The sequence below is a fragment of the Adiantum capillus-veneris genome, chromosome 28 (assembly GCF_014529385.1).
Source record: "Adiantum capillus-veneris isolate H3 chromosome 28, ASM1452938v2, whole genome shotgun sequence".
Taxonomy (NCBI): domain Eukaryota; kingdom Viridiplantae; phylum Streptophyta; class Polypodiopsida; order Polypodiales; family Pteridaceae; genus Adiantum; species Adiantum capillus-veneris.
This window is the reverse complement of record NC_140958.1, coordinates 82,295,529-82,439,707: the sequence shown is the minus strand read 5'-3', so window position 1 is coordinate 82,439,707 and position 144,179 is coordinate 82,295,529. Positions and strand designations below refer to the sequence as shown.

At 41.2% G+C, this 144,179-nt stretch overlaps 1 pseudogene; it reads right to left on the bottom strand.

The window, feature by feature from the left end:
* Positions 1-2,835: 2,835 nt before the first annotated feature.
* Positions 2,836-3,638, bottom strand: LOC147420773 (uncharacterized; annotated as a pseudogene).
* Positions 3,639-144,179: the final 140,541 nt, after the last annotated feature.

Below are 144,179 nucleotides of genomic sequence, written 5' to 3'. Positions count from 1 at the left end.
GCGCATGGCATCTATCTCACGCAAAGTAGCCATGGTTGTAGAGTAGCATTGACAAGGGTCCAAGGGAATGGTGCGCAAGGATAGGAATTCGTGCCTCTGTGTCTATCTCACTTCTTTGAGTTCAAACCGAGAACTAAGTAGACGGAAAATGGAAAATGGAGGGGGGAGAGCCTCGTCTATAAATGTCACACGACTTTCTCGAGGGATCTATGGTGGATATTCAATCCACATTGATCCTATCTCTGCATGGCAAAAAAAGTACAGTCCCCCACCATTGCACAGGACTCGACTTATCACCTCCCGCTCCATACTCGCACTCCCTATCCAACCCACATGCCCCACCTGTTTGAGATGATTCTGAGTGCAGTACTATTAAAACTCTTTCCCCCCCCCTCTGCCCCTGCTGCGTCGATCCAACGGCCAAAGGCCCCTGCCCCCTTGCCGATAAAGTGTCTGCCGGGGATCCCATGACTTCGACCCCGTGTCATATATAGACGAGGGGGGGAGAGGGCATAGCGACAAAGGATGGCAAAATTTGGGGGAGGAGACAGAGCCTTTGATGGTGAGGGCTCTTTCACTTTCCCTTTGGACTTCTCCAAGAATCCAAGGGCATAATTAATTAATGACCCGTAGTAGGTGCTACCATTTTGGGAAAAGAATCGAAGCAAAGAATCAACGGAGATTCTATCTCACTCTTAAATGTCATTTTTCAAGCTCTACATGGGCTGCCATTTTGGGGCTACAATTCAACACCGTTTCGAGTGCTCTCTCTCTCTCTCTCTCTCTCTCTCTCTCACATCTAGAGGTCGTGATCGAGGCAACCTAATCTCTAACGCGCAATGAAGGATTTGTGTGTGTGTGTGGAGTCGTGATCGAGGCTACACAGACAACCTCTTCTTCTTCTTCTTCCCCTCTCTCTCTCTCTCTCTCTCTCTCTCTCTCTCTCACACACACACACACACAAACCAAGTGGGTAAGCAAGGCAAGCCCTTCTCAGTCTTTCCCTGCCCTGTTTTGCTATGCTCTACTCTGTCCCCTTACCTCGCGTGCTTTGCACAAGGAGCCACAAAATAGTTGCATGCCATTCTTGCTGGACGCTCTCGATGGAAGTTACCCCCTACTCTGAGCTGCAATTCCTACACACACACACACACACACTAACACAACTTGCACTTACACCCAGGGCCCATCTGTCATCAACAACGGACACGCTATTTCTCTCATGCCCCTCTCTAGCCTAAGTGTCCCCCTGCCTTTCCGCGTCACAAAAATCTCTCTCTTCATGCCTCTCTCTGCCTTCCTTTTCATATATTCCCAAAAATGCGCTACAGATTTTCCAAAATTTCCAAAATACCCTTGGTTGTGAGAGTGAATTTCTTCAAAAATAAAAAAGTATACAGCTTTTCATAAGGAAACTGATTCTCTATCATACAAGATGCTAGAATTAGAATTTGAGTTGGCTACGCAGGCTTTGAAGATGAATTGTTTCATTATTTTTTTGACATAATGCCTCTCTTTTTTGCGAGGTAATTTGTGATGAATTACATGCTAAGCACTCAAAAACGGATCTCAATCGTCAAAAAGGCATAAATATTAGGAAATCTTGAAGAATCCATCCAAAATAGATACAAGGATATTTGGAATTTCTGCAAATTACAGGGGTATTTTGGTAAATTTCCCAAAATAAACTTGAACCCACCTAGCCCTCCATCTCCGACCTTGGCCCTTCAAATTACCAAATTATCCACCAAGATTCCCTTTAACAAAGCACTAGTTCAAAATTGAATTCATTTTCTCTAGATATTCCTAGAGAATTTGAGAATTTGAAACAGAACGAGCTCTCCCTATAGCCATCATCCCCTATGTGTCCCCCCCCCCCCCCCCCGCCCCCTCTTGTGGAGGACATAGACTCTTGAGAGAAAAAAATCTTTCTCTGTTCTATATGTCATTGGCTTGAGACACGACCAGCACCTCTCTCTCTCTCTCTCTCTCTCTCTCTCTCTCTCTCTCACACACACACACACACCTTCCCCTTACAATCTCAAAAGGGAACTAGTCTTGCGTGGTGGACATTGTTATACAACAGAAGTTGAACTTATCCACATTGATATCAAGTATCTATGAGAAAAGAAAAGAAGTGTGCCCTATTTGATATACAGATATGATTATTGAGATTGTGCATGTACGAATGAGAACTAGTGAGAAAAATATGTAGCTAAACTAAGCTTAAGTAAGCTCAGAAATTACAAAAGGCATCAAAAATATAAAAATTAAATTGCACTACTATCAATCTGACAATCGCGTACGGGTGTCGTCCAATTGTCAAAGCTGGAGGACAATGTTTGTGTCTAGCTACATAAAACCAATGTAAATAGTTAAACATTTTGTGTTGCAATGAAGCGTCATAGAGTGAAAATGCTAATTATACAGTGCATGTCATGCAAAAGTGACATACAAAAGTATGGTGGAAAGTTGGCACTGTGGTCTCTCCAAAAATTATGAGAAACGGAAGCCGTGTCCTGTTCCATAGCATTTATGTGTTGCACCAAGCAAACGCATAGACATGGGGATTTGGATGCAGATAACGGACCTTGCATTGTTGTCGAGTTGGAGTCGTGCTTGTGCAATCAAAATGTCCATTGTTGTGAATATATGTGTCTAGCAAAAATGCCTGCAAGAACTGGGATGGCCATCTGATCACCCATTCCACCTTTCTCTTCATTGCCTCCATTTTGCATGGCAAAACTAGTGAAAGTCCTCATTGATCTTCATCAATTGCTCTCTGTTGCAGTCCTCCAAAGCTTGCAACACATAGCAGGCTCTCAAAAACATGAACTATCTATTGATTTTGTAGCTCATGTCCACATCACCCCCATAGCTCTGCATGTCAAAGTGATATTTTCTTATCATGCTTGTTGTTATCCCATTCTTGTGAGGTGTGGGGGATGGATTCTCTCTAAACATCACCCTTTGCTTTGCCTTGATCAAGCAACTTGTAAATGTCTATATGGATGCCTCCGACTTTTGAAGAAGCGAAGCAAAATTCATTGCAAATCACATTAGACAGGCTCACAAAGCTCTCAACCACATTATATGATGAAATTAAAGTAGAGGCATTAGAGGCAACACAGTCGGGGGCATATGCATTGAACTCTTAAGAAAGGCGGTCATCACTATCACAATTTCCATGATTGCTTGTCATAGAAGAGTGCTGGTTATCATAATATTTATGAAAGACTGTAAGATAATCAGACAAATAAGTAGCAACATATTCTTGGTCAAGATCACAGTAGTGCCCATGAACATTATGGTGGTGCAGAAAAGATAATGACCTATGGTCTATCTCCGCAGTATATTCCAAGAAATCAACCTGACTTTTTGTCATCTAAAGATCGTCACCTTCTGCTCATCATGGTTGGCATCCTTGAGTATGGCATCCCAGCTACAACGTCACAATGTCCTTAGGAGGCTGCTTTCCTGTCAGCATTTCCAGTAGCATGGCTCCCAGGCTCAACATAGTAGAACTTTATGGGATTCATACCATGGCCAGTTGCAAATCGACAAGGCAATCGCTTATGTACCTCTATCTTCACACGATAATTCCACCAGCAATGGCAGGACAACAAGGGTACCCCCATCGCCTCCATCCACAATCGGTTTAAGCGCTTGTTTTTTTCACCTTTTAACATCAAGAGAAGCTCATCTACAACTATGGTCCCTGTAGGAACAATCCAAGAATGATTATCTCTGTAGCTAGTGATTGTCACGTTACTAGGAATCTATGATTGATGGGGCTCCTCTTGCTTTCTACATTTTGGAATGGGCTCATCCATCTCTCATGTGCTGCTATTATCGGCAAAATTTTTGAGGGAGCGTTTCATTTATTTATTGCTTATTGCTTCATTGTGCTGCTTTTGAAGCAATAAAAAGCTAGAATGTAGTGCAACTATGGTCCATGTAGGAACGATTATCTCCATAGCCAGTGATTGTCACATTACTGGAATTCTATGGTTGATGCGGCTCCTCCTTTGTGCATTTTGGAACGGGTTCATCCATCTTGTGAGTTAAATATATGCCGATCTTCAACGTCAATTTTGCATTTGTGTATCCCTATTGTCCACACAAGCGTCATGTTCCTTAAAGGTATGCTGAAACTAATTTGTTTGTTTAGATCTTTGAGGTCTCTTAGATTGTTTTCACTATGACTAGAAACTTCAAAGCAAAGACAACCCAAATTCTAAGTGATTATATGTGGGTTTCCAAGAACGGGCACATTTTTATAAATGGTAGCATTGGAGACTCCAGGTTTTCCATGCTTCCATAGAGTGCATCTCATGAAGTTGTGTGAGTTCCTACAACGTTCCAATTCCTGCATCAGCATTTCCTAGGACTAATTATCAAAAGATATTCAATAAGAGATTGGATGCAATGACAAGGATGTTTACAATGGTACTCTCTTTGTACATTTCCATTGTATCATGTATATTATTATATTTTCTTTGTTGAAAAATTAAGCCAGATATGAACAAGATGCTCTCATTGAAGTGCTTTAGGATTGAAAGAATCTAATATGAAAATGGAAAAAAATATATATTATAGCATGGCCCATGTCACTATTATAATATGGACCATGTCACAATTAGAACATGGACCATGTCACAGCTTTGTATCATGTGCTTTATTCTATTTCTTGTTGAGAAGTTGAGATAAACATCCACAAGAATGTCTCTTCCAAATCCTTTTGTTGGTCATTTCATGGTATTGGTGATCAATGTAGTAGCAAGATTGTACATTGATCACTTAGTTTGACATTGCAAACTATGATGCATTGCAAGGATAGCAGCTATTTGCACCATCGCATCATTAGATACGCTTGCACGTTCATTTTTTTGTACAGGTTGTTAGTCCTCCAAGATGTCATGTCCAAAAGTGTATAGCAACTTGGACAACTCAGATAGCTTACAAGTAGCCATTTTTTGCTCCCTTGTACTCAATTTTCATGCCATACAAAGTCATTGGTAGTTGTGCGCTCCTTGCCGCACTGTCGAAGCAAGGGACTTGCCAATACACCGTATGCGAGCCACAACGGCTCCAAGCACACAACAAGCCTAAACTAGCAAGCTCAAGAAAACAAAGGGTGTGTCACTCACCGCTCTACTCTCGCCTTCGTGGTGGATTCCTCGCCGCGATGAAGAAGAAGCTGCAGTCGTGCCGCGCTCAACCGCTTCGCCGCCGTCGTGCCTTCGTAATGCTCGATCGCACACACACTCTCCCTCTCTCTCTCTCTCTCTCACACACACACACAAGGAGGTGAAGAAGAAGAAGAAGATGGAGATGGAGCAAGAGCACTCTTCAATTGCACAAATGAGAGAATGAGTAAAAATTAGGTTTAGTTGGCTTTTATAGGAGCTCACCCCATTCACACTTGGGCGCCCATGCTTAGCCAACTAACCCCTTGAATGTCCAAGTTAAAGTGCGCCTCTCATCGACGATCACTCTACCTTTCCCTATTGGTCCGACAAGCCCGGTACCTGACTCTAAATCATACATAATACGCGTCCATCGTAGGTGATGGGTGTCCGTGTGCCATGAGGGTTAACATGCCCCCTTCCTGATGTAGATTTCGTCCTCGGAAGCTATTGAGTTGAAGCTGGTTCGTCGAGGTGGAAGAGCATTTGAGATGAATGTCCTTAGCTTTCTTCAGTCACTGCAAAATCAAACAACATTGGCACAGTAATGGCATTCTCTTAAAAAGCATATGCAGTTTTAGGTAGAAAAATTGATTGGTCAAAGAATTTCAAACAATTTGTTAGCAATGAACATTAAATTGCATTGTAATCAAATGCATAAACAGATGTAAAGGTAAAAAATTAAACAAGTCTGGGGTCACTAATTTGACGGTCGAAAAGCACTAGAGATCGAATATTAATACCATGGGTAAGCTTCTTAATTTTCAGTGGTCAATTAAGTTGTTTAATCGCGAGAGCCAAGTATTCATGTTCAAGGGCTGACTAGAGGCTATATCTAGAAAACCTTGTAGTTAAGCTACCATAAAAGGAATTTCTCATGAAATCATCGCCTGGCTGATTACTTTTTCTTTGACCCCCCAAGGTCTTTTCACAGTGATTCAATTATGATGTGTGTGCTTATTTTGTATGCCTTGGGTTTTTTGCTTTTCAAGGAAAAGCGCCCACACTGGGAACCTCTAGGGCTCTAGTACCATAGGCAATACATGTGAGTGAAGTACCAAATCAAGCTGAGATTTCTCTTCCAGCTTAAAATTTTACATTGTGGCACTTTGATTTTTTGTTTGTTCATTTTCATCATTTTAATTTTGTAACTTTGGGGGGCCATATAACACTGTTACCCTCCCCAGGCTCATCACATTAGTAAACTCCCTTTATAATACTTAAGCTAAAGGTCGATAGGGTTAAGCCCACTAGAAAGCCCTAGTACATTTCATACAATGCTGCCTAAATCGGATTAAGAACCTAAGTAACCATTGCTTATTAGGAAGGCATTCCCCATGGTATTAAGAGAAGATTTCTAATACCTAGCTTGGTCAAACTAACTTAGTCGGACTGCTTGATTTTTACACCTAAACAAGTGATTATGACAAAAGATTGCATTGAATTAAATGTTGGATACTAAGCCAATGCGCTGAATAGTATGCTACCAATCACAATCAAAGCAGACAAACATGGATGCAAAAAAGATAAGGGCAATGCTAATGGACAAGAAACACCTGTTTGTGTTGATGGTCGCGCTTGATATGAAGTGTGAACGAGAGAAAGGTTCCATGAAGGTCCAAATCCTATCAATAGCAACACGCTCCTGTACACACTAGGAAACAAAAGGAATACCTCCAGGAGGCACATCAGTGGGAAAAATTAAAACTCCTAAAAAACAAACTCAAAACACAATCTAGACCCCTAACCTACCTATCTGTCACCCCTTTTAGAATCAAGGAAAGAGGATATTATATAAACCGGGTGGCCACCCTAAGGCTAGGCCTCTATCCTCATCATCTAGATAAATAAAATCGTTGTCCGTGAGGCCATAGTCTTCCTCGGTCTCTATTAGTTCCTCTTCATCATCCTCTTGTGCAAGCATGCTAATCAAGAACCTCGTGATGCGTGGATACTCATCTTGTGCAAAAGAATAAGCATGTGCCATTGGAGACACATTCGCCACTGGGTAGGGATCACTAGTTAGCCATAGACGTATCAGCCATTCTAACTCCTCAAAATTTCTCTCACATGCAAGGCTCTCTATCAAATCCCATTCGCAAGAAAGTATAGGGTAGCATACGTAGAACACTTGTTGAAAAGACAAGGGGTACCTTTCATCAAAAATAGAAGTGCATGCCTCTGGTGAAGTAGCCATTTCTGACAAGACAGATAGATTTGGTTAGGCCTTTAAAACATAAGAGTTGTTTTTGTGTGTTGCTTGACTTGACACGGTGAATTTGGACTTATATGTAAGATCTGATAGGGTGCTCTCTCATTGCTAGGCGCTCTTGCTCTTTACTATTTTTGTTTTTTTGTGAGTATAAGGCTATATATATACATTCCCTAAGATCGGAGATTAAGAGGTCAGGGAAAAATGTTGAGAGGGAAGCAAGTGAATGATGGATGTCCACAAACACTCCCCCCTTCCTTGGGTAGATCATACCGTTTGAAATGAGCTTGTCACCCTTTGAAACCAATTGTTCCAGTTGGTAATAGGTGAGGATTTTTGCCAGTAGTTTTCTATTACCCTAGGTGCCTCGTCAAGTTGTAAGGGTGGTAAGGTACTCTCCCAGGATTTTATTTGCAACGTTGTTGTAGGTGGTGAACTTACCCCGGAAGGTGCAAACTCTTTCGTGCTTGGATGGATATGTACAGTGGTAGGTGGAGGTTGTGTCGAAGCTTCTATTTGCATATAGGAACTACATGAAGAGCAAGAAGCTTCATTTGATTTCCCTGTTCCTGAGCTAGGTGGAACAAATCGTTCTTTCTTTGGTACCCAAACTAGCTCTAGAACGGGTGTGTAACATTCCATGATTTTTTCCTTTCCGCGATTTTCAATTTGTTTTGGAGCCACAGGATTGGGTTTACATGGGCCAGGTGACAGGTAAGAGTACACTTTACGTTTGGGCACCCAGATTTGATCATTTCCTTCATAGTATCCTTGGGCTTCCAATAGTCGTTTAGGAATCCAACGCAGCGTTTCTTTACATTTCTTGGAGTGAGTGGTACGGTTCTTACTAGGTTTCCGTTTTTTTGCATCAACCATGCTCACTACAGAGGTTTTAGGGACCCACTTGTATGTTTTCTTTGTTATATTAGGATGGTTCTTGTGTGTCTCAAGCTTTCTTTCAACTACATTAGTTGAAGCTCTAGAGAGTTGGGCTATGGGGACGTATGGTTCAACCTCCTGGACATGCAATGTCTTGGGTTTTATTTCCTTGGGCAATATCTCAGGGACTATGGCTTGAGTGGTAGGGCTAAGAGTTGGTTTTTGCGTTGTAACACCCCCAGTCCCCCAATCAATAGTGCATTTGGTGGCTATCATCCACGTGCGGCCTAGGTTTATATTGCCCTCCATAGTTCCAGTAGGCATGACCAAAAAGTCTTGAGCTACCACCCCATTGTCATAACTGACAGAAGTGTGCCAGATTCCAAAAACTGCAGTTTTTTTCTTGTTGACACCCTTGACTTGGATAATACTCTCAGATAGAGGTGGCTTCCCTAACTGACACCACACCCCATAGGATAGCAGATTGTATTTAGCACCCGTGTCCAATAAGGCGTTATATAGCACTTTTCCATAGGCACTATTTAACTCAATGGGGTATCGTAGAGGTGTGTCAGAGTCCAACCCATCCTCTTCGATTTCCACGTGGAATGCATTTGTGACCCCAAGGTTAGCCTCTCGTTTTTGTCATATACGTTGTTGTCGCTCCTTAGCCTCAGCTTGAGCTTGTATCTTGTTTAACTCGGTTTGTGCTTTGGCGGCCTTCTTTTGATGAATGGCCCGTAGTTCTTCTTGGCTTAAAGGATCATAATATCTTTTGAATTTACTCCCATTGAGGAATCCAATGGTTTCAACTCCATCAAGAGTTTCCACACAAAGGGTACCTTGTGGGGTAATTTCACATACTCTATATGGTCCTTTACCAGCATATTTCAACTTTTTCTTCTCTTTACGTACTCCATACATAAGGACTTTATCACCAACTTTGATATCCTTGTCCTTCACATGGCGATCAAACCACTTCTTTCTCCTATCCTTTTCCACAAGAGCATTTTGCACAGCCAACTGTCTCTCTTCGTCTAGTTTTTCTAAGATAAACAAACGCTCGGTTAAGGGGTTACCATTCCATCCTTCTTGCGAAGCTACCCTAAGACTAAGAATGACAAACTCCCAAGGCATAACCGCTTCTTGGCCGTATACCATTTTGAATGGCGTACAATTAATAGCCACTTTATAAGCAGTACGATAAGCCCATAGAGCAGATGTCAACTTCAAATCCCAATCAGTGCGATGAGCTTCTACCGTCTTGGTTAAAATAGAGATTAGAGTCTTGTTGGTGCTCTCGGCTTGTCCATTAGCTTGCGGGTAATAAGGTGTAGACTTATGGTGGGATATCATAAAGGTCGTGGTAAGCTCTCTTATTACCTCATTTATAAAATGGGTACCATTATCACTAACAATTTCAAAAGGGCAACCAAATCTTGTGATAATGTTCTCAAAAAGAAACTTAGCTGTTGTCCTCGCGTCAGCTTTTTGTGAAGCCTTAGCTTCAGCCCACTTTGTTACATAGTCCGTAGCAACTAGAATATATCGAGATTGAGTGTTGCGAGCTGCGGGACTAATTGGGCCTACAAAGTCTAAGCCCCATTTTTCAAATGGTTGGGTTACTTTAATAGGATGTAAGGGCATTCTGTCCTTGCGCTGTGTGGTCTTGTAACGTTGGCACTCATCACACCCTTTTGTAAAAAGTGATGCATCCTTAAATAAAGTTGGCCACCAATAGCCTGATTGCAGCACCTTTCTAGCAGTCAGGTCCCCTGAAAAATGTCCTCCTGCTATGCCCATATGTGCTTCTTGCAAGATATACAAATATTCATCCTCGCGGGCACAACGCCTAAGAATATCGTCCTTGCCTAATCTATACAGGGTTCCGGCAATCAAACAATAGGGTTCACATTCTTTTACTAGCCTTCGAGCGATATCCTTACGAAGTTCCTTGGGTGGAAAACCATTAACTAAAAAGTTAACAATGTTCTCACTCCATTCAGGCATAGTCTCAACTATGAATAGGGAAGTATCGGGTAATTCATCATCAACTCCTGTAGGGGCTTCACCATTGGGTATGCGAGACAAATGATCAGCCATGACGTGCCTTTTACCGGGTCTCACTACAATCGTGAAATCAAACTCAAGAAGAATTAACAACCATCGTGTGATTCTTCCTGTGGAGCATGGCTTGTTTACCAGATACAGCAACGCTTGATGATCCACATAAAATACAAACTTGTTTGCCAGAAGGTAGTAGCGAAATTTCTTTACTGCATAAACCATTGCCAAACCTTCTCGCTCTGTAGTGGTGTAGTTCCTTTCAGCATCGTTCAATTGACGGCTTGCAAAGCTAATGGGATAGTCCAATTTATGTTCTCCTGGTTGAGTGAGAACACACCCAATAGCAAAGTTTGATGCATCAATATGCACATGGAAAATGACATCCCAGTTAGGTGTCCTTAAAATTGGAGCACTTGCTAGTGTTTTCTTCAATTGTTCATAGGCCTGGTCACACTCTTCAGTCCATTTAAATTCAATGAGAAGCTTGTACAAAGGACGTGCTATCTCAGCGAAAAATAAAATAAACCGTCGATAATAACCCACGTGTCCCATGAACCTTTGAACTCCCTTGTAATTGGTTGGTGGTGGTAACTCTAGAATCACTTTAATTTTGCTCTCATCGGTTGAGATACCATTCTTGGATACTATATGCCCTAAAATAACTCCATGCTTGACCCAAAATTGGCATTTGAACGGGTTCAATGAGATACGATATAACCTACATTTTTCAAACACCTTCCGCAAACATGATAGATGTTCTTTCCAAGAAGAGTAAACACAAAGGTCGTCTAAGAAAGCTTCACAAAACTCTCTCAAATATTCTTTAAAAGCAGTGTTTATTAATCGTTGGAATGTAGCAGGGGCATTTGTTAAGCCAAAAGCCATCACACGAAATGCAAACACGCCAAATTCTGTGATGAAGGCAGTTTTAGCTTGGTCCTCTAGCGCTATCGTGATTTGGTTGTAGCCTGAGTACCCATCTAGAAAGCTATAAGCTTCCTTGCCTGCAACTCTTTCGAGTACATGTTCGGAATATGGTAGGGGGTAATGGTCTCTTCTAGTAGCTGCATTAACTTTTTTGAGGTCCACGCACACCCTGAGTTTCCCATTCTTTTTTGGCACGATAACTATTGGCGACACCCATTCAGAGTGTTCAATAGGATATATGAACCCACATTTGATAAGCTTTTCTAGTTCTTCTTGAATGATCTTTGCGTACTTAGGATTCATCGGGTAGGGTCTTTGTTGTACGGGCTTCGCAGTGCTAATCATAGGGATTGTATGTTGGACCACAGAAGGCGGAACACCTTTCATATCATGGTATGTCCAAGCGAATACGTCCTTGAATTCCTTGAGAAGCTCTTTGAGGACCGCCTCTTCAACTTCTGTGAGGTCTTGGGCAATAAAAACAGGTTTTGATTCTTCACCGGGGTCAGCTAATTCTATTTCTTTAACTATTGCCGGACCATCATAGATTCCATTATTCCCATCGATAGGTATTCTTTGGGCTTTTGTGTACACAACCTTTGCTTCCCCTGTGGTGTAAGATTTGAAATGTTCTGGTGCAGGATGCAAGTCTGTGGATTCTGGTTGTGCGTTGGTTTGTGCTTCCATTTCTGCTTTCTTGTGTTGTCGAGCTAACTCTTGGTTTTGACGCCTCCTTGCAGTGCGGCTCAACTTTGGCTTGTCTATGATCTCTAATTGGGCTATGTCATGGGGTCGTGGTCTACACCACATAACATTTTGGAGATATTCACCCCAATTGTCTACCAATTTTCGATGAGCATCGCATGCTCCTATATAACTGAGCCATTCTGCTGAGGATCTCTTCTTGTTTATCCTAGCACGTACATTGGCTCGATATTGACGCCTCTTAAGGTTTTTCTTTTTCTTATTTGAGACCTGCTTTTGATTTGCATTTAGATCTGGCTCACTAAAGGAGTCCTCGTTGGTGTCCTCTTCACTCTCGGAGGAGCTATCATCGGTTGATGTGCTCGGTCCTTCCGAATGTTTTGACTGTGAACTTGCTCCACTCTCTAATTCATGAGATTCAGAATCCGTTTCACTCTGGGAGTCAGTGTCCAAGTCGTGTTGGTCAAAGTCTTCTATTGAGCTATCAGTGTCACTGTCAGATTGGTCCACAATTGCCTTGCCCTTAGAAGATGCATGTATGGCACTTATCATGTTCAGAGGTGCAATTTGTGGTACCTCTTCCCCCTCTGGTGTGACCCAAGTGGTTCCTCTATTTCCCCAAGTATCTATGGTTGCAGCTAGATGGTTGCAGCTAGGTGTACCCAATCCACATTGTCCGACTCAGTCATCCCAGGTAGGATATCCATATAAGGAGAATCTTGGCCAATGTCTGTATCCTTCTTACAAGTGTAACAATATTGTAGTGGGGCCGAGTGAACTGTGGTGTCAGAGCGATGATCAATAATGGTTTTACTCCCTAAGGGGTGTACCTTACCAGTCACCAAATCCACTCTAAGGACAGAGTCTTGGAATTGCAAATAGACATGATTTTTAGACCAATCGTGAACCATTTGTGCTTCCCTCATGAATGGTCGTCCTAAAATCATTTCATATGACATAAGGTGTTTAGAGAAATCCATTACAATGAACGTATGTCGCACCTTGTATCCTAGAACTTTGATCTTAAGATCCTTGAGCATCCCCATAGGTTTGGCTATGGTACCATTTGCCATCTTTACCACAATGTTAGTAACACTGAGGCGGGGTTTTCCCATGGATTCCCAACAATCTTTTGTAACGATGCTAACTCCCGCACCACCATCAAGAATTCCCTTTATAGTTAATCCCTTGGTAGTGATGGGTAGGGTCGCATTAGACTCGTCGCCTTCAAAATACTGCCCTAATTCGTTAATGGGTACCTCGATCACAGACTCGTGTCCATCTAAGTCAAGTGATTGCACATGATTTTCCTCATCAATCATAATCGAGTCAGGCCTATTTGGTTGCGCAAACTGCGGTAATCCCGTTCGTAGCTCTCCGTTAAGGAATGCTCGAAGTGCAAGGAATAACTCAGGATCTCCATACAGCTTTGCTATGATCGTGGTTCGGACCTCAGAAGACATGAAGTCCACTAGTTTGGCAACATTCATTGGCGTTTTGCAGGGTGTAGGTCCTTGACTAGGAACTGGTGAGGATGGAATCTCATATTCCTCAATGGGATCAGGTATTCCTTCGTTAAACATCCTTTCCAACAAGAAGGGTGTATGCTCACTTTCTGATGTCCTGTCCTCACTCCCTTCTTGGATGATACTAGATATGGCTAACGGTCTATGGTTCATGTGGGGTGGATGAACTTGCGTGGGAAACACTGTGTCATGAATTTTTACATGCATGGGTTCTGGTTCTAGTTTCCTTTGAGTCTCCTCCACTAAACCTCTTAGATGTTTCACCTGCTTAATCTCGTCTACAGGGTTTGGGTACGTCCCAATCTTCTTTTTACGATTCTTCCCTTTTTGCCCCTGCGGTTTTTCTTGGGGGTCTTGGATTGGATTTGGAAACACTTGTGGTATTTTCAGAGGCTCTTTATGGTTTTCTCTCATTAGGTTTTCATTTGGTTCCATGTTACGGTTTTCTTTGTCGGTCTTTCCCTTTGTGGTATTGGTTCTAGTCTCCATTGTCTCGACTGAATCTGAATCATCTTCGAGGTCATTCATATACACGGGGTCATCTCCTGTTCCTATGTTTGTTTTGGAACTTGGCTTTGAATTTTCCGTATTCTGCGACTTCTTCCTTCGTGTCTTCTTTTTCTTTGCTTGGATAACTGACGCGGTATCTCTCTCTTCGAGGATATGTCTTGGCCCTTGAAGCATGGACCGTGTAATCGCATAAGCGGGTGCAACGGGTGGTATTGGCGATGTCACACTAGCAATTTCGACCAAATTCAGGGGTGTGATTTTAGGCGCATTTGGGTTATAGGGGCATTGGGCAATCAAGTGATCTATGCCACAACGATTACATGTGAGTATTGGCATTGCAGACGTGCTCCCTTGATTCACTTGCATCTATGCAGCATTCTTTTGCAGCCTAATAGGGCACTCCGCTACTCGATGTGGTCCACCACACTCGTAGCATTGAAGAGGTGGCCTCCTAGCCTGGGTGTTGATATTTTGACCTCTGGATGCGAGAGCAGCAGCTTGATAAACCGGCTTGACTTGTCCCCAACAATCTTCCATGTAGTATATAGGACATTCTTCCAATGTATCAAGTCCGTAGGCAATACTAGTGTCTATTTCCTCCTCACAACCATCTGCATAAGCGTTTGATGGCTCGCAACCCACTTGGTTCATAGGGGCGACTCTTGGATGCGGGGGCTGCGGTCCTAGCACAGGAGGTGGTAGCGGTGTAGCTTGTACAACATTTTGAGATCTAGGGACCATGTGTTGCGGTAGTTGCTCAACAGGTGGAGTAGGCATCAATACAGGAGCTCGAGGCGCATCCGTCCAGGCTACAGGTGGTCTATTTGCCATCATACGTTTGATCATTAAACAATCCTTAGCTTGGTGACCATACCTACCACATGCGTTGCAAGTTCCATTAAATTTTACTCTAAACGTAGGGCACTCACTAGTGCTATGTGGACCTAAGCAAATGGAACACCATTGTTGCTCCCTTCTTGGATACATGTGACTATTTTGAGGGGGTCGATTATCCTTAAGAGACTCTTGGATTGCCTTGGTGAGGTCTGTCAAGAATGTCTCAAATACCTTTGGCTCATTGGCAATGGGCTTTGCAGTCATGGGTTCATACTCAATGGCTTGTGAGCTAGTGGATCTCGTGTCAGTAGACACCCTCATGCCTGCTATCATCAAGTTGTCCTCTAGTTGGATTGCATTGGCAGTGACATCTTCCCAGGTTGTGATACCTCTAATCACTAGTCCATTATAGATTCCTTCATTCCTCAACCCTCGAATGAATCGATCAAGCAGTTGGTTATTGTTAAAGCGCTCATTTACAGGGCAGCGAGAGTTTAAGTGCTTTAGACGACTAATGAAGTCCCTTACTGACTCTCCTTCCTTACGTTCGGCCTTCTGTAGCTAAGATGCTACACCCCAAAGCACACCTTCTCGTATGTACTCCTTTAGAAACAACCTTCGAAGGGTAGGGTAGATTGTTTTCTCATCCACCCTTAGGGTCCTATACCAATCTCCAGCCTTCCCACTTAATGTCAAGCTTAAGGCATTGCACTTATGTAGTTCGTTGCGTTCCCCTAAGGAATCACATACTTGTTCAAACACTTCAATGTGTTTCCTAGCATCTTCGTCCCCATTGAATTTTTGCGTGAGTTTGGCAATTTGTACTGCCTTACTTCTAGGCTCTCTATCAGATGCATGACGCATATTTTCCGCGATAGATCGACCTATGGTTTGAGCAAACGCTGCCAAGTCACCTATGTGAGGAGGCAGGGCCGGTGGAGGTACTCTTGGAATCATATGTGGGAGAGGAACGGGTACCGGTCTTGGCATATGTGTGGATGATGCAGGATATGGAACATAACCGGGCATAGGTCCACTCGGATAAGGGCTAGGGAGCGGCACTCGAGGAGCATAAGCAAGTGGTACAATTGGAGGTGTGGGGGCCATGTGTGCATAAGGGGCTAGAGGCACATATGGTCGAGGCCCCATATTAGGTACTATGACACTAGGTAGTGGCACTGCGCTAACCGTAGATGTCATCGGTACATTCTCTGTCAGGCTTATCCCTGGAGTGAGCACTGTGTTTTCCTTGATAGAGGGTTGAGCCAAGTTAGGGAAGCTAAAGTTTTCGCTCGGAGGCTCAGATTGCATAGAGACCCCAGGTGAAATGACGTAAGATGGGTCCATGGGGCTCATTAGAGGAGTCTCCATTTGTGATAGAGTAGGCTGTTGAGCCTTGCTCGTATCCAGAAATCTCATGGGGCCATTAGAGAGTATATTTACCCCTCGGTTTTTCCTTTCTGATTGAATAATGCCATGGATAACATTACAGATCATTTTCTGTTGATCTTCGATGCTCGTGGCACTAGAGGTGGATTGTACAATCTCTATCCATCCTACATGGTAGGCGTGGCCAGAGTGTAGATCCGTCAACACCTCAGTGTGGAGGTCGTATGTCCAATGATCATTAATGAACAATCCTTCTAGAGTCGACGTGTTAACGGTTTCTTGTGAGGTAGAAGCAATATTGCTCCCCGTGGTTTTACTTGCCACCAACGGTACTCTAGAGGGAACTTCTGAAGGAGGCAGCTCAACAGGGCCTTCTTGGTAAGAAGTTGGTAGGATATCCACATGGACACTCTTTGGGGGTGTGGGGTCCACGTGCGATGTGAAAGGAGATTCCACTTCCCCACCCCCTTCGCGTGCTTCATCTGCATCAGGTTCCGAGCGAGTAGCTCTACCTAATGTTTCCATGAAACGGCTAAACATACTAGTACTAGGCTGTGGAGCTTCGGGAGGTGCATGGCCTTCTCTCTCAGTGTTTTGGGTAGGGTATGCTTCCATGATTTCTGAGTCGGAGGAGGAATCACTAGCGGCTATTTTAGGGTCTTGGGTGGTGCTACCTTGTGTCCTCGCTGAGGGTCTAGAGCTTATCGTGGATGGGTAATGGGTGTCCGTATGAACAGAGGCACCCTCAATATGCTCGTGTTCTAGCACCCGCCCAGAGCGTAAGTGCATGTGCTTTTGATACCCTAAGGTGTCAAAAAGCTGCTCTAGGAGGCCTTGTGACTAGTTTTTAGCGTGTTTTTTGTTTGTTTTTTTGCTAGATTTTTTAGAGCGTGTCGTGGAATGGGCCGTGTGATAGCTCAAAACGAGCGTATCGGTCAGAGGGTCGTGCCGTGCTTTACAGCCCTCTGTTTGGTCACTCTATGCCCTCGGAATCCCTAAAACTGTCAATTTTCAGTAGGGAACTAGGCCCAAACTAGAAAGTCTAAGGGTGCAAGTGGGAAGAGAAAGGAGGAGAGTGGAGGACTTGTCCCACATGCTCTCATTCTCTCTTGAGGGAGTAGGGTATATATATAAGAGTGAATTTAGTATATATCATAAGACCGAGGACTGAGGCCTGGGCCTGGGCTTGGGCTTGGGCTTGGGCTTGGGAAACCGATCCCGATCTATCTTTTATACAAACCAACCCGTCCGTTTTAAGAGTCACGTTTTTTATGTTCGAAAAATATCGCCGCCCACTCGCTCGCGTTTTTAATTTCCGAATTTTTTTCAAATAAAAATATTTTTTTTTTCAAAATTATTATTTTTTTCTCAAAAACTTTTTTTTTTCCCAAATTTTTTTTTTAATATTTTTTTTTTGTTGATGCAGAAAATACAGAAATTGAAAAAAATGCAGAAAAACGCAGAAAAACGCAGAAAAAACGCAGAAATTACAGAAAAAATGCAGAAATTGCAGAAAATGCAGAAAAAACGCAGAAATTGCAGCAAATTGACAGAAATGCAGAAAATTGCAAAAATTGAAAAAACGCAGACAATAGCAGAAATTGAAACTTGACAGCAATTGCAGAAAACGCAAAAAACAGAAATCTTCCGCACACTCCTTCCCTGCCTTTCCTATGATAGAAATTGCACCACAAGGAAGCGTAAAGTGCTAACCGAGCTTAGTGTAGGGCATATCCCCGGCAGCGGCGCCAAAAATGTGCGCTCCTTGCCGCACTGTCGAAGCAAGGGACTTGCCAATACACCGTATGCGAGCCACAACGGCTCCAAGCACACAACAAGCGTAAACTAGCAAGCTCAAGAAAACAAAGGGTGTGTCACTCACCGCTCTACGCTCGCCTTCGTGGTGGATTCCTCGCCGCGATGAAGAAGAAGCTGCAGTCGTGCCGCACTCAACCGCTTCGCCGCCGTCGTGCCTTCGTAATGCTCGATCGCACACACACTCTCCCTCTCTCTCTCTCTCACACACACACACACACAAGGAGGTGAAGAAGAAGAAGAAGATGGAGATGGAGCAAGAGCACTCTTCAATTGCACAAATGAGAGAATGAGTAAAAATTAGGTTTAGTTGGCTTTTATAGGAGCTCACCCCATTCACACTTGGGCGCCCATGCTTAGCCAACTAACCGCTTGAATGTCCAAGTTAAAGTGCGCCTCTCATCGACGATCACTCTACCTTTCCCTATTGGTCCGACAAGCCCGGTACCTGACTCTAAATCATACATAATACGCGTCCATCGTAGGTGATGGGTGTCCGTGTGCCATGAGGGTTAACAGTAGTCGCTTCTAATCTTCATATCACTACAAAACATGAATAGCTAATTTTGGAACTCATTTACAGTGGACATGTCCTCTTTGTATGCATCCAAATACTTCACCATTTATCCATCACATAAAACTAATCACAAATCTTTCTGTATTATAGTTTCTATCCCTGTGTTCTTCAAATGTGAATTCTACGATACTCTCACACAATCAAGTCAAGAACCAAAGTTTATGACATCCCCGTGAGACTTTGAGTCGTCTTTTTCTTTCCGTGAAACCTTAAAATCAAAAGTCCAAAAGGAGCCTCATCTCATGGTTTTGTGGAAGTACCATGTCTGGTTTATAAAAAGCAATGCATACGATTAACGCAATTTGAGAACTTTACAAAGGGTATAAAGGATGGTATAGAAAAAGGTTGCAAACCACAATCCAAAAGTCCCTCTAAACAAGGTAAACTCTTCTCAAGAGTCAATTCCATTGCCCATAGATTGCAACATCAAAAAGGTTATGGCTACCTTGTGTATTGGGTACGTGTGAGCATAGCTACCAACTTTGGCCAAAACCAAACAATTGGTGGTATTCCCAGGGCAATCACTTTTAAAATGTTTATCATATCACGTGAGGGAGGGTTATTTATAGTCCAAAATGTATATGGGCAAAAGCATGTTAACATTTGCCTTTCAGTATGTCCATGGACAGTGTTAGTCAACATAGAATTGATTTATGTTAATTAATCCATCGATGACTATATTACAAAGATGTCTATCATATTATATATCAATAGAAATATCTTGAAACAAGAAATTTCAATCTACAAACTCCAATGGAAAAAAAAGAATTTGTTGGATATCCAATTTAATAGCATAAATAAAACTGCTAACAAGCATAAATAACATACAATGTTAATGTGTTTTTACCCATACTATTATGTAAATATTAAAAGAGGGTGGGGGTTTTTTAAATAAGCACATGTTGTAAATATAATATCTATATCGGGTTATTGTCAATAATCTTTTAAACGCATGCGATATAGGGAGCTTTTGATGAGCGCCCGTCTTGGGGTGATATTAGGATGTTTGTTCATGCATCAGCTCATGGTTGTGCAATATTGTGGTCACGATTACCTCTATCTTGAAATCGACCATTGGTGTTAATCTTGTAAGTTTTTTTTTTTGCAATATTCACATGTGTGAGTTTAGATATATTAGCAAACCCAAAAAGATTTACAACGATAGCCTTTCTTGAACCAAGCCAAAGCATTCATAGTTCAAAAATGAACCAAAGCGAACATTGGTGTCAATCTTGTAACTTTTTTTTTTTTTTTTTTTGCAGTACTCACATGTGTGAGTTTAGATATATTAGAAAACCCAAAAAGAATTACAACAATAGCCTTTCTCGAACCAAGCCAAAGCATTCATAGTTCAAAAATGACATACCGGTCTAGCTTTTATATGGAGCCATAACCGTACAAGAAATAATTAAACAATGCACATATTAGTGCTAAAAAAATATGTATTTTTACATGGAATCCAATTAATAACAATAATGATCTTGACAAAGAGCCAACAGCCCACAGAGACTACCACCGCTTGGCAAGAGCTTCCACCACACACTGACCTCTACAAGGAAAAATGCACCACGCCTAGCATATGATCATGAAATTTACATGAGACCATATCCAAGTCCATGCCAAGTGATGGTTGCCATCACTTGGCATGAGCTGCACCACACACCAGCCTCTCCAAGGCAAAAGGCACCATGTCTAGCACATGACCAAGATGGTTACATGAGACCATATCCAAACACATCACGGAACAAGACAAATTGTTGACAAAAAAAACAGGATCCAAGTGCCATCATACAGGGTGGGTTGCACCTCACCTAGCATTACCAAAGTAGAAAACCAAAACCATGAAAAGGAGAGGTTAGGGATACCATATGTCAGTAGTAGACGAGTGTGCAAAGAAGATCAAGTTCTCTTCAAATAACCAACACGCCAACCAAGTGAGGGGAGGTATGTCACCCCTCCCCACCAACTCCACTCTTGTATCCAAGGGTGGACCACCAAACTTGATGCAAATCAACAACTTGAATATATGGGAGTCTTGTCACCTCCTAATATCCAAAAATGAGGGAGTCGCTGATAACAAAACGGAGGTGAGAGGTGACGTAGGATGAGCACCCCTATTCCCAGTTGGCAACAAACACCATGGCTTCATCTACCTCAATCTTGCTTGTGAGTGAGGGAAAAAACCAATAGACTCTTGCATATGAGCTCCCTGCTTAGCACGACTAAACTTACCACTACCAAGATGAGGTGTATAGTCATTGAAAGGAATCCTATGATGGGAAGGTGCATTTTTTGATGTTCAAAGCAATAAGATCTACCATCAAAGATAATAGTTAGTTATGTAAACACTTCCTACAAAGTGAAATTGAATCTCAATATTACATGTTGTCTTTAGCCAGTATTAACACATGCATTATTGAGGAGTATGCTTTTTACTTATCATGATGCTTTCCTCATTAGGAAGAGAATAGGGTCTAGGAGAGCCTCTTCATTTGGAAGTTTAAGGGATTCAAACCTCTAGTATTAAGAAAGCAATCAAGGGATAGCTTTTGAATTCAAGCACGCAAAACGGCTAGTTTATTTGAATTCAACTTTTCCCCCCAAAATAAAATCTAAAATCTAAAGGGCAAAACCATAACATGTAACATATCTACGAAAAAAGCTCAGCATGTAGATTGCAGATCTGTAATGTTCACTCAAATTGGAGATCATATATAGGACTTACAGAAGGCCAAAAATCATAAAGTTATCCACCCCTTTTTGGGGGGGAAAGGCATCCTTTGACCACTCTTACACTTCTCTTACACACTCGCCATTCATGCACACATGGTGTGTATCTATTTGTCAAAATGTTCATCACCTCCATAATCTCATGGATAATTAAGAGGCTCTCCTAGACCCCATCCTCTTCCTAATGCCAAACAAGTGTGTGTGTGTGTGTGTGTGTGTGTGTGTGTGTGTGTGTGTGTGTGTGTGTGTGTTTTACGATTTGAGGTGCCATTTTGACTCGTAGTAGCTGGGTAAGCCCATAGTTAGCATCGAGCGTCTAATATCAAGGAGTGCTTGCTTCCACTCATTGGAGTACTAGCATTTCCCAATAGAAAGAATCCATTTCTTTCTTTCTTGTATGAGATCTTTGAACTTGGCCATCATAGGGTTTCTTTCAAAAACTAAAAAATTTCATGACTTCTAGGTTTTTGCTAGATAGCAGAAGCTAACAATCTGAGTGCAAACCAGAGTAGCTTGATTATTGTAAATCTTTCCTTATAGAATTAAGTCATTCTTGGAAAGGCAAACCTTCCAAGTCTTTTACACCAATTTACATGCTTTACTCACAAAACCACCAGTCATGGCCAAGCAATCTTTGAAAATATTAAGAAGGTTTACATCCCAAGAAAAGGTCCATGCCTGTCCCTCTAGCTTTTATCTTGATCCAAATTAGTATTGCCTCCCATAGTACCTTCTAAAGGAATAACTTCATTGTGCTAAGCCATGGAGGATCCCAGATGCTGCAAACAATTACCACCCCTTTTGACTCGGGACATTAGTCTCCATTGTTTGTCCTCAACAAGGAGAAATAGTCTTCTTTGCAGATAAGTTTGTTGTATGTTCCCCTTGTTTATGATAGAAAAAAAATCCTATTTGTGAACTAGTGCCACGCATTCCATTCAAAAAAAATGTGCTAGAATAGAGTTCAGGCTATTAACCACTATATTGACCAATAGACTTTCATTGCATTAAGATTGTAATGACTCCCTTCTCTTGCATCTTTTGTTGTCAACATGCTTGTCGTTTTGCAGGTGTCAACTTGGTTGTTGCATTGCACCCACCCAGAATCAAAGCTCTAATACCAATTGTGAGAGCACCAGGTGCAGAAGCAATACATAGTGCAGGTAGAGTGAGAGGGAGGAGAAGATTAGAACACATAATGTGTGGGTGGAGCAACCCTCGAAGAATGTGGTGAGGAGATCCTTATTCTTTGTGTATATGAAGAATAAGAAATGTGTATGTAGAGATAATGGGTGGTTGGACACCGAACATGTGGCCCCGGGAAAAGGCACAACGCCTTTACCCCAACAATCTCATGCAAATTATCCAGTGATGTTGAAATTTCATGTGAGCAAGCTCTAGCGTCCTGGATCTGAGTTGCTCCATCTTTTTATTTGCTTTCTCTAATTTAGTCTTAGTGCTTTGAAGTTCCATCTACATGGCACTTACTGTTGAACTAAGAGTTTCTTAGTGAGCTTCAATCAACTATCCCATGACATTTACTATTGTATTCCATCCAAACATCATTGTGGCTATGCATCCATTTGTGATGGTATCAACATCGTATAAGAGGTTCATATGCAATGAGAGAGGTGGGGTAAGATGCAAATGCCTTATCTGCTTGTTGCACTATCATCCTCCGTGAGGTCCCCAACCCCGAGAAGATTGGGGTGAATTGATAGATGGCCTTCCTTTATTCTCCTTTTCCGTTGACGACACCCTACTCCATTTCCACAAAGTAGAGATACGAGCAATAAAAGAGAGGAATCCCTCTATCCATCGTTTACCTGGTTATAAGGGTCATACGCCACAAGCCAGGTCGATAAATCTAGGATTCTAATGAAACTTGTTTCCTGATATAAAGATGAAATCCCATTGACATATTTAGAATCCATAAACAATGCCTTTTTTCTTACATTTAAGAGGCACAACCACCATTCATAAACCCTGAATATGATATGAGACATAGTCTAACTAACTTGTGAAAAGTACCCAACTAATCTGGTCCATAGCTTTCAAGGACACGTAGATTCGGAACATCTCTTGGCACGATGAGTCTCTAATTTCACTTCTCTTAATAAGAGGGAGTGGAGAGTTTGTTGACTAATCGATACCACCATCCTTGACTGGCAACCTGAGCCAGTCCCCCACTTTCCACCCCACACTCACACTTTTTTAACTTGTTTTCTAATTACTACCACACTGTTTTAGATATACAAACAGTGTTCCTTAATTAATTCCAGATACAGATTCTATTATACAACCCTTCAAACAATACCAAAAAAATTCAAATAAAGCGTAATGAAGACAACCCTATAATTCAACAACAATAACTTTTCCAATTTCTCATGAGTTGCCGCTACCCGCAGACTTCCTCTGTCTAACCAACAGAGCCTTTGCAAAGGATTTATTCGCTAACTACGAATTGCGCAACATTCCCATATCGCTAACCGCGAGGCATGTTGCTAACCGCCGCCAGGCATCCCGCTAGCCGCAAGGCATCTTGCTAACCACCAAGCATCCCGCTACCCGCGAGGCATCTTGCTAACTGCAAGGAACAAAAGTGAGCCAATAACCTCAGCTTAATCTCCGCTAGCCGCGGAATCATCTCGCTACCCGCGAGTAACAAAAGATATTTTTTTAATAATTCTTCTCTTTATATGATTCTTTAAACATGATCAACCAATTCTTCCTATCAATCAATAACAACTTATCAAAAAATAACAATTTATTAAGCAATAATAATTCAACAAACAATGACAATTTATCAAACAGTTTTTTCACTAATCTATGAAAACATATGCTTGTTTCTTGTGATAGAATCACGTTTCTTGGACGGTTTAAGGGATTCCCTATGCTTGACTTCTTAGGTCAACATGAATAACAATGCAGAATTATAAATTTGTCTTACCGGATTAGCGACATGTTCAGTTACCTCCCGTATTTGAGGTCGAACGGCTTCCACTTCTTTCGCAACCGGTACCTCCGCTTGAGCTATAGTTGAAGTAGTTGATGCCTTCCTTTGCACCTTTCTTGGAGGTGGGCTGACATAAGCGTCCTTCGAGCTTCGAGTCACTCGCTTCGGAGCCATCGTAACAAGGTAGAGAAAAGGGAAATAAAGAAAGAGAACTCAAGAATCCAAAGGGCAACATGACGATGGTAGAGAAGACTTGGAGATGGAGATGGCTTGAAGGTAAGAGCTTGAGGGAGAGAAGGTAACTCCGACGTCAAGGCAAGAGAGCTTCCTCTTTTTTGAGAGTGTGTGTCTGTGTCTCTTGAAAGTGAAGGGAGAGGGGTCTTTATATAGGCTCTCAAGGCCAGCTAAGAATAGAGGGAAACAAAGAGAGATAAGTTCGCGTACGTTCGCGGCTCTATAATATATATATATATATATATTATACGAACACGAAATCCGATGCGCAATTTCGAAGAAGGTTGGCTTCCAAGAAAAGAGCTCTAAACTAAACTCCTCCTCTCTTTTTCTAAAAAGACTCTTTCTTTCCTAAAAGTACTCCTCCTACTATTTCTCTTCGAAAATTACTTCTCCTTTTCTAAAAATACTCCCTCTTTCTTAAAGGTCCTCTTTTATCTTTAGAAATAGACTTAAGGCTTAAGTTTTCTCATCAACCTTGTGAGGGCCATACCCAGACTCGATCCTACTCACCTCCCTCAGTCTTCCAGACTGCTCCAAGGAATGACGTAGATCTATCTGCAGGTATCCCTCCCACTTGGGACCGATACCCAGACAGGACTTCGGCCTATCCCGAATGCCAACCTAAGGGGGTACATCCCATTAATTTGACGACTCTATCCGCTTATCATAATTTAATCCGTCCTTGGCATCTTTCACTCACCCACACCCAAAATCGTGGTCCTTAGTCTTGATTCTCTTTATCTTTAACTTGAGGATCTACTCTTACTTTCTTGTTCTCCCTTGGTTCATGGCAATAACCCCTTTTTCCTGACAAGCAGACATGGTAGTTATCACTTTCCCCTAAGAAGAAGGATCTTGTAATCCTACCTGCTTTCTTGTTTTCCCTTGGTTCATGGCTATTACCCCTTTTTCCTGACAAGAAGGCACGACAGTTATCACTTTCCTCTAAGAAGAGGGATCTTGTAATCCTACCAGGTTTCACTCGTTCTTGCTTACCCGTTTTTATCCTACATAGTCTTAGTGTTTAACATATAAATTTTATTCAACATCCAGCCATCCGACCCTCCGGATCCGCCCACCCACCGAACCATTTCATGAAAATTCCTTCTCGAGATAGTACTTAACTACTACAAAATCAGGAAGACAGTCTATCAAACATCGTCAGACAACAAGCAGCATACAATCTGTTGCATACCATCGTTAATTCATTTCTTTATCTTTATCTACTATAATTAGCTTGTAACTAGTTTGCTAACTAATCATGCAACACATTTAGTTTCAACCAATTCATCGTGCCTTACTCAGGACCAAGATAATCGGTTACAAGACATCAAAATGGCAGCACCTTCACGATATTTCCTTGAATTAAGTGTTTGGGAAAGTCTCATCAAGTAATTTAATCATTCCTTCTTAAGCATTTTATTTTGAGAGGTATAGCACCATTTGGTGACAGATGCACAGGATAGCCCCTATATTCCTAACCTTTCCAGGTCCTTTTTACGCAACCAAATCGAACAAATTTCCTTAAATCAATTCACATCATCCTCCCTGGGTATAACCTTCTCATCCAACTATTGGCATCAGGCCATACCCAGATTATGGCCGTTTTTCAATAAGAAACCGTGGGTACTTCACCCGGCCGGACAAAAATAAAACAAACCCATTCATCCCTTTTCCCTCATGTATGAATGACCTAGGTATAACAAACTTGCCGGTTACGCTGCCCTAGCCGGAAAGGGCCAATCTCCGTCAAGTTTCCCAAGAGAATACTCTCACTGGGCCTGTCTTTCAATCAAATTGACCCCAAGAAGATCCATCTTGGTTTCCGGTCATTTCCCCACAATCTTCAAAACTCCTAGTTAAATCTATGTTTTGCAATGGGCTATCCCTATCACCTCTCGAGATTCCTTTTTAACTCCCAGTTGGTAATTTTCAGGTTCATTCAATTATCAACCTTAAATCCTACTTTCTACCAGCCAAGTTTATTTAGAAAATACAAAGCGAGTTTTTGCCATAGGCATTTGATGGTTAATGTCTCTTCGAAACTCCTAACTTTTTAAGTTCAATCCCCGTTTTGTACGATTCCCAGGTTTTGCAATCCTTTGCCATCCATGGGGCATCTGCATGGAAGCATGTAGATTTTTCGATTCAAAACAACCCGGAGATCAATTCCGCGAAGTTATCTCCTATCTCCCCCATCCCGTATTTGCAAACAAACTTGAAATTGACAACTTCAAAAATACTCTTCAATACCAAAATTTGAACTACTTCTATCGACCATAGACAACTACTCTTTTCTTATGGTGCCTAGCTTTCCATTTAGAAAGCTAGAAGGTCGTCCTATAATTTATGAGTCTTCTAGATTTCCATTAAAGCTTGCTTTGGGGATCAAATGAGAATCTAGAGCTTTCCATTAAATCTTGGAAGAGAGGATTATAACCATACATTCTTCCTACCATAAAGAGACATGCAAACCCTAAGCTTGATACCATAATGAGACTTAACCTTTCTCTTTTTAATGAGACAAGGTTTCCATGGAAGCTTAACCCTAATCACACACAAACTCACCATGGAAGCTAAACCCTAAATTGTAAGCTTGTCTTTCAAAGCTTTTCCTAAGTGCAAAGTTACCATCAAAGCTTAGATTAAGGATGCAAATCTACCTTTGAAGCTTAACTTAATGATGCATAGATACTCTTAGCACTTAACCCTAATTGCGAGATTACCATTAAAGCTTAAACCTAAAATACAAAGTAATCACTAAAGCTTACACCTAAGTGCAAAATTACCATTAAAGCTTAGCTTAAGAGTATAAATCTACCTTTGAAGCTTAACTTACTGATGCATAGATACTCTTAACAATTAACCCTAATTGCGAGGTTACGACCAAAGCTTAAACCTAAAATACAAAGTAGTCACTAAATGTAAGGACAACGGGTAGACAGACATGCGAATAACCTCCCAACCATTCTATATATAGGCCCCTGTCCCTCTTCCATATATAGACCCCTTTAGTGCATGTGTGTCCGATTCATTGCCCGGGTCGTGCCCGTCTAGTCCTACCCTTGGCATGACATTACTCCCTCCTTGGAGAAGCGTTTTCGTCCTCGAAAACACAAGTGGTGGTATCTTCATAAGAACACTAATGTTTTCCACCGTGGCATCCCTCATGGATCCAATGGTTCGTTGAATCGGAACCCGGTTCATTGGGAGGTTCAATGAAATTAAGAGTAACATCTTGATTTTCTACATTGTTGTCCCTGTGCAACCGTCTTGGTTAACCGACTCATAATCAAAAGAGCGTGAAGGCTCCATTTAGAACTCACTTGAGAATGCTAAACGAGTTATCACAACTAAGAGGTGTTTAAATGCATACCCAGGTTTCAGACTTTCTGAAGGTACTGGAATGTGCAATATAACCTCGGCTCATCTTTCCATGAGAGTACTATGTTGACATATTCATCAGCAGCAACCAAGTCCTTGACTTGCGGTGGTTTCTTGCCAATAGTCAACCTCATCCAAAGTGATGATTAAGGTTGATAACTTGAGAATAACAGGCAGAGACTAGAACTAGCCGTAACATGCCTTTCATCATAGGAAGAAAACTCCAAACCAGAAAAGTAACCGATCTAGTTGTTTCACTTCTTGCTAACGTATGCACTTAGCATATCCTTTAGCGTGCTTTACTAACGTATGCACTTTGCATATCCTTTAGTACCAAATAGAATGCTTGTAAGCTGCCCATCCTACATGGGATGAATAGCAACAGTAAGAGTGAGATGCTTTCCCCCAACCACTTACAGACAGTCGCCCACGACTGACGACAAACTATGACTCAAGCATTGAGTATCCAGCCATGTACTCAATATGGAATGGAGACAATCAACTAGGTTGAAAGCAGATTGGAGTTTCAAGCAGCCAATCACGAACACCCATACTCAGCCATCACTTTGTATGGCAAGGTGTAAACTCATACTAAATCTGCAAGAGAGATTGCACTGGCAGTGCAAAAAACTGCAGAAACAATAATGTCCAGGAATTTACATGCCGCTCCGAATAAATTTGTGGTAAACACTAGGGCCCATAACACCTAGTGTGCATGCATTTAACACAAACATATCCGAACCGCAATTCCATGACGAGACTTTCCACGATACGTACGTGAAAGTTTTGCAACAAATTTGGACCATAATAGAATGTGACAACCCGATCACACCTAGGTACCAACCATGAGACATTATCATGTACATAGCATACTTAGCTGTATGTAGAAACGACCCTTCGTTAAGGTGGTTTCATAGCACTTGGAATCGTAACAAGTTTGTACTTAGTACCCGACAATTTCCGGCCACTGAAATTGCTCCTCATACTGTGTGCTTAAAATGGTCGAACCAACGGATGCGACCAGCACCTAGGGACTTCGTCGCGACACATTGGTAAAAGGTGGCGCCAGTGTCAGTCCAAGAGACTCATATTCTCCACATGTGGAATATGTCTCAAACAAGGATATCAAGAAAAGCGACATCCATCAAGTACGAGCTGGTACTTGTGTGTGGAGGTAATTGCAAACACTCCGTGACAAGAGTGAGAGGGACCCTCATTATCATGCTCCACACTGGCTAAACTGAACTCCTTGAGTTCCCAGACCATGTTGTATCCCATTGTTAGCGGGTACGCCGCGACGGACGATGGAGCACAACGAGAACACAGACCAATAAACTGTCAATCCGAGGACGTCTAATCCTACCACAACACTACCATAAAGCAAAGAAACAGTCAACGCATCCTACGAAACACTACAAGCTCGAAACAGTCTCAAATCATATCGGAATGACTTGAAATCGGAGGGTAAGACTCACAAGGACATATCCTATGTGGCCAAACACCTAAACCCTCTAATCGCTGCCGCAATAGACTAAAAACAGCAATTTCCAAAGTGTCTGAAACTGATCTACAAAGACATCAACACGAAGAGCTTCTCGCCCTGATTCTAACGACTACTCGATCATTGAGAACGGATGTCGTTTGAGGTACTTACGACCAAATATAGCTCGTAGCAAGCGGGCTCGCGATGTGGTCCTCGGCTTGCATTACTTGCGTCGACGCGGAGAGCTCCTCGATGCTAACACGCTCCTACTCTCATATCTGCAATGTGATTAGTGTGCGCGACGGTGTGTGTGCGTGAAGGTCACTACTGTGTGCTGCAAAACCCACGACTGTATATTATTTGAGATAACGTGATGTCTTTTACAAAGCCTTAGGTTTTAGCTTATATCCCAAGCCTTCAAACCTAATGTCCGGCCAAATGACCTGAATTGTCCCTAGGCTTCTACAGAGCTTAATTACAAGAAACTGAGTTGGTTTTACTCATTATACAAGCATCTGCGGCCAAAATACAAGTGCCGATTTAAAATATGAGGTTCCCGTAAACATTACAAAAGTGGCCGTAATGGCTCAAAATAATAATAACGGGATATTCGATGACGTCCATGAACTCGTATCTTCATGTTGCAGCATCCATCTTCATCTTCATTACTTCATCACCATCTTCATGTGGAATCTTTAGAATCTTTGAGGAATCTTAATGGAATCTTTGTGGAAACGTTGTTGAAAGGGCGTCCTTTCAACACTCTCCCCCTCCGAATTCTTGTCGTCCCCGACAAGACCCTATGTCTGTGCTGGCCTTGACGAGTTCTTGATGTCTTGGTGTTGGTTGAAGTTGTTGTGGCAGCCTCTTCTGTAGTTGGTTGCTTTGCGTGATGTTAAAGCTGCCTTGAAGTTGTACCTGTAGTGTATCTGAAGCCTGGAACTCTCCCCCTCCGATTGGTTGTTGTATCTTGAATTGCATGAGGTTGTATCGACTTGTTGGTGCAGCAGTTCGTTGACATTGTAGCTCGAGTTTGCTTTTCCTGTGGTTGTTATTTGGAATTCGTACCTGTAAGTTGACTTGAAGCTTTGTCAATCTGTTATTTGGCCTCTCCCTTTTGACTTGGGGATATCGTGGTTCTTCTTGTTTTTGTTGTTTTAAAAAATAAAAGAGTAAAAGTAAAATGTAGCGTATATACAAAATGAAGGTCTTGGATACCTGGATAAGACTAAAGGGAAAAACCCAGTGGGAAAAAATGTCTTTAGTCATAATTAAATGCGAGGCTATATGTACTTAGGTTCTGATGTTATAGAGTTATGCTGAGTTAAAGTACATATGGCTATATGGCTACTAGTATGGGCTTGATATACATGAATAAGTGTTAGTAGCTTGAAGTCCGAGTCATTGTTGTTGAGCAAAGGCTCATAAAACCTGTTTCCGCTTGGTCATTGTCATTTGTTTGTGTAAGTGCATGGGTGGAATAAAAAAGAGTGCCTAATGCATATGTCCAATGATGGGACATCTATATGCTTGCACAGAGATGCGGTGCGAGAGAAGAGTATTGATGGGTTCTTCATGGAGTTAGTGTAGCAAGCAAAACATATAGCATGAGTGCTTCAAAAGCTTTCACTACTCACAAGAAGGGTTTTTGCTGTCAAGGTTTCTCCACTCTTCCTCACTGTGTCAAGTGCATGAGTGTTTTTGTTTTGGACTACTCCGCCTTCTCCACCTTATATATTATATGGACTTTGACTCTTATGCTCACCTCTTCCAGCATGAGCGACATGACTTTATGTATGCTCAACTCTCCAGCTTGAGCTTATATCTATTAGCTAGACTCATAGACCACAGAAAAATATTAACTTGAAGCTTGGGTCTGACACTGTGGTAGGCTTGACCTCTGTTTCCACTTGATAGCTTGTCGTGATGACCATTGTTGAAGATTCCGGCTCGTCTTCAAAGACTTGTGCCCATGGCTTGGACAAAATCAAGTGTGTTCCCATTTTTCGAGAATCTACCACCAAGAATTTTTCTTTGACATTCTGTGAGTGTAGTTGGAGAGTAGCTTTTGCAATCCCCATACTTATAACATCTACTTCAGGTGAGAGATTTACCTTTATCTGAATATCGTAAAGCTTTGTCTTACCTAGAAGTAACCACATGCCATATGACATGACATTAGTCATGGAATTTGTATCAACTTTTGCCATAAAGTTCATCTTGACTCCGTCTTGTGCACTTAGCAAAAAGTTGATCTTCTTTGGTACTAGATTGCTTGTGTTCTCTTGAGTGACTTGAGCAATCTTTGGCCTGGACTCTTTGTCGTCTTCTTCTTCATTGTTCACACTTCTGAGTTTATCTGTGTGTTCTAGCTCCTGCTTGACCACCATTTCCTCTGATATGTCTTTTGGAGAGACAAAATCAGCATTTGGTTCCTGTAGAGTCATAGGCTCTTCTTCCTCGACTTTAGCTGTTGAAATGTCACCAATAGTGTCTAAACTTCCTGTCACTTTCTGCACCTCTTCTTTGATTGATTCCAAGTCTTCATATTGCTCGTTTGTAGGCGCTGGACGTGAAGCATCTTCTTTGGATCTTGGCCCTTCTTCCTGCAACTTTGCTTCGTTGACTTGCGGCTCCTCCTTTGTACTATGCATTCAATTTGGACAGTTTGTAATCAAGTGTGTTATCGCACACTGATCGCAAAGAGCACCTATTTCTATATGACCAGTATTCGGGCTAGGTATCTGGTTTTGTGCTATCCCCATAGCTAATAACCTTGTTTCGAACTCATACTCAGATTCGTCATCTGTCTCACCCATAACCCTTAGCATGTAGTAGGGGACTATGTCATACCCATTCTCATCACAAATTCTTTTTGGTGTGGTCTCATTAACACAGACATCCAAAGTAGCCAATATCTGAGTCCACTCTAGCGGTTCTAACGCCTCTTCTGGAAAAGGTTCTCTTATGTAAGCATCATCTTCTAAGACCCTCTCTAAGGAATTCTCATTTCTCCCAAAGTCACTACATTCCGATGCTCCGCACATCCAGGTTTCTTTCTTTTTGCCCATCCACGCATGGTCTGTTGATCCACTTTGTGTTGCAGAATCAAAATCTTCCACGGGTGTTCTAGTTACATCTTGGTAACTATGATTTCTCATATTTACACGTGTTGTGGTTTCAGCATGTCTCAAGTATAGATAATCATAACCCCAATCTTGTACCATCTTGAGTTGTCTCATGAATGGTCTTCCAAGGATGATTTCATAGTTATTTTTCTTGCCAAAGTCAACTATGGCAAAAGTATGCGGATACTCTATACCACAAGAAGACACCACTATCGCTTCTAGCAATCCCATGGGTCTTTCCACATGCCCATCCGCTAACTTTAATTTTATTCTGGTTGCTCTAAAGGCGGGCCTACCCCATTTCTCCCATATTCGTTTTGTTGCTATGGCAATTCCTGCTCCACTGTCAAGTATAGCTTTCGTTTCAATCCCATTGTACTCGACAGGCAAAGTGGCATTACCATCTTCTCCTTCACAGTACTCTCCTACTTTGTTCGGAGGTACCGGTCTTACATTTGATCTAGGATTCTCGATCTCATCTAGCTCTTTTTCCAAGAACTTTAACGGGCTTTTGATCCCAATTTTTTCCAAGCATTTTCCTATATCCGTCCACATACTTGGCCTGATTTTCAAAATCTCTGCCAACGTAATTGTGCACTTCACTGGCGTGGATAGCAAGTCAATCAAAATTTTTGTGTCCAGTTCTTTCGTCCCTCCTAGCCTCTGTGATGGAACTCTCACAATCTCATACTTTACCTCAAAATCTCCCATGTACTGTGGAAAAGTTCTTAACGATGTAAGTCTACTGTCTTCGGAGTCTATCGATCCTACATCACCATAATATGACCTCGCATCAACACTCATTTGTGGTCTATCTAATGTGATTTCAGGAAATAGTGCTGGTCCAGCATCCTCTTATCTTTTTTGGGCATCTCGGACAGCCTTCCACAACTCCTCTGGCCACTGCTCCTCAACTATAGGAACATAGGGTGGGAAGTCCCTCATTGATTCATCTGTTGTATTTTGGACTACCCTCGAGTCTTGTGACCTTGGCAGTGGTTCTTCTGAATGATCTACCTCTTCTCTAGGCAATTCGTCTACTTTAATGCTCTCGTCTTTGTGCACTGGGGTGACTATCCTATCCTTCACTTCTGGTGGAGGTGGTTCTAGCAATGCTTGAGCAGTTTTAATGAGCTGCTTACACATTTCTAGCCTCTGCTTCTCTAGTTCGGGATAAGGATGGGTCATCCATCTTTGTTCTAAGGTCTGTCTATTTGCCAATCTAGCCTCATAAGCCTGTAAAATCGCATCTAAAGGCTCATTCACTTTGTCCACTAGGACAGATCCTCCTGAACTAGCACTCTTGGGTGCTTCAGCTGGTTTAAGGGTTTCAACTTCCCTTTGCTATGTCTGTTGCTCTTGAGTTGTTTCCAACTCAGCTATAACAGCCTTTTCTTCTCCTTTCTCCCTTTCTAGTCTCGCTTTCATTCTAGTCCTTCTTGCTCGTCTAGAGTTTCTATGGCTTTTGGAACTCTTAATAGTCTCTCCATCTGTAGGCTTCTACTCTTTCACTTTTGCTTGTGCTCTTGTGACAACGTTTACTGGAGCAACTTGCTTACTTTCATCTTCTTGTTGTTTAAGCACCTGTTCTTTTGCAATGGTTTCTTGCTTTGTTGTTGTTGTCGTCTCTCCTTTTGTTGCGGTTCGTTCTTTCTGTGATTTGTTGGTAGAAGAAAAGGTAACATGTGGTTTCATTTTACCTTTCTTTCTTGGATTCTTAGGACAATCCAAAATCATGTGTGTGATTGCACACTCATTACAATATACATTTATCATGATATCATGGTGTGGACAATCCTTAATCAAGTGATCACTACTACCACATCTGTCACATGGACGTATTGGTTGTTGTGGCAATACTTGATATTGACTTTGAAGTGGCCTCTGATCTACCACATATCTTTCTGTTTGAAGCTCATGACTCACATATGCATTTCTAGCAGCTATGGGTGTTTCACTTAAGAACACTTGTTTCGCTACAGGATGATATCTAGGTGGTTGAGACATAACATGCTCAAACCCTGGTGGAGTCTTAGGTCTATAGTCAGGACAATGTTGCGTCGGATGGTCCCCTCCACATATCATGCACCTTCGTCGTTGAGGAATTCTATAGGCTGGTACTCTGTCAGAGTGGTTGATGCGTTACATCACATTCTCTATGATTTGCTCCTCAACATTTACTTGGTTTTATCCTAGATTCCCTCTTTGATCCTCAAGATCAGCGTTTTTCTTTTCCTCACTCGCATCATTCATCTTCTTTTGACCCTCTTCATAGAATTTTCAATTGTCAACTAGGTCAACTGCCGCTTTGGTCACCTCTTCCAAGGTTTGGTATCTTTTCACGTATAGGTCCTTTTGGAGATTCTCATTCCTAAGCCCTCTGATGAAGCATAGGATCTGACGTTCTGGAGTGGGTAACTCTTGGGTAGGACATCTAGAAACATATTGCTTGAAACGCGGTATTGCATGTCGTAATGTTTCTGTTTTGCCTTGTTTAAATTCCTGAATCTTAGGAAGGGTGTTATGTTTTATGCCTCTCTTGGTGAATTCTTGAACAAATTCATCCAACATTTTCTCAATGGTTGTGAACTCTCTCCGGTTCAATAGTTCAAACCATGCTTGTGCATTGTCCTCCAATGTAAGTCCAAAAGCCTCATATTGCGTGTGGAAGTCCTCTACTCGTTCTGCTCGTAGGACTTGCTTGAAAGCCGAGACATGGGCGTATGGGTCTCCTATGCCATTGTACTTTATATTTACCCATTTTCTTAGCTAAGATGGTCTTATACTTTGGGGTGCAAAGTATGGAACCATACTCCTCTCTGGTATCGTTTCATCTCTCGTTATCGCTCTAGGAGGAAATCCAGGTGGTGGTCCCCTCTTTGGAATTCTCTTAGAGGTTCCTCTGTTTGGTGGATGTATCTGAGGTCCTTCATTGACCAAATATCCACTCATCTCTAATTTGGTTCGCGGATTTGTGCTTTCTACAGCTCTATATTCTCATCCATACTTGTCAACAAATAAAGATGTCCATTGTCGGTCGACCTCGTATGTATAGACATATAAGAGCTTGTACTCTATCAGCTCATCTGGGTAATTCTCTAAGCAACTGTAAAGGTTGAATTGATCTCCATTAATATACCTATATAGTCCTTCACTCTCATGGTTGTAAGCTCTCTCTCTCCACAAAATTGGTCTTTATGTACTGTAGGTTTGGAAGATCTATTATGGGCGGGTGCTCATCTATCCGTGCAATCCATGTGCTTGTATAAGTTGAGTGATGTAGACATGACTTCTAGTCTTAACAGCTCTAGCTTGCTGTAGTAATACCTCTCTCAGTGTGTTCAAGTGTTTTGGTCAGGGAAAATCCCTGACTTTATAGGTATTATGTTCTGTTCTCAAATTGTAGGTTTTATACACCCCTGACTTATGGATGCATTTTGAGGCCTTAAACAGCGTTTTTTTCAAAACTAAACAAAATGTATGCCATTGGCAACCATTTTGGTCAATTTAATCTAAGATCTATAGTGCTGCTCTCAAGCTACGTTTTGATAAAAAAAGTTTTGGAATCGGAGTCCGTATGTAAAAGTTATGACCAAAACAGTGAGATGTAATTTGGAAAGTTGCTCTATCTGATGTTTTTGCAAGTGGTCAGTTTGAGCCCAAAATTGGTGTGTGCACTCCTTAGGCAATGATAAATCTAGTGGTATACTTGGTTTCAAAAAAATTCTCAAAATTTTTTCCTCAGTTGTCTATCGCGATAGACTCACCAAGTACCCCTTGCAGATGTCCAAATGCACTCAAACTTTGTGTACAGGGTATAATGGGCCTTCTGAACCCAAATATGAAGTCAAATTTGAATTTTGATTTTTCTACAGTGAATTTCTGAGTCTATCGCGATAGAATCACCAAAGTGTTACTGGGATACAGTTTTTCAATTGTTTTCATAGATTTGAGTTCCCCCTTCTCTTGAGATACTACTCACCAAGTTTCAAGAAATTTGGAATACTTTTCATTTGTAACTTGTATCAAACAATAGTTTCTTCTCTGATCTTATGAAGTAATCCTCTTAGATGCACTTACAATACTCCAAATTTACTCAAATTTTAACCATAGGCTCACAACAACATGTACAACAAGGCCCTATGGTCAATTTTCAAAAATTTCAATTTTTGTGAAAAAACCCTAGTCTATCGTGATAGACTCACCAAGTTCTTCAGTTTTGATAGACCCACTTTCTGATGTCCAAATGACTTCAAAATTTTTATGTGTCCTTGATAGCACCTTTCCAAGCTATGCCATAGAGGTTTTTTGAAAAATTCAGTTTCTATCACTGGGTTCTTAGTCTATCGCGATAGACTCACCAAGTATGTCAAAATGACACTTTTTTCAAATTTTCTCTTCACAGATGTGTTCCCTACCTTCTGTAGATCATGTATACCAAGTTTCATAAGGTTTGGAAATTTGGTCAAGTCCCTTTACCCAATTTGTCTCTGAAGTCTGACTCTAAACACCAGACAAGTGCTTTGGTGGTCTTCTTGATATTCAATTTCAAATTTGAAATGATGGTTAAGGTCTAGGTGAGGAGTGGATTCAAGCTATCTAGTCACAATTTCCAAAAACTGTCCCACTCAAAATGTCATGAGTCTATGGCGATAGACTAGGCAGATTGTGCAAGAAAAGTCAACTCAAAATTGTGACTTCACTTTTAGATTCCCCTTACTCTCTTGTGTCTATCCCTCAAATTTCATGCAATTTGGACACTTGGTTTGTGTTTTGGGCCATTTTTAGTGTTTTTGTCAGAACCTGAATCTCTATCTGGGCTTTAGATTCACTTCTAGTGATCCAAACACCTTGAAATTTGGTGTGTATGCTATGTAGGCTCTGCTTAAGCTATCCCTAGGAGGGATTTGCAAAATAAGGTCCACAGCTAAATATCCACAACCTATCGCGATAGGCTCATAAAGTTTCCCAGTTTTGGTCTTTTTACAAATTTCTCTTCACAACTAGTTTCCTTATCCTCTGTATAGTGAATACACAAAGTTGTGCAATGTTTGGACTATTGGTCAAGGTCTTTTTACCACTGTGTCTCTCAACTTAGACTCTAAACACCAGACTTGAGGTTTGGTGGTCAAGCAGGTGTCCAAGTACACTCAATTTTTGGAAGCAGCCTTGTATTGATGTGTTTTACATGTGGTATGAGGGGTTTTGCCTGGTTGTGAGTCTATCTCCAATTCATCAGTCTATCGTGATAGACTAGGCAGAGAGCCACTGGAAAGTATTTTTTTCTTTGTTTTTGGACAGTTTGGTTCCCAATGCCCTTAGAAGCTTATCCCCAAAGTTTCATTCAATTTGGACTTCTTTTCCTTTGGATTCAAGCATTTCACCCAAATACTCCTTACACTCAGAAAAAGCAGATTCCCACTTAGATGCACAAGCACTGATGCAAATGCTTTGAAATTTCACATACAAGCTCTAGAGCATATGCAAAACAAGGTCTTGAGGTCAAACTTTTTGAAAATTGCAGATTTGGTTTCAGATTTTTGTTTTTTGGTTTTTTGAAGGTTTTTTAGGGTTTTTCTTTTTTTTTTTGGGATTGGACCAAATCTATGTTTTCCCCCTACCTTAAGGTCTCCAATGCAAAAACAAGCACTCAAATCGGCTTTCAAACGACCATTTTTTAGCACTTTTACCATAATCAGCACAATTTCGCCTTTTGTGTTTTCAAGCACATTTTCTTGTCAAAATTGCTCTAGATCAACCTCAGATGTCCTACACTACCTAAAGTCCTACTTTGGCTGGTTGAATGGTTGTTTTTGCTTTCTAGCAAGCAAACAGCCTCCTACTTACCTTTTGCGTTTTTTCTCTTTCAAGTTCTTCACAACCATAAGTCACAACCAAACACAAAAACCATAAAACCTAATATAAACACATAACAAAATAATATAACCATACCTCAACCTCATGGTGGACCACCTCGGCGAGACACAGGCTCCCTGGCTATCCCTCAGTCAAGAGATCCGCTCTCTGACTTCCCACTAAGAAGGCAAATGGTGACAACACTCTAGAAAACTATAGAGAAACGCTATACTGTCAAACACGAGTGATGCGGTCTACGCTAGTTTAGGCGCTTCATCCCCGGCAACGGCGCCAATGTTAGCGGGTACGCCGCGACGGACGATGGAGCACAGCGAGAACACAGACCAACAAACTGTCAATCTGAGGACGTAGCTGACCCGACTAGGGCATGGAGGCAATCTTTGGGTTGTCAACCCTGAGCTAGACACGAACAACACTCTACAGTCACTAATCCTACCACAACACTACCATAAAGCAAAGAAAGAGTCAACGCATCCTACGAAACACTACAAGCTCAAAACAGTCTCAAATCATATCGGAATGACTCGAAATCGGAGGGTAAGACTCACAAGGACATATCCTATGTGGCCAAACACCTAAACCTTGAAAACCATAACTGTAAGACCTCTAATCGCTGCCGCAATAGACTAAAAACAGCAATTTCCAAAGTGTCCGAAACTGATCTACAAAGACATCAACACGAAGAGCTTCTCACCCTGATTCTAACGACTACTCGATCATTGAGAACGGATGTCGTTTGAGGTACTTACGACCAAATATAGCTCGTAGCAAGCGGGCTCGCGATGTGGTCCTCGGCTTGCATTGCTTGCGTCGACGCGGAGAGCTCCTCGATGCTAACACGCTCCTACTCTCATATCTGCAATGTGATTAGTGTGCGCGACTGTGTGTGTGCGTGGAGGTCACTACTGTGTGCTGCAGAACCCACGACTGTATATTATTTGAGATAACGTGATGTCTTTTACAAAGCCTTAGGTTTTAGCTTATATCCCAAGCCTTCAAACCTAATGTCTGGCCAAATGACCTGAATTGTCCCTAGGCTTCTACAGAGCTTAATTACAAGAAACTGAGTTGGCTTTACTCATTATACAAGCATCTGCGGCCAAAATACAAGTGCCGATTTAAAATATGAGGTTCCCGTAAACATTACAAAAGTGGCCGTAATGGCTCAAAATAATAGTAACGGGATATTCGATGACGTCCATGAACTCGTATCTTCATGTTGCAGCATCCATCTTCATCTTCATTACTTCATCACCATCTTCATGTGGAATATTTAGAATCTTTGAGGAATCCTAATGGAATCTTTGTGGAAACGTTGTTGAAAGGGAGTCCTTTCAACACTCATGTGACAACATGTGCCAAATCGAACCCTACAATGAGGTTCGTAACAGCATAAGGTATAGTGGATGCTACGGTCCAAAATACTATGTTCCAACATGCCCTTGGCATGGCTTTGAAACATTCAAGCGTATTTATACGACTTGCACTGGAAATCGTGGGTGTTGCCTGCGTAATCCAACCCCTTTGGTTAACATCTACGTAGTCAAACCCCTTGGTAAGACCTTGTGTAGAAACTGCTCAACTAGCAGGCAACGGTAACCAACATAGTTAACCGTGTACATAATGATTGGAATCAACTCGAAAAGTTGATTTCGTCCGCTACCGTGTGGTAGATTGCGGAATTCTTTCCTTGAAAGTTTAACTGGGAGAGATCAAACTGTGATCCTCAATGCCTATGGGGTGATTTAGCAGTCACCCTCCAGGTCGTACCCTAGACAATATGTCCATAGACACTCTGTAGTGCTATAGAGAGAGCAGGGAATCCACACAAGTAAACTGCCTAGCTCTGGTGGACAGCCATGATGTCGCAACTGATTACTGCATCCATACTTCCTTGTAGAGATCAACGGATGTGAGTTGAAGATTATCAAAAACTCAACTTGAGTGTCGCACTGAAAATATGTAGTGCAAAAATGACACCTTAATCATCCATAATGACAAGACTCTTGCTTGTCCATTAACATTGATGTGTACTTCCTTGGGTAGATCTGTTTGATCGTGAAAACAATCACCCGAAGAATGCCAATAGTTGGGTCTTACCCTTGGCCTAAAAATGGCTCTTAGCCTGTGTGGCTCATAGCCCTTATGCAAATTAGTGTTCAATGGATGGACCGATGAAGAATAATTTGAGTAGCATCTTAGCCACGTGCTAGCTGAGAGTTACAGCACCTTGGCTCAGGCTAACTCACGAGCAAAACATGTAGCAAAAGCTTCTTAGAAGATTTTCATTATTCCCTTAAAGAGAGAGAAAGAGAGAGAAGAAGAGCAGGCTGGGCTGAGGAACTTTCCTTGAACGACTATGACGTGTATAGTTGATTTTCATGCTCGTGTGCATCTTATGCTTAACGTGCATGCAACGATTTTCTTCTATGACTCTGTCATCTAGAGAGGTAACAGGAAAACACAAACAAGTCACAAACTGACCCACCTACCGTGTATGTGGTTGTGACGACCCAAAAATCATGGTAAACAATCCAGAACTTAGCTTGTCCTTGACAAAGTATCTGGTGTTATAGCGAAAGCGTGTTTGATGAGGCGGTAGAATTGAATCCACTTAGCTAGCATGCCGTGCATGCGAAATTTTAAGCCCGTGGCAAAAGTGATGGCCTCAAACGTGAGAGACAAAACCATAAGTGCCTTGCACTTCTAAACTGGTAGGGATTCTGTGAGGTGATATTCCCTATTTTGCCAGTTGTTCAAACGTGTATGCGACTGCCCTTGATGCCAAGTCATTGGGCAGTACCTTGGCACAAGGGAGAAGCCTTGCTTCATGTAAAATTGCCAAAGCACTTTTCTTTGCACAATGACAGTCATTTCCAAGCAAAGTGTAAACATGGAAAAAACAAGAAAAACTTAAACTTGGCTAACCTGGTAGTTGTTGCTACAACCAGTTGTCATGAGATTTAGTGGAAGAAAATTCGCTTAACAATGGCTCATAGCCATATCTCCTATACAGGTGGGAGTTGTCGTGTGTACACATACGTCCCTTGTATCATAAACGCCCGTCTATCACGTAATGAAATAACCTGGAAACATATTGCCAAATCCTTCCCAAGTTTGTATGCTCATAGCATATGCCGAACGTGGGGAGTCTCAATGCAACATGCCTGGCTTGAATCCTTGCTTCGCATAAATAATGTTGTGCTACTAGCCAACGGAGTCGGCTGTTGAGATAGAGATATCATGACGAAAAGAATCGACCTTGTCGAGTGATTTCAAATGAAAGTAACCAGTACTGTGTGGCAAGCATCCTTCGCCAGCTTGTAGAAAGAGTTACAAGGATTCGGCCATGTCGAGCAACTTGCTTCCTTCAACAAGTCCAGTAATAGGCCATGTCTGCCTTCTTGAGATACTGAAAAATTGGCCCTTGGCCTTGCCTTTGAATCAAAATGTAACCTTTGACGAGCGTGCTCTATCAAAGTACTCAGGAGAAGCCATGCGTCATATAACTATTGATAGCCATTTTTCGGCTTTCCATAATTGCCACAGTAAGCTACCTCACCCTATCAAATCACTCAAAAATTTTGGTTATCCCTACCATTTCACTGTACATAGGCATGTGTGAGTTAGGGACTTTCTCCATATTTTCTTAAAAACCCTCAATTAGCTAGTCACTGGGCTAGTTGAGCCAAAAATAAATAAAAAATATAGGTATATTATGGCCCATTTGTGTGTAAATATTTTATTGTATATAGGGCCTAAGTAAAATGATTTTTCATAATTATTTTGGTATTTATTTAAATATTTATACTTAGGTGTGTGTTATTTATGCTATGTACATTGACTCATCATTACCATATTTTTTCTTACCATTTTGCATACTATTTATTCCATATAAAAATAATTTCATGCAAGATTCTCTTATTTTTGGTGTAACTCCATCCCAATAAAAATCCAAAAAAACTAGTTTTATTTATGTGTATATTTTTTCACTATTGTCATTTTTTCCTTCCTACATCTATTCTCTATTACTCTCATAAATTAGACCACCAAAATTATTCATCTTTTTATTATAGACTTATAATGAGAGAGATTTATTTTGACCCTTTTATAATTTGTCCACCTATATTATTTATATTTGACATGTACATAGTTTTTTAGACCCCTCAATATTTGATTTTCTTAGTTGTACTATTCATTTATATCATGATCTCAACAATATCTTCAATTATAGACCTACCAAATAAGGTCAAGGGTATGTGGAATGCATGCATGCACCATGGGGAGCTCACTCTTGGAGGTATTCAAAAGAATCATCCAAAGAAGGACCTCACAAGGACCTTGTGCAGTGGAAAAAACAGTCGGTTTTGCTGAATTTTTAAAGATCACATGCTCCCCAATTTTGGAAAGGTGACACAAACAAAATTTGTAGCTCGTGAGCTGAACTTTCACCTCAAATTTTTTCATATTTTTTTGAGCTACAAGCTGTGAGCTATGATTTTATTGGTGGACCCCAGTTTGCCCATGCTATGCAGCCACACTCCCTCTTCCACTTTATCATTTTCCTCTTTCACACACACTCCTCCCTCTCCTTCCCACTCCCAAACCTGCAACTCCCATGTCCTAATTCCTCCTCTTCACCATTGCCACATCTCTCACACCTCCATAGCCTTCATCCTCCATTATTACACCCTATGTGTCCCCCTTTCTCTCTACATATATGTCCATATTATCATACTCTCTTCAACTTTGTAAAGAACTTCAAAAAATCAGAAAAAATCCAAAGATAACCTCTGCAAATGAATTCTTTTATCATGAATTTTCCAAGGTTTGAAATAACATAGCTTCATCGACACGCGCTGCTTCGCCATGCTGACTGCTTCTTCTTCCGGTGCTGTAAATAGGTGAATGTCAACTTCTCCAAAGCTTCAACCTCTCTTTACAAGCTCATCCATTCTCTAACTTTTCTCATCATATATCTCACCATTTGGTGAATGATTTTGTAAATATTTTTTAGTGACAATTACTAACTACTAGCCACTAACCTTATTGTAAAATGCACCCTCTACTAGAGTAGGCACTCCCAAATTATTCACTCAATCCTCTCTCCTTTCATCCTCAATAATTATCTTCCCTTGAGCCCACATCCATGTGACTCAATGGACAAGAGAGACCCACCCTCATTAAAAAAAATATGCATAATCTTTTATTCCTTCAAATAAACTTGATTAAGCCTAATCCTAATTGGCGCTTCTAAAACCTGTAAAATGAGCCCTTCTCTCCCTTGTAAATGATCACATGGTCACACTATACCACACCATTCTCAACACATAACACACCACTCTTCAAGCCTAGTTGTGTAGAGTGTGTGCATTGTGAGTGCTCTATTCCATCACTACACATAGGTGCATGGAGAAGCTTGAAGTTAGTTATTCCATCTAGAGGAGTGGAGTGTATGCCATACTCTTCAACACACTTGTAGCCTACTGTTGTGCATAAAAAAGATTTATAGTTTTGGGTGCAATTGTATGTTGCAACTACGACTCTTCTCTCCAAATTGACTTGATAAGTTGGCTCATCAGGTGGTTGAAGGTATATTGTCCTTTGAAGTTTGTTGTGCCATTTCATGCTTGGTGGTTTGAGGGCTTGTTGAATTGTTTGCCTAAAAGGTGAATTGTAAGAGGGTGCTCGGTGAGAGGGCTCCCGTAACCCTAAGACAATTTGTGTATTGGCAACAAGGTGAAGTTTTGTGTTGTCTCTCTATTTCTCATCAAGCTTTGTGTGCATCTAGTCTTTAAGGCTAAGAATGAGTTGCTCAAGTTGATTTGTGCGCTTTACCTCTCTCTGGCGTGGTGAATGTTTGTGTTTGGTGTGTGTGGCTATCTTGCATTCCCCTCTCTTTGTGTATTTGAGTACATGGAGATATCACGTGCGTCCTAGTTCGCATCTACAACTAGGTGGTGCCCCTTTTCTTGTCTGGTTTCTGGCTGTGGGTTGTTGTTGTCTCTGATTGTGCTTGCCCCAACCCTAATTGAGCAGCACGGGAGCCTCGAAGGTGTTTAGAGGCCGCTCTTCTTGTTGCCCGCCCCGGACCGCCTCAAATTGGTGCCCCCACGGAGGACTGACTTTGTGCTTAGTGTTGTTGTATTGCATGAATGCTTGAATTTTAGGATAATCAGGAAGATAATATGAATCATGAAAACTTGTTGACCGAGTTTAATTTCAATGCAACAAAAATTGATCTAGAATATGATTTGGATTAGCATAACATAAGAAAGGGAAAAAACATCTTCACATAAGAATCTAGAATTCATGTTGAAAGACCTTTCAAAACTTTGTGTAGTTAGTTGATGTCATGAGAGAAAGTGATTTTTTGGAACTAATCTTTGTGTGGTTCTAGCATTGAGAGACTATGACACGCTATACCTTTGATGATATCCCAATCTTCTTCGGAAATCTAGAAGAAGATATTGATGATTTTCTTGCTGATTTTAGAATGGTTTGTCGTATCCTTGGTAAAAGGGATGACATTGAAAAAGGGGATTTTCTATTGCTATGCCTTAGAGGCAACGCTGAGCAATGGTTTTGGAGTATGTCTTCTCAGATTGAAGATGGGTATACCCAAATTTCCAAAGCTTTGAAGACCAGATTCTCTAAATTTCCAACAACGGAGAAAGAAAGGGCTTCATTAGGGAGACTTCAATAACATGGTGAAGACTACTATGCTTATGAGGATATTTTTTCTCGTCAATGGGGAGGATATGGGTTTAGTTCTACATTTCCAGATTATGTAAAAATGGAGCATTTTATTTCGGGTTTGTCTCCTTTCCTAAAGACTAAGGTTACTTGTAGTGGACCCTCTACCTTTGAAGAAGCGGTCACTATTGCCCGAAGGAAGTTTCACAAATACTTCTACATCAAAAATGGTTTCCATCATGCTGGGAGAACCAACCATCATGAAAGTGTTTCTATCAAGGAGTCATCTCCTTTGCCATACTTGTCTCCTTCTATTCCGAAAAATGTTGAAGAAGTTACTTACATGCCAACTGATTATTCAAGTGCTAAAGTGTGTGGCCAAGATTCAAATGTGGAATCTCTTTCTTCTACCTTTATCACAAGCATGCAAAAATCGACACAAGATATCTCAAATGGCATTGATGATTCAATAATGGATACATCCAACCTTTTGGCGGAGGATCAATTTCTAGTCCAAGGAGACGAATCATTTGTGCAACATGACTCTATGGAGAATGAAGACCTTGAAGGTAAGCTTGATCTTACGGAATGTTTTGAGAGTGTATCTTGTCTAAAAGAAGAGAGTGAAGAAGAAGATGAAATCATAGGTGGGGAGATCATAGAGCACATTGATTATAAAGAGATGATTGTGTACATGGAATGCCAACTCCAAAACAAAGTAGAAGAGTGTGAGTTGAATCCATGTGAGGATAATCTTCAAGAAGTGTTTGAGGATGTTGAAAAGCATTGGTATGACCCATGTATATTAAGCATGGAGGAACCTGTCATGCAAAAAGCCAAAGTTTTCACAAAATCAAATAGTAATCCATCAACCTTTGACGTGGTACAATGTGAAGAGTTACAACCTTGCCAAAGGGGGGGCTTAGAAGGGGATGAAGAACATGGGAGAGTAGTAAAAAATAAAATCATAAAAGGAAATTGTCAGAAGGGTAGCATTCTTTCCAATGGTGTTTTAGTGGGTGCCTCTTCATTCATGGGACAATCTCTTAGCAAGAAAATCCAAGCTTTTGAAGCTCCAATCATCTTCACATTGGGTTTCACCTCTTCAAAGTCAACTTCTCCCCTCTTCATATATACCTTTCATCGGGGGCACCATACCTTCTTAAGTGGAAGAGGACATGAATACTTGGTGATGAACGGATGTTTCCAAACCTTCTTCATTTGGTTCTTTGGTGTATGGAGGTCGCACATTGTGATGCTTCTGGTCTTCATCATAGATGAAAAACTTGTTGATTGCTACATGTGGATATTTCATGAATCAGTACCAAAATCTATTCTCTTGCAATGTGTTGGAAGCAATAGAAACCTTCGTCTATTATCTACTTATGTGGTAAACCATTTGCAATATCTTCCAATAGCAGGTGGAAGCATGGATCAAGCTTTCCTAAATCATGAAGATCATAGAAATTTTGACTTGATGAGCCTACCCAGGTTGAATGAAATTTATGAGCTACAGTTCAGGAACTTGCTCATACAAGCTCTTGAAGATCGTAGTAGATACATCAACTTTACACAGGAGGAAGAGCAACCAATCTTTTATATCACATTCATAGTGATAGATGCAATGATGGACAACAATAAAATCTACAATTTTCTTCAACCGGAATCAGTAAGTAATTCCATACCATACATCTCTCTTTGGGAAAGATATTTCAAGATCTTTGATCCTGGGGGGTGCTTATGGAAACTTTCTCAATGGAGGAGGTTTACTCCGTCACTTGATTACATCCTCCTATTGGCTTTAAGAACCTTCCATATCACACAAGGTTTCTTAATCATACAACAAAGGTTCTTCAAAGATGAGAGCAGACAAAGACAGACGTTACACAATCTACATGTTGTATGATCGGATAAATGGTACATGAATGTACCATTATCTAAGGGGGGAGGCTAATGATAGCCGTTTTTTGGCTTTCCATAATTGCCACAGTAAGCTACCTCACCCTATCAAATCACTCAAAAATTTTGGTTATCCCTACCATTTCACTGTACATAGGCATGTGTGAGTTAGGGACTTTCTTCATATTTTCTTAAAAACCCTCAATTAGCTAGTCACTGGGCTAGTTGAGCCAAAAATAAATCAAAATAAAATTAAAAATATAAGTATATTATGGCCCATTTGTGTGTAAATATTTTATTGTATATAGGGTCTAAATTAAATGATTTTTCATAATTATTTTGGTATTTATTTAAATATTTATACTTCAGTGTGTGTTATTTATGCTATGTACATTGACTCATCATTACCATATTTTTTCTTACCATTTTGCATACTATTTATTCCATATAAAAATAATTTCATGCAAGCTTCTCTTATTTTTGGTGTAACTCCATCCCAATAAAAATCCAAAAAAACTAGTTTTATTTATGTGTATATTTTTTCAATATTGTCATTTTTTCCTTCCTACATCTATTCTCTATTACTCTCATAAATTAGACCACCAAAACTATTCATCTTTTTATGATAGACTTATAATGAGAGAGATTTATTTTGACCCCTTTATAAATTTTCCACCTATATTATTTATATTTGACATGTACATAGTTTTTTAGACCCCTCAATATTTGATTTTCTTAGTTGTACTATTCATTTATATCATGATCTCAACAATATCTTCAATTATAGACCTACCAAATAAGATCAAGGGTATGTGGAATACATGTATGCACCATGGGGAGCTCACTCTTGGAGGTATTCAAAAGAATCATCCAAAGAAGGACCTCACAAGGACCTTGTGCAGTGGAAAAAACAGTCGGTTTTGCTGAATTTTTAAAGATCACATGCTCCCCAATTTTGGAAAGGTGACACAAACAAAATTTGTAGCTCGTGAGCTGAACTTTCACCTCAAATTTTTTCATATTTTTTTGAGCTACAAGCTGTGAGCTATGATTTTATTGGTGGACCCCAGTTTGCCCATGCTATGCAGCCACACTCCCTCTTCCACTTTATCATTTTCCTCTTTCACACACACTCCTCCCTCTCCTTCCCACTCCCAAACCTGCAACTCCCATGTCCTAATTCCTCCTCTTCACCATTGCCACATCTCTCACACCTCCATAGCCTTCATCCTCCATTATTACACCCTATGTGTCCCCCTTTCTCTCTACATATATGTCCATATTACCATACTCTCTTCAACTTTGTAAAGAACTTCAAAAAATCAGAAAAAATCCAAAGATAACCTCTGCAAATGAATTCTTTTATCATGAATTTTCCAAGGTTTGAAATAACATAGCTTCATCGACACGCGCTGCTTCGCCATGCTGACTGCTTCTTCTTCCGGTGCTATAAAGAGGTGAATGTCAACTTCTCCAAAGCTTCAACCTCTCTTTACAAGCTCATCCCTTCTCTATCTTTTCTCATCATATATCTCACCATTTGGTGAATGATTTTGTAAATATTTTTTAGTGATAATTACTAACTACTAACCACTAAACTTATTGTAAAATGCACCCTCTACTAGAGTAGGCACTCCCAAATTATTCACTCAATCCTCTCTCCTTTCATCCTCAATAATTATCTTCCCTTGAGCCCACATCCATGTGACTCAAAGGACAAGAGAGACCCACCCTCATTAAAAAAAATATGCATAATCTTTTATTCCTTCAAATAAACTTGATTAGGCCTAATCCTAATCGGGGCTTCTAAAACCTATAAATAGAGCCCTTCTCTCCCTTGTAAATGATCTCATGATCACACTACACCACACCATTCTCAACACATAACACACCACTCTTCAAGCCTAGTTGTGTAGAGTGTGTGCATTGTGAGTGCTCTATTCCATCACTACACATAGGTGCATGGAGAAGCTTGAAGTTAGTTATGCCATCTAGAGGAGTGGAGTGTATGCCATACTCTTCACCACACTTGTAGCCTACTCTTGTGCATAAATAAGATTTATAGTTTTGGGTGCAATTGTATGTTGCAACTACGACTCTTCTCTCCAAATTGACTTGATAAGTTGGCTCATCAGGTGGTTGAAGGTATATTGTCCTTTGAAGTTTGTTGTGCCATTTCATGCTTGGTGGTTTGAGGGCTTGTTGAATTGTTTTCCTAAAAGGTGAATTGTAAGAGGGTGCTCGGTGAGAGGGCTCCCGTAACCCTAAGACAATTTGTGTATTGGCAACAAGGTGAAGTTTTGTGTTGTCTCTCTATTTCTCATCAAGCTTTGTGTGCATCTAGTCTTTAAGGCTAAGAATGAGTTGCTCAAGTTGATTTGTGCGCTTTACCTCTCTCTGGCGTGGTGAATGTTTGTGTTTGGTGTGTGTGGCTATCTTGCATTCCCCTCTCTTTGTGTATTTGAGTACATGGAGATATCACGTGCGTCCTAGTTCGCATCTACAACTAGGTGGTGCCCATTTTCTTGTCTAGTTTCTGGCTGTGGGTTGTTGTTGTCTCTGATTGTGCTTGCCCCAACCCTAATTGAGCAGCACGGGAGCCTCGAAGGTGTTTAGAGGCCGCTCTTCTTGTTGCCCGCCCCGGACCGCCTCAAATTGGTGCCCCCACGGAGGACTGACTTTGTGCTTAGTGTTGTTGTATTGCATGAATGCTTGAATTTTAGGATAATCAGGAAGATAATATGAATCATGAAAACTTGTTGACCGAGTTTAATTTCAATGCAACAAAAATTGATCTAGAATATGATTTGGATTAGCATAACATAAGAAAGGGAAAAAACATCTTCACATAAGAATCTAGAATTCATGTTGAAAGACCTTTCAAAACTTTGTGTAGTTAGTTGATGTCATGAGAGAAAGTGATTTTTTGGAACTAATCTTTGTGTGGTTCTAGCATTGAGAGACTATGACACGCTATACCTTTGATGATATCCCAATCTTCTTCGGAAATCTAGAAGAAGATGTTGATGATTTTCTTGCTGATTTTAGAATGGTTTGTTGTATCCTTGGTAAAAGGGATGACATTGAAAAAGGGGATTTTCTATTGCTATGCCTTAGAGGCAACGCTGAGCAATGGTTTTGGAGTATGTCTTCTCAGATTGAAGATGGGTATACCCAAATTTCCAAAGCTTTGAAGACCAGATTCTCTAAATTTCCAACAACGGAGAAAGAAAGGGCTTCATTAGGGAGACATTAACAACATGGTGAAGACTACTATGCTTATGAGGATATTTTTTCTCGTCAATGGGGAGGATATGGGTTTAGTTCTACATTTCCAGATTATGTAAAAATGGAGCATTTTATTTTGGGTTTGTCTCCTTTCCTAAAGACTAAGGTTACTTGTAGTGGACCCTCTACCTTTGAAGAAGCGGTCACTATTGCCCGAAGGAAGTTTCACAAGTACTTCTACATCAAAAATGGTTTCCATCATGCTGGGAGAACCAACCATCATGAAAGTGTTTCTATCAAGGAGTCATCTCCTTTGCCATACTTGTCTCCTTCTATTCCGAAAAATGTTGAAGAAGCTACTTACATGCCAACTGATTATTCAAGTGCTAAAGTGTGTGGCCAAGATTCAAATGTGGAATCTCTTTCTTCTACCTTTATCACAAGCATGCAAAAATCGACACAAGATATCTCAAATGGCATTGATGATTCAATAATGGATACATCCAACTTTTTGGCGGAGGATCAATTTCTAGTCCGAGGAGACGAATCATTTGTGCAACATGACTCTATGGAGAATGAAGACCTTGAAGGTAAGCTTGATCTTACGGAATGTTCTGAGAGTGTATCTTGTCTAAAAGAAGAGAGTGAAGAAGAAGATGAAATCATAGGTGGGGAGATCATAGAGCACATTGATTATAAAGAGATGATTGTGTACATGGAATGCCAACTCCAAAACAAAGTAGAAGAGTGTGAGTTGAATCCATGTGAGGATAATCTTCAAGAAGTGTTTGAGGATGTTGAAAAGCATTAGCGACAGATGTCATGGCAAAGATAGTCGACCTTGTCGGTCATGCACAAAAAATTGACCTTGTCGAATTGTAAATGTAAGGGAAAAATAGTAGAACACATACAAGTTATGCATCTCATACCTGCTTGGCTCTATGAATGATAGTCGTGATCACTTATTCCATTGCATACGAGAGTTATCAAGCACATGCTCAATAACTACTCTACTACATGTTGTCAAGGGCCTTGCCCAACTTGCACGATTCCCTGCTAGGTTTGATTGCCATTGTTCATGACAATAATCATCCCTAGCATTAGTGTCTGCATCACCACATAGTGTGGTTAAACGATGTATAGGTAGAGAAGCCTTGCTTCTTCGCAAGTCCATTCAGAGCTCTTGCTTGTCACCCTGAAATTGTCCATGCCGATTAGCGATCCAACCATGCAAAAAAACTTTGAACGCATGAGCCAAATTAGCCACCGGCCTTGCCGTTGCATCAAAAATCAATGTTTGAAATGCTATCCGTATAATTCTGCAAAGTAAAATGTCACAGAGATTAATAAAATTCGTGTAATTACGAAAAAAAAAACCTGATGAGCATGGCGTTCGTCCGTATACACGACAAGCATATCCTCCAATCGATCAACAATATCGTCTTTGCCAGGAGCTTTGCCCCGCCACCAAGCCAAACCACAGGCCTTGCTTGACGAGCATGCTCAGTCGAGATACTCTGTCGGATGCCCATCATAGGGAGAAACCATGCTTCTAATGTAGATTGCCTTGTCCAAACCGTTAAGGTTATGGCCCTGCCAAAACCGTGCCAAGAACCATGACGTCGATGTTGACATCTCCAAGCATGTAGCTGCTCGAGGATACCATGCCGATAGGATATGCAAATATTCACAGCAATAAAAAATTGTTATGTGCTTCTAGTGTTGACATGACTTCATCGACAACTGTTTGTCGGAACCCTGTTCAGCTTCACGGGGTGTGCATGCACCCCAAGCCTAAAAGAAAATGGGCGATTCGAACATTAGACGCAGGCCAGTGTGAACCAAAAAGCTTCACAAGTGGGCATGGTGGGCAACACGATCTGCGCAGGCGAAAGGGGAAGAACCAGGGCGACCTGAAGAGCTAAAACGGGGTTGCTCCAGAGACAAAAAGTCCTCAGGATGCCAAGGCGATTCCATCAAGCGCATATGCATGTAGTTTTACGCAGGTCAAAAACGAGCCTTGCTATGCACTGGGGTCCCTTCACGCACGGTCCCATCGATCTTCCTCTTCTCTGCTGAGACCGCTCCCCATAGCCATGCAGGCCTTGCTTGAATCTGAATCCACTGCCTGCTTGTCAGACCTTCCCCTCCTCGCAACCCAAGCCTTCCACGTCTTGCCGAAAGCATCCACGATCTCTCTTGGTTTTCCTCCATGAAGAAAGAGAGAGAGAGAGAGAGAGAGAGAGAGAGAGAGAGAGAGAGAGAGAGAGAGAGAGAAGGCCATGCTTTTCTTCCGCCATGGCTCCACCCTTCTTCCTTCTCTCCACCTTGCTCTGATACCAGTGTAAGGCCAACGGGTAGACAGACATGCGAATAACCTCCCAACCATTCTATATATAGGCCCCTGGCCCTCTTCCATATATAGACCCCTTTACTGCATGTGTGTCCGGTTCATTGCCCGGGCCGTGCCCGTCTAGTCCTACCCTTGGCATGACACTAAAGCTTACACCTAAGTGCAAAGTTACAATTAAAGCTTAGCTTAAGAGTGCAAATCTACCTTTGAAGCTTAACTTAATGATGCATAGATACTCTTAGCACTTAACCCTAACTGCGAGTTTACCATTAAAGCTTAAATCTAAAATACAAGGTAGTCACTAAAGCTTACACCTAAGTGCAAAGTTACCATTAAAGCTTAGCTTTAGGATGCAAATCTACCTTTCAAGCTTAACTTAATGATGCATAGATACTCTTAGCACTTAACCCTAATTGCGAGGTTACCATTAAATCTTAAACCTAAAATACAAGGTAGTCACTAAAGCTTACACCTAAGTGCAAAATTACCATCAAAGCTTAGCTTAAGAGTGCAAACCTACCTTTGAAAGCTTAACTTAATGATGCATAACTACCATTAATATTAACCCTAATTCCAAGGTTACCATTAAAGCTTATACCTAATATGATGCACATAAACCTTCTTAGTATTAGAACACATAGTTTAAGTTAATTAATCCTGCTAAAAGTGAAGATTACCTCCTCTAAGCAAGAGGGAAGTGGGGTTGAAGTCCTCCTTGAAGAGATGTGAGGCTCAAGGAAGAAGGAAAGGGATTTAGGATGAAGAGGAAGGAGAGAGGAGCTTCTTCACAAAACCCTCAAGGGTTTTTCCTTCAAGAGAGTGAGAGAGCAATAGCAAAATTTAATGGAAACCTTGATTTACTGAAGCATAATCTTGAGCATGGCAAGTATGCAAGCAGCTTAGCAATGTCTGTAAAATTACAAAGGAGAGGGGGTGCTTATATAGGAAATCGTGGGTAGAATACAATGTATATACTGGAGGGGTGGATGAAAAAGTACAAATACAGTCCCACTAAAAACCCATGAAAGTAGAGAGAGAGGGAGGGTAGTTGGGCTCCCCTTCAATGGAAACTAGAGAGAGAATGAGTGGAAAGTTGCAACTTTTGACTCATTCAAGAATTTTACTCTAAATTGAATTCTTCAATCAAAGAATTTTATTTCAATTTGAATTCTTCTAAATTCCTATTGGACCCCAATTCTCTTCTCAATTCCTAATGGGCCCCAATTCTCTTCTCAATTTGGACCCCAATTCTCTTCTCAATTTCTATTGGACCCCAATTCTCTTCTCAATTCTTATTGGACCTTTCTTCTCAATTTCTATTGGACCCCAATTCTCTTCTCAATTCTTATTGGACCCCAATTTCTTCTCAATTCCTATTGGACCCCAATTCTCTTCTCAATTCTTATTGGACCCCAATTTCTTCATAACTCCTATTGGACCCCAATTCTCTTCTCAATTCTTATTATATCCCAATTTCTTCTTAATTCCTATTGGACCTCAATTCTCTTCTCAATTCTTATTGGACCCCAATTTCTTCTCAAATTATATCTCTTAACTTTATCTTCTAATCAAGTTAGTCCCTTTTTCTGCCAGTTCTCAATCTAGATGAATTCCCACACGGCTTTTGATGAAGAAGTATAAAAATAATCTTAATCTTTTGGAAAAAATATAGGGATGACGTAATTTCTTATCCGGAATATCTTGTCTTTTCATTCTAGAGTAAAGTCTTGTTGTCCGCATGACTTCTTTGTCGGTCTTGCTTTTTCTAAATTATTTTCTAGGCTGAAAAAGTTCTAAATGGCTCTAGGGTTTAGGGAGGGACCTTACAAACTCCCCAACAAAAAGAAAGAGCTATCCTCAGCTCGGGACATGCTTTAGAGAGTAGTCCGACTCAATCTTTGGTCAACTTATGATTGAAGATGGTCAGTAAATTTAGGGTATTTAGATTAGAGGACAGTGAAGCTGATATGGACCTTGAATAATACGCTTCTCTTCCATTTTTAGCACTGACTCAAAAGTCTTAATCATAAAGAAATCTTAATGACTCAGGGTTACTTTAATTACTGAATGTAATCTTACTCAACTAGGTATTTTTCCTTTGGTGTGACCGGATTGTGTTTCTCTTGTGAGGTCTAAAGATCATTTTTTCACTTCGCTCTCTATTTAGCCTCAATACGCTTTGTAAAAAACCTCACCATTCTGACCTAGACTTTAATTTTTTCCATTTTGAGCGTTGACTCATTTCTCTATTGATATCATCAACTGATACCATGTTCTTGACAGTTAAGGATTCCATATTGATCTTTCAATTAATCTTGCAATATCTCCTCCCTTGTGTACCCACTTTATTTCTCCATCCTTATTTCTCTTATGTCTATAGCTTATTGTCTCATCTTTCACTTGGTAGTCAGATATTTCACGTATCATAACAATTAGACTTGTAAAACACCATAGACGATTTGAATCTCAAAAGAATTGACTGACTAGAGATACTTGAATTCCATAAATATGACTATTGATTATATCCGCATAAAAATTACATCAAAAGTGCCATCGATATCTTGAAGAATAATTATAAGTTGTTTTGAAGAACCAACCAAAAATATGATCAAGGGTTTGGGCAAAAGGGAGCTATTGATTTGATTCCAAAAGATGAATTACATGGGCTCATCCTCCAAAACTTGGAAATTGAGTAATTAGCTGGTCCCAATCTTCCCAGGACGCATCTTCAACCGGATAGCCCTTCCACTTGATTAGTACTTCTCAAATTTTCATGTGCCGTGGTTGCTTCTCTTTAGTTTTCAGAACTTGTTCTAGTTCCATTTGAAATTCTTCCTGAATGACGAGAATGGTGTTGTCATGATTCAAAACATGTAGAGGGTCAGCAACATATTTCTTGAGGCTAACATGAAAAACATTATGAATGCGCATGTGAGGCGATAAGGCTAACTCGTAGGCTTGTTCTCCTATCTTTCTAAGGATTCCAAAAGGTCCACAATATCTGAATGCAAGCGTACAAAATTTCCCTAGCTTTAAGGAGCTGCATTTCAGTTTGACTCTGAAGAAAACTTGTTCGCCTTCGCTAAAGCTTCTAGCAGAGCGGTGAAGATCAGCATAGCTCTTGTGCCTGTCACTAGCTCTCTTCAATTTGTCTCTAATGACTAGAAGTTGATGATCCATCTCTTCCAGGGTAGACTTAGCGGTAGGAACATGAAGAGTTGGGTCCGCTAATCGAAGAGGGACTAAACATTCCTGACCATACAAGGCTTTAAAGGGTGACATTCCGAGGTTGCAATGGTGAGAAGAGTTATAAGAAAACTCAACTAGGGGAAGAAACTTGATCCATTGTTGGGGCTACTGGTTGCAGTATGCTCGAAGCATATCTTCAATGACTTGATTCACTCGCTCAGTTTGACCATCAGTTTCCGGATGATATGCTAAGCTGAGATTCAGTTGGGTACCCAGAGATCGAAACATGGCTTGCCAAAATTTAGAAATAAATCTGGCATCCCGATCACTGATGATTCTTGCAGGGATCCCATGTAATCTTACTACCTCTTTGACAAATACTTGGGCTATGTCGATGGCGGTGGCTGTCTGCTTGACTGGAATTAGATGAGCCACCTTAGAGAGCTTATCTACTATGAAAAAAATAGAATCATAGTTTCCAGTTGTCTTTGGAAGACTTGTAACAAAGTCCACACTCAAACATTCCCACTTCATCTGAGGAATATCTAGGGGCTGAAGCTTTCCAGGTAGTAAAGAAGACCATCTGCTAAGGTATAGTCAATTAAGTGTTCCCTCGGGTTTTGATCTTGAATCTCTTACAGAAGAGGTCTAAAATAGGGGTCTACCTCAATTTCTTGTTGAAATTTCTCGGGTAAAGAATAGCTAAGAGGTGAATTAGTCAGGGTTAATGAGGACAGGACTGTTGGTCAAGAGGTCTTTGAGTCTATTTAAGGCAGCATCTCTCCCCAACAAAAAAGAAAGAGTTGTCCTCAACTCGAATAAAATACAATTGATGAAGCTTCTTGGATACGTCTTGCAACTTAACTTCTTGTTAACGCTTTCAACTTGACTTCTCTCTTACACTTCTTCATCCCCAAAAATCTGCTAGTATAATATTGGAGTCATGGGAAATCTTTCTTAATAAGATATCTTTTTGAATAAGTCATCATGTTTGTGGCTTCTTTGATACGCTACTTCCTCTTTATAAGCTACTGGTAATCCCTTCTTTATCAGCACTTGTTATCCTCTTATTTTTGCGATCTTCACTCTCTTGTAACTTAGTCATTTTCTTATCTGATGGCGTCTTGGCAAGAAGACTTGGTTCTTCCTGTATGCATCTCTCACTTGCAGAGTGCAGATGAGGCAGTTAAAAGACAATTCTTAGAGCGATACAAAGATCTCCTCTTTCCTCAATCAAATTCTTGTGTTGGCCAGACAATATGGAAGACATGGCAAAATCTCACAAAAGTGACTCTCTGGGGTAGAGACCATTTCCGCAACAATACCGACTTGCTATGGTTACAGAGGCTCTGGGACTTGACCCTCGATACTACTGCATCAAAAGGAAATGAGATCTTGGGTCTACGCAAGGTTGTTCTTGCTTGTGCAGTTTATCTCCCATTCCAAGATTTGTCTCGATACCATCTGGAGTCTTCCTCTTAGAGGTCCTTTTCTTTTCTCAGCTCATACCCGAGAAATTACTCAAGACGTTTCTCGTAGAAGCATTCCAAAGGGTGAGCATCCTAATATGTGTGGTGCTTGTGATACTTGGTTATGTGACCATATATTAGAGGATCTTGATGAGGTGTAAATTTTTTTGTCTCTCTTGTAATTACTTCCTGCCTCCCTTGTAATCCTTTTTGGCTTTAATTGAAGAAATAACCCTTTTTTGGAAAATTTGAGTATTGTTTGTACTTCCTTGTCTTGAAATGCAGTCTCTCCTCTTTAATTAAATTCTTAAGGAAATCTCTATTTAGTGTATTTTTATTTATTTTTTTATTTTTTATTTCAGCAAAGGGTCTTCTGTCTATGATAGTCTTGAGTAAAGATTCCAACTTTGAGTTCTTGGCTAACTCATAAGTTTTTTTTCTTATTCTTCTTCGGAGTTTATATGTCTGAAATATTTATGAGCTTATCTATTGCACTTTCCCATCTTGATTCCTTGTGAGTTTTTAAGCACGTCTCATTTATTGTCTTTTCTATTTGTCAAATGCACAGCAATAACTTCTCATTCCACCACAAGAACTTGAAAGTAGAAGGTTGGATTGATCTTCTTTTATCAAAAATAACAGCATCACGAGCTTACATATCGTTGGAAAATTGTATTCATATTATAATCAAAACATCAAGAGCTTACATATCGCAAAGGGATAGAAATGCTAAAAGAGAAGTGGTTACAACATGCATTGGATAGTTTTTTCTTGGCGATCCTGAGCCCTCAAAATTCATAGGCTACGAGGTAAACTTCTTGCTTTAGAATCCCTTCTATTTATAGGGGACCTGAAATCCGACTGGAACTTCAAAAACCTTATCAAAAATTTGGAGTCTTCAAAACAGGTTCAATGGATTTCTAAGACATTGTCATAGATATTGTCTACGATCTTCTTGGCTTCTGAATAAACCAAATGTCATCCGCGAAGACCAAAACAAATACCTCTAACTTCTTCGTGAAGAGATCTATCACCACGCAATTAAAGGTAGCAGGGGTGTTAGTTAGACCAAAAGGACTAACTGTAAAATTGTAATACCCAAACTTAGTGTTGAAGGTGATCTTGGGAATGTCTCCCTTCTTGATCCTAACCTGGTAGTAACATGACCTGAGATCTATCTTGGAACAAATTGAGGCTAGGTGAGGAGTAGCATCAACAGTGGTGGTTTTATATATAAAGGTTATTGGAACTTCAAGTGACACTTGCTCTAAAGGGTTTACATGTCTTTCAAAGCCAGTTATCGGCACAACAATAGGGGCAACTCGTTCTCTCAGCTTACGACGGGGTGGCATGGTTACTCTCTACAATATCATATTCTTTATTTGTCAAGAGAGACTAGCACAATTCTGAGATAGAATTCTAGCTTGGATAAATAAACATCTTTTCATGAGGCAAATTAGATGCCATAAGTAAAAGTTTATTTTCAAAATCTGGAAATAAGATTGGACCATACCATATCTCTTTGGTCCCAATCCCAGCTTTCTCTCATCATTGCAATCCGTAAATTATTCAATAGTTGTACACGTCCCCATAGGGTTAAACCGTGTAACTCAAATTGACCCACATGTTCTCCATTTCTTAGTAGAAATGGAACTTTCCTTAGGAGAGAAAAGTTCGATAAGGTTTCTCAACATGACTAACGTGTTCTCTGGTTCGGCTATCCCCGTTCTTTCAGGACTATCCTATAAACTTCTTCTTCCAAGCCATTAGTAATTTTAAAACGAGTCTTGCTACATATACTTATAGCTTTATCTGTGGCTAATCACAAGAACTTCTTGGATTTCTTCATTATTACTCAAAATTATCTTCCAGTCAATATCTCAAAAATTAATTTTTCATGTGGTAGCTACCTTACCCAATCTTGCTCTTTATTACTAAGCCTAAGGGAGAATGACAAGTAAAGCACAATAAACGTTTTCATCCATGCCACTTTCATGTGTCTTTACACAAGTGCATGCGTCTTCATTCATTTATGCCACTTCCATGCGTCTTTGCACAAGTACATTACCTATTCTTTCACAAATTTCTATATCGTTCATTTCCAACTTTACTCACACTTCCCACTTGCTTAAATCCCAAGGACAAGTATAGGTTTTTGGAAATAAAAGCTCCCTAAAATGTTCCAGCATAGCGAGCCTTCTATCTAAGCTTAGCAGTTTCCATCCTCTCATAGATAATCCGCTGAATTTCTTTTGGCAGATCCCAAGCCATCTTGAAAAATTTTGAATAATTTATTGGAACATCAAGACTTCATTTTGTAATATATTATTGAAATTTGAGTGTAGAATAGACTGAGTTGTTTTTCCCTTATGCATTAATCCTAAATTCCAAGGTCCAAGATTCAAAATTAGGCTCTGATACCACTTGTCAACGCCATACCCAGACTTGATCCTACTCACCTCCCTCAGTCCTCCAGACTGCTCTAGGGAACGACGTAGATCTATCTACAGGTATCCCTCCCACTTGGGACTGGCACCCAGACAGAACTCCGGTCTATCCCGAATGCCAACCCAAGGGGGTAAATCCCATCAATTTGACAACTCTATCCGATTATCAAAATTTAATCCATCCTTGGCATCTTTCACTCACCCACACCCAAAATCGTGGTCCTTAGTCTTGATTCTCTTTATCTTTAACTTGAGGATCTACTCTTGCTTACTTGTTCTCCCTTGGTTCATGGCACGAGCAGGCATGGCAGTTATTGCTTTTCCCTAAGAAGAGGGATTTTGTAATCCTGCCTGCTTTCTTGTTCTCCCTTGGTTCATGGCGATAACACCTTTTTCCTGACAAGCAGGCACGGCAGTTATCGCTTTCCTCTAAGAAGAGGGATCTTGTAATCCTACCTGGTCTCACTCGTTCCCGCTTACCCGTTTTTATCCCGCATAGTCCTAGCGTTTAACATAAAAAATGTATTCAACATCCAGTCATCTCACCCTCCGGATCCGTCCACCCACCGAACCATTTCATGAAAATCCCTTCCCGAGGTAGTACTTAACTACTACTACAAAATCAGAAAGAGAGTCTATCAGACATCATTAGACAACAAGCAGCATATCTGTTGCATACCCTCGTTCAGGGAGATTCATCTGGTTGTTCCCATCAGATCTTTATTTAGAAACTTTTAATTCATTTCTTTACCTTTATCTGCTACAATTAGCTTATAACTAGTTTCCTAACTAATCATGCAATACATTTAGTTTCAACCAATTCATCTTGCCTTACTCAGGACCAAGATAATCGATTACAAGCCATCAAAATGGTAGCACCTTCACAATATTTCCTAGAATTAAGTATTTGGGAAAGGCTCATCAAGTAATTTAATCATTCCTTCTTAAGCATTTTATTTTGAGAGGTATAGCACCATTTGGTGACAGATGCACAAGATAGCCCCTATGTTCCTAGCCTTTTCAGTTCCTTTTTACGCAACCAAATCCAACAAATTTCCTTAATTCAATTCACATCAACCTCCCTGAGTATGACCTTCTCATCCAACTATTGGCATCCGGCCATACCCGGATTATGGCCGTTTTCCAATAAGAAACCCCGGGTACTTCACCCGGCCGTGCAACAATAAAACAAACCCATTCATCACTTATCCCTCGGGCATGAATGACCTAGGTGTAACAAACTTGTCGGTTACGCTGCCCTAGCCGGAAAGGGCCAATCTCCGTCAAGTTTCCCAAGAGAATACTCTCACTGGGACAGCCTTTCAATCGAATTGACCCGAAGAAGATCCATCTTGGTTTCCGGTCATTCCCAAAAAATCTTCAAAACTAGTTAAATTCATGTTTTGCAATGGGCTATCCCTATCACCTCTTGAGATTTCTTTTTAACTCCTAGTTGGTAATTTCTAGGTTCATTCATTTATCAACCTTAATTCCTACTTTCATTAATTATCTAACAGCCAAGTTCATTTACAAAATACAAGCAAGTTTTTGCCATAGGCATTTGATGGTTAATGTCTCTTCAAAAATGCCAACTTTTTAAGTTCAATCCCCGTTTTATACAATTCCCAGGTTTTGCAATCCTTTGCCATCCATGGGGCATCTCCATGGAAGCTTGTAGAGTTTTCGATTCAAAACAACACGGAAATCAATTCCACAAAGTTATCCCATATCTCCCCCATCCCGTATTTGCAAACAAGCTTGAAATTGACAACTTTAGAAATACTCTTCAATACCAAAAATTGAACTACTTCTATCGAGCTTAGAAAACTACTCTTTTCTTATGGTGCCTAGCTTTCCATTTAGAAAGTTAGAAGGTCGTCCTATAATTTATGAGTCTTCGAGCTTTCCATTAAAGCTCGCTTTGGGGATAAAATGGAAATCTAGAGCTTTCTATTAAAGCTTGGAAGAGAGGATTACAACCATACATTCTTCCTACCATAAAGAGACATGCAAACCCTAAGCTTGATTACCATAATGAGACTAAATCTTTATCTCTTTAACGAGACAAGGTTTCCATGGAAGCTTAACCGTAATCACACAAGGTCACCAGAGAAGCTTAACCCTAATCACACACAAACTCACCATGGAAGCTAAACCCTAAATTGCAAGCTTGTCTTTCAAAGCTTTTCCTAAGTGAAAAATTACCATCAAAGCTTAGCTTAAGGATGCAAATCTACCTTTGAAGCTTAACTTAATGATGCATAGATACTCTTAGCACTTAACCCTAATTGCGAGGTTACCATTAAAGCTTAAACCTAAAATACAAGGTAATCACTAAAGCTTACACCTAAGTACAAAGTTACCATTAAAGTTTAGCTTAAGAATGCAAATCTACCTTTGAAGCTTAACTTACTGATTCATAGATACTCTTAGCAGTTAACCCTAATTGCGAGGTCACCACTAAAGCTTAAACCTAAAATACAAGATAGTCACTACAGCTTACACCTAAGTGAAAAGTTACCATTAAAGCTTAGCTTAAGAGTGAAAATATACCTTTGAATCTTAACTTAATGATGGAGATACTCTTAGCACTTAACCCTAATTGCGAGGTTACCATTAAAGCTTAAACCTAAAATACAAGGTAGTCACTAAAGCTTACACCTAAGTGCAACGTTACTAGTAAAGCTTAGCTTAAGGATGCAAAGCTACCTTTGAAGCTTAACTTAATGTTGCATAGATACTCTTAGCACTTAACCCTAATTGCGAGGTTACCATTAAAGCTTAAACCTAAAATACAAGGTAGTCACTAAAGCTTACACTTAAGTGTAAAGTTACCATTAAAGCTTAGGTTAAGAGTGAAAATCTACCTTTGAAATCTTAACTTAATGATGCATAACTACATTAATACTTAATCTTAATTCCAAGATTACCATTAAATCTTAGACTTAATATGATGCACATAAACCTTCCTAGTATTAAAACACATGATTTACGTTAATTAATCCTGTTAGAAGTGAAGATTACCTTCTCTAAACAAGAGGGAAGTGGGGTTGAAGTCCTTCTTGAAGAGATGTGAGGCTCAAGGAAGAAGGAAAGGGATCTAGGATGAAGAGGAAGGAGAGAGGAGCTTCTTCACAAAACCCTCAAGTTTTGGCCTTCAAGAGAGTGAGAGAGCAAGAGCAAGGTTTAATGGAAACTTTGATTTACTTAAGCATAATCTTGAGAATGGCAAGTATGCAAGTAGCTTAGCAATGTCTGTAAAATGACAAAGGAGAGGGGGTACTTATATAGGAAATGGTGGGTAGAATACAGTGTATACACTGGGGAGGGTGGATGAAAAAGTATAACTACAGTCCCACTAAAAATCCATGAAAGTAGAGAGAGAGGGAGGGTGGTTGGGCTCACCTTCAATGTGAGCTAGAGAGAGAATGAGTGGAAAGTTGTAACTTTTGACTCATTCAAGAATTTTACTGTAAATTGAATTCTTCAATCAAAGAATTTTATTTCAATTTGAATTCTTCTAAATTCCTATTGGACCCCAATTCTCTTCTCAATTTCTATTGGATCCCAATTCTCTTCTCAATTCTTATTGGACCCCAATTTCTTCTCAATTCCTATTGGACCCCAATTCTCTTCTCAATTCTTATTGGACCCCAATTTCTTCTTGATTCCTATTGGACCCCAATTCTCTTCTCATTTCTTATTGGACCCCACTTCTTCTTAATTCCTATTGGACCCCAATTCTCTTCTCAATTCTTATTGGACCCCAATTTCTTCTTAAATCCTATCTCTTAACTTTATCTTCTAATCAAGTTAGTCCCTTTTTCTACTAGTTCTCGATCTAGATCTAGATCTAGAATCTTAATCTTTTTGGAAAAATATAGGGATGACGTAATTTCTTATCCGGAATATCTTGTCTTTTCATTCTGGAGTAAAGTCATGTTGTCTGCATGACTTCTTTGTCGGTTTTTCTTTTTCTAAATTATTTTCTAGGCTGAAAAAGTTCTGAATGGCTCTAGGGTTTAGGGAGGGACCTTACAAACCTATTTTTTCCAAGTGAAAAAGGATCATAATTAATAGTTCCAAAGTCCAATTTCCGATCCGATTGTTTCATTTGAACGCATTATGACTTAGCAAAATGTGAACCTTACATATTTGCAAAGTGAATAAAATACTTTTATTGAAAAATGTTGGGTACATTACATCCCCCATGGAGAGGTTTCTTCTAGAGCCTCTGTAGTCTATCCACTCAAGTTTGTTGTGGAGGAAGGGCTACCAAAGCTAATTGGGATTGTGATATATCTTTGTTCCTAGTATAAGCTAGTGGAGCCTACTCATCCCCAGTAGCCCTCTTTTTCTCCACTGCTGTTGGCAAGGTCTAAGCCAAGTCAATTGGTTGGTCTGTTGATGCACCTTTTCTATGTCCTCCTTCAGTAGGCTTGGCTAGAGGCATCTGTTTTAGCTTCAATTGATTGAAAAAGGCCACCATTTTTTGTTCCTTTTTTGGTCGCCTCATGCTCTCACTTGTGCCAAGTCCATCTGTGTTAACGTCTACTTGTGTTGTTGTTCTCTTTTCTCCTATTGTATCTATAGACAAACCAATGGATTCATTTGTAGCATCCTATTCCGTTTGTTGTCTTGCAAAATCATGTTGCTCAATAACCTGACTGGTTCTAGCCACATGCCCCACAACTTTATCCTAGACTTCATTTGCAAAGTTTGGGTGTGCTAGAATACATGTTTCCTAATATAAAAACTGTCATTCATACCAATCTTTGAAGAAATGCTGGTGTTGGGTCTTCAGCTTAGTCATCTGCTACATCAGGCTATTATGCAAAAATGTAGCCAAATTTTCATCCCAAACAGATTTTCAGCAACATATGTGCGGTTATTCTTTAATCCGATGGCCTCTGCAATGAATTTGTATATTGGTCCATATTGTAAAGCAGCCACTGGGACTCCCTAAGCTTCACTCTTTCTTTTTTTGGTCGCCTCAGCATCTTCTTTCAAATATCTGCTAACCTCTTGAGCTGAGCAAGGTTTAGCCTTAACATTGTATGGCATCCTTAGCACATGACCCAAAGCTGTTGTTGTGGCATGGACTTCTCTGCCATTGATCTTTGCCAAACCACTCTCCGAATCAAATGTATCAACTACCTACTGGATGATTCCTCCATCTAAGCTTCCATTCTTGTAGCCTCCAGCACCACATCTAAGTCCCACACCTTCAATAATACTTGTTTTGATTGAGGTGGAAAACATATTTTCCAATGTTTTTGTGAGATGCTGAGTAGATATGATGTGTATGCTCCACCTATTGCTCTATGCATTCTTTGTCTTGGTTGCTGGTCTCCTGCATCTGCTCAGAGAGCTTCTTATCTTTGCCATAGTTGAATCCTCTGAGTAGTCCTATGAGGAAGATGACTCACCTACAGTTGTGGAGAAAGAAATGCACAGCTTAGACATGAAAGCTATAGAAGCGCAAGGTGGGGGCAAAGGTATGGCACTTTCTATAGGTTGTATAGACAATGAAGTCATAGATATATCTGTAAGGGAAGAAGCAGGTTTCATGATTGCTTGAGAAAAAAGTGTAGGATCCTGCACCTTTGCATAGTTATTCTTATACGTGCCATGAATGTGCCACTCTCTTGCTCCCTCTGTGTTAGGGCTACCGCCTACGAGGTGACAGCCATGCGTTGGTCTAGCCTCCTACTCATAACGTAGAAGATTTTTCCCTTCATTGTTGATTGCATGTGACCATTAAGATTGCCAAACTATATTGGGTCTAGCTTTAAATGAGTCTGAATTGGAATTAAGAAATCCCCTGGTTTCCAAAATTCCTGACATCTTTCCTTAAATGGTCTGATGTGGAACAAGTCGTGGTTCACTTTTTGACTCGGAATGAGTTTTTGGTACTGGTGCTCCTGGAATCTCATCTGAATTGGCCACTTTTTAGATTCCAGGCAATAGTAATTTAGATAAGCCTCTTAATCTTACGATCCCATTGAAGAATACCCAATCAACGTCATAGGGTTTAATCTTGGCCACTTTGTAGAATCCAGGCAATAGTAATTTAGATAAGCCTCTTAATCTTACGATCCCATTGAAGAATACCCAATCAACCTCATAGGGTCTAGACCATGCTATCTTCATAATTAGGTTTCTTTGGTCCGAGCTTTGACTAGTAAAGTAGCACCAGATCACCTTTATTGAACTCCATAGCCTTAATTTTGATATCATGCCAGTGTTTTCTCCTTTGTTGGATAGCTCTTTTTCCAGTGTAGCTCATTGTCTGACTTCATCCAAACACAGTAATTCATCTAGCCTATGCTTCATATTTTGGTTGAAATCCATTCCATGTTCAATTTCCAATCTAAGACTTGAAATTGCAAACTCCATCAAAACTATTGCCTCTATCCCATATATCATTATGAAAGGTGTCATACCAGTAGTGACCTTGTAGGTAGTTCAATAAGAAGCCCATAATGTTGTTGGAGTTTTGCATCTGACCTGTGTGGCTCTTTCTAGTCTATTTTGGTCAAAGTGGTCTTTATAGTCTTGTTGTTTCTTTCTATTTCACCATTGCACGTGGGATAATAGGGTGTAGATTTTTGGTGCATAACTAAAAATATCTCATTCAATATCTGAATTGTTTTGTTTATGAAATGCATGCCCTGAATCTGAGACAATCTCAATAGGACATACATACCTGCAAATGATATTCTCATATAAGAAAACAGTTGTTAATCTGAAAGTATTATTTGGTAGGGCCATAGCTTCCACCCACTTCCTCAGATAGCAGGTTGTCATTATGGTATACCTATTCTTTCTACGAGTAATCTTCTTGAATGGCCCATAAAGTCTAATCCCCACTTCATGAATACACCTAGTGGCTAAAGTAGAGTCAGAGGTGTCATGTCAGATGTTGTTGGCCTTCCCATCCATTGACAAATGTCACAAGTCTTGCAAAATGCTCTGACATCCACCATCATGGTCTGCCACCAGAGGCTTGTTCGTGTAGAATTTTCTTATAAGTGATGTCAATGGAGAATGTCCACCTGCATCTCTAGTATGAGCCTATATGATTTCTTGCATCCTCCCTTTCATTGGCACACACCTTTGAAGCACACCACCAATACCCAATCTGTAAAGATCTCCTCCAATGATGGTAAACTTCAAACTCTTTATAATCAGTGCCTTTTTCTTTGCCTAGGACCAGTCTTTTGGAAATCCTCCCCGTTGAAGGAAGTCATACACATCTTTCCATTATAAGTCTAGTCCTTCTTCAACTATTCTCTAAAAACGTTTAGCATCTATTGGTTCATCTCTTAATGATGCCTCTGAATAGCCTTTTGAAATAACGTCAACACCACAATGGTTTTTTCCTAGCTTATAGAGATTTTGAATTTAAATTCCATCAAAAAAATCATCCACTTAATCAACCTTCCTTGAATAATCACTTTCACGATTAAGAAGAGAAGTTTCTGATGATGCACATAAAAGTAAAACAGCTTCCCCATCACATAATGTCTAAACTTTGTGGCATTGAACATCATTCCTAGTACTTCCCTCTCAATGGTGGAATACCCTTGTTTAGTTGAATTGAACCAACGATCGGTCATGTAGATTGGATAGTCTATCTTTCCATCAGCTTGGGCCAATACTGCCCCCATCACCATTCTAGATGTATCAACATGCACAAGAAAAATTACATCCCGGTTTGGTTGGTGAAGGACTAGCTTCCTACTGATCGCATCCTTCAAGCACTGGAAACTTTGCTCACTTTCTTGGGTCCAGATAAACGTATTTCCTTTCTTAGGTAACTCATACAAGGGAAGTGCTTTAGCTGCAAACATATGAATAAACCATTTTTACAGTTGATATACCCTAGGAAAGAACTCAGTTCAGACACTGTTGTTGGTGCTCTGGCTTGTTGAACACTCTTAATTTTATCAATGGCCATCTCAATGCCATTTCTAGAGATACTGTGTCCCAAAATTTTTCCTTTTTATACGATGAAAACTGATTTGAAGGGATTTAAACATATTCTCTTTTTGTTGCATCTCTTAAAAACCATCTGGAAAAATAGTAGTTCCATTTCCTTCCAAAGGAAAAGAAAGTAAAATCATCCACAAATATGGCCAAAAATTTGTGTAGAAATCCACTAAACATCTCCAACATACATCTTTGGAAATTTTTTGGAGCATTACAGAGTATAAATGGCATGACTAGGTACATGAATCCCCATTCAGTGATAAACGTTGGTTTGGTTCTATCCTTAGGTGATATTTTCAGCTGATTGTAGCCACTATATCCATCCATGAAGCTATACATCTTGTGGCCTACAATCTCATCAAGTCGCATGTCTATAAATGGGAGTGGAAAGGGATGGTCTGAGCATTGAGCTTTCTATAATCTACACAAACTCTTAACTTCTCATTTTATAGGAACCACCATAATTGGAAATATCCAGTCACTTCTTGCAACCTCAGTGATGAACTCTGCTTTCAAAAGGTTATCAATTTCCTCCTTGACCTTCTTAGCGTAGTTGGGATTCATTCTTTATCCCGATAGTCTACTAGTTTTGGCATCAAGATTCAGTGGTATCATGTGCTGGCATACTTCAGGATCAATGCCTTTTAGGTCAATGTACTCCCATGTGAACACTTCCTTATACTTCTTGAACATATCTCTAGCCTTTTCTTTAATATTTGGATTCATATGCTATTCATTTTGACCATCTTAGGGTTCTCTTTTGTGTCAAGATTTCATTCTTTCACTTTTTGATCATCTAAAAGCAACCAATTTGGGCCTCCTCCCTTTCTCTTGCCTCTACAAATTCCTACTGCATACTCATTGAATGGGATGCCTAACTCTGCTAGTACAGGCTCCATTTCTATTCTTTCAATAGTTTGTTCCAAAAAATTTGTGTTTATTTGACCGGTTTTAGATGTTGGTTTGAACTTGAACATGTCATGCTCTGACTGGTGTGGTTGTTCTGGTGTTCTCCCGTTCAATTGAATTGTCCTTTCCCTAGTGTTCAACTCTGTGAATTGATCTAGGTACGGCCTTTTTTATCTCTTAGTCTGCTCTTTATCCACCATTAGAACAGTGGTTAGGTCAATTCCTGTCAGATGAAAAATGTTTATTGCGGCTAGCATTCTCTCAATCATCTTTGTTCCATATTTCTTGCACAATTATTATGGTCTTAAGGCTTTATTCCAGGTTCTTGTGTTATCATTATTTATTTGAATTCTCCTACCAATTCCCTATTACCATATACATGTGGTAGTGATGTGTGTGAACACACTAGGACCGCTGGGGCATTTTTTCCCTCTTTAGGAGGTTTTTTCCCCCGTGCATTGTATATACGCCCATCACTTTAGGGCTATCTATCTTTCCATTGCACACCAAGTAACACACTCTCTATTGTGTGCCTTGAGCTTCCTTTGTCTTCTCCAAGCTGTGTGTGTTTCTCTGCAACCCTAGTTCCAACAATTGGTATGATAGCAGGTTACGTCCTCCCGGGCTTAGTCGCCAGCTACTCCAGCACATGCCTTCTCACTTTCTCTGATTACAATGAGGTTTGGCAAGCGTTCACAGGTCAACAAATATTTAGGGACTGCTCGTAGAGCTCAATCTGCTCAGATTTTTTAGTCGAGCTCATTTCGGCCTCCGTTTCCACTACAAGCAGTACTGCATAGGCTATTTCATCATTTTGTGCAAAATTTTTGTCGGTGCCATTTTCTGCATAACAGGTGCCTTACAGTTTTCTATGATTTGTGCTATATAGCACGTGTTGTTCCCACTTTTTTTCTCCTCTTTTCGAGCAGTTTTCACAACAGGTGCAGCATTTACCATGGCTGACAACAACACATTTGTCTTCAAGATGTTTGCTGCTGAGGATAGGCTGGATGGGGACAATTACCCTATGTGAGCTTATATGATGCAACACGTTCTTGTGTCAAAGGGAGTCTAGAATATTATGCAGGGCATTGATGTACATCTTGGTTCTGAGGATGTAGGCGATGTTGAGGATGTTGCAGGTCTTGCTACAAGGTTTGCTGCTATTAGAGTTGTTTTGCCTACGACAGAACATTCTCATTGGGATGTAAAGGATGCGCAGGCTCATGCATTGATTGTGTTGTCTATGAAGCGCACCATTTTTCCTCACATTCGTTTAGAAAAATCTGCAAAACAGGCTTGGGATATTTTGGTTGGTCTTTATGCAAGTCGCAAACAATGAGGCTAAAATTGCTTTGCTGCGTAAAGAGCTGGGGTCAAAGATTAGGCATGAGGAAGATGATATGGACACTTTCCTTGCTAGTGTCAAGGATATCAATGAGCAACTTATTTATGTAGGTGAAGTCATCTCAGACAGTTCCCTTGTGCAGACTGTTCTTGATGCCTGACCAGATTCTTAGTAGACTTTTGCTAGTACTTGGAGACTTATGACCCAAGGAAATCCAGAAGTTGTCAAGTTTGATGTATTATGCACATTGTTGTTGCAAGAGTCACATCCCAAAAAAAACAAGACTAGACAACGTGCAGTTGAACGGGATTTTATTGCTTTTCAAGGAAAGGGTGGTAACAGTAATGCAGCCACTTCTTATGGTTCTGTTGCGAGTGGCAAAACTTCTGTTCCCAATGCTTCTGCTGGCAGGACATCGTCTGGCAATTCTAGTGATAAGGGCAAAAAGAATATGCATTTCCATTATTGTAAAGCTAATGATCACTTGATCAAGCAGTGTCCTAAGTTAGAGGCCAAAGAGGCTAAGAAGAAAAAGGGTGGTTCTACTGCAAATGCTGGTTCCACTACAAATGCATCCATTGTTGAGTCTTCTGTGAAAGGAGACTATGATGTTGATGTTGATGCAGAATGGTCTTTAAGTGCAGAGTGCACTTACAATCCTGTTATCCATGATGCATGCTTGTCAGTTGTTGCTGCACATTCACAGGTGTGGTGTTTCAACAGTGGTGCTACAAAGCACATTACCTCACATCGTGAATTGTTCACCTCTCTCAAGTCTGTCCCTCATGGGAATTCAGTCATTTGTGCCAACAATGCCTCTTATTCGGTTCAGGGAGTTGGAAAGATTGTGCTTACTACTGCAAATGGTAGTTCTTTCACACTTGTTGATGCACTTTTTGTACCTGGGATCAAGAAGAATCTTTTGTCTATATCTGCACTTGCTAGACTTGGACCTGTAGTCAAATTTGTGGATGACAAACGCACAGTTCAGGATCTCAATTTTGGTGAGGATAAAATTCTTGCATCTAGGCTTTTGTGCCATGGGCTGTATAAGCTCACTTTGTATGACAAGGGTGGAAAAAATTTCGCAAATGCATTTGCAAATTCAAGGGCTATTTCAGATGCAAAACTTCGGCATGCACGTTCTGGACATCTGAATTTTGCCAATTTGCTGCATTTGCAAAAATCTGATATGGTTGCTTCTTTGCCACCTCTTGAAGCACCTGTTGAACATGTTTGTGAAGGTTGTATTTTGGGTAAAATGCAGCGTTCGAAGTTTCCAAAGGATGGTTCAGTTAGGGCCACATGCAGGTTGTAGCTTGTGCATAGTGATGTTTGTGGGCCCATGTAAACTCCGTCCTTGTGCAATTACCTTTACTTTGTGAATTTCATTGATGATTACTCCAGGCATGCATGGGTATTTCCGCTTAAAGCGAAGTTCGAAGTGTTTATGTGCTTCAAAAAATTTCTAGCTATGGCTGAAAATGTCTCAAAAAATGTACTATGGGCACCCTCCATTCTGATCGAGGGGGGGGGGGGGGGGGGGGGGGGCAGTGTATGTCTCATGAATTCAATGCATTTCTAGCTAGTCGTGAGATAAAACACCAATGTACAGTGCCTTATACACCTCAACAAAATGGTGTTGCTGAGAGGAAAAACATGTCACTTACGGAAATGGCACGATGTATGGTCAAAAGTCAAGCTTTGCCGCATTCTTTTTGGCTTGAGGCCATCATGTGTGCCACTTATGTACTAAACAGGTGTCCTACGAAAGCTTTGCAGCCTATTACTCCATATGAATCATGGCATGATAGAAAGCCTTCTATTGAGCACATGTGTGTTTTTGGTTGTTTGGCATATGCTTTGGTGCCACAAACACAACACAAAAAATTGGATGATAAGGTTATCAAATGTATTTTTGTTGGTTATAGTGCTGAAAGCAAAGGTTACAGGTTGTATCAAAACGTATTTTGGTTTCACGAGATGCCCTTGTTGTCATGTACTAGAGACAATAATGTAAGCTCACAGGACATTTATGACACTTCGTTGCCTCTTTTCAGTGGTGGAAATATGAATGTAAGTTCCAATGAGGCAAATGTACAACCTATGGGGGTTGTTGAATATGTTAAAGATCAACCTATTATTGATGCAAATGTACATGATGTACTTGATGAGGAAAGGGCTGAAAATGAGCAGACTAGAGGTATGCCAAATGGCTGGTGCGCACTTTGTGTGACAGTGAATTGAATGCACCTTTGTCTAGTCGTACTCGTTCAGGCTCTTGCCATGCATCTTATGCATTAGATTGTTATGCTTTGGCTATGTCTAGCTTACATAGTGTTGAGGAGCCTCTGTCTTTTGATGAAGCACAAAATTCAAAAAATTGGATGGCTGCCATGCAATCAGAATATGATGCAGTTATAGAAAGTGACACATGGACTTTATGTGATTTTCCTCTTGGCAAAAAGTCCATTGGTACGAATTGGGTTTACAAGTTGAAACGCAAGCCGGATGGTGAGATCGATTGCCATAAGGCTCGACTTGTTGCAAAGGGTTATGCACATCAAAAAGGCATAGATAATGAAGAGACCTTTGTTCCCACTTGTCATATGACTACTGTGTGTTTTCTATGTGCATTGGCAGCTCATTTTGGTTGGGATGTACATCAATCAGACATTGTTATTGCTTTCTTGAATGGTGACATATTTGAGGAAGTTTATGTAACGCAGCCTCGCGGTTTTGTCAAGAAAGAACAAGAGGACAAAGTGTGCAGATGTAAGAAGGCTTTGTATGGGTTGAAGCAATCTCCTCGTTCTTGGTATGAGAAATCTGACACTCATATGATCAAACAAGGCTTTCGTAACAGTCCAACAGAAAGAACATTGTATGTAAAGCGTGAGGGTGATGTACTTCTCATTATGGTTCTTTATGTAGATGATTTGCTGATCATTGGACCAAATGAGAGACATAATGCTGAATTTAAGGCTGATCTTGCAGATCTCAATCAATCCAGTAGCCTAGAATACCCTATGGTCAGTCATTCTTACTTTGAATGGTGTTGGTTTCAAATTAGTGATCCCTAGTTTCTACCTCAAATGTTCTTTTAAAATGTTCACACAAGCTTCCCATCCAGAATTACTCCTGATAATGGTTCCCACTACTTCCTTAGCTTGTAGTCAATCTGAATGACTAAAATCTCATCATCCCTAATGGCTAACAGGTTCATTGTTCTTGTTTCAATTTTTGTCTTTCTTTTCTATCCAATGAATTTTGAAGCCTCTAGTAATGTGCATCTGATATCATCTAGTTCTACCGTCAACATCTAAATCCTTTCATAGACCTTTACATATATTTCATCATGTTCATTACCAAATCTACAATATGAACTAGAAGCTTTCTTCTCTTTGTTGTCTTCACAGTTCCACTGGGTTAACTTCCCTTGTCTAGTTGTTGAGACTGGCCCTATGATAGAATGTCTGGCTGGTCTTTCATCAATTCAGTTCCTCCAACTTTGGTCAAGTCAGATCTGACGTGATGTACTTTATCAACCAGACTTTGAACTACAGCTAACATGGACTCATTCAGTCCAAATTCTACCTTATCTCCTAAGTGCTACTCATGAGCCACTAAAGGTTGAGGTGGTAGTTTTTGAATAGTACAAGCCTCAAAACACTCTAGTTGTTCTGGCATCTTCTTTCTCACATTCTTTGTACTCTTTGTTGCCAGCTCTCGTTGTTCTTGCCATTCATCCACTACCTTCTCTTTGCCTTTTGTGTTCCATACGAATCTCTGGTGCTCCCACTTCTTAGTTTCAGCCATTTGATTCTTTTCAATTTCTTTTCAATTTCTTTTGAAATTTCCTCAAGTATGACCCCTTTAATTCTGGTTACAACTCCGACTGGCACTAGTTCGGGTGCCTTCTATTCAGGTCCTTTTGGTTTGGCAACATCCGGGCACTGAGCTACAAAGTGACCATATTTTCCACACGTATAACAATTTAAACATTGTTCTCCAAAGTCACCTCTGTCTCTAGCTCGCCAGTACCCCCTTGGTACCTACTCTGCCATTACCAATGCATGTACTCATCTCATTCTCTTTGGAGCCACTTGCCCATCTGCTTTCATAGCTTTAGGATCAGAGTAGTTACCCCCTTGGTACCTACTCTGCCATTACCAATGCATGTACTCATCTCACTCTCTTTGGAGCCACTTGCCCATCTGCTTTCATAGCTTTAGGATTTTTCAATGCAATCATTGAAAATTCTTTTTCCTTCTTGAAATAATGCATCCTAATGCCACAGTTATTCCAGACATATCCATAGTCCTTGCAATATGTACACTGTGAGTATTCATCAAATATATGTGGTCTCTTGATTTGCATTTTGAACACCAAAGCTCCATCTTCTTGAGTGAAGGCCTTGTCTTAGCTACTTCAGCAACAATTTACTTTGACATTTCTTCCAGCTTTCTGGTCCATGATTCCTTCTTCTTGACTTTGTCTTTTTCATCTGAGTCACTCTCAGATGAACTGGAAGTACTGTTGGACTCTGACCCTTTAGTTAATGTCTCACTTTCACTAGATTCTCTCTTCTTGTGGCCCTTCTCCTTTTTGGCTTATTGCTCCAATTTCAATGTTTTTTGAACCAAATCATTAAATTTTTTTATGAGTGTTGGAACCTCTTGTTCCCTTAACTTCTTGCTTCTTAAACCATTCAAGAACAGGGATTGCATCCTTTTTTTTATGGAGGCTCTTATAGTTGTCTGGTCAATTCCTTGATCTTCTCCGCATAGTTTCTGACCAACAACTTGCCTTGCTTGATTTTATTCAGCTTGCACAATATGTCCTCGTCACCCTTATTTTTTGAATACTCCAAACAAAAAGCTTTAATTAACTTCTCATGGAATCTGAGTTGGTAGGTTGGATAATGGTAGTACCATTTCCTAGATGCCTTCTATAGCGTCTAGGAAAAATATTCTCCCCATTCATCCTCGTCAATATCTTTGAGTTCAGCATACTGCTCAAAGGCTTGGATGTGTACATCTAGGTTATCCTTCTTGGCTCCTTTGAGAATTGGAAATGAAAATTTCATGTTAGTAGAATGTTTGTGGTTACTGTTTCTGGTTTTGGTTGTGTGAGTTGGTTTGTTGTTTTACTATAATGGTCTGTATCAACTTTGCAATTATTGTTATCGTCAGTTTCCATCACGGTGTCTTCTTGGACCTTCTTTGATGGTTTACATCCTACTAATCGATGACTTTGCTAGTTTCCCTCACTTTCCTCATCATGTTTTTGGGTTTGTTTGAATCCATGAGACCAGGTGCATCTTTCTGCACTCTCTGTATGCCTACGCCTAGAATGGGTTGAGTGTTGAGAATCCCTTGATTCATCAATTGTTTCTGGTCTTGGAGGAACATTTGTCTCATTCCTAGGTTCTTTCTCAGTATCACAGCCTCGCTCTGACTCTTCCTAAATTGGGTTGACATGGTGTGGATCATCCATGAATCTGGTAGTTGACCTTCTACCATGTAAAACTTGTCCGGGAGGCATGGTTGATCTCTAATAGCTTTAATACCAACTCATCGTGATCACCAAAATGGAATGAGCTGAACACTTATGACAGCTATTCCAGGTGAAGGCAATAGGAATTTATGGCTTGTCATCTGAAGGCAATAGGAATTTATGGTTTGCCATCTGAAGGTTCCGCACCCTCACTGGGACTTCTATGCAAAGTATGCGGTGAGTGAAGGCAATAGGAATGTATGGCTTGTCAATCGCAGTCTCGATCTGCAAGATATTGCGAGTTAAAGTTTGTGCCAATCTCAGGCGGTGCGGTGCCAGATGGATTTTCTTGATTTTTATTGCATCAATTAGCAGGCCCATTGAATTCAAAAAGCGGAAAGCTTGGGGAAGCTTCAAGTTGGAAATTGCATCTTCTATGGATATTTTATGACTCAAAAATTGCATCTTTTATGGATATTTTACGACTCAAAAATTGGAAGGTCAAGCATCAAATTGCAAGTGATTGAAGTTGGCGGAAAAACATTTTTTTAATGAGGTGGAGGTTTTTCTAAGAGCCATGGAGGGAGGAGCTTTGTGTGCTGCCACATGGAGCTTGAATAGACCCATACGTGTTGGCAATGGTGAGAGTCATGGGGTATAAATCCCACAATGGGTGCCCTTTGTTGCTACATCGAAGGAGAGAGAGCAACCTTGAGCATGGGCTATGGCGTCCATTATGCGGGCTTGTAAGTGCCCACAGCAGCCCTGTGGGGTGGCTCTCAATGGACCTAGAGATGGGTTTTGATGTCGACGGTGGCATGTGGTAGTTGGTTGCAGTGGTGAGCGTGGCACGGGTATTGTCCCGTGCTCATAAGTGCCTAACACTTTTAAAGGCAACCATCAAGAGCACCAGCAGTGCCGTCGGTGCTCCATTGGAGAGATTAATCATGCGGGGCCACAAGGCACCCAAAATAAGAGATCAAACATGCAAAAAGAAAACTTAAAATAGAGAAAGGGTTGAAAATAGCAAGGGAACTCTCACATGCCCATATGGAGGGGCAAAATATTTTTTTGAGTTAGAGTTTTGGAAGGAGAGATAGAGACAAAGAGATTTTGTTGAGAGTTTTTTGGAGAGAAAACAGAAAAGGAGAAGGGAAGCTCTTGGAAATTAAAGGGATGAGAATGACAGAGGAGGGCGTCACCTTCATCATCATGAGCTCTATCTCCATTGTCGAGCGCTCTATCATCATCATAGGGTGTTTGAATATAGTTCGTGCAACTAATTGGGCTTAAACCCTTTGTAAAGTAGCTTAAACTCCTTAACTTACAGTTAATCCAATTACCGGTGTTGTTAACAACATCGCTTTGGCAATTGGGTATTGGTTGCCAAAGCGGTGTTGTTAACAACACTGCTTTGGCAATTGAGTATTGGTTCTCATCCGTGTTATCAAATTCAACTGTTCTTGTGTTTTGTTAGCATTTCCAAATGGTTATTAGCCTATTGTGCGTTGTCGAGCATATCCTCCTCTCTCTTTTCCCACAGCTAGCATCCCAGTGCTAACTTGGCTCACCCTTTGAACCCCTTATTCCCCGACAACTTTGGTGAACCCAACGTGAAATGAGCCGACGTGGGAGGTGCAAATAGAGAATTTAGAGCATTTAATGAATTTTTTTGAAGAGTTCAATTTCAAAGTTTTTTATGGGAACTTAGAAATTCTAGATTTGGTAAAAAGATGCTAGAGTTGGTACAAGGGTATCTACATGAGATGGAAACCAAGAAAACACAGCAAAAGAGGATCGAGAAAGCTATTGACATAGCACTAGATGTTGTGTATGAAGAATAGAATGTTTTTTCAAGGTATGATCCAGAGGGTTATGTAGAGTGCTTTAAGTTGGAAACCACGACAAGAGTGATACCAGAAGAATTAGTGATTAGATCCTTTGAGCAGTTAGTGAGTTCAGATTTGAAGGAGCAGATGAAAATTGGGAATATATCAAAGAAGCTATTATAGAATTAAGTGATGAGTATGATGCAAGATATCAAGAACATATTCCAAGTGTGCCAACTTACTTAGCTATCCAAGAACAAGTACGATCAAAATCAGAAGTTGTGATTGATGAGTGTACTCTACATGATGCTACTTTCTTACAGGCTAACAACGAAGGTATAGTCAAAGCTATGTATGAAAAGATGGGTTTTGTAGATGCCTTTCATGAAGTAGAAATCTTTATGGGTGAGGCTATACAGCCTCAAGATACACAAGGCAAACTTTGGAAAGAACCTATGCATGCAATACAGGGGGAAAAGAATCAGGGGATCAAAACGACAAAGTGGCTAAAGCTTGTGATAAAATTGTACAAGTGTATGAGTGCAACCATATTCAAGTAGACATGCACAACAATTTGGTTACAGCTAATGCTTTTGCTTTAGAGCAAAAATTTTGTGATACAAATTCTACCCTAGAGTTGACTAATGATGCAGATGTTATAGGTCAAAGCAAGACTACTATTGAGATATGTAGGACCATGGACTTGGGTATATCAGACTTACAAGGTTTGGATACACCATATTTTGAGGGCTTGTATGTGCAAGAGTATGTGCTTGAATATCTGTAAAGTGATGATTTAGAGAAGGTGCACACTCCTTCTTTATCAAGATTTTGTGATAGTGCTCACACTATGGCAGAATGGTCATGAGCCAGATGATTCTTATTTTGTAATGGAATTAGCCTTTTAACTTGAGTTGGAGCGAAAAGTGAATAACATATTGAGCATTTCCTTGAGCATTATTTTGTGTGTAGATGTATAGTGAGAAAGAAAGTGCTTGGATGGAGAGAGCAACACTAACACATTACTTCATTAACATGGCATGAGAGATACTTGTAAAAGAGAGTGAGAGTTTAGAGAAATTGACACCAATAGAGGACCATATTAGTTGGAGCTGGTCCCCCCTCCAATAGTCATTTGTATTATAGATTCTTCCATGACGAAAGACTTGTTTACAATACAACTGTTTGTGTTCCTTGAGAACTTCTTGATGAGATGAAGATGGTAAGCTTCACTCACCAAGCATTAGAATGGTAACAACAATAAACATGATTAGCATGAACTTGAAGAATGCCCAGCCTCAATCCTAAGACCTCAAACACCATGAAAAGTGAGGAGAGCTTGCAGGAATTGAGGAAGAAAAGAGAAGTAGAAGTAGTTCTACGAGAAAGCAATAACCCCTTGCACATAGTCACTCATAGCTCTTGTAGCATAGCTTAGCATAGTGTTAATGGATATTAGAGCGATTGATAATCAAGCATAAGCATTCTCTTGTGTGGATTTTCATCCATATCCAAGAACTTGTGGTAGTAGGCACTCAACTTCTCAAGCTTGGAGAAGGAGATGGAGTCCTTGCTTCACAAGAGTGTGTGAAAGGAATAATGAGAGTGAGAGAGCTCGTGGGATGCTCAAATGAGAGAGAGAGAGAGAGAGAGAGAGAGAGCTAGGTCAACCCCCTTTCCAAGGCTTTCCCTGAAGCTCATTTGGCCATGTAGCCCTCTAGCCAATGAGGGCTTGGGGCAAGATATGTAATCTCTTGAAAAGTGTCCTTCTTTCCCTCTTGTGAGGTTAAGCTAGCACCCCCCTTGCTTAAGCACAGCCCTTGCCTACTTGAGCAATGTGCCTCTACACTTAACATGTGGCCCCTTTCCTTTCATAATAGTATGGGTCCTTGGTGAGGTGCATACTTACTACACACATCCCTCCTTTGTAGGGCTCGCCCCCCTCTTTGTAGCAAGATATTTGATCTTGGTAAGCAGGTAGGTCCCCAGCTTAAGCATAGCCCTAGCTTAAGCAAGCTGCACCCTTGCCTGCGTGGAACTTATTTGATTAAAGAGTAAAAATTAAAGACTATGTCTTAAGGCTTTTAACACTTACCTTTGGAAGCTTTAATGAAGACAACCCTAAGTTCTTTTTCTCCATTGGTTAACCTTGCTCTTTGATAGACCATTTCTCATTTGGGCCCCTTTACCATTGGCCCCATGTTGAAATAGATCTATAAGCACATCTATATGTTAACCCTTGTTCCCATTTATTCTCCCACATTAAGTGGTCAGTTTAATATGAGAAAATCATTTGGGTTGGTTAGATATTAGATTTTATGACATTACCTCTCTCTTGAAATCATAGTCGTCCTCGACTATGAGGTAGAAGAGATACAGTCGTAGTCATTAGTCAATTTTACTTAGCGGGTAGAGAATCTCTTTTTACCCTATGACATCTTTCCAAGATGGATGACTAATCCATTTGGTGCTTGGGAGACATAGCTGCCACAAGCATGTCTATTCTTTAGTCCTTTTCATTCTCCTAGAGTAGAGTGAAAAATTCTACTTGGTGTTGAGACGTCATCGTGACTTGTCACAAACATGATTCTAAGCATGCATACTATTAAAATTTGTGCACAATAAAAAGAGAATTAGTCTTATAAGACAAAAACATGAGTCATTTAAAATAAATTTGTACATTTGCTTACTCTAATGTAGCATTGTAAGCATTGACAAGGTTCACACTATCCTTAAGCAGTATTCCTTGTATCCATCTAGCATCTTCAAAAGGATAATTTGAATTTAATAAGATACCATCGGATAATCTTACCATGGCGTAGTACCTTGTCTTCATGCCGAAGGATAGCTTCGGGTGGTAGCACCTCTTCTTGGTCTTCAACTTTGGGAGGGTCTTCAATAATTGGTTCGCTTGGTGGCTCTCCTTTGTAGGGCTTGAGTAGGCTCACATGAAAAGCATTGTGTATGAGCCAATGGTTGGGCAACTTGAGTTGATAGGCCATCTCATTAATGGGCTTCAAGATTTGGAAAGGACCATAGTATCTTTTTGCTAGTTTAGCATAATACTTTTGATGGCCCGTAGGATTTTTTCCCATCATTTGCCTTAATCGAGCCTTAGGAAACTTGAGTAAGACCCGATCATCTTCTTTGAATGATAAGGCCCTTCTATGCTGTCAGCAGCAGCTTTTTTCCGCCGTTGTTGAGGGATGGATATAGCCTCCTTAATCTTCTGAAAAGATTCTTTGAGATCACAGTTATACTCATCGACAGAGCAGCTAAGATCTTTCCATGTACTTTCAGTAGCAAGGGACTTTTAGGTATGCCATCAATAATCTCAAAAGGTGCTTTTCCCGTAGAAGTATGTACACTATTATTGTAGGCATACTCTACAAGAGGTAAATACTTTTCCCATTGTGAGCGTTGATCTACTTTGGTAACATAAGTCTTGAGTAGATCGAGTATCGTAAGATTGGCTATCTCAATCTGGCCATACATTTGTGGGTGATAGGCCGAAGAGAAATTCAATCTTGTTCCTAGATTTTCAAAGAGACCTTTCCAGAAATTACTGGTCATTCTCGGATCTCTATCTGACACGATGGATGTTGGTAATCCATGGTGTTTGAAAATCAAAGATATGAAGAGAGTTGCCATTTGGTGTGCCTTAATAGTCTTTTTGACAGGAATAAAGTGTGCTTGTTTGCTAAACAGGTCGACTATTGTCCATATTCATGTATTCCCATGGATAGACTTGGGTAATCCAAAGATGAAATGCATGGATATACTCTCCCATGGTGAATTTGGGATAGGCAATGGCTGGAGTAATCTAGGTTGCTTCCCTCTATCATATTTGGTCTTTTGGCATACTACGCATTTTGAAACATACTCTTGTATGTCCACTTTCATAGTAGGCCAATAGAAAGAGGTTTCTACTCCTTGAAGAGTAGGTTGAATACCTCTATGCCCCGCATATGGAGGAGCATGGGATTCATACGTAACTTTCTTACAAAGGGAATGGGTAACATATAGCCTATTTCCGTGGAGAACATAACCATCTTGCAAGGTGAATGGTTCCTCTTTCTTCCCCAGAGCAAGGGCTGACATTATGTCTCTAAAATCACGGTCAGTAGCATACTCGTTTATCATAGAAGATAGGTCATTGTGAGTAGCTATAGACACTGCATTAACTTTTGGTCGTCGTGAAAGTGCATCAGCCACCTGATTGTGCTAACCAGCAATGTGAGCAATATGAAAATTGAATTGCGAAAGAAAATTTTCCGACCTCATTTGTTTGTCAGAGAGCTTGCTTTGCGTCATGAAATACTTGGGACTTTGGTGCTCGGTTTGTAGAATAAATGGAGTTCCCCATAGGTAGTGCTTCCATGTGTCTAGGGCATGTAGAACAGCTAAAAGCTCTTTCTCATAAATTCCCAAGACTCGTTCATCAGTATTGAGTCATCGGCTCTCATATACTATGTTAGCAGTGGCTAACACAGGCTACACCAATTATGCACCAAGTTGTGGATGTGCCATAGTGCACAATATTTCCTTTTCATTGTATAGGGCTTGTGCTCATGTAGGAGTTCCAAAGTTGTATGAGTCTAGGTTAGAGAGCTCAACTTTATCCCATAGTTGAAGGGTTTGAGGCCCAAAGCTTTAAAAGATTCCTATGCTTAATGAGAAGTCATTCTTGGGTGAGGACTCCTCTTTGTAGAGTGGATGGTCATGAGGCTCATGGGCTTTCCATGCCCATGTAGCTCTTGATTTATAATAATCAATTACTCTTTCTTTCTTATTAGTCTTCTTTGCTTGATTATGTGGAGTGAGATTGTATTAGTGTGATGGTAGATCTTTAATCCCTTTTTTGAGTTAATCTTTTCTATCCACACCATTGGCCATGGTGTGTGAGAGCTATGCCTTCCTTCTCTTCATCTCTCTCTACAAGGTGCGGTTAGTGTGTGTGCATACGGAGTCGTATTGAGGGGTTGTGCCAGAATGGACACACTAATGTGGAGTAGGTATGTTAATTGCATGCTTGTGTAGTTGTGATTAAGAGTTGTGAATAAGAGTGATTGATGTGAGAGGTTAATTTCAACCGCATGATTGTGTGAAAGTGATTAGTGAGTAGGAATGTGTTGTTGATTAGAGGAAGCCTCTTTCCATGGCTTCTCTCTGTGATGAGAAGAAGGATCCCTTGAATCCTCTATGTCTATACATCTTAGGCTCGTGCTTCCATGCCCTAGCCGGGTTGCTCGATCCATGGATTTGATAATTTTTTGGGTTGCGATTAGGTCATGCTACAACACCTCCCTACATTTGGTGCCGTTGCCGGGGATCGATAACCTAAGCTAGTGAGTTTAAGATGTGTAGAATAGAGTAATTTCACTACTAATTTTGTCGGTTTTTGAGTTTGTGTAACTTAATTTTGGTGTGATTTGATGATGATTGTGCAAGAAATTGATGCTAATGTTGAGTTATGGATACCCCAAACCCCCAATTCCACCCCGAATTTTATTAATTTCATGCTAACTCTTGCTAATTCGCTTCTTTCCATGCTAATTTTTACTACTTTCATGCTAATTTCTACTAATTTTGACTAACCTTGCTAACCTAAACACTAACATTTGAAGTGTAAAGTATGTGAAATCCCCTTGCAAGAGGTGGAATCATCACTCTAATCAAAATTATTTGTGCTAATTTAGGAATAGCTTGGAGTGTAATTATGATGTAAGTGCACTTACTTGCTATGTCAATTCTTGATTGATCAATGTGATTCAATGTTGATAATTATTTTCTAAAATTAGGTGTGTAACACAAATTGACCTACACTTTGCACCTAATTTGATACACTTTGAATAAAATTGATAGTCAAATTGTGACTAATGAACTTGTGTGTATCTAAATAATGTTTAATTCTCATCAAGAATTCATGTGTGTGCATAAAAATCATTGTGTGTGTGCACGCACCAAAGAGGGAAAAAACTGTCAAAAAATTTCAAGTGTGTGTGCACCTAATCTCGAATGCGTGCATACATAAAAATTGATGGAATTGATGATACATGAGTATGCAATCATGTAAATGATGTGTCTGTTAGGCTAATTCAAACATTGGATAAGTCTAATTGCCAAAAAATTGGGCAAAAATTGAGTGTGTGCGCCCATCCATGACCACTTGATTTTCAATGATTGATGGTCAATTGGGACACGTAAATGGTTTTTGATTGTGAAATGTTCATGAAAAGTATGTGCAATCATTAGTTATAAGCCTAAATTCGTTTCCAATGCGAAAAATTTGATTATTTGTGCTTAATTTTTGAGTGTTTGCATTGCTTGATCGGGTAAAAATAGTGTAACTTTTTAGAAATTTAGCATGCATGCATTCATTTATGCTTGATTGAACTTGCAATTTGTGCATTTCAATGTGAAATTGATGGATTCATTGCATAAACTTTCGGCCTAAATTTGGGTGTGTGTGCCTACTCAATGGCATTTCGTATTCAACTTGGGATGAATAATTGGTAGCAATTACCAATTATGATGATTGAAAGACCTAAAAGATTGTCTTGTGTAGGATTGACTTGAGATGATTCAATTGACGCAATTGAAAATGATTTTATGAATTACTACTGCTATGTATGCCAATGGGGTATGGTAATTGATGAATGCCATAAGAATTAAAAGTGTTTAGCAATGTGATGACAAGCCGATTTGGATTAAATGATTAGGGCTTTTGAATATCAGCAATTTATTTTGCAACGATTGCAAATTAGGCATTGATTGACCAAGGAAGAAATTCATGCATTCATTAAGTGTGTGCAATTGATGGACTTGAACGAATGGTGTGCATGAAATTTTTTCAATCCAAAGTGTATGCCAAGAGATTTCCAATTGGAAGCAAAACAATCACAAATGGGTTAATGGTGTGTACAAATGTATATTTTTTTATTTCTTATTTTGTGTGTTTTATACGATGCATGTGGAATTCAAGTTTTCAGCTACTCGAAGTGATTTGTATGCACCATCAAACGACACAACTTCTTTGAAGTTCATTAAATTTTTTTGGGTTTGAGATAGCTGAAGAAGGGGTATTTTATGAGCATGTTTCATTTTGGATTGAACATATGCATCGATCTCCCTCTCATTGCCCATGCTCATAAGTCTTGCACTTTGAACACACTCATGCTCGTGGGAATCAACCCCATGAAAGATTACATGAAGTCAAAATAAACCTAGCTCGCATTGAGCATACCCGACACACATACCCTTTTAATGAAACAGACCCGTTTCAGCATGCGGTGCACTGGCGGGCTCCATGGTGAACGCCCATGAGGAACACCCATGATGCCCTACGGGCCCTGCCTGGCCTGGATTGACATGGCATGATTCAAGAGGCGCTTGTGAAAACGAAACACACACACATTCCAGTTATTTCAGGCCGCTACCCGGCATCTCTCAACCACACAAACACATGTGCCGTCAGTCCTGGCCCCTGCCGAATAAGACGCAGCTTCAGCTGCCAACCCGGTCACCCAATTGCCTCCTTTTCAGCCACTTGCCCCCTAAACCGGCTGACTCCTGAGCCTGACTAGATTCACAAACACGCAAACCCTGTCGAGCTCCTGCTATGCTGGCAGTTGAATTGAAATCTGCTCCAGCCTCGTCGCTACCTGCCACGGCTGCCTTCAATAGGCCATAACCATCCACCCATGCTTGGCAGTCCCGTGATATCCTACACACACACACACACACTCACTCACGAGTCGAACCCTGCTGCCAATGCTGCCTCTGGCGGCCCCGCACTGATCAGATAAGTAGGCCCGGCACCCGCTTACCTTCCCTCTGCCGTTGCGAAAATGTCGGCGGTGATAATTCTGACGATCCAGAGGTTTTTTTAAAAAAAAATAAAGAAACAAACAATTGAAGGATTTTGTCTGTGAAGGGATCATTCCCACCCCTTCCTCCACCTCGAACCCAGGAAATCTTGCTAAACCAATACTTTTCAGAAACCAATACCGAGGTGTTTCAAAGCAATTGTTCTTGAATGCCATTTATCACTTGCAGACAATTTTGAGGAGAGAGCATAGACTTTATTTTTTTAAGAAAAAGAGATCAATATTTTTGTAGACATTGGTGAGAAGAGTCCATTCCATTCGACCACTTTGTGTTGGTAATTGGGTACTATGTGTTTTTGAGGACTACGCAAAATACGTTCATACAATACAAATGAGTTTTTTCAAGGAGGAATGACCTATGACAAAAATTTGGGTTTTGAATGATCACTTTGCTGGGAGTTATTCATGTCATCATAAGACTCCTCTCCCTTTTGTCATGTATGCCACACTTGCTACATGAGAGCACAAGCAGGCATCACTTATGTACATATGGATTGCATTGATTGTGTGATCGAATGATCTTCATTAAACTACAAACTTAGCCTATGCATTCTTTGAGTGCTTGATTTGATTGGTCAAATCAACACTTGAGCTTGGTATTGCTTGATACATTTTAGTGCTCCACTTGAATGTAAAATCATTGCATTGCACTAAAATTGAGCTTTGTTGTAAAACCAAAGGAAACCATTTTGAATTGATGATTGAGCTCGATATTTTGGTGTTTGATGTGTATGTATAAATGCTTAAAAGCACTGACAATTGAGCTTCATTTTGAAGGTGTGGCAGAAATGTGATCTCCGTGATCCAAGAAGGGGTCATCATTGCAAATATATTGCAAAATTTGACTAATTAGAGCCATTCCAAATTGTTTGGATTAAAAGTTGTATATATGCTAGCTCATAGCTTTGTCAAAAGTTGAATTTTTTTCATTTTGAGCTAGTGTTTACCCAACTTTTTTGAGATTTCAAGTACATAAGTTGTTTAGTGAGAGCCATTCATTTTCATTTCATCAAGTTACAGTCATCTCTAGCTCATAGATTGCACTAAAAAAATGTAAAATTTCATGTGTTAGTAGCAAACTTTTTGAAAATCTTTACATTGTAAAATTTGGCTTTCGAGAGCCACTTCATTTCATTCAGAGGTTGCATTATTTTCATCTCTTGGATTGTTTTTCCATATTTCAAGTTGAGCTAGAAATTAATCAAACTTTGAACCATGCATGAGAGATTGTAAAAATTATAGAATTTGCTTATGTAGAAGCATTTTATCTCTCTTTGTTGTTATGTATGCATAAATGTGCTTTCAAAGAGCATCATGTGCATAACCAAAGGCATTTTTTCCCTTGGGTTTTTTTCCCTTTGGCAAATTCGGGTATGTAGAACCCTAGCTTTAGGTTTTCATTAATGTTTTTTGTGTGCATTTGGATTTCAATAATTGGCTTTTGTAGCTTGTGTTTACACTTGTCTTCAAATCAGCTTCTTTTGCAAATAAAACGATAAGGAGGATTCTCTACAAAGGGGATGCTTGCTCAAAGATGCACAAAGAGCATGAATAGGTGTAATCCTTCCATGTTTTTACTCTTTTGTTCATCTCTTCATTCTCTATACTTGGCTTAAGTAATTTTTTCTTCTAAGCTATGGTTTTTCCATGCTCAAAAGCTAGGCATCCTAAAGTTTCAACACTTTCCTTTGTGAAAATTAACTCATCAAAAAATTAGGTTTTATGTGTGCTAATCATAGGTAATTGGCCTTGACCTTAGGTTAATGTAGGTTCATTTCTTGCTAGTCCTAGACTCTTAGTGATAGTTTTAATACTCCATTCATTTTTAACATGACCTAGAGCTATGATTAGTCTTTAGTCGTTTAGTCCAATTTCCACAAGCATCTCATAAAGGAAGCAATAAAAAGTGCTAAAAAATGAGTCAATGAAGCAAAAAAGTGTCAAGAAAAAGTAGCAAAAATGCTACTAGACACATGAAAATAAAAATTATATGTTATGTTGTGTCTATGAGAGTCTTAGCGCCTTATTGGCACTTGGCAGGCGAGGGGAATCACCTTGGCTTGCTTGGTCAAAGCCCTAAACCGATGCCTTGGGCTGATAGGGGTTAGATGTCGCCTTGGTAGGCTAGTAGGCTTTTGGAACACCTTCTTGAGGGTTCAAGAAGCCGAGAGTCGCACCTAAACTTTCCTTGGGGTGGTGGCCTTGTGATTGTGCTTTAATTTTTCAATGAATGACTAAATCAAACCTTCCATGAGCTTCAAAAAGCTTTGACAATGTACTAATAATTAGGAGCTTTTTTATAGCCCGTAGACATAATAGACTTCAATGATTTTTTAGGATTGTTCACAAAGGTTTTTAGGCTAGTAGATTTATGAACTTGCATTAGCCTAAGCTCAAAACCGATTGCTTGTGTTTCATGCATAAAACTGAAATTTCAAGTGGTTTAACCTTCACAATAGTTTAGGTGTTTTTTTGCTTTATGTTGTCTAGTTTTTTACTATGATTGACCCATCTTTTAGAAGCACAAAATCACTTTGCATGATTTTTCATTTGTGCTTCATGTTTTATTCATTCTTGGTGGCCATTGATGCTCATTACTTGTTCTTATGTTTTGCAGCTCAACATTTCTTCCATGGACTTGCTTTCTACCATGTCACCGTGTCTTGCTTCACCGGTACACGAGGACGTGTACCAAATTAGGAAGGGGAGAATGTTAGCAGCGGCTAACACAGGCTACACCAATTATGCACCAAGTTGTGGATGTGCAATAGTGCACAATATTTCCTTTTCATTGTATAGGGCTTGGGCTCATGTAGGAGTTCCAAAGTTGTATGAGTCTACGTTAGAGAGTTCAACTTTATCCCATAGTTGAAGGGTTTGAGGCCCAAATCTATAAAAGAGTCCGGCTAGTCTTAATGAGAAGTCATTCTTGGGTGAGGACTCCTCTTTGTAGAGTGGATGATCATGAGGCTCATGGGCTTTCCATGTCCATGTAGCTCTTGATTTCTAATAATCAATTTACTCTTTCTTTTTTATTAGTCTTCTTTGCTTGATTATGTGGAGTGAGATTATATTAGTGTGATGGTAAATCTCTAATCCCTTTTTTGAGCCGTTTTTTGACCTAGTAGACAGCAATTCACTCTTTTGATCATTACTTCTTCATCCAAACTCCGATTTGGGTGATCTATAGCCTCAATCGAACAGCACGAAGCCTCTACGCATTGATGTAAAGATAGAAATTTTTAGAGTTATGGAAGGCGTTTTTGTAACAGCATTTCCAAAGTGAACAGGTCCAAAGAATTGACTCTCGTCTCTTATTTTACATACAATGTCTTCCGACACTCGCAAGGGTTCTTCTTCTTCAACAAGGTCCACAACCATTGTGGAAAATGATCCAAGATCTCCTAAGTGTGGAGATAGCAACACAACCACCCAACCAATGACATCGAAAAGCATGATCATGGCATACTTGGTATCATTACAAGAGACCGTAAACAAACAAGGTGAAGACTTACGAGCACTTGCAATGGAGAATGGCACACTAAGGGTACTTGTGGTTGAGAATGAGAATCTCAAGAAGACACTTGAGATGCAAACAACACAATTGATGCAACTTGAAGAGAAAGTCGAGGAATTTAAACGCTCTCTTGTGGACTTGAATGCTTTGAAGAAGCGGATGACCAAAGTAGAGCATGACCATGTATCAAAAGAGGAGAAATTTGACACCATGAGTTGGGATGTATGCGACCTGAAAAATGTATGCACAAACAAGTCTTGGGTTGATATATGTGGTAGCAATGTGGTTTCTAATTCCTCACTCATGCAAGATATGGCTCAAACAAAGAATGTTGACAATGTGGATGTGGAGGAGTTGAAGGAACGGGAGCGACGTTCCCAAAGAGAAGCTAGAGACACCTCCTTCTCTTGCCATTGTTATTGAATATTTCTTCAAACCCCACTTTGGCATGTCCGGAGTTATGGTCTATGAAGCACGTACAGTAGGGAAGCAAGGAGCTCCTCGCTCGGGAGAACGGCCAATTGTATGCACCATGCCGGATGAGACCAAACGAAACATTATCCTTGATAATAGTTGGATCTATTTGAGGGATACAAAATGTTTTGTATGTGAAGATCACACTATTAAGCAACAAAATATTTGTCGCGAGGCATATGAGGATAAGAATAAGAAAAACAAGGAGATCTCTCATGAAAATGTACCCAAGGAGAAGGCAAGTCCCTCGAGCAAACAGGGATGCGTGACTTATGAGACCGAGTTACAATTGAAAATATGCTTTTGGAATTGTAATGGATACCCATGGAATGCGGGGGTTGGCATTGATGAACTAACAAGCAAAGCCGATGTTGTACTTCTTGTTGAAACTTGGGAGCATGATACACAAAGGATTAACGGTTGGAGAATTACAATGTACATTCATTGATGTGGTCAAAGAATCTTAAGCAACGAAGAGGACAAGGAGGGGTAGCATGTATGGTTAAGAAAGGATTGGAAGATTTTGTATCAATTGTGAAGGATGACAAGTACAAACGTTATGTATGGTTGAAAATTATGACACCAAAAAGAGCACCCACTTTTGTAGCCAGTTGCTACATTCCTCATCATGATTCTCCCTTTTATGCTTGCATGGATAGAGATCAGCCATTTTTTTATTTAGAAGAGGACATTGCTTATTTCAAAGGTGAAGGTGATGTTATTGTATTTGGGGATATGAATGCTCGCACAAAAACATTGCAACATGATACTCAACAATTTGATATGCCATACATTTCAAGGGAGTTGGAGGAAGTTCACTTGTATGATCGTTCTTCAATGGATGAGAAAGAGCTGGATCACTATGGAAAGTTACTTTTACACATATCTAATAGCACGGGTATGCTCATTGCCAATGGTGTATCTTTGTGGAGTGGAACCAATGGATTTACATGTAGGAGACATAATGGGGATAGTGTGATTGACTATATGCTACTCTCCGAAGCCATTATGTATCACATAAAGAGTTTTATGTTTGGCCAATGGACCCCGAAATCCGACCATCGCACCTTATGTATTGACCTTTCATGTGGAGAAGCAACTAAGCATGATAATTTCAGTCAAAGGAAAGAGAAATTATCACTATGTATGGATTTCAAATGGGCACCAATGTACATTGAAATGGTTGAGCAAAAATTATGGATGAAGAAGCTTCAACATGATGCACCATCGAAACTAAATGGGAATCTTTCAAGGAAGTTATTTGTTCTTGTGCCGAATAATGCTTTGCTATAAAACATGTCCATGGTATCAACAAAGATAGATCACGCAAAAGGTGGTTTCATAAAGAATGTCAAGATGCTCGAAAGTCCTTGATAAAGCTTGATGCAACTATGGACAAAGACAACTATCAAAGTCATTTGCATACATACAAGGCATTGATTCAAAAGAAGAGAAGAAGATGGGAAGTAAAGCAACAACTTTTTCAAGTCCAAGAAAAGGCATATGCATGTGGAAGATTTTGGAGAAACTTGAGGGGCAAGTGGATTGAGAATTTTGGGAGCTTGAGTTTTGTGGATATATACACACATTGTAGGCAATTATATGAGCAAGCAAATGCTGAAAAAATACCATTTTATGGTTCACTCCTATGTATGCCCTCTTTTTTTACTATTGAGGATGTACGTGGTGGGCTAGAAAAGTTGGCCACTCGCAAAGCGGGAGATCTTCAAGGTATCAAGCCGGAGATGATCAAATGGACGGGAGATTTTACCCATGAGTGGATATGTAATATGTTCAACCTTGCACTTCAACATGGTATGCCTTATGATTGGAGTACTAATTGGGTTAAGCCTTTGCACAAAGGAGGGGATGTAAAGAATGTAAACAACTACCGGACTATAATGATTGGGTCTCTTATGGCAAAGTTGTTTGGGTGCATAATGGAGATGAATTTGAGTGATTGGGCTGAAGATAATGACAAGCGTGCAAAGGGACAAGCGGGTTTTCGTCTCGTCAATGCCATAACATCATTGATCATCTTGTCACTCTTCGTGTTCTCATGGAGGAAAGTCGGTTGAAAGGCAAGCGATTGTATTGTTGTTTTGTGGACTTTAAGAAAGCCTTTGATATGATTCCACGTAACAATTTGTGGAGAAGGATGAAAGAACTCCAAGTGCCAAGTGAGTTTATGCTTGCAGTTTCTCGAATCTATGAGAAGGTGATTTGTCAATTGCGCATGGGAAGAGAAATTACAGAAATGTTTGTAAGCACTATTGGGGTTAAACAAGGATATCTGTTGTCACCAACTTTCTTTGGTCTATGCATCAATCAATTGGAACATATGGTACTTGAATTTATGCAAGAAGAAGGCATTGAAGAGGTCACTATTTGCAATGCGGTAATCATGCTTTTGTTGTATGCAGATGATGTAGTGCTTCTAGAACACACTTTAGAAGATGCACAAAAGCTTATGGTTGTCCTTGAGAACTTTTTCTTGCATAGTGGGCTGATTGTGAATGATTGCTTGCATAGTGGGCTGATTGTGAATGAATCCAAGACAAAGTATATGCTTGTGAAAACCAACCATAGGGAGAAGACATGCATTGTGTACAACAATGAGACACTTGAAGTTGTTAAGAGCTTTAAGTACCTTGGCCTTGAGTTTCCGTCCAATCACAAGTGGCATGAATGTGCTATGCATCATTTGGAAGCGGGAAAGAGAGCATTTTATCCATTTGAGAACATGTGTAATGTGGGAAACATCAAGTGTTGGGTTCTCAGAAGTGTCTTTTTGATGCGTTGGTGACATTGGTTCTTCTTTATGGAGTTGAAGTGTGGGTGGGAGCATCTCAAAGTCTACTTGGAAAGAGTTTGAGAATGTCCAAAAGCGTTTTCTTACAAACTTTCTCCAAGTGAAGACACAAACACCATATATGCTCCTACTTCTTGAGTCGGGATGTCTTCCAATTGAGGTTATGGGCATGGAAAGGGTTGTGGAGTACATGATAAAGATGCGTCAAAACCCCTCACATCGACTTCCTACAATTGCATGGGAAGCAAGCAAAAAAGTTCAAAAGACACATAAAAGCAAGATCTTGAGCACGGGATGGATGCAAGACATAAAGAAGTGGTTTGGGAGATGGGATGCATTACACTTGCTACATGATGCTTCAATTGACTCCCAAGTGAATGAAGCTTTTCTACAACACCAATGTATTACGGCTTGGGAGAAATCCGGTGGGTCACGCTTCATACATTACACCACCCATATTGCCCCCAACTACAAAACCATGTTCTTCGCTGAAAGAGGAAACCGTACTCACACTTACATGCTTGAGCCTATCCCCTTGTCGGCAATACGCACTATTGCAGCCATTCGGCTTAGCTCCCATTTCCTTCGATGCGAGATAGGGTGTTGGGGCAATGGAGAAGAGTCAAATCCCCTGTGCACATTATGATCACTGCAAGTTCGAGAGTCTGAGTACCACACACTACTAGAGTGCTCAGCTTTTGGTCACATCCGAACTTTCTTTTCTCACATTTTCAGCCATAACTTAGACCTACACACTTTCCTCTTCCAGCCAAAGTGTGGGCTCTCCATTGCGACTCTCATCACCACAATTTTGGAGCATCGAGAGTCACTCATCAGCCATACACATACTACATCACATGTAACTTTGGTCCCATAGGTCATATTTGACCTCCGAGGACGATAATAAAATCTATCTATCTATCTATCGAACTCTCTCTCTCTGTGTGGACTCTCTATTGCGACGCTCATTTCAGCCATTTTTGAGCATCGAGAGTCACTTATGAACTCCACTCACACCACGTGACATGTTCATTTGGTCACATAGGTCATATTTGACCTCCCAGGACGATAATAGAACTATCTCTCTCTCTCTCTCTCTCTCTCTCTCTCTCTCTCTCTCTCTCTCTCTCTCTCTCTCTCTCTCTCTCTCTCTCTCTCTCTCTCTCTCTCTCTCTCTCTTCTCTTCTCTTTTTGACACGCTGATCATACACTCCTTAGAAGTATAAGAAGCTGACATTTGTCCAAAAATGATTCGTGAGAAAACCCAAACAGCAGTACCCCAAAGTAAAACTTACTTTAGCAGCGCTACATCCCAGAGAGGCAGCTACCTAAGATTAATTAAGCTAATTCTTTGGAATCTCAACATCGCCATCGTCAATCTCTGTTTGCAAATCATTGGGATCCTTGACATCCATAGATTAACCCACAGAAACGCAGTACCGAGGATTTCCTTTACTGTGCCAGTAAGCGCCTTTGCCATTGAATGGGGATGCATCACATGGGTAACCTCTACACATCATTGAGAGAAATGTTGCCATTGTGCTTGATGTTCTTAAATGTATAAGGAGAAGGAAGAGCAATCTGCAGGTCAGAAACCAGCTAAGAGCTCATGGGGCACACTAGCATGGAGAAAAACCGTGTCGCCAATGCTAGGACTGAGGGGCAAGCAGAAGAAGAAGAAAAATTCAATCGAGCGCTGCAGTGGCTTGCATGGTCATATTAATAGGAGGAATTCATACAATGCAACTATGAGAGTAGCCAACAATCATGAGGAGCACCTGCAGTACAACAATGTCATAAATGGAAATGATGACATCTTTGTTGTTTCTGTCAGTCGGCTTCATCATTGTGGTATTAATTATGCATTAAATAAGCAAGAATCTGACTATTAGAGCTCGCCCTCTTCAAGTTTAGGAAGGGAGATAATTGCTGCACGAAACTCATAGCAAGTTAACAAGGCCCTTAGCACTAATCATGAGCAGCTCTAGCTATCTTCAGAGGCCGTGTTCACACCAGAGCACAGGCATCCACCACAACAGTACTCATTCTTAAGCAAGGATTATAGCGCGTTTAGCTACTATCTCAGTCTCGTGAGGAGCAACATCTACAGCAATGCATCCATCTTCTTCCTATCATGCTCGGGCTCTTTGAGGGCTTTGATCACAAGGGCAGCAACGCTAATTGCTCCCCTACTTCTAGTCCTGCTCCAGTTCAGCGTCACCATTGAGGGAGCCACCCGTGAACTCTAGTAGACGGTAGACATAAAGCTGAGTGATGCATGTTTTGTGCTCACGATGAAGATGCAATACTGATAAAGAAAGGGAAACAAGAATATGAGGCGGTGGTTTTTGTTTGTTTAACAAGAGGGGAGCTGGTTGGAGCTACCTCTTTATTGGCACCCAAGATCGGGCCTCTGGGTGGTAGGAGAGGACATCACCAAGGAGACTGCCAAGGACTGGAAGGGCCTGCGCATTATCATCAAGCTCCGAGATGCCTCCCAAATTGGATCCCTTGCACATAGTGGAAGGGACGACATTGAACTTGGCTTGACGATTCCGGACAACCGTGGGTACACAATCTTCTGCTCAAGACTAGTTGCATGAACCATACAAGTAGACCACTCCATCTACTCAAATAATTTAGCACTTTTAACTTGAGAGAAGTGTTACACCCCATGATGCATCCGATCCAAGGCATGTACTCATCCCTTGGCATGCATTTCAAACAAGTTGCTTCTTACATTTACCATAGCAGCTGCTGCTGCAAAGTTCTAGCACATGCATTCAGCATCCTTCAAAACTTGATTTACCAGCCAAACCAACTGGTTGAAGCCAAACAAGTAGTTCCTCTCCTCTCTCTCTCTCTCTCTCTCTCTCTCTCTCTCTCTCTCTCTCTCTCTCTCTCTCTCTCTCTCTCTCTCTCTCTCTCTCTCTCTCTCTCTCTCTCTCTCTCTCTCTCTCTCTCTCCCCCCACAGGACAAGAGTGCGTAAGCTTATGCAGCACACCTTGCACGTTCGCTGCTTCAACCGGCAGGCTTGTGAGTTGTGGGTGAACACCGAAGATACTTAAAATGACAGTATAGCTATTTTCATGAACCATACAAGATTTGCTCATATAATTTAGCACTTCTAACTTGAGAAAAGTGTTACGCCCCATGATGCATCCGATCCAAGGCATGTATTCGTCCCCCCATCGGCATGCATTTCAAACACCCTACATTGCCCTCACTCACTCGATGATCTTTCTTTTGCTTTTGCTCCCGCAATTACCCTGCGTTGCCCTCACTCACTCGATGCACTTCCCAAGCTTTACGCCAAAATGCAGTACTGTGTTTTATGCACCATTCACTCTCCCGTTGTCCATGTGAGATCCTGTGCGCTCCTTGCCGCACTGTCGAAGCAAGGGACTTGCCAATACACCGTATGCGAGCCACAAACGGCTCCAAGCACACAACAAGCCTAAACTAGCAAGCTCAAGAAAACAAAGGGTGTGTCACTCACCGCTCTACGCTCGCCTTCGTGGTGGATTCCTCGCCGCGATGAAGAAGAAGCTGCAGTCGTGCCGCGCTCAACCGCTTCGCCGCCATCGTGCCTTCGTAATGCTCGATCGCACACACACTCTCCCTCTCTCTCTCTCTCTCTCTCACACACACACACAAGGAGGTGAAGAAGAAGAAGATGGAGATGGAGCAAGAGCACTCTTCAATTGCACAAATGAGAGAATGAGTAAAAATTAGGTTTAGTTGGCTTTTATAGGAGCTCACCCCATTCACACTTGGGCGCCCATGCTTAACCAACTAATCCCTTGAATGTCCAAGTTAAAGTGCGCCTCTCATTGGCGATCACTCTACCTTTCCCTATTGGTCCGACAAGCCCGGTACCTGACTCTACCAAATACATAATACACGTCCGTCGTAGGTAATCAGGTGTCCGTGTGCCGTGAGGGTTAACATGCCCCCCTTCCTGATGTAGATTCCGTCCTCGGAAGCTATTGAGTTGAAGCTGGTTCGTCGAGGTGGAAGAGCATTTGAGATGAATGTCCTTAGCCTTCTTCAGTCACTGCAAAATCAAACAACATTGGCACAGTAATTGCATTCTCTTAAAAAGCATATGCAGTTTTAGGTAGACACATTGATTGGTCAAAGAATTTCAAAGAATTTGTTAGCAATGAACATTAAATTGCAATGTAATCAAATGCATAAACAGATGTAAAGGCAAAAAATTAAACAAGTCTGGGGTCACTAATTTGACGGTCGAAAAGCACTAGAGATCCAGTATTAATACCATGGGTAAGCTTCTTAATTTTCTGTGGTCAATTAAGTTGTTTAATCGCGAGAGCCAAGTATTCATGTTCAAGGGCTGACTAGAGGCTATATCTAGAAAACTTTGTAGTTAAGCTACCATAAAAGGAATTTCTCATGAAATCATCGCCTGGCTGATTACTTTTTCTTTGACCCCCCAAGGTCTTTTCACAGTGATTCAATTATGATGTGTGTGCTTATTTTGTATGCCTTGGGTTTTTTGCTTTTCAAGGAAAAGCGCCCACACTGGGAACCTCTAGGGCTCTAGTACCATAGGCAATACATGTGAGTGAAGTACCAAATCAAGCTGAGATTTCTCTTCCAGCTTAAAATTTTACATTGTGGCACTTTGATTTTTTGTTTGTTCATTTTCATCATTTTAATTTTGTAACTTTGGGGGGTCATATAACACTGTTACCCTCCCAGGCTCATCACATTAGTAAACTCCCTTTATAATACTTAAGCTAAAGGTCGATAGGGTTAAGCCCACTAGAAAGCCCTAGTACATTTTATACAATGCTGCCTAAATCGGATTAAGAACAAGTATGTGATTCCTTAGGGGAACGCAACGAACTACATAAGTGCAACGCCTTAAGCTTGACATTAAGTGGGAAGGCTGGAGATTGGTATAGGACCCTAAGGGTGGACGAGAAAACAATCTACCCTACCCTTCGAAGGTTGTTTCTAAAGGAGTACATACGAGAAGGTGTGCTTTGGGGTGTAGCATCTCAGCTACAGAAGGCCGAACGTAAGGAAGGAGAGTCAGTAAGGGACTTCATTAGTCGTCTAAAGCACTTAAACTCTCGCTGCCCTGTAAATGAGCGCTTCAACAATAACCAACTGCTTGATCGATTCATTCGAGGGTTGAGGAATGAAGGAATCTATAATGGACTAGTGATTAGAGGTATCACAACCTGGGAAGATGTCACTGCCAATGCAATCCAATTAGAGGACAACTTGATGATAGCAGGCATGAGGGTGTCTACTGACACGAGATCCACTAGCTCACAAGCCATTGAGTATGAACCCATGACTGCAAAGCCCATTGCCAATGAGCCAAAGGTATTTGAGACATTCTTGACAGACCTCACCAAGGCGATCCAAGAGTCTCTTAAGGATAATCGACCCCCTCAAAATAGTCACATGTATCCAAGAAGGGAGCAACAATGGTGTTCCATTTGCTTAGGTCCACATAGCACTAGTGAGTGCCCTACGTTTAGAGTAAAATTTAATGGAACTTGCAACGCATGTGGTAGGCATGGTCACCAAGCTAAGGATTGTTTAATGATCAAACGTATGATGGCAAATAGACCACCTGTAGCCTGGACGGATGCGCCTCGAGCTCCTGTATTGATGCCTACTCCACCTGTTGAGCAACTACCGCAACACATGGTCCCTAGATCTCAAAATGTTGTACAAGCTACACCGCTACCACCTCCTGTGCTAGGACCGCAGCCCCCGCATCCAAGAGTCGCCCCTATGAACCAAGTGGGTTGCGAGCCATCAAACGCTTATGCAGATGGTTGTGAGGAGGAAATAGACACTAGTATTGCCTACGGACTTGATACATTGGAAGAATGTCCTATATACTACATGGAAGATTGTTGGGGACAAGTCAAGCCGGTTTATCAAGCTGCTGCTCTCGCATCCAGAGGTCAAAATATCAACACCCAGGCTAGGAGGCCACCTCTTCAATGCTACGAGTGTGGTGGACCACATCGAGTAGCGGAGTGCCCTATTAGGCTGCAAAAGAATGCGGCACAGATGCAGGTGAATCAAGGGAGCACGTCTGCAATGCCAATACTCACATGTAATCGTTGTGGCATAGATCACTTGATTGCCCAATGCCCCTATAACCCAAATGCGCCTAAAATCACACCCCTAAATTTGGTCGAAATTGCTAGTGTGACATCGCCAATACCACCCGTCGCACCCGCTTATGCGATTACACGGTCCATGCTTCAAGGGCCAGGACATATCCTCGAAGAGAGAGATACCGCGTCAATTATCCAAGCAAAGAAAAAGAAGACACGAAGGAAGAAGTCGCAGAATACGGAAAATTCAAAGCCAAGTTCCAAAACAAACATAGGAACAGGAGATGACCCCGTGTATATGAATGACCTCGAGGATGATTCAGATTCAGTCGACACAATGGAGACTAGAACCAATACCACAAAGGGAAAGACCGACAAGGAAAACCGTAACAGGGAACCAAATGAAAACCGAATGAGAGAAAACCATAAAGAGCCTCTGAAAACACCACAAGTGTTTCCAAATCCAATCCAAGACCCCCAAGATAAACCGCAGGGGCAAAAAGGGAAGAATCGTAAAAAGAAGATTGGGACGTACCCAAACCCTGTAGACGAGATTAAGCAGGTGAAACATCTAAGAGGTTTAGTGGAGGAGACTCAAAGGAAACTAGAACCAGAACCCATGCATGTAAAAATTCATGACACAGTGTTTCCCACGCAAGTTCATCCACCCCACATGAACCATAGACCGTTAGCCATATCTAGTATCATCCAAGAAGGGAGTGAGGACGGGACATCAGAAAGTGAGCATACATCCTTCTTATTGGAAAGGATGTTTAACGAAGAAATACCTGATCCCATTGAGGAATATGAGATTCCATCCTCACCAGTTCCTAGTCAAGGACCTACACCCTGCAAAACGCCAATGAATGTTGCCAAACTAGTGGACTTCATGTCTTCTGAGGTCCGAACCACGATCATAGCAAAGCTGTATGGAGATCCTGAGTTATTCCTTGCACTTCGAGCATTCCTTAACGGAGAGCTACGAACGGGATTACCGCAGTTTGCGCAACCAAATAGGCCTGACTCGATTATGATTGATGAGGAAAATCATGTGCAATCACTTGACTTAGATGGACACGAGTCTGTGATCGAGGTACCCATTAACGAATTAGGGCAGTATTTTGAAGGCGACGAGTCTAATGCGACCCTACCCATCACTACCAAGGGATTAACTATAAAGGGAATTCTTGATGGTGGTGCGGGAGTTAGCATCGTTACAAAAGATTGTTGGGAATCCATGGGAAAACCCCGCCTCAGTGTTACTAACATTGTGGTAAAGATGGCAAATGGTACCATAGCCAAACCTATGGGGATGCTCAAGGATCTTAAGATCAAAGTTCTAGGATACAAGGTGCGACATACGTTCATTGTAATGGATTTCTCTAAACACCTTATGTCATATGAAATGATTTTAGGACGACCATTCATGAGGGAAGCACAAATGGTTCACGATTGGTCTAAAAATCATGTCTATTTGCAATTCCAAGACTCTGTCCTTAGAGTGGATTTGGTGACTGGTAAGGTACACCCCTTAGGGAGTAAAACCATTATTGATCATCGCTCTGACACCACAGTTCACTCGGCCCCACTACAATATTGTTACACTTGTAAGAAGGATACAGACATTGGCCAAGATTCTCCTTACATGGATGTGTTACCGGGTATGACGGAATCAGACAATGTAGACTGGGTCCACCTAGCATCAACCATAGACACTTGGGGAAATAGAGGGACGACCTGGGTAACACCTGAGGGGGATGAAATGCCTATACCCTTAAATATGCTACGAGCAATGCGTATCGCTTCTGACAAGACTCATCCTAATGTAACGAAGAAAACATACAAGTGGGTCCCTAAAGCTTCTTTAGTGACCATAGCTAGTGCAAAAAAACGGAAACCTAGTAAGAACCGTACCACTCGCTCCAAGAAAAGTAAGAAAATGTTGCGATGGATCCCTAAACGACTATTGGAAGCCCAAGGCTACTATCAAGGAAATGATCAAATCTGGGTGCCAAAACGTAGATTGTGCTCTTACCTATCACCTGACCCAAGTGAGCCCAATCCCGTAGCTCCAAAACGAATCAATGATCGTGGAAAGAAAAAAATCACAGAATGCTACACACCCGCTCCTGAGCTAGTTTGGGTACCAAAGAAAGAACGATTTGTTCCACCTAGCTCAGGAAGGGGGGAGTCCCATGAAGATTCTAGCTCCTCATGTAATACATCCATAGAGGTAAAAGCTTCTACACAGCCTCCATCTATAGTAGTGGACCTCAATGAAGCTACAAAAGAATCCACACCTCCCAGTGTTCAAGAATCACCTGATGAACCACTTCAAGCTCGATCCTGGGAGAGTACCTTGCCACCCTTGCAGCTTGACGAGGCACCTAGGGTAATAGAAAACTACTGGCAAAAATCCTCACCTATTACCAACTGGAACAATTGGTTTCAAAGGGTGACACGCTCATTTCAAACGGTATGATCTACCCAAGGAAGGGGGGAGTGTTTGCTGACATCCATCATTCACTTGCTTCCCTCTCAACCTTTTTCCCTGACCTCTCAATTCCAATCTTAGGGAATGTACATATAAAGCTTTATACTCACAAAAAAAAAAAAAGGAGCAAGAGCAATTAGCGAACGAGTATGCACAATAAAAGTCAAAACATTGACTGAGACCTACACATGTCACATTTGGTACAGTGAAACAGAAACCTATGCCATAAAACACCTTTGATCCTCATCACTTGAGTGATGGAGGGTAGGTAAGATTAGTACGATAGGAGTGTTTCTGTTTTAGAGTTGAGTGATTAGCAAAGTTCTCTTTTCCCACTGATGTGCCTCCTGGAGGTATTCCTTTTGTTTCATAGTGTGTACAGGAGCGTGTTGCTATTGATAGGATTTGGACCTTCATGGAACCTTCAAATCAAGCGCGACCATCAACACAAGCAGGTGTTTCTTGTCCATTAGCATTGCCCTTATCTTTTTGCATCTATGTTTGTCTGCTTTGATTGTGATTGGTAGCATACTATTCAGCGCATTGGCTTAGTATCCAACATTTAATTCAATGCAATCTTTTGTCATAATCACTTGTTTAGGTGTAAAAATCAAGCAGTCCGACTAAGCTAGTTTGACCAAGCTAGGTATTAGAAATCTTCTCTTAATACCATGGGGAATGCCTTCCTAATAAACAATGGTTACTTAGGTTCTTAATCCGATTTAGGCAGCATTGTATGAAATGTACTAGGGCTTTCTAGTGGGCTTAACCCTATCGACCTTTAGCTTAAGTATTATAAAGGGAGTTTACTAATGTGATGAGCCTGGGGAATGTAACAGTGTTATATGACCCCCCAAAGTTACAAAATTAAAATGATGAAAATGAACAAACAAAAAATCAAAGTGCCACAATGTAAAATTTTAAGCTGGAAGAGAAATCTCAGCTTGATTTGGTACTTCACTCACATGTATTGCCTATGGTACTAGAGCCCTAGAGGTTCCCAGTGTGGGCGCTTTTCCTTGAAAAGCAAAAAACCCAAGGCATACAAAATAAGCACACACATCATAATTGAATCATTGTGAAAAGACCTTGGGGGGTCAAAGAAAAAGTAATCAGCCAGGCGATGATTTCATGAGAAATTCCTTTTATGGTAGCTTAACTACAAAGTTTTCTAGATATAGCCTCTAGTCAGCCCTTGAACATGAATACTTGGCTCTCGCGATTAAACAACTTAATTGACCACAGAAAGTTAAGAAGCTTACCCATGGTATTAATATTCGATCTCTAGTGCTTTTCGACCGTCAAATTAGCGACCCCAGACTTGTTTAATTTTTTGCCTTTACATCTGTTTATGCATTTGATTACATTGAAATTTAATGTTCATTGCTACCAAATTGTTTGAAATTCTTTTTCCAATCAATTTGTCTACCTAAAACTGCATATGCTTTTTAAGAGAATGCAATTACTGTGCCAATGTTGTTTGATTTTGCAGTGACTGAAGAAGGCTAAGGACATTCATCTCAAATGCTCTTCCACCTCGACGAACCAGCTTCAACTCAATAGCTTCCGAGGACGGAATCTACATCAGGAAGGGGGGCATGTTAACCCTCACGGCACACGGACACCTGATTACCTACGACGGACGTGTATTATGTATTTGGTAGAGTCAGGTACCGGGCTTGTCGGACCAATAGGGAAAGGTAGAGTGATCGCCAATGAGAGGCGCACTTTAACTTGGACATTCAAGGGATTAGTTGGTTAAGCATGGGCGCCCAAGTGTGAATGGGGTGAGCTCCTATAAAAGCCAACTAAACCTAATTTTTACTCATTCTCTCATTTGTGCAATTGAAGAGTGCTCTTGCTCCATCTCCATCTTCTTCTTCTTCTTCACCTCCTTGTGTGTGTGTGTGTGAGAGAGAGAGAGAGGGAGAGTGTGTGTGCGATCGAGCATTACGAAGGCACGACGGCGGCGAAGCGGTTGAGCGCGGCACGACTGCAGCTTCTTCTTCATCGCGGCGAGGAATCCACCACAAAGGCGAGCGTAGAGCGGTGAGTGACACACCCTTTGTTTTCTTGAGCTTGCTAGTTTAGGCTTGTTGTGTGCTTGGAGCCGTTTGTGGCTCGCATACGGTGTATCGGCAAGTCCCTTGCTTCGACAGTGCGGCAAGGAGCGCACATTTTTGGCGCCACACTGTCGAAGCAAGGGACTTGCCAATACACCGTATGCGAGCCACAAACGGCTCCAAGCACACAACAAGCCTAAACTAGCAAGCTCAAGAAAACAAAGGGTGTGTCACTCACCGCTCTACGCTCGCCTTCGTGGTGGATTCCTCGCCGCGATGAAGAAGAAGCTGCAGTCGTGCCGCGCTCAACCGCTTCGCCGCCGTCGTGCCTTCGCAATGCTCGATCGCACACACACTCTCCCTCTCTCTCTCTCTCTCACACACACACACAAGGAGGTGAAGAAGAAGAAGAAGATGGAGATGGAGCAAGAGCACTCTTCAATTGCACAAATGAGAGAATGAGTAAAAATTAGGTTTAGTTGGCTTTTATAGGAGCTCACCCCATTCACACTTGGGCGCCCATGCTTAACCAACTAATCCCTTGAATGTCCAAGTTAAAGTGCGCCTCTCATCGGCGATCACTCTACCTTTCCCTATTGGTCCGACAAGCCCGGTACCTGACTCTACCAAATACATAATACACGTCCATCGTAGGTGATCAGGTGTCCGTGTGCCGTGAGGGTTAACATGCCCCGGCAGCGGCGCCAAAAATGTGCGCTCCTTGCCGCACTGTCGAAGCAAGGGACTTGCCAATACACCGTATGCGAGCCACAAACGGCTCCAAGCACACAACAAGCCTAAACTAGCAAGCTCAAGAAAACAAAGGGTGTGTCACTCACCGCTCTACGCTCGCCTTCGTGGTGGATTCCTCGCCGCGATGAAGAAGAAGCTGCAGTCGTGCCGCGCTCAACCGCTTCGCCGCCGTCGTGCCTTCGTAATGCTCGATCGCACACACACTCTCCCTCTCTCTCTCTCTCTCACACACACACACACAAGGAGGTGAAGAAGAAGAAGATGGAGATGGAGCAAGAGCACTCTTCAATTGCACAAATGAGAGAATGAGTAAAAATTAGGTTTAGTTGGCTTTTATAGGAGCTCACCCCATTCACACTTGGGCGCCCATGCTTAACCAACTAATCCCTTGAATGTCCAAGTTAAAGTGCGCCTCTCATCGGCGATCACTCTACCTTTCCCTATTGGTCCGACAAGCCCGGTACCTGACTCTACCAAATACATAATACGCGTCCGTCGTAGGTGATGGGTGTCCGTGTGCCATGAGGGTTAACATGCCCCCCTTCCTGATGTAGATTCCGTCCTCGGAAGCTATTGAGTTGAAGCTGGTTCGTCGAGGTGGAAGAGCATTTGAGATGAATGTCCTTAGCCTTCTTCAGTCACTGCAAAATCAAACAACATTGGCACAGTAATTGCATTCTCTTAAAAAGCATATGCAGTTTTAGGTAGACACATTGATTGGTCAAAGAATTTCAAAGAATTTGTTAGCAATGAACATTAAATTGCAATGTAATCAAATGCATAAACAGATGTAAAGGCAAAAAATTAAACAAGTCTGGGGTCACTAATTTGACGGTCGAAAAGCACTAGAGATCAAGTATTAATACCATGGGTAAGCTTCTTAATTTTCTGTGGTCAATTAAGTTGTTTAATCGCGAGAGCCAAGTATTCATGTTCAAGGGCTGACTAGAGGCTATATCTAGAAAACTTTGTAGTTAAGCTACCATAAAAGGAATTTCTCATGAAATCATCGCCTGGCTGATTACTTTTTCTTTGACCCCCCAAGGTCTTTTCACAGTGATTCAATTATGATGTGTGTGCTTATTTTGTATGCCTTGGGTTTTTTGCTTTTCAAGGAAAAGCGCCCACACTGGGAACCTCTAGGGCTCTAGTACCATAGGCAATACATGTGAGTGAAGTACCAAATCAAGCTGAGATTTCTCTTCCAGCTTAAAATTTTACATTGTGGCACTTTGATTTTTTGTTTGTTCATTTTCATCATTTTAATTTTGTAACTTTGGGGGGTCATATAACACTGTTACCCTCCCCAGGCTCATCACATTAGTAAACTCCCTTTATAATACTTAAGCTAAAGGTCGATAGGGTTAAGCCCACTAGAAAGCCCTAGTACATTTTATACAATGCTGCCTAAATCGGATTAAGAACCTAAGTAACCATTGTTTATTAGGAAGGCATTCCCCATGGTATTAAGAGAAGATTTCTAATACCTAGCTTGGTCAAACTAGCTTAGTCGGACTGCTTGATTTTTACACCTAAACAAGTGATTATGACAAAAGATTGCATTGAATTAAATGTTGGATACTAAGCAAATGCACTGAATATTATGCTACCAATCACAATCAAAGCAGACAAACATGGATGCAAAAAGATAAGGGCAATGCTAATGGACAAGAAACACCTGTTTGTGTCGATGGTCGCGCTTGATTTGAAGGTTCCATGAAGGTCCAAATCCTATCAATAGCAACACGCTCCTGTACACACTAGGAAACAAAAGGAATACCTCCAGGAGGCACATTAGTGGGAAAAGAGATCTTTGCTAATCACTCAACTCTAAAACAGAAACACTCCTATCGTACTAATCTTACTTACCCTCCATCACTCAAGTGATGAGGATCAAAGGTGTTTTATGGCATAGGTTTCTGTTTCACTGTACCAGATGTGACATGTGCAGGTCTGAGTCAATGTTTTGACTTTTATTGTGCATACTCGTTTGCTAATTGCTCTTGCTCTTTTTCTTTTTTTTTTTGTGAGTATAAAGCTTTATATGTACATTCCCTAAGATTGGAGATTGAGAGGTCAGGGAAAAAGGTTGAGAGGGAAACAAATGAATGATGACTGTCAGCAAACACTCCCCCCTTCCTTGGGTAGATCATACCGTTTGAAATGAGCTTGTCACCCTTTGAAACCAATTGTTCCAGTTGGTAATAGGTGAGGATTTTTGCCAGTAGTTTTCTATTACCCTAGGTGCCTCGTCAAGCTGCAAGGGTGGCAAGGTACTCTCCCAGGATTTTATTTGCAACGTTGTTGTAGGTGGTGAACTTACCCCGGAAGGTGCAAACTCTTTCGTGCTTGGATGGATATGTACAGTGGTAGGTGGAGGTTGTGTCGAAGCTTCTATTTGCATATAGGAACTACATGAAGAGCAAGAAGCTTCATTTGATTTCCCTGTTCCTGAGCTAGGTGGGACAAATCGTTCTTTCTTTGGTACCCAAACTAGCTCTAGAACGGGTGTGTAACATTCCATGATTTTTTCCTTTCCGCGATTTTCAATTTGTTTTGGAGCCACAGGATTGGGCTCACTTGGGTCAGGTGATAGGTAAGAGCACAATCTACGTTTTGGCACCCAGATTTGATCATTTCCTTGATAGTAGCCTTGGGCTTCCAATAGTCGTTTAGGGATCCATCGCAACATTTTCTTACTTTTCTTGGAGCGAGTGGTACGTTTCTTACAAGGCTTCTGTTTTTTAGCACTAGCTATGGTCACTAAAGAAGTTTTAGGGACCCACTTGTATGTTTTCTTCGTTACCTTAGGATGAGTCTTGTCGGAAGCGATATGCATTGCTTGTAGCATATTTAAGGGTATACGCATTTCATCCCCCTCAGGTGTTACCCAGGTCGTCCCCCTATTTCCCCAAGTGTCTATGGTTGATGCTAGGTGGACCCAGTCTACATTGTCTGATTCCGTCATACCCGGTAGGATATCCATATAAGGAGAATCTTGGCCAATGTCTGTATCCTTCTTACAAGTGTAACAATATTGTAGTGGGGCCGAGTGAACTGTGGTGTCAGAGCGATGATCAATAATGGTTTTACTCCCTAAGGGGTGTACCTTACCAGTCACCAAATCCACTCTAAGGACAGAGTCTTGGAATTGCAAATAGACATGATTTTTAGACCAATCGTGAACCATTTGTGCTTCCCTCATGAATGGTCGTCCTAAAATCATTTCATATGACATAAGGTGTTTAGAGAAATCCATTACAATGAACGTATGTCGCACCTTGTATCCTAGAACTTTGATCTTAAGATCCTTGAGCATCCCCATAGGTTTGGCTATGGTACCATTTGCCATCTTTACCACAATGTTAGTAACACTGAGGCGAGGTTTTCCCATGGATTCCCAACAATCTTTTGTAACGATGCTAACTCCCGCACCACCATCAAGAATTCCCTTTATAGTTAATCCCTTGGTAGTGATGGGTAGGGTCGCATTAGACTCGTCGCCTTCAAAATACTGCCCTAATTCGTTAATGGGTACCTCAATCACAGACTCGTGTCCATCTAAGTCAAGTGATTGCACATGATTTTCCTCATCAATCATAATCGAGTCAGGCCTATTTGGTTGCGCAAACTGTGGTAATCCCGTTCGTAGCTCTCCGTTAAGGAATGCTCGAAGTGCAAGGAATAACTCAGGATCTCCATACAGCTTTGCTATGATCGTGGTTCGGACCTCAGAAGACATGAAGTCCACTAGTTTGGCAACATTCATTGGCGTTTTGCAGGGTGTAGGTCCTTGACTAGGAACTGGTGAGGATGGAATCTCATATTCCTCAATGGGATCAGGTATTCCTTCGTTAAACATCCTTTCCAACAAGAAGGGTGTATGCTCACTTTCTGATGTCCTGTCCTCACTCCCTTCTTGGATGATACTAGATATGGCTAACGGTCTATGGTTCATGTGGGGTGGATGAACTTGCGTGGGAAACACTGTGTCATGAATTTTGACCTGCATGGGTTCTGGTTCTAGTTTCCTTTGAGTCTCCTCCACTAAACCTCTTAGATGTTTCACCTGCTCAATCTCGTCTACTGGGTTTGGATACGTCCCAATCTTCTTTTTACGATTTTTCCCTTTTTGCCCCTGCGGTTTATCTTGGGGGTCTTGGATTGGATTTGGAAACACTTGTGGTGTTTTCAGAGGCTCTTTATGGTTTTCTCTCATTCGGTTTTCATTTGGTTCCATGTTACGGTTTTCTTTGTCGGTCTTTCCCTTTGTGGTATTGGTTCTAGTCTCCATTGTCTCGACTGAATCTGAATCATCCTCGAGGTCATTCATATACACGGGGTCATCTCCTGTTCCTATGTTTGTTTTGGAACATGGCTTTGAATTTTCCGTATTCTGCGACTTCTTCCTTCGTGTCTTCTTTTTCTTTGCTTGGATAACTGACGCGGTATCTCTCTCTTCGAGGATATGTCCTGGCCCTTGAAGCATGGACCGTGTAATCGCATAAGCGGGTGCGACGGGTGGCATTGGCGATGTCACACTAGCAATTTCGACCAAATTTAGGGGTGTGATTTTAGGCGCATTTGGGTTATAGGGGCATTGGGCAATCAAGTGATCTATGCCACAACGATTACATGTGAGTATTGGCATTGCAGACGTGCTCCCTTGATTCACTTGCATCTGTGCAGCATTCTTTTGCAGCCTAATAGGGCACTCCGCTACTCGATGTGGTCCACCACACTCGTAGCATTGAAGAGGTGGCCTCCTAGCCTGGGTGTTGATATTTTGACCTCTGGATGCGAGAGCAGCAGCTTGATAAACCGGCTTGACTTGTCCCCAACAATCTTCCATGTAGTATATAGGACACTCTTCCAATGTATCAAGTCCGTAGGCAATACTAGTGTCTATTTCCTCCTCACAACCATCTGCATAAGCATTAGATGGCTCGCAACCCACTTGGTTCATAGGGGCGACTCTTGGATGCGGGGACTGCGGTCCTAGCACAGGAGGTGGTAACGGTGTAGCTTGTACAACATTTTGAGATCTAGGGACCATGTGTTGCGGTAGTTGCTCAACAGGTGGAGTAGGCATCAATACAGGAGCTCGAGGCGCATCCGTCCAGGCTACAGGTGGTCTATTTGCCATCATACGTTTGATCATTAAACAATCCTTAGCTTGGTGACCATACCTACCACATGCGTTGCAAGTTCCATTAAATTTTACTCTAAACGTAGGGCACTCACTAGTGCTATGTGGACCTAAGCAAATGGAACACCATTGTTGCTCCCTTCTTGGATACATGTGACTATTTTGAGGGGGTCGATTATCCTTAAGAGACTCTTGGATTGCCTTGGTGAGGTCTGTCAAGAATGTCTCAAATACCTTTGGCTCATTGGCAATGGGCTTTGCAGTCATGGGTTCATACTCAATGGCTTGTGAGCTAGTGGATCTCGTGTCAGTAGACACCCTCATGCCTGCTATCATCAAGTTGTCCTCTAATTGGATTGCATTGGCAGTGACATCTTCCCAGGTTGTGATACCTCTAATCACTAGTCCATTATAGATTCCTTCATTCCTCAACCCTCGAATGAATCGATCAAGCAGTTGGTTATTGTTGAAGCGCTCATTTACAGGGCAACGAGAGTTTAAGTGCTTTAGACGACTAATGAAGTCCCTTACTGACTCTCCTTCCTTACGTTCGGCCTTCTGTAGCTGAGATGCTACACCCCAAAGCACACCTTCTCGTATGTACTCCTTTAGAAACAACCTTCGAAGGGTAGGGTAGATTGTTTTCTCATCCACCCTTAGGGTCCTATACCAATCTCCAGCCTTCCCACTTAATGTCAAGCTTAAGGCATTGCACTTATGTAGTTCGTTGCGTTCCCCTAAGGAATCACATACTTGTTCAAACACTTCAATGTGTTTCCTAGCATCTTCGTCCCCATTGAATTTTTGCGTGAGTTTGGCAATTTGTACTGCCTTACTTCTAGGCTCTCTATCAGATGCATGACGCATATTTTCCGCGATAGATCGACCTATGGTTTGAGCAAACGCTGCCAAGTCACCTATGTGAGGAGGCAGGGCCGGTGGAGGTACTCTTGGAATCATATGTGGGAGAGGAACGGGTACCGGTCTTGGCATATGTGTGGATGATGCAGGATATGGAACATAACCGGGCATAGGTCCACTCGGATAAGGGCTAGGGAGCGGCACTCGAGGAGCATAAGCAAGTGGTACAATTGGAGGTGTGGGGGCCATGTGTGCATAAGGGGCTAAAGGCACATATGGTCGAGGCCCCATATTAGGTACTACAACACTAGGTAGTGGCACTGCGCTAACCGTAGATGTCATCGGTACATTCTCTGTTAGGCTTATCCCTGGAGTGAGCACTGTGTTTTCCTTGATAGAGGGTTGAGCCAAGTTAGGGAAGCTAAAGTTTTTGCTCGGAGGCTCAGATTGCATAGAGACCCCAGGTGAAATGACGTAAGATGGGTCCATGGGGCTCATTAGAGGAGTCTCCATTTGTGATAGAGTAGGCTGTTGAGCCTTGCTCGTATCCAGAAATCTCATGGGGCCATTAGAGAGTATATTTACCCCTCGGTTTTGCCTTTCTGATTGAATAATGCCATGGATAACATTACAGATCATTTTCTGTTGATCTTCGATGCTCGTGGCACTAGAGGTGGATTGTACAATCTCTATCCATCCTACATGGTAGGCGTGGCCAGAGTGTAGATCCGTCAACACCTCAATGTGGAGGTCGTATGTCCAATGATCATTAATGAACAATCCTTCTAGAGTCGACGTGTTAACGGTTTCTTGTGAGGTAGAAGCAATGTTGCTCCCCGTGGTTTTACTTGCCACCAACGGTACTCTAGAGGGAACTTCTGAAGGAGGCAGCTCAACAGGGCCTTCTTGGTAAGAAGTTGGTAGGATATCCACATGGACACTCTTTGGGGGTGTGGGGTCCACGTGCGATGTGAAAGGAGATTCCACTTCCCCACCCCCTTCGTGTGCTTCATTTGCCTCAGGTTCCGAGCGAGTAGCTCTACCTAATGTTTCCATGAAACGGCTAAACATACTAGTACTAGGCTGTGGAGCTTCGGGAGGTGCATGGCCTTCTCTCTCAGTGTTTTGGGTAGGGTATGCTTCCATGATTTCTGAGTCGGAGGAGGAATCACTAGCGGCTATTTTAGGGTCTTGGGTGGTGCTACCTTGTGTCCCCGCTGAGGCTCTAGAGCTTATCGTGGATGGGTAATGGGTGTCCGTATGAACAGAGGCACCCTCAATATGCTCGTGTTCTAGCACCCGCCCAGAGCGTAAGTGCATGTGCTTTTGATACCCTAAGGTGTCAAAAAGCTGCTCTAGGAGGCCTTGTGACTAGTTTTTAGCGTGTCTTTTGTTTGTTTTTTTGCTATATTTTTTTGAGCGTGTCGTGGAATGGGCCGTGTGATAGCTCAAAACGAGCGTATCGGTCAGAGGGTCGTGCCGTGCTTTACAGCCCTCCGTTTGGTCACTCTATGCCCTCGGAATCCCTAAAACTGTCAATTTCCAGTAGGGAACTAGGCCCAAACTAGAAAGTCTAAGGGTGCAAGTGGGAAGAGAAAGGAGGAGAGTGGAGGACTTGTCCCACATGCTCTCATTCTCTCTTGAGGGAGTAGGGTATATATATAAGAGTGAGTCTAGTATATATCATAAGACTGAGGACTGAGGCCTGGGCCTAGGCTTGGGCTTGGGCTTGGGCTTGGGCTTGGGAAAATGCAGAAAAACGCAGAAAATGCAGAAAAATCGCAGAAATTGCAGAACTTGACAGAAATTGAAAACGCCGAACTTGAAATTGCAGAAATTGAAAAACGCAGACAATAGCAAAAATTGAAATTTGACAGCAATTGCAGAAAACGCAAAAAACAGATATCTCCACACACCCCTTCCCTGCCTTTCCTATGATAGAAATTGCACCACAAGGAAGCGTAAAGTGCTAACCGAGCTTAGTGTAGGGCATATCCCCGGCAGCGGCGCCAAAAATGTGCGCTCCTTGCCGCACTGTCGAAGCAAGGGACTTGCCAATACACCGTATGCGAGCCACAAACGGCTCCAAGCACACAACAAGCCTAAACTAGCAAGCTCAAGAAAACAAAGGGTGTGTCACTCACCGCTCTACGCTCGCCTTCGTGGTGGATTCCTCGCCGCGATGAAGAAGAAGCTGCAGTCGTGCCGCGCTCAACCGCTTCGCCGCCGTCGTGCCTTCGTAATGCTCGATCGCACACACACTCTCCCTCTCTCTCTCTCTCTCACACACACACACACAAGGAGGTGAAGAAGAAGAAGATGGAGATGGAGCAAGAGCACTCTTCAATTGCACAAATGAGAGAATGAGTAAAAATTAGGTTTAGTTGGCTTTTATAGGAGCTCACCCCATTCACACTTGGGCGCCCATGCTTAACCAACTAATCCCTTGAATGTCCAAGTTAAAGTGTGCCTCTCATCGGCGATCACTCTACCTTTCCCTATTGGTCCGACAAGCCCGGTACCTGACTCTACCAAATACATAATACGCGTCCGTCGTAGGTGATGGGTGTCCGTGTGCCATGAGGGTTAACAGATCCCGCATAGCAAGAAGAGTTTGGGAGCCACCACAGAGGTTTAGATGCAAGCAGGATATGCAAAACCAGAATCAACATACCAATGTTCTTGCTGTTAGAAAGTGAAGAGGTGTCTAATTAGTCCATAAGCCAGGAGAGGAAGAAGGCTCATGAATTTTGTCTTCTATCATAGAACTCTTAAAAGGCGCATGCTACGAGCATTGCCAATGTGGTTGAATCCATCAATTGGATGGACGTTGAGGGACTTTTGAGTCTTTTGGACGGGCTTGTATTTGATGTTTTGAAAATGTCTTTCTAGAGCTTTTTCCAAAAAAATAAAGAAAGAGAGAGAGAGAGAGAGAGAGAGAGAGAGAGAGAGAGAGAGAGAGAGAGAGAGAGAGAGAGAGAAAGAGTTCAACTTGCTTTTGAGACTCTGAGAGTGCGTGATAGAGAGAAGCCCTGCGAGTGAACAAGACACGACACTGAAAATTCACTAAAATCGACTGCTGCTGAGCGTGAGTGACCAGTGCTCAAATTTTTTTTCCAAAAGCTTGTCAAACCTACATGTGAGAAACAATTGAGGTAAACTGACTATATTTGAAGGTTTTTCTATTAATTTACACTAATTTTTTTCAAATTTTGGAGGTTTCCTCACCTTCAACTAATAAATTTAGAGGTAAATCTCAAAATTTATAGGTGGGGTTACACTAGACCTAGGTTTCTGTTACACTAAACCTAGGTTTTTTTTGAGCGTTGTGACTTGTGAGTGACTTATAGAGGCGGCCCGGAGTCTGAGAAGGGGGGGGGGGGGAGAGAGAGAGAGAGAGAGAGAGAGAGAGACAGAGAGAGAGAGAGAGAGAGAGAGAGAGAGAGAGAGAATTGGCTAGATTGGTTGAGAGCATGGACACCCCTTCCATGCAGAGCTCGCCGCCCACTGGCAAAGTAAGGCCCACTTTTGTGGAACTCTAGAAGAAGGTGGAGGTAGGGATTGCTGAACAAGGGCATCAACGCGTCAAAGTCATTTTTGACGCGTGATCACAAAGGCTGGTTTTTGAGAAAAGATTCCTTGATTGTGATCCTGCAGCTGTGGAAGACGAACCTCATTCTGTGTGTGTGTGTGTGTGTGTGTGTGTGTGTGTGTGTGTGTGTGTGTGTGTGTGTGTGTGTGTGTGTGTGTGTGTGTGTAAGGTCTCTACTTTCAAATTTCACACAAGTTCTATTACACATTTGAATTTTTTTAAACCATCACTCATTATTTAAGATATTCGAGTTCAAATTATGAATCGTAGGTTGAGAAAACCTAGAATTTAAAATTTACGCTACAAAATTCTGACATGTTTAGCTATATGAATCACTAACTAACTTATTGCAAGACTTATTTAGTGATTGTAGAATTTTCTTTTACTACTATAAAGTTAATATAAGACTGTAAAGTTTAACTTAAAAATGTAAAGTAAATTATCATTAAGGAAATAAATAAAATAATTATAAAGACAAAAGAATACACAGGGATGACAAATGAAGGCACATGGACTCACCTTGACTCACATAGGAGGGGACAAAGTGGGACACACTGTCACATGAAAAGGAGAGGCTAGTCTTGACTAATCTTAATGGGGGGGGGCTGTGTGGCCTTATCTTTTGATGATAATGACAAAGTGGTCAAGCTGATGGGTACCACAAGGGTGCCAAAAACGCGAGTATGATTTTTGAGAAAAAATAATAAATTATTTTTTTATTAAAAAATTGAAAAAAAAATATTTATTTATTTTTTGGGAAAAAAAATTGGACGTTTTCTTTTCTGCTATAAATAGAGCATCCATGCTCACACTTTAGAACATAGAGATTGCCTCTATAGCGCTCACGAAGTGCTGCCACTTCTCTTAGAGAGAAGGCGTCCACAAACCACTAAGAGAGCAAAAACTCTAGTGGACTAATAAGGTGTGTATTAATTAAGCATTCAATTAACTTTAAGAATGATGTATATGTGCTATCTCTTACGCTAATCTTTCTAATAGATTAGTAAGATTAGTAAGATTCAATTAGCTATGTGTGTGTGTGTGTGCTATCTCTTACTCTAATCTCTCTAATAGATTAGTAAGATTCAATTAGTTTTAAGAAGGATATGTGTGTGTGTGTGTGTGTGTGCTATCTTTTACTCTAATCTCTCTAATAGATTAGTAAGATTCAATTAATTTTAAGAAGGATATATGTGTGTGTATGCTATCTCTTACTCTAATTTCTCTAATAGATTAGTAAGATTCAATTAGTTTTAAGAAGGATATGTGTGTGTGTGTGTGTGTGTGCTATCTCTTACTCTAATTTCTCTAGTAGATTAGTAAGATTCAATTAGTTTTAAGAAGGATATGTGTGTGTGTGTGTGCTGTCTCTTACTCTAATTTCTCTAATAGATTAGTAAGATTCAATTAGTTTTAAGAAGGATGTGTGTGTGTGTGTGTGTGTGCTATCTCTTACTCTAATCTCTCTAATAGATTGGTGAGATTCAATTAGCTTTAGAAAAGGATGTGTGTGTGTTCTCTTTTACTCTAATCTTTCTAATGGATTAGTAAGATTCAATTAACTTTAAAAAAGATGTGTGCGTATGTTTTCTCTTACTTTAATCTCTCTAAGTATACCTACTCTCTCTAGTTAGTACATCTTCACTATTAACTCATTCATAGTTATTTGAAAGTTAATACATAAGAGAACTCATCTTATTCTTATTATACATGATGAAATTCTCATTCAACAATTTTATTGTCAATTAAATTAAGTAGAATTTTGAATAATACTAAAAATTGATTTAGTTGAAGTATAGAAATGGAAGTTAGAATTGGATTAGAAATGTCATGCATAAAAGTAATGCAGTCATAAACTTTCACTCGTAGTTTACACACTTAATTTTTGATTAATTAAGATTAACAAATATTTTATGTATAGAAATTAGATGTAGAACAACAACACTAAGTGTGAATCCGAGTTGGCGAGGGTTCAAATTACAGACTCTCTTTGGAAACAAGAGATTACTAGGGAAATTGACCAATTTAAAGTTCTAAGTGTATAACATAAGTGTAGTACAAAAAAATGGCTCCAAAGCGTGCTCGAACACAAGGCGCTAATGATCATGAAGCCGGTACAAGTAACGGAGGAACTCCTGCGGAACATGTTATGTCTCCACCAATCGGACCAACGGAGCTATGGTACAGGTTAGTATTGCAGTTTCAAGTTATGCATCATTGCATTTGTGAGACCATAGAAATATAATATTTTCCTTATGAAAAGAAAACATGGACCGAAACCACAGGGCTTAACCCCAAGAAACTCGGCATATGTTTGACAAGTAGGAAAGATTGTCCAGTTAAACTGGTTGCTATAGGAAAGAATGTTTGTCCAAAACCTTCGGTATGGTTTCTCTCAAGTCTCTCTACTTATTAGTGCTGGCATTATGTGGCAGTTGCCGAGGCGTGAGATGACGCCCGGGATGGCACCGCTGATCCTGTGGTGGGAGTACACCCAGATTAGCCCAGCTGAATACTGCAGTTTTGTTTTGCCGTGGCGTGAGGATGACACCCAGATTGGCACCGTTGTTACTGTGGCGGGAGTACGTCCAGATTAGCACAACGAGAACTTGTCGAGCGGTATGGGACGCTCATGAGGACAAGGGTTCTTATAAATAATGTATATACCGATTGGACATAATAGCGCCAGTAGAGATTCTTGAGTGAACCTAATCCAAGGGTTGTTGGTTTAAAATTGGACGACTTTTTGTTTGACTATTGTTTGTAATACTGTTTGAAGGGCTGTTTTAACGAACCAGTATCATAAATAAAGTAAAGGAACATGTATGTGTAAACAGTGCGGTAGTAATTAGATAACAAAAGAAGGGTGAGTGCGGGGTGGAAAGTGGGAGAATGATATCTCGACGGTATCATTCTATGGACGGGTGGACCCGATGAGTCGGGTAACTTTCCAATGCTAGATTTTTTTTTTTAGTCAATAAATCTTAAAAGAGACAAACCTTGGCAGCTGTGCTTCTGAAACATGGGGAAAAAAGCGCACAGGTTGGTCACTTTAAGATTTATACTTTTAGGTATAATTGATTATAGATAGTTTTTAGATAGGGTTATGGTGGTCACGCTCCACCATAGCGAGATAGGACCAGTCCTTCACTAACGGTTCATGCCCATGGCTACGTAGTAGCTAAGGCAATGTCCGTTGGTTTTCTTTTTCAGGATTGGAGACCTATCAAAGTTACTCTGCTCCTCCCAAAAAGGGGCACGGACCTCTCTCTCTCTCTCTCTCTCTCTCTCTCTCTCTCTCTCTCTCTCTCTCTCTCTCTCTCTCTCTCTCTCTCTCTCTCACACACACACACACACACACACACACACAAAAAAAAACTCTTTATCTTTGTTCTTGCTGCAAGATGGGGCCGAGGTGATTGCAAAGGCATTGCATAAGAGATGACGTTGCATGCAACTAGTGATTAGCGTTCATGTCGACAATATCTTATGATCTTCATCACCTCTCACTCCCTTGGACACAAAGTCCTTCTGATTGGGGCCTCCTCTTTTGCAACTCACCATGAAAACTCTAAAAGAGTCCGTAGTCCATGAAAACTATCTTTTCAAGTATGTGATGCAAAGGATATTTTCCTTTTCCTCTTCGTTTCTCAAGTGTCATGATTATACGAAGTCGTGCTGTGACACGTACATAGTAGGAATGCATGCTACAAGATCTATCTTGTAACTTTTTAGATACATAATTATATTTCCTATAATGTACATATTCATATGTAAGTATAACAATAAGCTTTCTATCTCATCCTATTATTTATCTCAAGGGTAACGTATTCTTACTTTACCATCAAAAAGTACTATGGGAAAAGCGTCAATAGCTCCGCCTCTTTAACTTGGGGCAAAAAGCATTGATTCTTTCTTTCTACCATCTCATTATTATCTCACACCCTATCTAAATCCTATATCTAGGGTAATTTATATTCTATGTATTTTTTATATTTTTCTTGTATTTCCTTCTAAATAGCTACTAGGAGGGAATCAAATCCTACTGGGACACTAGGTGGCATGATTTCAAAGATACACTTATTTTAATGCATTATTGCAAGCATGATTACAAAACTTTGTCAAGGAGCAATGACATGCTTTCATATGGCATGAGGTGTCCATTGGAATCAAATAAAAGTCTAGGCTAAGGGGACCACAAGAAGACTTTTGCTGCCAAAACTGTACCCTATTTTGATGATTTTTTTACACAAGGTTCCAATCCGAATTGAACATATCATATAAAAAGGAAGTCATAGGTAATGAGCTTAAGTTTCTGCCTATATTTTTACTTTTTTATTTGGAGCCACGGTTCAGGAGATATGATCAAAATACTAGACCCCAGTCTGCCCACATCATGCAGGGACAGCTCATTTCCAACTTTTCTAGTTTCTATTCACACTGGCTCTTCTCTTCTTGTGTAAACCCTTGGGGGTTCCCTTCACCTATAAAAGGGGACCTCTTCTTCCTTGAAAACCACTCAAGCATTCAAGCCATTGATGAGAGGAATTCATGAGGGAGTGAGTAGTAATGCTTAATTGTACTTAGCCATTAACATAAGCCTAAGCCTACACTTTCTCCTAGAGGAAGACTAACCATCCTTGTAAGCTATCCTTGGAAGATCAACTTTAATCGAAGAAGGTCTTGGATTTGGTGTATTAATCAAAGTTGAATTCTTTCCTCTTCTTCTCTCTCCATCAAAACTGGTGCCGAAGGGTTTGACAAGTAAGATGTGTGTTCTACATTCATATTTTGTTGATTTCTTGTTGTTTTCTTTTCATCTCTAATCCAACATATATATATCTGATCTCATCTCCTTAACCAAACCTATCTCTCTCACTCTTCAAAATTCCTTCTCTCTACAAATTCTAGGTTCTCCTTGCTACATGTACATCTCTCCCCGTAGTATCCTTATTGCCTACGGGCAAGAATAGGGCTTGGGAGGGAAACTTCTCATCTCTTCACTTCTCTCATATCTACATTTCTCACATACTATCCTAGATGAATAATCCACATGATGAGAATTTCTATCGCTTTCACTCTGTACGTGAAGGGGATCGGGGAGCACCACAGACAGAGAGTGAGAGAGAGATAAGGAGAGACACACACGATGTGGGTGGGGAGACTCAAAGAGCGAGCAGCCCCCTATACACTTATGCTATGTATAAGGTATACAAGTCAGTGGGCGCCCAGACTCTGGGCGGCCGGGCAAGGCACAGGCGCCTATACCCCAACAACCTCCCACTTAAATGTGACTGTGCCTTTAAGCAAGGGAACCTAGTCTAAAGACTACAAAAGGTGAGAGAAAACCGCTCTCAATCGATGCCCACTGGCCGGCTGTGATCGTGTGCATCCGGCTGTCCTGCTCCCGTGTAAGTCCATACACCACCAGACGTACCGCACACGTACTGCAAGTATGTACGCAATACCTGCATATCTCCCTCGTGCACTATGCCATCATCAGTCAACAAACGACTGACAACCCCAACTGCAAATGCTCCCACTACAGCTGCGATATCCGGTCTCAAGATCAACATCTCATACATGAGACCACCGAATGCCGATGCAATGCTAGCGGGCCCTGCTAGCTCTACGGAGCATGCATCAACATATATATCCCTGGCAATAGGCATCTCTGACTGACGAGGCGGGTCAGCCACATGCATCTCCTGACTGTCCGCAAAAGACGCATCAACCTATCGTGCAACCTCAAAGCAAACCAGGTGCTCTAGGTGTCTGCTAGAAGACATATCCTGCACAACGATATCCCCATGGTCACTGTCGAGCATACAAAGGAATGATTGCATAATCGCTGACATCTCAGTCTCCTCTGCAAACATGACCACTCAATCTCCTGTGACTCACTAGAGCTCTCATGCTCTAACTCCGTATGCATAGACTCTTGCACAACGTCCTCCTGTCGTGACTCACTAGAGCAAGACCGCTCTACCTGTCTATCCTGCATAGAAGTATCTCGCACAACTGACTCTCTGCTTTGCTCAGTCACTAGCAAAGCATGCATGTTTACTCTGTCACCTCTCTGTGTGACTGCTCAAGTCGTGCCCCAACTGTGTGCACAACAAGCTCACTACTCTGCACTCCATGAAAAGTACCCTGCAACCCATGAGCAAAAGAGACTCGCCTGCTCTCTCGCTCTCTACCTGGCTGCATGATCACAGAGACAACACTGTCTCTCTCGTGATCCACATGCAATGGGTAACCTGTACCACTCCTGGCACCTCTCGCAATCACTAGCGAACCCAAATGCATCACAAAATCTCGCTCTCGTAGCGAAATCTGACATCCACTATCGCGTAACTGTCTCACTGAGATCAAATCCCATCTCAAATCTGGCACATAATGCACATGACGCAGGGTAAATCTCATACCACTGGGCAAGGACAAACATACGTCTCCTGCACCCTCAATGTCATACAAAAAACCATCAGCCATGTGCACACAATTAAGTCTCCCACTAGAAAACGTGCTAAACCACTCACGATGCGACGTGACATGGAAAGTAGCATCTGAATCTAGTAACCAATGTGAAGACAATGTGCAATCCGATATGCAATCCGTAGACATAAGATCGTCTGAAGACAAGCTAGATGTAAATGTGACATCGCCATCACAAGCATACTCAGTAACCACCGTATTGATCTCACTAGCATCTGTCATGCCCAAATCTGCATCACACATCTGTCGCCTCCGTTGTCTCAAACGCCTGAAACATCGACGCCTAATGTGCCCTCTATGTCCACAATGCCAACATGTCAAGTCTCTATGCCGTCGAGACTTGCGTGTGGGACCAATCTCTCCCATGGACATAGAAGTGGGACTAGACTCCCCAGTAGACATGGATGTCGCGTACATAGCATGTAAACTCTGCCATAAAGCATGAGTTGTAGTCTCCCTCGAGACCTGCCAGTCAACAGACTCAACCAGATGCAAACGAATCGTAGACATTGCTAACTCATCAAGATCCTGCCAATCATCATCACGCATAGACTTGGGCTTCGCCGATAAACCACACAAGGGTTTATCCTGCCCCAAATCCACCAATGCAACAAGCATATGTTCCTTCCAAGCAAAAAAATCTACAACATCAAACTGTGTCAGACCATAACGCTGGAAGTCGAATGAAAAATCAGCCATAATGCTCTCAAAAGAGCAACCAACAATGAGTAGCAAATGTCAACCAAATCAGCCCTAAACTGGCTCGAATCGCATCAACAAAAGTCTGCAAATATGGCTGTAAAATCTGATGCAAAGTTGCACTAATAACCGTGCAAAGCCTTGCACAAAATCACAAGTCAATATGACTCAATCGCGCATAAATATCTGACAAAATTTTGGCAGAGTCTCCTTTGTAACTGGAGCAAAATCTCAACAATAAACCTCAAAGAGACAATAATATATGCCACAATGGCCAATCCGGGAATAAACTCGACCGGAATCACCTCACAAAGTCATACATATGAGCATACCCGCTCTTGCCGGAGTACCACTCAACGGCACCTCAAATGACATACATGTGAGTGATGATTGCTGCCAAAATACCTTTCAATCGATGACCAAATGTCTGCCAGATAACTATAGCAACATTTCGCAAAACCTTGCAAGATTTGTCGCTATGCGCAATACGAAATACGACACACAAGGGCATACACAAGTGACTCCAAACTCCAACCAAATGATGACTGAAAATCACCTATCAAAGTGGAAGTAAACTCAACCACTAAACTGTCAAAGAGCAACCTACGGATACGTAGAAGCTATGGCGAGAACCTGGATAAAATCCAACAGATTTCTTCTATAAATTGAGCCAAATCTCAAATAATCTCAACCACAAACAAATACACAAATCCATATATGGCATACATAAACCGCCAAGACCATGGCAACATAGCTCACTCTCGCATGAGTGGCTCTCTGGACAAATGCATATCCAAAAACCTGTGTACACCTATGAATTTGCTGGTTGCTGCAAAAAATACTCCGTGTGTGTGAGATATACCAAAAACAGTGTTTTTCGGACCCGAAAGTGCACAAATAAACCTTCTGATGTACCTTCTGTAATTCAAAGCATAATTTCAGAAAATAGACATCACCATCGCGTCCGGAGCATGCCAAAACCATGACCTAGACTCTTGGATCATGTAGATCTGACTCTGTATGACGGAGCTACGCAAAAAACTGCGTTTTAGAGCCCGAAAATGACAAAAACGAGCTGCACACAGTCTTGAACCTGCTCCTGCTCCACTCTGCGTGATGCAATGTCCTCTCAATGCAAGCTCCAACGCAAGAGCTCTGCCACAACAACATCCAAGTACTCGAATGTCAAGCTCTCCTCCGCCGAGCACTTCTCTAACGAGCTCCACTGAGCTCAAAAGCTCCTCTCACCAAGGAAGCCGCAACCGCCTCCTCGACCAAGCTTGACCACACCAAGCTCCTAAGCTCCAAAGACAATGCTCCTCAAGCTAAAATCGCTCTCCGTGAAACTACGCGATCGAACCTCACCGTCGAGAGCGAGCGAGCTATCGCCTCGAAGCTCTCAAAGCCGTCGTGCTCTCCGCGGTCACCATAGCTCTGATACCAATTGAAGGGATCGGGGAGCACCACAGACGGAGAATGAGAGAGAGAGAAGGAGAGACACACACGATGTGGGTGGGGAGACTCAAAGAGTGAGCAGCCCCCTATACACTTATGCTATGTATAAGGTATACAAGTCAGTGGGCGCCCAGACTCTGGGCGGCCGGGCAAGGCACAGGCGCCTATACCCCAACAGTACGATCTATTAGGATTAACGTATGGATTAGCCGTAAAATACATTTTCAACAACGTATAGTGTTTCTCTTTGGCCCAGAAAGGCTCAATGAAATACTTCTTTCACCGGATCCCATCATACTACCTCTTATAGACTATAACTTTTCTTTTGATGTAAGCGTAGTTATCTTACTATGAACCAAGAGGATTTGTATACACAATTAATCCCCATCACTAGACAAAACATATATATTATGGTAAGCACAAAACTACAATTCCAAAGAACAATTTGTAGCCTATTTGGTCAGCCAAGATTGAATGCCATTAACTCGTCTATTAACCCTTTCATATTACCCATGATACGATATGACCATAGCCTTGATGTTTTCATCTTTGTGTTGTTTTGACACTCTCTTTTGTGTTCTTTCTTTGTGTGTGTGAGTGCAAGAGAGAAAGAGTGGGGCTTCTTTGATTGCACTTCCTTCCAAACCCTAGTCTTCATGGCATCTATGGTTTAACTCCTTCATATAGTTTTTGTTTGAGTTCTCTCACAAACTCTCACAGCCATAAGCCCGGTGCTTTCCTCGCAAGATCGCAAATTTCTCGACATATTTTTGGTGAACCCGACGCGAATCTGCCAGGGTGAGAGTTTGTGGGTAACCATGGGTGATCATGTTGAGCAACAGGGTATGCATTTTAACCCAGCAACAATGCAAATGTTTCAAGCATTTGCAATGTTCATGGAACAACAACATGCTATTGAAAGAAGGGAGATTTCAGTAAAACGAAGTCCATACAAGCAGTCGTCAATAGAATGGATCAGTTCAATGGCAAAGATGTAACCAAGTACTTACGCAAGTATGTGAAGGAGATGGAGCTGCATTGCGTGTCAGAAGGTGAGATGATTTAAAGGTTTGAGCTAGTTGTTGCTCCAGAAATTAGAGAACGTGTTAGGGGAATTAAAGCTGGGCATGGGAGAAATTGGGAAGAACTCAAAGTAGCTTTAAAGGAGGAATATTTCATGGAGGACTCTGAGAGAGTGACCAAAAGGACATTCTTAGAATGGGTAGTCAAGCCAAAGCAAGGACTATCAATAACAGAGCTACTTAGGGAATTTGAGTGGCGCTATGCACAACTCACAAGGAAAGAAAGGGCCACACTAGATGCAGAGAAGACAGATCTTTGCTTACAAGCTGCAGGTAAAGAGTTTCAAGAAAATTTGGAGCTTCTTCTTGAAGGTAAGGATTATGAGCAAGGGCTAAAGACCGACTAGAATGAGGTTGAAGGTGTTGTCTCACTACTTGCCAAACGACAAAGAAGAAGGGACAAGATGATAGTAAACACTACAAGTCCTTCCACCTCAACTTCTGACAAAATGGTAAAGCATACTTTTATCGCTCCTAAGTTTGATGAGTCCATGCTAGATGAGCTTGTGAAGGGAATGCGTGACTTGAAGGTGAATCTTGCAAAGCTTGAATAAAAAGGCCAACCATCAGGGCCACTTCCTAGGCAAAGACAACAGCCCAAAGAAGGGTTTGTTAATAGATGTATTTGGTGTGATAGTACAGACCATGTAAGAAGGGATTGTGATGATGTTAGTGATGCTTTGTCAAAAGATTTTGTCTTTTGTAAGGATGGTAAAATCCACTTAAGAGAGACAGGTCTACCCTTGAGAACTAACTTTGGGAAGGGGAGAATGCACACCTTAGTTGAAGATACAGCAACTAACCGTTCCAGCTCTTCAGTTGAGGCAGTTACTTATGGAGTAAAAATTGAGCATTTTAGTGATGAAGAGGTGAATGACCATCATGGTCAAATTTTTCCAAATGTTATGCAATTAGCTAAAAAGGGAAATTCTACAAAAGAGATTCTACATGAAGCAGGTGATTGCATACGTCTAGAAACAGGATGGAATGATACAGTGGACTCATTGTCAGTGCATGCCTACATTACAAAATGCCAACAAAATGAGGCGATTGTAGAAGAGAAGCGCAGACGTGAGAATGTTGATGAAGGACCATCAAAAAGAGCTTCTAGAAGTGGGGGAATAAGCGACTCAATGCCTTCTCAAACACCCTCAACACAAGGAGCATCTCCACCTGAAGTACTCATGGAGGAGTCTACAACAGGAAAGAAGAAAGAGCCAACAAAAGGTAAGACAAAAGGCCCAACTTATAAACTACAATCTAATATTGAGGTTGCTACAGATTTAACAAAAGTCTTGGAGGAAAGGATCTTGAATAGCAAGATTGAGTTTACTCTGGGAGAAGTTATTGGCATTGCAAAGCGTGAATTCCATGAGGAGATCATTGACATCATCAAGAGAAAGAGGCAAACTCTTGCTGAGGTTGCTCGTCCACAGGTTGACGGAGAAACCTTGAAGACACAAGGGATGCAGCTGCAAAATAAGGAGGAGGATGGAGCTGTGGTAGAATTCTACCAATCTAGTGGGAGAGTGAAGCAAGTGCATTTTTCAAATGATGATGAAGAAGTTGAAGCTATTCTTAGGAGCTACTATTCACGAAGTCACTGGGCAAGGGCTACTACAGAAACTTTGGTCAAGGTAGGTGATCTTGAAGAGCCATTTGTTGCCTTGATTGACCATGGTTCAGAAATAAACATAATGTCAACGAGTCTCTACAAAAAGTGCAAATGGCCAATGGACACAGATCATGGTTGGATGGTAAAAGTGGCAAACAATTCATCCGATGAATTGTATGCAGCATGTCCAGGTGTGAAGGTGACAATAGGTGTGTAAAGATTGACCAAAACTTCTTTGTACAGGATACATCTTCATATCATCTCATCCTTGGACAGCCCTACATTGTGGGAGTTCGAATGGAAACAAAGGTAATGGACGATGGTTCAGCATATGCTAGGATACGCAGCAAAGATGGTAAACGTGCTGTCCAATTTCTCACAGTTTGTGTAAACTATGAAAGAAATCGTGACAACCTCAGAGAACATCCTCTACCAAAGGTGAGTAAAGAGTTTCATGATCATAGGGAAATGATGATTTTTGGCCAAGTACCATTGTAAAGCGGGATTGCAGTGGTACAGAAAGAAAAAGAGTCTCGCCTGATCCAAAAATAGGTGAAGCTTTCTCAATGGGCTCTTTGGTAACAAGGAATGGATCAGTATGTTTTACAAAACTTGAAGATTTGAAGAAATGTGAGAGGCAATATGTACATAATGTACAAATATGCATGAAAAAGAGTGGGTTGCTAGAGCCTACTGAAAATGTTTTGGGTTTGTGTGAACAAGTTTCTTTTGTAGATACTATGGGTGAGCTTGATGCTATAATGGGGTCTAGTTTGCATCTTGAAAATGAAGTTGTGTAAGTTTGCTCTATGGAAATGTATCAAGTAATAGAATCCTTTAAAGTAAACCAAACAGTTGGCCCAGAAGTCCATGTCAAAACTAAATACAAGAGTGTAGCAAAGAAGGTGAAACCAGTAGCTTCACCTTTACCACCCAACAACAGGGAACAGATTGAGCAAGCTTCTTTGCAACCAAGTTTAAGGAATCCTAAAAAGATCGGGCATACCTTCACAAAGGAGTCTTTTCAAGAGTTGCAAATTGGCTGCGAGGAGTTCTTAACACAGGAGGAGACAAAGTGCTTCAAAGAAATGCTTTCAAAGCATGGTGGGTATAAGCATGTTAACTCGTCATGCTTTTTGGTGTTTCGGACAATGCTAGTAAAAGGTGATTGTTAGCATCTATTCAAAACGAAAGAGCAAGTGAAGTTTGAAATTTTAATAACCATAAGATATATTATTTGTTCCCTCCCATATGGGGTGTGGTCTCTATTTTCAGTTACGACGACAACATGGGGTGTGGACTCTGTTCTCTCTCTCTCTCTCTCTCTCTCTCTCTCTCTCTCTGTGGAGCGCAGACTCCCTCTCTGTCTCACTCTTAGACCAGTTTACAGTTTGCCCTGTTCCTACTCCCTCCCTCCCTCCCTCCCTCCCTCCCTCCCTCCCTCCCTCTCTCTCTCTCTCTCTCTCTCTCTCTCATTGCTTCTTGCCTCGAAGTTGAGTTGTCAAAGCTTAGCAGACTTGCAGATATGGAAAACCAGCAGCAGACAACATTATTGCCACCAGAAATGGAGGCACCGTCGACGATGAGGAGAAAAGGAAAATCTCCTTCGAGATTGTGAAATCTTTCAAGAGCACGACTGAAGGTCTCAACAAAGAAGCAAAGTGTGAAATCTGGAATCTTGTTGCTCAACATCCGCTTGTTCGGGAAATCCGTGATCAGTCTTTAGAGGAGGAGGCTCCTGTGCAGAGTGCAATTGTCTCCAATGTCCGCAACACACTAGCTATCATCAAGCAGCCAGCGTCTAACGAGGAGCTGTTTTTGAAGAATGCAGCATTGCAGATGATGATAAATTCAAAGGAAAACATGCCTATTGCCAAATTCTCCAGGGTCCTAAAAGTCGACCGTCGCAGCTTGTTCAAAGCAAATCACGGCAAGTGAAGTCTGGTGTCAATGCTCGACTGTTTTCATTGGCTGGATGTCACAAGCAACACCGTCATAGCCCTATCATAGATGAAATTAAGGAATTGGTCTACACATTTTGGACAGAGGAGACTCGTGTTTCACCCAACAAGAAGGATTTTTGCCAAAAGAGAGTGGGAAGGAAAAGCTACATAAAACACCCTGTGCACCTCCTGGATGAGTCTCAGGTGATCAAATGACATACTTGCGCCATAACTTATGCATTCTAGCATGCTAGTAATCTACCTAGCATACAGATCATGCTAGTTATCACAATATGTTATGCTATGTATGTCACCTAGCATGTGTGCTAGTTAGCATAGTCTCACTCCTAGTATGCTGGGTATGTTGTTTAGCATGATAAGTATGCTGTCTAGCACAATATGTAAGCTACTATAACACCCTTTATGCTAGTTAGCATACCTATTATGCTAACTAGCATGCTCAGAATGTTCTTTGACACAATGAGTATGCTAGCTACCTTTCGTAGTATGCTAACTAGCATAATGGGTAAGCTGGTTTATGGTGTATGCTAGTTAGCATTCCTGTATGGTGGGTATGGTGTTCAGCATAAATCTTCTGCTAGTTAGCATGCATAGTGATCTTGAGGACTACGCTGGTTAGCACAATATGTATGCTACTTTAACACCTTTTATGCTAGTGTGCTGGCTATGCTATTTAGCATAACAAGTGTGCTAGTTAACACAATATGTATGCTAGTTAGCATACCTTCTATTCTTCTTAGCACACTTTGTGTGGTTAACCGTGACTCATATGTTGAACTACACACTGATTTTTCTTGTTAGCACAGCTAGTATGCTAGTTAGCATACTCAGCTGTGCTAACTAGCAATATAGCATGTTAGTAAGCATACTCAGCTAGCTAACTAGCATGCTGAGTATGCTAGTTAGCACAGCTAAGAATGCTAAGTAGCATAACGGGTAAGCTGGTTTATGCTAGTATGCTAGTTAGCATATTCAGCTATGCTAACTAGCATACTCAGCATGCTAGTTAGCATACTCAGTATGCTAACTAGCATGCTCATGAGTATGCTAGGTAGCATAGCTGAGAATGCTAAGTAGCATAATGGGTAAGCTTATTTATGCTAGTTAGCATTCGTAGTGTGCTAGCTATGTTGTTCAACATAATAAGTGTGCTCGTTAACACAATATATATGCTAGTTATCATACCTTCTATTCTTCTTAGCACACATTCATGTGGTTAACAATGACTCATATGATAAATTACACATTGATTATGCTTGTTAGCACAGCTAGTATGCTAGTTAGCATATTCATCTATACTAACTAGCATACTCAGCATGCTAACTAGCATGTTGATGAGTATGCCTCGTATGCTAAACTACACACTGATTGTGCTTGTTAGCATAGCTAGTATGCTAGTTAGCATACTCAGCATGCTAACTAGCATGCTGATGAGTATGCTAACTAGTATGCTGATGAGTATGCTCGTTAGCACAGCTAGTATGCTAACTCAGCATGCTAGCTAACATACTCAGCATGCTAACTAGCATGCTGATGAGTATGACTCATATGCTACACTACACATTGATTGTGCTTGCTAGCACAGCTAGTATTCTAGTTAGCATACTCAGCTATGCTAGTTAGCATACTCAGCATGCTAACTAGCATGCTTAGTATACAATGTTTTACCTAATTACATGCATGTTAGGACCATACCCAGTTACATGCATGTTAGGACCATACAATGTGTTGTTTAACACACCAATTTGTTTCTATGGTGGATGTATTAAGTAGCAATGCATATAGTCCTGTTTGGATTATTTCTCCTAGTAAACATACTGAACAAATATGGATATTGCAGGTTGAGCTCTTTCAAAGATTCAAACAAAAACATCCAGATTGCAAGATTGGCATGAGGATGTTTGAGATGTTAAAGCCATTCTTTTGCAAGAGGCTGAAGGATAGGTACACATGTTGTTGCGAATACCATGTGCAGATGACCTTTTTGAAAGATGCACTGAACCACATGCACTCTCGTGCTTTTGGGCTGCATGATACATGTTGCAACTGTGTATGCAATATCTGTGCTACAGGCAAGAACATTAGCAGCGGCTGCCTAGCTTCACATCACACGTTCAAAGGTGTCACATAGATGTGGGAGTCCGTTCTCTGTCCAAAGCCAGCAGATGTAGTTTAGAAGGGAATGCCTGATGGGAGACTGTAAGATATGTGGATTAAAGAAGTTACAATTATGGTGCTTAGAAACAGCAAAGCCAGGTAAGAGTATTAATGTGAAAGTATTTGCGTACGTAGAAGCAAAAGACAGGCATGGAAATAGTAAGAAAAGAAAAGATCTTTTGCATAAAGATATGCAGTGTTGGGAGTTTCTTCGACTGACCAAGTTGAAGCTCTTCATCACTCATAACTATGTGGCACGATGGCAAGGACAACAATTTAAGGATTGTATACTTCGCTTTCCGGATGATTTCATTGTCTCGGTTGTTGACTTTGCTGAAAATTACGCCTTCAAGGAGCAAAATGAGATTCAGTCAATGCATTGGCACTCTAGTCAAGTAACTATTTTTGTACACATAACGTACTACCGCAAGGCAGGGGAGGTAGTCAAAACAATCCACTTCTTCATATCAAATGATAGGGTGCATGACACACTGTTTGTGTAAGATTGCTTCATGCTACACCGTGACTGGTTACAACAAGAGGGTGTCACTTGTAAACAACATTGGGTGTGGTCAGATGGTGTGGCCTCGCAATTCAAGGGAGCTACGCCTTTCTATTTTGTTGCAAGATATGGTGGACTCACAGGGATTGGGATGAGCTGGTTCTTCTTTGGATCAAGGCATGGCAAGGGCAAGCATGATGGTGCAAGAGCAATTGTGAAAAGAATCTTGACCCATGAACAACTATAACCTAATGGAGCTATATTGCAGTGTGCAGCAGATGTGGTTGCTTATTGCCAGGCCAACCTATCGCAGGGAGCACCTGCATCATATCCTTCAAAAGAAAGGGAATGTGCTCGTGTGTTCTGGGAGGTTAAAGAGGGAGATGTTAACAGGGAAGTTAAGTGGAATTGTGCCACTGTGGCAAAAAATCGCTCTTTGCATGCTATTCGTGGTCACAACACGCAGGATCCAACTTCCCTTGCAACAAGAAAGTTGGCATGCTTCTGTGATGCATGCATGAACGGAAGGTGGAATCGCTGCATCAATAAAGCTCACGTGGAGGCTTGGGATTATCAGATTCTGCAGCCATTACTTGAGCAAACAGATGAAGTTTCGACAGAGGAAGTCGTGGCTATGATGACTTCACATACAAAGGTCATCATGATGTGTTGAGTAGTGCTCTATGTTCTGGAGACACATTTGCTGTAAATCCAGATGCTTTAACCAACGCCGAAGATGTGGATTTCTATCTGGTCAAGTGTGTTGCAGAAAAGGAGAAGGTGGAGAAGGGGTACATTGATGAATGGAGCAATGTAATTGACAGAGGCTCATATGTTGTGCAAGGACTATATTACAAGCAATTGGATGCATACACCTTTAAGCTAGACCACAAGCAGCCTATCATCCACCTACTTTCACATCTGGTGCGATGTATCAAAATACCCATGGAGCACGTCCCAAGGAGAAGGCAGGTGTACACAATCACTCCAAAAAGCTATGAAGCAATCTGTAATAGCATGCCCTTCAGCTTTTAATTTGTATCCACTGGATTTTCTATATACCACTTTGTTGTAAGGGTATGCAGTTTTATTATAAAGTTGGTTTTGTGTGAGCATGCTTAGCATGCTAACTATCAAATTGTTTACATTAATTGCCAGCATCTAATTATTTACATAGAGTTCAATTTTACAATGACAGTCACTGCCCCCAAAACCCTTAAGGCCTCCTCGAAGGGCGCTTGTAGTGACCGGGCTGTCCTTCTTGTTGTTTGTCTTCTTCCTACTTCCTCTTTTCTTTTCTCTCTGCTTCCTCCTTTCTCTTTGCTTCCTCCTTTATCTCTGCTTCCTCCTTTGCTTCTAGGTTGGCACTATGCTGCTCACTTTCTCTTCTTTCCCTCTCCAGCTTTTCTTTCTCTCTTTCTGCTTCTAGGTCAGCTTCCCACTGTTTGCGATGAATTTCTTCCAGTCTTTTAGCCTCTATATCCATCTTTTGAATGTCAAGCAAACGTTTGACGACTGCATCAGACAACTCATCTGAGCTTGTCTCAAACACATTATCAACAACATATGCTTTCCGATCATCCGTTTGCAGCCAAAGAAAAAGCCAGGACTTCAAAGTTTCTATAAGGAACATTTCCCTCTGCTCAGCACTCTGGTGCTCTAGACTGGGAGTAACAAGCCAAGTTTGTGGTGGGTTCTGAAACACTTTGTAGAAGCTATTATCGATTATAAGTGTGTTTTGGGCGTTGTACCCCGGAGTGTGTTTCCAGAACAAGGATAAGTCTTTCATAAACACATGTTTTCTCTGGATCTGCCAGGATTTATTTGTACAGTGCGCTTGAGCAAAAAACCCAGTAATCTTTAGCACCTGCTCTTTAAAAACAGTACGGCAAATACTCATGACTTTACTATGGAGGCTTGTGCTCCATATAAACACATTAAAGAACTACAGGCACCAGTCCAAAAAAAATGGATGTCCTTGCGACAGAACACCTGCTTATCAAGTACATCGTATTTCAACATTTCATCTGCATATGCCGGGGGCTTTTCACCGAAACAAGGCTCTACCATTGCCACCAAAAGACCGTTCAGGTCCAGCACCAGAGCCCTTTTTTCATCACATAAACGCTTAGGCACCCATATTAGGTCCGGTAGAGGATACCATTCAGCAAAAATAACCGGCCCACTTGGGTGCACATAATTTAGGTGCTCAATAATACTACGGGCAAGCTGTGAATATCGTTCAAGGCGTTTTTCAATCTCCATTTTCTGTCTCCTTAACTGCCTGGCTTTGTGGACTCGCCATCTCCGTAATTTCTGCCATTGCATGGCCGCAGTTGCATAAGGCATGACGATTAATGCCTGTTTCTCTTCCTCTACAGGGAAACCGCGATACGAAATGAACAAGTTTTAAAAAAAAACCGCAAAACTTATAATGAACTATTACAATGAACTGTTGCTCAGATTTATATTGCACAAAAATACATTTTCATTGGAAAACAAAATGCATGTCAATTACAATACGCATTTGGGTTTCAAAATGGTCTATCATATACAGTGAAGGGCACAACCGGGTAGGGAGCAATAAGTCTTAACACAATTTTTTGCAAGCTCTTGAGCGGGTGGCTTTCTTTTCACCTTTGGAGCTTTCAGCCTTGTTTGAACCACAGATTGTGCTTGCAATGTCTTCGGGTACCTCTTCAAGGCCAACTTTTCTTTTCAGCTGAGCTTAACGCAAAAAACCCTCGAGAGGGCTGTTGTCACCAACTTCTTGCTCATCTTCTATGCTGTCATTCTTCAAAGTTTCCCCTGAGCCACTAGCCACTGTCTGCTGCTGCTGAGAAGCTTCTCCTTTGTCAGTTGCAAATAGGCATCGCTGGCACATGAGGAGCCATGACAAAAAAATCATCTTCTTTTTCATCTTCTGAGTTCCTGCTCACATCACTGCCTTCCTCCATTGTTTTTATGCTTTCATTTGGCATCTGCTAGGAGCCCTCATCCACCCCTTCACTCCTTGCATCTAGCTCAACACCCTTCTCCGTCGAAGGGTTCTCACCTGTATCCAGCTCATCACTCTCCTCGATCGAAAGGTCCTCCATTATAGCCTTTCCCTTGCCCTTCGTGTCATGCACACTACCCACATCACGGAGGGACTGCCATAGGCCTGCAACAAAAAACGTGGATTAAGACTCATATAAGCATGTCATGTATGCTAGAAAATGTTTGATATGCTGTGACTATGTGTGCGGCCTGGCATACACTGGAATCCATTATGCTGACAAGCCCAGTATGCTCATTCGAATTGCTAAGTATGCTAACTAGCATATCCAATATGCTAGTTTGCATCTGGAGATGGTAGCTTACTTACTAGATTTGCCATTATGACAAACTTACTCTAGTCTGTACACTGAGCACAAGTATGCTAATTAGCATACAAGATATGGTAATTAGCATATCCAGTCTCAACACACTCAGTATTCTAATTAACACTGTGGGTATGCTAATAAGCACACCCTGTACGCTAAAAGACAGTCCTTGTATGCTAGCTACTAGCAGTCCCAGTATGCTAATTAGCATACCCAGTATGCTATTTAGTATTCCCACTATGCTAATTAGCATACCCAGTATGGTATTTAGCATACCCAGTATGCTAATTAGCATACCCAGTATGCTATTTAGTATTCCCACTATGCTAATTAGCATACCCAGTATGGTATTTAGCATACCCAGTATGCTAATTAGCATATCCAATATGCTAATAAGCATATCCATTATGCTAATAAGCATACTCAGTAGGTGAATCAGCATACCCAGTATGCTATTTAGCATATCCAGTATGCTAATAAGCATATCCAATATGCTAATCAGCATACCAGTACGCTAATCATCATACCCAGTATGCTAATTAGCATATACAGTTTGCTAGTTAGCATTTGGATATGGTAGTTAACTTACTAGATATGCTAATATGCCAAACTTACACTAATCTGTACATTGAGCACAGGGTATGCTAATTAGCATACAAGATATGCTAATTAGCATATCCAGTTAACACACTTAATATTCTCACTGGGTATGCTAATTAGCATATCCAGTATGCTAATTAGCCTACCCAGTATGCTAATTAGCATACCCAGTATGCTAATTAGCATATCTAGTATGCTAATTGGCATATCTTGTATGCTAATTAGCATATCCAATATGCTTATCAGCATACCCAATATGCTAATCAGTATACAAGATATGCTAATTAGCATATCCAATTAACACACTCAATATTCTAATTAACACACTAGGTATGCTAATTAGCACACCCTGTACAATCTTACCAGATGTTGGTGTGATTGGATATCTTTGTCGTGTGGGTTTCCAACACCATTCTTGTGGTATCCTTTGCTAGAAGGTCACAGCTCTACATTTTGTCAACAAGGAGCATGCAACTACAAAGCCGAGAAAGTGGTAGCTATGCCCACAGGGAATCTTGACCATGGCATTGGTTCCCTTTACTTCAAGTGGCAAACTGCAGCCACTGCACGGGTTGATCATCGTCCCATCACATAGCCATATTACATAGGGCAATGGGAATGGAGGAGCCTTGTAGCATCTTGCTCATGTGCATTAGGAGCTGCAGTTGACCTTCACATGCATTCACTTTTGCTTCCATAACCTCCACATTAATCTGCACACCAAAAAAAAGGAGGAGCATGGTAAGTACATAGGTTTGTTGTGCACATATTCCAATCATACGGTGGAAGCATAAAAGTCACGCACTTACACGCTGACAAGTTGAGTCAGCAGCAGCAAGAGTGTCCTCACTGTCAGGAAATGCCAAACCTTCCAATGTCTCTTTAAATGTATCTATTTTTACTTTACACTCTATTTTCCTCTTTGCATCCACGCTGTCGCTCTGTAGTAACCTCTGTAATTCATTTTCAGCGTCGTGAAGCTTTTGACTCATAGCAAGCACAATTGGGGTGACCCTAGAATTGCTTTCTTGGACAACCCTCGCAGCTTCAAACTCTGATTTTGCAGTTAGAAGATGTTCTTTACAGTTGTTTGCTGAGAATTTCAGAGGCAACCTTTATGTGCTGCAAATTCTCAACGCCAAAAAATGACAGGCTTTCAGCCTGCTGGTGAGTGTTGTGGCGAGAGATGGGTGTCTCCTTGGTATCCTCCTTCATTTCAGCTTGCGCCTCCTTGATGTTTTGACATACATTGCGCATACTCCACTTTTCGACATGGGCCTCATAGTACCCTTTCTCTCGGAGGTCCTGTAAATGCTGGACAACGAATTCAGCCCAATTGAATTGCATGGCTGAGCTACTTGCAATTGCCGACGGGCTGAATTCTTTTACAAACCCCTTGGCGAATGCAGAGTTGATCTCCATGTTTGTTGGGGGATTTTGGTACACCTTGTAATGCAGTTGCATCACCTGGTTGAACCTATTAGTACGCAAACAACTGCATTTAATGTGATAGTGACTACGATTCTTTGACTCTCTGAAAACATTGAACCACTCCACATCACTGATCTGATCCCACCTCACTAGTTTGGGGTTGGCACCAGCCAGGGAGAGGCCATGAACATCATTGAACTCTTATGCTGTAATACAAAACTTGCTCTGTACTGGGACTATAAACTTTGGAGCTTTCCATTGGCCTGCACACCCCCAATGTCACAAGATTAGCAGATTTTTCTATTTGTTGGTAGGTAAAAAATAATGTAGCCAGGACTGTGTTAACAGTAGGAAAGTGCAGTATTGAGCACTTTCTTCCAATTTCAAGGTTCAAATCAAACACTGGTTTGTGCTTCTTGAGCCAGACTTCGACTTGAGCGATTGTATTTCAAGTGACTATTCACAAGATGTCCTACTGCTAAAGCCGACATCAAGGGACAACTCTCCATCCAAGACAACACCAGCAACTATCCTCGCAAATCATAATGAGGTAGAGAGAGAGAGAGAGAGAGAGTACCTGAGTGTTGGAGCCCCATTGGTCCAACTATTGTAATGAGCCCATTTGTAAAGCATATCAAATTCCATTTTTTATGTCAAAGACGTCTTATCAGTTTGATCCATTCGTCTGGATTATGTAAATATTAGTCAGTTAGTCAGGACTCAGAATTATTCCCACTTTTGTAATCATGAGCGAGAGAACCCCATGTACATTTTTTGAGCTAAGGTGACTAAAGTATAAAAGTCACCTTAGAACCATTTTTTGAATAACATTTGAATTAATCCTGTGTCGTACGAGTCTGAGAGAGAGAGAGAGAGTGAGTGAGTGAGTGTGTCTTATCCTCTTCGCTATGCGCTTCTCCCTCACCGGATTCACGACGCGACCACACCACTGTGATAGTCTCTCCGAGAGCTACGCGCCCACGCCACGCATTCACCGTTTCGAGTTGATCTCGCAATCGATTCTTCCTCGAGCTTGTTTTGCTTGTAAGTAGCACAAACGGTGTCTGTTTTCAATAATCAAGTGCTTCATGGAATGACAAAGAGATTAGCTACACATAGATACTGATAAACTTAAGTTTTTCCCACTTTTGGATTATGACCTGCTGGTCTATCGCGACAACATTCGAGATAGCTAGGGTTCAAATCTGGTGAGATTAGACTTATAGGTAAGTATGTCCTAGTGAGAGGATGGTGCCTAGTAAGTTTGATGCGATTCTGAGTTCATTGGACGTGTAAACTGTGTTGTGAGAGCTAAGGGATAGGGTGGGTTGCATTCTACCAGGGTTAGTGATTGATGCATCATAAAAGTGCGTATGTGTAGATTGGTCTCAGCCTGACAAGCTAACGAGATTGCCTACGTGCACCTACGGGTTAGTCGTGTCATCGGATGATAAGTATGTTGTCTGTGTCGTGCTCGTGAGTATGAACAAGGGAGTAGTTAAGCCCTAAAACATTGGCGCCGCTGCCGGGGACACAAGACCTTAAGTAGGGAGATCTACGTCACTCGTGTGATGGTTAGCTTACTTTAGTTTTGACTAGAGAGAGCTTGAACTTTTAGAACGAGATCCAGGATAGAGTATCCTGAGGTCTAGTGGATAGCCAGGAAGCCTGTGTCTTGCCGAGGGTTTGCGACTAGTTATATTTAGTTAAATAGGATAATGAGGAGTTATGGTTTTTGGTTTTGAGTGCTTGTTATACTTGTGAAGAAATAGAGTAGAAAAAAGCTGTAAAACCGCAAAAAACAAACAAAAAGAAGAAACAATAAGGCTGTTTGCTTGCCTTGAAAGAAAAACCCACCTCATATACCCTTGAAAGGGGTGAAAAGCGTCGACATTGAAATTTATGATTCAACACTCGAGAAAACATAAAAATTGTGACCAAAACCAACAAAAGAAAAAAAAAAACAGGTGATTGTCATAAGGAAACACTAAGTGAACCTAAAAGAGGCCAAGATGAGATATAACCATTAGCCAAGGGTAAACTGACTGTGTCATGAGGTATGACTGATGTGCACAAGTTTAAGATGCGGTGTCATCAAATTTGCATCACTTCAAGTGCAATGGAGTTGTGAATTGTCAGAGAAAAGTGAAATTTTTGAAGTGCTTGAGTTTGAGGTCAAAATAAGTCCAAACTTCACAAAACTTGGGGGATAGACTTGTATGGGCACAGGGAACAAGACTATGCAAAAACAGACAAAAAATTGAGTTCCTATCGCTCACTGCCTGGTCTATCGCGATAGACTGGTGAAGGTGGTGTTTGTCTAGCAACAAGCAAAAAACCCTTACACCACGAGCTTAACACATCAATACAAGGGTACTCACAAAAATTGAGTGAATTTGAACACCAATTTTGACCCCAAAACTTCAAAACTGGTGTTTGGAGTCTGGATTCAGAGACAAGGGCAAGAGATCTTTGACCAGATGTCCAAACAGTGCCAAAATTGGTCAATGCACTACACAAGGGGAGACTAAACTAACTGTGGGGAAAAATTTGGAAAAAAAAGCTGAAAATGAAGAAAGAGCTCAGTCTATCGCGATAGACCAAGGAACTTTCTGTTGGGGAACTTTTCTTTCAAATTTTCCCTAGGGAGATCTTTATCAGGGCCTGAATAGCAGACACCAAAATTCAAGGCATTTAGATCACTAAAGGTCAATCTGAGGGTCAGATAGAGAATCAAGCTCTGACTGAAATACTAAAAGGGGACCAAAACCCAACCCAAGTGTCCAAACTTCACAAAACTTGAGGGATAGGCTATAGAGGGTAACTGGAACCCAAGGGTAAAGTCACAATTTTGAACTGACTTGTGCTGAGCAAACTGTCAGTCTATTGCGATAGACTAAGGAAGTAGTGAGTCAAACATTTTTTGCATTTTGTGACTATACTGCTAGAACATACTCTCTATATAGATCCCAGCCATCATTTCATCATTGAAATTGGACCACCAGAAGACTGACTAAGTGGTTGCTATATATACTTGAAAGATTTTTTGGTAATTCAAGGAAAACACTTGTGAACAGACTAACCATCCTTGTGTAGATCCCAGAAGGAGGTCATCACAAAGCTATACAGGAAGAATAAGTCCAGGTAAGCTTTAAGTTTGCAACAAAAATTTCATTCTTATGTATTTGAGGTCAAGAGCCTTTGTTAAGTCGGGAGCTAAAAGTGTCAAAAGTCAAGTTAGCACCACGTCCACAGAAGAGAGTGTAACTCAGACGAGACTAGACCCATTGGCACCAATCATTGAAGAGGGAAGTGATACTGACACTTCATCAGAAAAGTCCTTCTTCATGATGGGGAGTCAACAGCCAGTAGGTTTTAACGATGAAGGACCAATGCCAGGGGGGAGCACCTCCCTACATCCTTTAAACGAAACCAAGTTCACTATAATCTTCTTGGAAGGAACTAACTCGAGGGGAGTCCTAGTCTATTCTGACTATCGGGGACGCAAGTGTATCTGTATTGAAGAAAGACCGGCTCAGAGACTAGAGATAATTCGAGTCTACGATGATGGAGACAGATTCAGAGACGAAAAGGGAAACCACTATTTGATAGTAAGTAACCCTGAGGATTACAACAGATATGGGGATAACGTGGCCAAAGGGAAAATGGTTTCAGAAACCCAAGAACCGCCTCCTAACATTGATCGACCTGGAGCGCTTTTTATGTATGATAAGAAAACAACCAGAGTCCTAACCTATAATGAGAATGTAGGGATTTACAAGCATGAAAGCGAAGGAATAGTCTCTTACTTTCAATGCAAGGAACCCTACCCGAATGAATTAATCAAAGACAAGGTTCTTTACTTATTTTCTTATGAAACTGCTATGGGGAAGGATATTGTTTTTGTTGACAGATACGGGCGAGAATACAAACGTATTCTCCCAGAAGAGGTTGAAAAGGCAACAGTTCCGGGAGCATTGACCTATGGCCCCGACGAGGTACCAAGAGCCACCTACTCCCCTAGCAAGTCGACTAATCCCTTTTCAAAAGAGTATGATGCTACCTCACATTCTACCCGACCACCGACAGCCAACTACCAGGACCAACCAGCTACTCAGCCATCACTGCAGGCATGGCTTCGACAGAGTGCTACATTAGAACAAGACCAAACCCGAGAGGATTATCAAACCGCACGAGGGTTAAGGGATTTACAAGAACCACCACTCTATGCACAGTATCAAGGAGAGATTAAGCCAAAGACTTAGGGGTCAACTGAGCTTGGAAGAACACCCCGAGAACAAGTTCGGAGAGATGAACCATCTCTCCCGAGAGCTGTTAGAAATTATGGATTAGGAGCACCATTGGGAGAAGAACCTGGCCACTACAGAAGACCAGAGGAGGTATATCGACTAGGACGGGGAGATCCCATGATGAGATTTGGAGACCATCGTAGAATTAGACCTTCTCAAGTGCAAAAATGGGTAAACAAGAAATATACGGGAAGCAAGGATCCAAGAGATCATGTAGCAGCCTTTGTGCGTGTAATTAGAGCTGAAGAGGTGCTAGACTTTCCTACCCAGTTTGCAAGATTCAGTTTAACCTTAGAGGATGATGCGGCTACATGGTTTGACTCGGTGGAGCGAAGAGACTTTGAGTCTATGGAGGAAGTGTTTGACGAGTTTATCGAGGAATTCTCACAAAGGGGGATAGCTCATAATACCGTCTCGCAAATCCATAAATTCAAACAAAAAGATGGAGAGTCCGTGCGAAAGGCCACCCTCCGATTAAAAAGATATGTTAAGTTCTGTCCTGTGGAAGAACTGCCAACTCAGTCCAGACTTATGCTTATATTTATACAAGGACTAAGGAATGCAAATCTTCAAAAGGACTTACATATGAAAAGGAGCACTACGTTGAATGATTTGACCAAGGAAGCGCTATACCTTGTGGACAATTGTGCGGTCTACAAAGAGGGTGAGTTCAAGGATCTTGACGATGATTCTTCCTCCCAACAAAGTGGGAGCAAGTCTGCTAAGACAACACTGAAGGGGGAAGTAGCGGTAAGCCAAGAGCAGCTTGTAGAGGAAGTGCTTAAAAAGATTAACTTGTATTCCAAACCACAAGCTAAACAACCAAAATGGTGTGCGATTGAACAAAAATGGACAAACCATGGAACGGAGGAGTGTTATTATAACAAGGGATATGTGAGAGAACGACCATATGCTCCACAAGTTCAGGCAACATCTCCTCAAGTCCAACCGATGCCTAGATATCAGACTGGCAACCTACCAGGACCTATAGGTGCAAAAAGACCACTGCTAGTGTTGGGACAACAACCACCCCTACCAGGATTATGACCAGTCGGCATAAGATACACACCCACAGTAACTGAGTCGGACGAGAAGGCTTTGGTTCCTATGCATTCATACTACGATGAGCCCAATGGATATGCGGCAAACTCTGTCTATTATCCACAAGACGAACCCTCTACACCAGAACCATGGAGCATGATAGGAAATACAGGACCACCAACTGCTATACATGCTGTGGGAGAAGGACGATATAGCTTGGATGAAATAACATTGTTGTTCATAGCCAACGGAGGCATGAGCGGGCAAAGAATTGCGCACCAACAAAGAGGAGCTCCAAGAGCACCTCAACAGCCTAAAGGACCATGCTACAAGTGTGGAGGAGACCATTGGCTGAGGGATTGCCCTCATGACGAAATCATTAGGGTCAACGCATATTGCACGGAGTGTGGAATTACTCACTTGATCCCTGATTGCCCTAAAAACCCGAGCAAAGGAGCAAAAACTATCTTGAATATGCTGGGAGCGCTACCGTCCAGTGGAGGGTCAGAAAACGAAACTCCGATTCCTGTTAAGGTCTTGACGAGAGCCCAAGCAAGGAAAAATGACAATCAGCCCAAGAGTAACGATGAAAATCAAGAAGAAATCAAGACTAACAAGTCTAGTGTCAGTCGTGATAATCCTTGGAAAGAACGAAGAGAGAAAATGAAAGCTAGACGTGAGTGAAAACAAAAAGATGTAGAAGCTCAGCTAACGATAGCTTGAGAACAACTTAAACAGCAAAGAGAGTCCGACTCTCTAAAATCAACGGAAGGACCAAAGAGTGCAAGCTCAGGAGGGTCGGTATTGGTAGATAAGATCAATGAACCCTTAAACAGCAAAGAGAGTCCGACTCTCTAAAATCAACGGAAGGACCAAAGAGTGCAAGCTCAGGAGGGTCGGTATTGGTAGATAAGATCAATGAACCCTTAGATGCAATCTTGCAAGCATATGAAGCAAGATTGAAGAACAGACAGACCCTAGAGCAAAGGTGGATGACATATCCATATCCAGAGATAGAAAAATAGAGACTAGAGATGTGCAAATAGATTATTGAAACTGCACAAGCTTTACTGGAGCCTCCACCTATGGAAGCGGGAGATAGAGTAATCAAACCACCAAACCATGAAACACCTCACAAAACCGAACAAAGGATACTCGACAAGATAGAAAACTTTAAATCCTTGCTGGATGTAGAGGATGCAAAAGACGTACCTAATAGCACTGATGAATCACTGAAAGATTTTCCACCATATTCGCCTATTGTGAAAGAAAATTGGCCTGAAGAGCTATGGGAAACGGTGCGAAAAGCTCAAGAAAAATATGAGACAAAAACAATCGAGTCAGCGTCTTTCTCGGAGCTGAACTTGAATAAGACTCCATGGGATTTGGACGTTAAATCATTTCAAGGGGATAATGGTTCAGTTGCATCTGAAGATAGCAGACCACAATCTCTCAGAACTTTTCCATCATATATGGGGGACTATGAGGCAAGATCAGAAATTCGAAGAGTACCTTCTCAGAGAATAGGCAGTTCAAATCAATTGGACACTAAAATCCTGACAGACTTGTTGACCACTCCGGTCAAGTGTACAATCACATTGGCAGAATTGTTAAAAATTAGGCCAAGCATGTGGACGGAAGTGGGAAAATGTCTTGAAAAATTTGGCATAAGGACGCCTCTTAAGTTCTTCGAAACCGAGCTTAATGACACAGAACCGAAGAAAGTCAACACTAGACCAGTGCCACTCAACAAGGTAGGAGAGTATTGTGAGGGTGAAGACGGCAACACGACCCTACCGGTTGAGTATAATGGCATAGAAACTAAGGCAATACTTGATAGTGGAGCTGGCATTGCCATTGCGACCAAATTGCTATGGGAAAAATGGGGAAAACCAGCAATACGAACAACTAGAATGAAATTGCAACTGGCGGATGGGCACATAGAAAGGCCTATAGGATTGCTTGAGGCAATCGTGGTATCTTCCTGTGGCATAGAGTACAAACATACCTTTGCCATAGTAGATTTCGGTAAGAAGAACAACTATGAAATTATCCTTGGTAGGCCGTTCATGAGGCAACTCAAAATGGTGCAGGACTGGGGGTATGATTATTTGTATCTAAGACATGCTGAAACTACTACACGCGTAAACATGAAAAATCATAGCTACCATGATGTCACAAGAACCTCTATGGAAGAATTTGACTCAACCACCATTAGTGGATCAGAAGTCCCAGTGTGGCTTTGTAAGAAAAAAGAAATATGGATGTGTGGGGCATCTCAATGTAGTGAATTTGACCACGATGAAAGGACAATAGAGAGGGTCTTGGAAGACGATGCCTATATACGAGAACCTTTTCCTGAAGAGAAGCTCAAACCCCTAAAATGGTCTCAAATTTTAGCTACATTGGATGTATGTGTCAATGAAGTCACTCCCACCAAATTTTGTGATGAGAATGGCTACGATATCATACCATACTACATGTTGAGCAAAATTGTGGAGGAGGACGAGGACGAGGTAGATACTGAGAATACGAGGATCCATAAAACAGAAACGAAACTTGAGATTAAGATAGTGCGCTATGTGGACATCCCCACTAAAGAAATCAAGAAGGAAGGAGAAGAATTTTATGATTCTTCTGATCAAAGTGAAAACAAGGATAACACGGATGACGAGAAGTCGAAAAATACATAGGGAGACGACAATCAAGATCAAGACAATGACGTCTTCTACAATTTCCCAAACCAAAATGAGAGACGTCAAAAAATATACAAGAGTAAACGACACCACATCAGTACACCAACCAGGTTGAGACCCATGCCGGAGTTTGAGGGTAAGACACATTTCCTTATGAACATTCATGCTGTTGATTGTGCTAAGGATAAAGTGTCAGGAAGATTTCTTAAGGTTGCTGAAGACTCAGGATTTAAGTCCAGACTATTGAAACCTAAGAAAACCAGCAAACCAAAAAAAAAGAGTTCCAACAGAAAAACTGAATGTCTATGGTAGTCCAATTATGACGAAAATTGAACGAAAAACGAGATACAATGAGTGGAAACAAAAAATTAAAAATGTATGGACAACTGAAATGGAAAGTAGCGATGGAACGAACGCTAGTGATGGGAGTAAAAAGATAGATGTACCTCCTCACTATTGTAAGTACACCATTCAGGAAAGAAGATTGGTGGTTCAGCAACCAATGAGGGAGCCTAAATCAAACAAGTCCTACGACGGGCCAGAGAACGCCAAGAAAATAGACTTACCAGATCCAGGAGAAAATCCTCGACCTGCTTACATTGCCATAGATCTAGGTCGAGAAGAGGAGGACTTACCGATCAAAACATTTAAGGAATTTCGAGATGTATTTGCCTGGTCGTACAGAGATTTGAAGGGAGTGGATCCTAACATTTGTGAACATTCAATCCCTCTGAAGTCTGATGCAAAGCCAAGCAAACAACGTCCATACACGTACAATGAGACATTCGTCAAAAGGATAAAAGAGGAGATAGACAAACTTATGGAGGCTGAATTTATTTATGAGATAGAACACATGGACTGGGTGTCCCCGATAGTGGTGGTACCTAAGAAAAACGGGAAATTACGAGTGTGTGTAAATCTCAAGAAGATAAACGCAGCAACTATAAGAGACAACTACCCTCTACCTATCACTGAACACGCCCTGGAATGAGTGGCTGGCAAGCAAGCCTATAGCTTTATGGACGGATTCTCTGGTTATAACCAATTGGGGGTCAAACTAGAAGATCAATACAAAACAGCATTTGCAACAGAATGGGGCATATATGCGTTTAGGGTAATGCCATTTGGCTTGACCAATGCTCCAGCCACATTTCAGAGATTAATGACACACGCTTTTAAAGAATACTTGCGAAAATTCTTGGATATTTACATGGACAACTTGTTTGTCTATTCGCTATTGAGAGAAGACCATATAGATCATCTGAGAAAGGTATTTGAAAAATGCAGAACGTATAGGATTTGCCTCAACCCAGAAAAATGTGTATTCATGGTACGACAAGGTAAAATCTTAGGCCACATAGTGTCGGCTAATGGAATTACCACTGATGAAGACAAGGTGAAGGTGATCATAGAATTGCCAAGACCAAACACTGTACGAGAGGTACAATCATTTATGGGACATTGTGGATACTATCGACATTTTATCTACATGTACGCTGTAATAGCAAAACCTTTGTATAGTCTAATCACGCTCTTCATTTGGACAAATGAATGTGAGGAGCCATTCCAGAATATAAAAGATGCATTGGTATCTGCACCAATTCTAAAAGCACCAGATTGGTCAAAGATCTTCCATGTACATGTAGATGCTTCGGCATTTTCAATAGGCTGTATACTAGCACAACTTGATGAGGGAAAGACGGATTTTCCAATCAGTTATGCTAGTAGACAACTCAACAGTGCATAAAAGAATTATACTA